The sequence below is a fragment of the Lepidochelys kempii genome, chromosome 2 (genome assembly GCF_965140265.1).
Source record: "Lepidochelys kempii isolate rLepKem1 chromosome 2, rLepKem1.hap2, whole genome shotgun sequence".
NCBI classification, from domain to species: Eukaryota; Metazoa; Chordata; order Testudines; family Cheloniidae; genus Lepidochelys; species Lepidochelys kempii.
In genome coordinates, this window is record NC_133257.1 from 114,860,056 (window position 1) to 115,004,234 (window position 144,179).

The 144,179-nt window shown below is 43.8% G+C and overlaps 3 protein-coding genes across 9 annotated transcripts in view; 1 reads left to right on the forward strand and 2 right to left on the reverse strand.

Annotated features, from left to right (window-relative positions):
• Nucleotides 1-10,003: 10,003 nt before the first annotated feature.
• LOC140907007 (N-acetyllactosaminide beta-1,6-N-acetylglucosaminyl-transferase-like) lies at nt 10,004-40,881 on the reverse strand. Its single transcript, XM_073332074.1, has 3 exons — nt 39,304-40,881; nt 15,621-15,713; nt 10,004-12,114 (listed from the first exon to the last, which is right to left on the reverse strand). The coding sequence occupies exons 1-3, from the start codon at nt 40,226-40,228 to the stop codon at nt 11,924-11,926; spliced, it is 1,209 nt and encodes a 402-aa protein (XP_073188175.1). The 5' UTR covers nt 40,229-40,881; the 3' UTR covers nt 10,004-11,923.
• Nucleotides 40,882-41,659: 778 nt separating this feature from the next.
• LOC140907008 (N-acetyllactosaminide beta-1,6-N-acetylglucosaminyl-transferase-like) lies at nt 41,660-100,580 on the reverse strand. Of its 3 annotated transcripts, none has more exons than XM_073332075.1 (5): nt 100,497-100,580; nt 94,350-94,962; nt 71,857-71,926; nt 69,165-70,321; nt 41,660-41,970 (listed from the first exon to the last, which is right to left on the reverse strand). In XM_073332075.1, exons 4-5 carry the CDS (start codon nt 70,084-70,086, stop codon nt 41,855-41,857), a joined length of 1,038 nt encoding a protein of 345 aa, XP_073188176.1. In that variant the 5' UTR covers nt 70,087-70,321; nt 71,857-71,926; nt 94,350-94,962; nt 100,497-100,580; the 3' UTR covers nt 41,660-41,854. The 3 variants fall into 3 exon arrangements, with proteins under 3 accessions (XP_073188176.1, XP_073188178.1, XP_073188179.1); XM_073332077.1 differs by lacking the exon at nt 41,660-41,970 and adding an exon at nt 58,568-59,549; XM_073332078.1 differs by lacking the exon at nt 41,660-41,970 and adding an exon at nt 62,807-67,877.
• A 25,208-nt stretch (nt 100,581-125,788) lies between these two features.
• The window catches only part of TFAP2A (transcription factor AP-2 alpha), a 22,016-nt gene continuing 3,625 nt past the window's right edge, over nt 125,789-144,179 (forward strand). Inside the window, exons 1-6 of one of the 5 annotated variants that reach the window (XM_073332071.1) lie at nt 125,789-125,909; nt 134,434-134,868; nt 137,898-137,949; nt 140,344-140,575; nt 141,918-142,036; nt 144,166-144,179. The exon at nt 144,166-144,179 is cut by the window's right edge and continues 128 nt beyond it. In XM_073332071.1, the coding sequence (XP_073188172.1) occupies nt 125,877-125,909; nt 134,434-134,868; nt 137,898-137,949; nt 140,344-140,575; nt 141,918-142,036; nt 144,166-144,179 (885 nt within the window). In that variant the 5' untranslated portion in view covers nt 125,789-125,876. Of the gene's footprint in view, nt 125,910-129,550; nt 129,929-131,729; nt 132,364-132,429; nt 133,256-134,433; nt 134,869-137,897; nt 137,950-140,343; nt 140,576-141,917; nt 142,037-144,165 lie in introns of those variants that run through there. The other 4 variants (XM_073332070.1, XM_073332069.1, XM_073332072.1 and 1 more) reach the window with 4 other exon arrangements.

Consider the following 144,179-nt stretch of genomic DNA (forward strand, 5'->3'; position numbering starts at 1 on the left):
TTTGTATCTACTGTCATAAATCTAAGTAAAGAAATAATCTCTGTGATGATGCCAGACACTGATAGAAGCTGTCTGAAGTTTAGATATCCGCTTTGTTTGCGGCTACTGCTACTACCAGTATATGCTTCTCTCCGCTATGGGACTCATTCAACTGTGTTTATCTATCTATAAAGGAACAGCCTGCCCCTAAAATACATAGCTATTTTGTAAAAGAACAGTGCCTCACTTCCTAGATTAATTTTCTTCATAAAAATGATTTGGGATGCAATCTAACTGCTGTACACAATACCCACAGCCCTGCTACAGAGTTAATAACTCTGACATCTAATCCCTTTCATATGCTAATATGACTCATTTATTTCTATTAGGTCATCTGAGGCCCAATTAAAAATGGGTGGTTCTCTGATGCAGACAGTTGCCATGAATTCCCTTGTAACTGGGTGGTCCTTTTAAGAGCCATAGGCCTTGGGGCCAGCTCAGCCCTTGTAGTTTATCAGACCCAGCTGGGGAAAGTTGAGGTCTTCCCCATAGAAGGCTGAGAGGGAGCAGTTGAAGGTGAGGAGGTGTTGTGGGGGCACCGGTTAGTTTTAGCATTGGAGTAGAGTGAAAGCTCTCTAGATCCTAGCAGGCTGTGGAAATTGAGTTTTCAGTGGCTTTGTGAGGCTTTTGTTTGAGTTAATAAAAGTTTTATGGAAGCCCCTGGGGAACAGCAAAGAGGAGGTGATGTGCAGTTGAAGCCAGAAGCAGGGAAGAACTGGAATGGAGCTGTTAGTGTGGACAAGGTGGGGCCTGCCATAAATATAAAGGGAAGAGTAAACACTTTTAAAATTCCTCCTGGCCAGAGGAAAAGCCCTTTCACCTGTAAAGGGTTAAGAAGCTAGGATAACCTCACTGGCACCTGACCAAAATGACCAATGAAGAGACAAGATATTTTCAAAGCTGGAGGGGGGGAGAAACAAAGGTTCTCCCTGTCTGTGTGATGCTTTTGCCAGGAACAGAAAAGGAATGGAGTCTTAGAATTTAGTAAGTAATCTAGCTAGATATGCGTTAAATTCTGTTTTGTTTAAATGTCTGATAAAATAGCTGTGCTGAATAGAATGTATATTCCTGGTTTTGTGTCTTTTTGTAACTTAAGGTTTTGCCTAGAGGGATTCTCTGTTTTGAATCTGATTACCCTGTAAGGTATTTACCATCCTGATTTTACAGAGGTGATTCTTTTACTTTTTTTCTTGAATTAAAATTCTTCTTTTAAGAACCTGATTGCTTTTTCGTTGTTCTTAAGATCCAAGGGTTTGGGTCTGTGTTCACCTATGCAAATTGGTGAGAATTTTTATCAAGCTCCCCCCAGGGAAAGGAGTGTAGGGTTTGGGGAGGATTTTTTTTGGGGGGGGGGAAGATGTTTCCAAGCGGGCTCTTTCCCGGTTATATATTTATTAGACGCTTGGTGGTGGCAGCAATAAAGTCCAAGGGAAAAAGGAAAATAGTTTGTACCTTGGAAGTTTTAACCTAAGCTGGTAAAAATAAGCTTAGGGGGTTTTCATGCAGGTCTCCACATCTGTACCCTAGAGTTCAGAGTTGGGAAGGAACCTTGACAAGGCCATTTTAGATGTTTATCATTTAGTGTTATGGGACCCTGTGGTCTCTAGCTTGGTGGGTTAGCACAAGCAGGCAGAGTCTCAGAAATGATGACGCAGGCACCAGCTCAGTAACCACAGAACATGTATTTATTACTGGATGTGGGGACTGAGGCCACTGCTGACTGCAAAAACACTATATCCCCTTTCCCATCTTGAGGGTTGCTTCCTCAGTCAGGGGTTCTCCCCTTCTAGGGGGAGCCACACCTTTTCAGGTGTCGGTGTGGATATGCCCCACCAACATAGTAACTCAATGACAATACCCATTCTTCAATTTGGGTTTGTGTGAGCAGGCATCCTGGTGATATGCAGCACTGTATGCAAAATTAAACCATGTCACTAAGTGAACCCAAGTAAAACTTGGTTCCCAGCATAAGAAAAGCCCATTTTACTTTTTGGCTGCTGTTAAAATAATAAACCCTCTTCTTTTTGTGTAACTGTTCACTTGCAGCAGCACCAGGCATGATGAGAGCTGCTGCTCAAAAGTCACTCCATGGGAGGAGATGTGGGGCATAGGCACCATCTCCTGTGTACTCGACTGACTTGCAGCAAAGGTGGGGGGGGGGGGGGTGTGTGAACTATAGTGAGTGACAGTGTTGCTCCCTATTCATGGCCCCACAAAGTCCTGACACCATCTCATCAACAACTTTCTGCTACTGGCCACGATGGCCATGCATACATCTCCAGAGGTGGAAGCTGGATGGAGGAGGGTTCTCTACCACAGGGGCCTTTTTCCAGTTCCTCAGCTATGCACGCATCCACTGACTCCTTGGACCCCTTCACAGAGTAGCAGGCATTGTCCAGGGTTCTCTGCTTTGGGTCTCCCTCAGAATCCCTCATTTTGACCCTGTGACTTGTGCCCCTGTCCCGTTTGTTCGTTTTTGTCCCCTAGTAATCAGTTCAGTTCTGGATTCTGTGGTCCCTCCCTCACTGGAGGGAGTGAGCCTTTTGTTGCTCTGGTGGACACCGCTCACCATCCCAGGATTTAAAGAGGCCTGGCTGGCACTTGCTCCCCTGCTTGCGTGTTTCTTCTGTGTGTGTGATAGCCAGTTTTTTCCATGCTGCTGCCCTCTTCCCCCATAGACCAAAGACAGACCCCTGTGGGACCCTGCTTGCTATAGCCTTCTAGTTTTACAGTGAACCAGTGATAACTGCCTTTGAATATGGCCTGTGAACCCACATTACAGTAATTTCACCTGGATGGTAATTCTTCTGTGTTATATAAGAAGGAGACAGAACACTTGCCCTCAATAGGGAAGAGTATGAGGGGAGTGAGATTTTTTTCTTTGTTTTAGACTGTAACAGCACTTCCAAATGCCTCACAACCCTGCATTTCAGTTGCCTCTTGTGACCCCTGCCCCCTAGTGGGTTGCAACCCACCAGCTGAGAAATGCTGTATGCAGCAAGTCTCCAGTGGCCTTGACCCCTGAAAGCCTATCCCCCTCCCCTCATGGCCAGGTGCTGGCCATTCACAGGACAGCAGTCTGGGCTTGGCAGACTCCACTGTCTGCTCAAGCAGAAGGGTGAGACAGGGCAGCTGCAGCAGGGGAGTAGCAAGAGATGTCCCTCACACCCTGCACTTAGTGCAGCCAGAGCACTCTTACCCCAGATTAGAGGGAGCTGCAGACTCTGGTGTCTTGGTGACTCCAGCACAAAGGACAGATACTGCAGTGGGGAGGGTGGAGGAACCCATGCATGTAGCAGATGCTAGCTGCAGATTTTGTACAGGTTCACAAGATAGTCAAAAGCTGACAGATTCCTGGGCACCTGAGCTGAGGGGAGGAGCAGCCTGTGGCCCTGCTCTGTTCCCTGTCTCATTATGATGCCTTCTTTTAAACTGCTGCTCCTCCTCACCCTGGAAGATGCCGATACTAGACCTGGTCTGAGGTTCCTGATCCAGTTCTGTATATCCCCGGGAACAGCTGCTCTTACCCATCTGGCCTGTTTGATTCCCATGTGGGCAAGTGAGAGGCTTAACAACCTACATAAAATGCTCTGAAGCTAATAAATTTGTTAGTCTCTAAGGTGCCACAAGTACTCCTTTTTCTTTTTTCTGAAGCTATTAACTCCCTCAAGTAGTCAGAGCATCCCTTTTATATCCCACCCATAAGATAAAATCCTGGCACCAAAAACCTGAAATGCTTGCATTGCTGATTTAGGAGGAAGATCACCATTCCAAATGATGACGAACAGTCAGTTGTGATGGCCATCAGAGGCCCTGTACTTAATCACAGAGTACTAGTTCCTCCAGCTTAAGCCAAAGCTGAATTTGATCTGGAGTCCTGAAATGCACAAGTGAGCTCAGACTAAGGAAGCATGTGTCCCATGTTGTTTCCCAAGGTCTGTAACTCTTGGGTACTCTCAAAGCAAAATCCCTGTGTTTAAGAAATGTGTTTGCTAAGCCTGTGTTCTTTGCTTTCCCTCCACACCTATATGGAGCTCTAAGGGGCGTATGTAAGCAGTTAAGGGACAAGCGAAATCTCAGTCACTCAAGGTTTTGGTTCTCTGGTAGCTGGAGAGCAGCGAGCACACCCCAGCCCCAAGGAAGGGTGTCGGACGAGGTCTGAGCCGAGGCGTGTGGCCTAAGGCCCCAGACCTAGAAACGGTGACTGGAGTGTACCCAAACCCGCTTCATCTGGAAGCATGTGCAACCCATGGATTGGGCTCACTCAACACACTGATGACTGTACAGTAGGGTACAGGGCCCATAGTAACAAAAGGTGTTTTCGGAGCCGGAGAAACGCTCTGATTGGGGGAGGAATCGGACAATTAGGCACCTGTACTTTCTCTAATTCCACTGCTGCAGACTAGATCCCCGCTGGGAAACACTCCAGTGACCGATGAAGTGAGCTGTAGCTCACGAAAGCTTATGCTCAAATAAATTGGTTAGTCTCTAAAGTGCCACAGTCCTCCTTTTTCTTCTTGCAAATACAGACTAACACGGCTGCTACTCTGAAACCTGACGGAGCTCTGCAACTGAACCCTCGCCCAGCAAACCTCTGAAATGCAAATGAGTATTCATCTCATGGAGTACAGAACTGTGGATTTCAGATCTTCATTTACAGAGTTACTGGGTTACCATGATGGAAAAGACTTAGAGCATTCTGAAGAGCCACAGTTTTATACCACCCATTCTGCCAATGGAGGGGGGGCAGCAGCAGGGGAGAGAGCTTACTACCTGCTGGAACTGATTAAATTTTGAATTTAATACAAAGCAGAGGACTACCAACATTGCAGAAAACCCTTATTTTTTCTGTTTATAGAGTAGTTTGCACTCATAATATGAAGAGACAGAGGAAAAACAGCTGTTCAAACCTCTCATGTGGGGTCAGTGAAGAGGTGTAGGAGCACTGCAGGACTTGAGGCCACTTTCTGTTCAAAGAAGCGGGATAATGCTGCATGCTTCCAGGGACCTTCTCTTTCTGGTTATGAGAGAGCTAACACCGAACACTCTCTAAAATAATTGCATGTGTAAAATTGTTTGAATAACTGAACTGAGGGAGGGTTTGTGGAAGGTATTTGTAAGTAGTCAAAGATGGGCCATATAAATACTATTAAGCAACAAATGGCAAAAAAGGGGAGATGAAAAGTCCTTTTTCTTAGCAAAAGATTGTAGTGTCACTATTGTGAGCTATAGTGGTCTGAGATCATGACCTTGGTAAGGTGGATATTGTCTTGTGGTTTTTGTTTATATACTAGTAATTTGTACGTCACATCTGAAAAATAAGAAATTTATAATTTATGTATTTACCAAAGAATCCTTCTTGGACAGGTGGTCTGTGCTAGTATCCAGTCTGCAAAGAAATAAATATTATCAAAAAAAGATCAGTAATATTAACAAACTAGCTATCGTGGTTACAGGGATATCTGCACCTCTGTCCCCTTTCTGGTCTGAGTGCACTTTTTTTTTTTTTTTTTTTACATCTTATGACTTTACCTATCCCAGGTTGAAATCTTGCAGTTCTGTCACTTCTCCCTGGACTAGTTTTATTTGGTGGGCTGCTGCTTCTGGGCTCTGCCAACTAGCACTGACTGGTGTAGCCCGAGCTATAGATTACTTAAGAATCCCCGATTATCCCTTTGAGGGTTGACTGATTCTTGTCCCAGGATCAGTCCAGGTATTTAAATTATTATATAGTTGGGAACCCCGATGTGCCCAGTTCCAACACTCGCATTATAGGAATCCTCTATATTTACATATACATTTAACACCGTCACAAACAATCCAACTCAGTAAGGTAGAGAGAGATCCATATACTCACACCATCTCTTGTAGAACAACCTGGAATGTTAGCCATCATCTTCCTCAACACCTTCTCCTTCCTCACCAGTGCCCATCATTCTGGCACCTCCCAAGGACTACACCCCTCTCTCCTGCCCTAGGCTGGGATGCAACTTTTATAATATGTTACGCTGACACCACTGTATTTGATGTATATTCAATAGGGGATTTTCCCCTTTTTCCTTTCCTTACCTTCACCAATAGAGACTGGGAATGGTTGATTCATTATAAAAAGTAACCTATTTCCCCTTGTTTATTCCCCCCCCCCCCCAGTTCCTCAGACATTCTTGTGAAACCCAGGATTTGTGCTGGAAATGGCCCACCTTGATTATCATACACTTTGTAAGGAGAAAGAAAAGGAGTACTTGTGGCACCTTAGAGACTAACCAATTTATTTAAAGTCTCTAAGGTGCCACAAGTACTCCTTTTTCTTTTTGTGAATACAGACTAACATGGCTGTTATATTGTAAGGAGAGTGATCACTTTAGGTAAGCTATTACCAACAGGAGAGTGGGGGGTGGGGTGGGGGAGAGAACTTTTTATAGTGATAAACACCCATTTTTTTCATGGTCTGTGTGTATAAAGACATCTTCTGTACTTTCTACGGTATGCATCTGATGAAGTGAGCTGTAGCTCATGAAAGCTTATGCTCAAATAAATTGGTTAGTCTCTAAGGTGCCACAAGTACTCCTTTTCTTTTTGCAATATTGGAGTGTCTGTCTTCTATAGGTTAGTATATCAATGATCTAAACTTATTAACATATATGTCAATTCGTTTCCATGGCCCTTTTGTGGTTAGGTAGTGTTATATATGTCAACTCATTGCTATGACACTTTTGTGGCTGGATCATGTCCTTTGGTCAGAACTTCCCCTTAAACATGCTAATTTTGGCTCCCCAATGCTTGGGAATTTCCGTTGGCTGTTTATCTGTTTAACATTTCTGTTCAAGCCTTATGTTAACTTGCTGAAGCAGATACAGGCCTGTAGGTTCCTTGCATTATTGCTGAATATAATGCAAAGCAGAATATAATGCAAGCAATGAATATAATAAAAGCAAGCTAGCCCAGTGAGCTACACTGGTGGCAAAGGATAACAAAGGCCACTTTCTTAGAGAGGCTTCTAGCTCACATCTGCCCATCATGGTAGTACCCCTGAAACAAAGTTGTTTAAATACTCCTATACAGTTGTATTGTAATATAGCACATAATACTAACTGCCAAAGAGGTCCCCAGCACAACGCTGTCGGCTGGGTCTCTGCCTAGGTTTCAGGGGCTGTCTCCAGCTCTGTTTCTGCTTTGGGGTCTACCTCAGGAGTTGGCATGCTGAAGGTGTCCAAGGCTTAGGGCCCTGGTTGGAGTCTTTGGTCACTTGAGTGGCATCAGTACTGTTCAGAAAAAGCAGGGGTTCAGTGGTGTCTCCCTGGCAAAAATCTGGTACAACTCCTTCTAGTAGATGCAGGCACTGGTACCATTACTAGCGGTCTTGGTTTTGTCCCTGGAACTTCTGTCATTCTCCTAGAGTGCTTTTGCTTTGCTGTAGCACTAGGCCAGATCCCCACATCTCCTTTACCAGGACTGGTAGATGTTTGTTGATCCTGGCATTCTGGTGACAGCTGTCCAGAAGGGCTTGGACATGATCCTCTCCCCAGAGGCCAAGGAAGTCCAGGACCTTGTCCAGGACCATGTGAAAGCATGGGGCATGGCTGCTGTAATGGAAAGGTGACTGGGTGTATGAACTGGAATCACAAAGGGATGTACCTGTCCGCTTCCCGTGAGCATTCAGATATGGAGGTGACACTGGTCAAGTATACCATAGAGGGCACACAGCCAGTTAGACAGGCCAAACCATGTGTGCAGTAATGTAGTGTGGAATAGCCGTGGGAGAACTGCCTGATGCAGAGTAACTCATTTGATATGGGGATGTGACTTCAGGATAGCTCATTCTGAAATTGAGTTGATCGATCCACTTTGGAAGTGGATTATTGTGGAACAAGATGCCACATAATCAAATAATAAAAAAACACACAACTATTTGTGTGTGGACTTTCATGTGTAGACAAGCTCTTAGTCCCCCAAACAGCTATTCCCCTCTCGAGTGTGTGTTCTCTTTTAAACCTGCCAGAAGTCTCTTGATCTCCTGTGTTCATGGACCTTTACCTGTCTTGACGTTGTCTTAACAATTCTCCAGTGTTTGCAGAGGAGTGGCTATCTTGAGCCATTCTTGCCCTTTCCTAACCGCCCCCTATTAAACTACCCTATTGTATTCATAAAGTAAGCATTCCATAACTAGGTCAACATACAGTACCTGTAAAATATTACACTAGAGAGGCTCCAAATCTGTCACAGCCATCTGAAAGCTGGGGAACCTAAACATGTATTAATCCGGCTGTTGCGTCTGCCATACAGATAAAGTGGAACAAACTTTCTCCTAACTAGTCAGCATATCTTTCTGATTATATTCTTCAAGCTCTTAAGTCAGGGGTGGGCAAACTTTTTGGCCTGAGGGTCACATTGGGGTGCAAAACTGTATGGAGGGCAGGGAAGGGTGTGGCCCCAACCCCATCCCCCCCCGGCTCCTTGTCCCCTGGGTCTCCCACACCTATCCAACCCCCCCGACCCATCCACACCCCCGTTCCCAGTCCCAACTGCCCCCCCAACCTCTGCCCCATCCAACTGTCCCCTGACCGCCCCCCCCCCCGGACCTTCTACCCAACCTCCCCCTGCTGCCGCACGCGTGCAACCCCCGCCCCCTTATTATGCCGCTCAAGAGCGGCAGGACGTCGCAACCCCGCTGCCCAGACAGAGCAAGCCACGCTGCCCGCACAGCTGCGTCACTGCAGGGGAGGGGCCGGAGGCTAGCCTCCCCAGCCAGGAGCTCAAGGGCCAGGCAGGAAGATCCCATGGGCCAGATGTGGCCCGCGGGCCATAGTTTGCCCACCTCTGGGCTAACCGCATCAGTTATCCTCGCATAATGGAATGCAAAGCTCCCTCTGACCGTCATCTGCTCCCTGCCATGACCAAGGTGAGACAGAAGATAATTGCAGCACAATTTTTAACCAGTTAAGATGGGCACAACTCTTCCAAGAAGATCATGTAGCTGGCTGCGTGACTCTGTGGTATGTACATGTTCCTTAGCATGAGGAACAGAAGAAGGGTAAAAACTTCAAAAGTGCCTAAGTGACTTTAAACCAAATTTCCATGTTCAGGGAGACTCAGTCTCGTTTAGAGTCAATGAGGCTTGGGCGCCTAGGTCCCGATCTACAAAGATATTGAGGCACTTAGTAGGATTTTCAGAAGTGCATGACTCCCAGTGCAAGTCATGAGAGTTAGGCACCTAACCTGCTTGGGCACTTCTGAAAATACCACCAGATGCTTACCTGCATATTTAGGCACCAAAAGACATTTAAAAAAACTACCCTAAAGTGCCTAAATCTCTTTTAAAATCAGATTTAGGCTCCAGAGTCTAGATGCTTCTAAAAACGGTACCTGAAGATAATGTAGGATGAAAGTCCACTATAGACAGCACCAGGAAAGTAGTTTTTCCCCTTATTTTCTCTAGTCACAAATCTTAAAGCATTGAGAGGCCCAGAGATACCAGGCCTGATTCTTCGTTGCTTAGCATCTTGTATCGTGACTTGCACATGTGTAGTGTGTGTGCAAAATGTTACCAAATCAAAATAGGTGTGTATTTAACCCACTTTGCACAGGTGTAAATGTCTACAGGAGAAAAACAAAGGGGAGTTCAATCCACAGTTTTAACCCCATTCTCAAATAGATTTGCAGACTGATGTAACAGGGTAGCTGACTAACCTGGTATGGCTAGCTGTGATATAAGATATCAATGGAGAATGAAAGGTGGTGATAAATAACTTCCAGAGGTGCTCAAATGCAACTCTAATGCAATTCATATGCAATTCATTGCAGCTCAATGCAATTCATATGCGGTGTTGTTCTCCCCTCCCCGCTTAATTCTGTTGTCTCTCATTTAGCTGCAAGTTGTATTTATATTTAATAATCTTCCTTAAAATGATACAATGGCTACCACCTGGTGCCACAGGCCCAAAACAAATCCACACATAGTCACATGACGAAACCAAAATAATTTATTTCCATGAAAATATAACATTGACTATCATTCAAGGAAGAGACATTAACAGGAGTTGAATTGTGTCAGTACTTAGGCCACCAGTATTAACTCTGAACAGACAGCTGTGCTTTGTGAGTTTCTAAGTGTTAAGAATTCTGCTATCGCATTACTCAAATGGGAAAGTGTGAGAGCTTTCAAGACTGGATCCACTTGGTACTGCTCATTTTTAGAGAATTCAGTGCAAAATATCCTGTTGTTGGTCTCTTAAATTGCTGAACTTGCTGCTTCTGCTCTTGTTGGTTTTTATTATCCCTTATTTGCCTCTGGTTCTCAGTCTGGGACAGTCCATTTCTACCTCCTGGCCTCTTTGCACATTGTGGTACTTCCATTATTCTTATCAGGTTGTCAGGATCCCTTCCCTTCTTTAAATCTTGGCCTACATTTTCAAAAGTGACTTTGAGCTTTGTGTGTGTCCATTTCTGGGTGCCCAACTTGAGATATCACTGCTGGAAAGAGCTGAGCCCCTGTCTTCTGAAAAGTCAGACACCTTTTAAAGAGTCTCAAATTGGGCAGCCAAAAGTGAAGGCCCCCTCCAAATTACTAGTCGCTTTTGGAAAAACTAATTCTTCTGCCCCATCTGTCTGTCTTCCTACTCTCTCTGTAGTTTCCACAGCCGACTGCTAAGGGAAGGAGTTTCCTGACAGCAAAGCTGGCACAGCAAAGTTGAACAGGAATTCAGTTCAAGTTTCTGCCCTGAAAATAGTCTATTTGAATGCCTTTGTGATGGCACAGTCTGAAACTCCTTCTATTAGTACTATGTGCCCAGAATATACAATCTTCCACAACAAAGGAAGAGGTGCCCACAACCATAGTTTTTATTTTGTGGTTTTTTTGCTTTGTTTTCCTTTGACTTTTCCAGAAAAATAGGGGGTTCCTCAGAGTGGGGAACATTAGGGTGAAAACTACACGTACCATCCATCATGTTTGGGAGACTTAAAATACTTTTGAAAGTTCTAGGTGCGGGATTGGGTTTTTTGTTGGTCTGTTTGCTGCGTACCAAGCAATGTCCTGGCTGGTCTATTGAGACTTTCAGTTGTCTTCAGGGAGCTTTGCATCAGGCCTTGCGTGTGTGGCTGGAATGTCAGCCCTGCTTACATATCTAGTGGCTGGCATGGGGGGTGTGAATCTTAATACAGTATAACTAACAAGTATTTTCTCTGCTAAGTATATACAGTCTAGGAAACTAAAACTCAGACTATTAGCATGTTTCACAGTATAAGATGGAATGACTGAGTTATTCTCAAAAGCTCGGAGTTATAAGTATGAAAATGTCTAACTCCCAGTTGTCTTTCCCCAATTCCCAGAATGCTTTGGAAGGGACCAAGCAGATCTGGAAACATTCCTTCTGCTTCCCACTTGCTGCCCATTTAGGGAGTCAAAAATACCAAATGCTATTCCCTGTGCCAAATGCATGTAGGGTATTTTTTGTCAGTGACTCTGGTTTCTGTATGCATGAAGTCAAACTGTGCACCTGGATTTATCTTTAAGATCTTGTTGATGGTGGTTGCTTCCTTCAAAAAAGGATAACTCTTCCTCATTAATATGCTCTGGATTTTATGTTGCTGCATGAAATTTTAGGGATACATGATATTTATTTAAATATATATTATTGCCAGGCTCAAGTCAGCACTGACACTGTCCAGCCACACACGCCAAAAGTGCATGTACAGCAAAGCCAACAGAACCATTTCCTCAGTCTCCTTTTTGGTCTCTCCAGTATTGTATGATCTGCACTCAAACCTTCCACTCAAGACATCACAAACTACCCGTACTGAAGTCCCGAAAGAGAAGTCTTTCTGGGGAGGTTATTCTTCCAGAGCCATTGCAGTTGGAGTTTTATTTCCATTCTGAGTTGTTAATTTAAAAGTACCAACTTGGCTTCACCTGTGTCTCACTCTGGTTCAGCGCTCTCTCTCGAAGACTCAGTTCCAAGCATTCTACAGTGAGTGGGTATGTTTTGAGTTCAAACTTGTTAGCAAACATGCTTGAAGACTTAAGTAGCCACTTTAGGTCACCTGTTCCATATATACAAATGCCTCTGACGTAATGGCCTGCAAAGGGAAAAGATGACAAGAGCAACATCAAGTACATAGGGTGTTCTGTGGAAAAGAGATGAGTAAAATCATCTTTATGATAGATCTAGAATTTGGCCAAAAGTGAATAGGGGAAATACAATGGGGAACAACTATGAGTGGTGCCATGAAGTTAAGAAATAGCTAATATAAGGTGACCATCAAGCAAAACTTCTAAACAATGTGATCTATAAACAGGGGTGAAAGTAAGCCAGTACCAGCCAGTATGGTGTACCGGTAAAAAGTGGCCACCAGGACCGGCCCATACTCAGCTGATGTTAAAGTGCTGCTGCAGCAAAGGACCCTGCTTAGTGCCGCCACGACAGTGCTTTAATGTCGTTGCCCCTTTTGCCCCTCCCCCCCCATGGGCTGCCGACAAGGGGGGCAAAAAGAACAGCTGCCCTGGGGCCACGATTTAAAAGGTCCCGGGGCTCTGGCTACTGCGGTCTGGACCCTTTAAATCACCGCTTGAGCCCTGGGCAGCGCGGGCCAGGCAGCATGGATGGGCTGGCTGGGGGATGCTGACACCCTGCCCTGCCCCTTCTAGGGGCTGGAGCCGGCCCCTGTACCGGTAAGTGCTTAATGTTACTTTCACCCCGTCTATAAGAAGGAAAACATCATCACTTGAGACATTTAAAACTAGCCCAAACAAATCACTACAGATACATGGGAAAGAGCAATTTCACTCAGAAGGGCCAGATGATTCAGTAAGGTTCCCTCCCCACACCCCATCTCTAACTTTCTATGATTCTAGGACTCAGGTTTTCCACTGAGTTACTCCAGTTTTAAACTGGTGTAATTCCATTGATGTAAGTGGAGTTACACTGGCACAAAACTAATGTTCCTTAGCTCAGCTATGTAAGAGCCTGGAAGCTCAGCTCAGAAGCAGCATTTGTTGTAAGAAGGATTTCATTTTAGTCTTTTTTGTTTTTGTTGTGCATGGCACTGATTCATATGGAAGGCAAGTGAATCACTCAGCTACGTAGTAAGTCTATAGACACATCTATGCAGTTGCTGGAAGGGATGATTTGATCAAGCTAGGGTACTAAAAACAGAAGTGTAGCTGTAGCAGTGCAAGGGGCTAGCTGCCCAAATGTGTACGGTATGGTCGCAATGGGACTGTATTCGAGGCAGGTAGCCTGTCCTGCTGCTCATATTGCCATACCTTCACTTCTATTTTCATCATATTAACTTGATCGGTGTTACTGTGGGTACATCTATTCAAGCTAGAAGTTAAACCTTCCATAGTAGATACTCCTTGTGACTCGGCCATGGATAGAATCCTAGGACTCTGCAGTCTCCTTGCTCTACCATAAATCATGATCCCTGTCTCACCTAGTCTGAAGTGCAAATGCAGGATTGCAGCAAATGTATATGTATGTTGGGATTCTACAGTAATAACTAGCATTTTGCACTTCTATAGCACTTTCCAACTTCAGATTGCTTACAAATACTTGAGTTTAGTGAGTCTCATTATGCCTATGAATTAGTTAATGATGATCCCTATTTTACAAGGGAGAAAATCTCCATGCTTTAGGCTAAGTGACTTGCCCGAATTCACACAGGAAGTCTGTGGCAGAGTCAGGGGTTGGGGCCCAGGTCTTATGAATCCTAGTCTAGTGGTTTAACTATCCATCCCTTTTTAGTGCTTGATTGTGCTTAGGCACTGGTGTATGTTGAGGTGGTTTGGAGCCACCCTAGTAACCACTCAGATATAGTCCCTCCTAGAGTTACCAGATGTATGGGGAAATGCAGTCCCTGCTACACCCCATAAGGGCCTCTGCTGGAGGGGGACGACATGGCCTTGCTTCCTCCTCACCCATTTTGAAGTGGCTACTACTGTTAACCAAGAGCTCAGACTCCAGCACAGACTGCAGTGCTGGCCACAACTGCACAACAGCTAAGAAGGGGGAGGCTCCTTGAACATCTCACCTACCCGTGAAACTGTGTATGGATTGGCTACAAATTAGAAATTGGGATTATTTTAACTGGAGGAAAAAAAGATAGGGCTAAATTCCTGAGAAGAATTTTGTAACTGAGCAGCTATCAACAAAGCTGGCTGGGAATTTTCTGATGACACTTGTTTTGTCAAACTGTTAATCTGTCAAAACCCAAAACTTTCCACCATAGGAACATGTCAATTTCCCAATGAAGGTTTCAGAGTAGCAGCTGTGTTAGTCTGTATTTTCAAAAAGAAAAGGAGGACTTGTGGCACCTTAGAGACTAACCAATTTATCTGAGCATAAGCTTTCGTGAGCTACAGCTCACTTCACCGGATGCATGCAGTGGAAAATACAGTGGGGAGACCCATCATAGGGCCTAATCACATCAGCCACACTGTCAGAGCCTCATTCACCTGCACATCTACCAATGTGATATGTGCCAGCAATGCCCCTCTGCCATGTACGCTGGCCAAACCGGACAGTCTCTACGTAAAAATAAATGGACACATCAGACGTCAAGGATTAGAACATTCAAAAACCAGTCGAAGAACACTTCAATCAGTCTGGTCACTCGATTACAGACCTAAAAGTGGCAATATTACAACAAAAAAATCTTCAAAAACAGACTCCAATGAGAGACTGCTGAACTGGAATTAATTTGCAAACTGGACACCATTAAATTAGGCTTGAATAAAGACTGGGAGTGGATGGGTCATTACACAAAGTAAAACTTTCCCCATGTTTATTTCCCACCCACCACTGTTCCTCAGAGGTTCTTGTCAACTGCTGGAAATGGCCCACCTTGATTATCACTACAAAATGTTTTTTGTTTTTCTCTCCTGCTGGTAATAGCTCACCTTCCCTGATCACTCTCGTTACAGTGTGTATGGTAACACCCATTGTTTCGTGTTCTGTGTATATAAATCTCCCCACAGTATTTTCCACGGCATGCATCCGATGAAGTAAGCTGTAGCTCATGAAAGCTTACTCTCAAATAAATTTGTTAGCCTCTAAGGTGCCACAAGTACGCCTGTTCTTTTCATTGGGAAATGTTTCTTGGGTACAGGAGGGAATTTCTGGTGACGGAGGGAGGGAGAGAAACCCCCCCCTTCCCCCAAACTGCAGAACAGCTCAGTGGTTTTGGAACTCCCATGAGCTGTGGGAGACCCAGGTCAAGTCCCTGCTCCATTGAATCTTTATTTATCAGCTCCAATAGGAAAAACCGTGAGACCCATTGGCTATTCTGCAATGTCCTGCTGGTCAGTGCACCCACCTGGGGTGTGGGAGAATGGCAGAGCAGCATCTGTACTGAGGTTTCCCACGTCCCAGGTGAGTGCTATAATCACTGGGGCTATTCTGGGGTGCTGGTCTCTCTTGCTGCTGTTTTGGTTTAACTTCAAAAAGTGTCAGCTTCATGCTGAGGAGGAACAATGAAGCTTCTGACATCTCAAATGTTTGCGGGACAGAAAAACCATTTCCCACCCAGTTCCAGTTCTCAGATTTCAATGCAAGAATAGGAAAAGTAAAGAATATACACATTACCATGACAACCTCCATGAGAGCTTTCATTATCACTCCACTTGATAGCTCTCAGGTTACCTTCCCAGGATGCATTTGGCATGGAACCAGGGACATCTAGAAATTGATAAGATGGGGGGGGGGGGGTTAGTTTAGGGTGTGTGTGTTTTGTTTTTTTTTTTTTGTTTGTTTTTTTGTCACTGCACAGCATCACTCTCCTCTGGGAGCTCTTCGTGACTTGTATATCTTCTCAGCACTGAACAGAATTAGGTTGAGATCCATGGGTACTTCAGCGATTTCACTTCATACTCCTGAAACAAAACTCTTTAAAAACAAACCTACCTTCCCAGATCTCCTGGTTACAAGCCCTTTCAACAAGGCACAATCATGTATTTGTGTACAACCCTCCACCCTTGAATGGTCACTCCAAAAGAAATGGAATCCTTCCAAGGTGTTGTAGGGCAGCTCACTACATGAGTCATGAAGGGGTTAAATAGCTTGTCTGGGCATAATCCCCGGCAAGCCGGCAAAGGGAGGCTTCCAGGTCAGTTTGAGATGGCACTCTGAATGAGTACGCCTGGAACTCAGAGCCTAACAAGAACAGGATGGTGACTCGGGAAACTGCTTGAGAGCCCTGATCACCCAGGTCCTCCCAGCAAGGAGAGGGTTTGGTTCTCTCTCTCTCTTTTTATTTATTATTTATTTAAACCTTTTGCTTTCTAAAAGCTGTGGACTCTGCCTCTTGGGCATTGTGGGAATATCCTGACTTGTTTGTCCTTTTTTCACCTCCCACCCCTGTAAGGGCGGGAGACCCCAAATCAGTGAGCTATGCTCCAAACTCTGGGCCAATTCCACCGTAATGCTGTAATACAGGGAGATCCCCCCCACCCCCTGTCAGCCCTGCCCAAGACAAGAACAGTGCCCATCTTCTCCCCAAGAGGATGCAAGAAAGGTATAACCCACAAGACATAGCAATAACAGATAACAGTGCTTGCATAACACTTTATATCTTCAAAATGTAGTTCAGATGGTACCTAATTAATCCTCACTACCTCCCTGTGAGATGGGGATAAAGCTGTTTATCCCCATTTTGCAGATTGGGTACTGGGGGATAGTGGATCAACTCAGACTGAGTACAAATGGGTGAACTACCATTAAGGCAATTGAAGAGCATTTGCTTATATGGCACCTGAATTTGGCCCAGAGAGGATAAGCGATGTGTTCATGTTACGTGTCCAAGCAAGAGTCTTAATTCTTCTTGACTGTTAACAATGAAGACCCATTATTAAGGCTACGTTTTAGTCATGGGTATTTTTAGTAAAAGTCATGGACAGGTCACAGGCAGTAAACAAATAATTCACAGCCTGTGACCTGTCCGTGACTTTTACTATATACCCTTACCCAAAACTTGGGCTGGGGGGCTGCAGATGCTCTGGGGGGTGGCCCAAGACCCCCACTGGTGCTGGGAGGAAAGGGGGTGGGTGGCAGCACATGGCCCAAGACCTCTGCTGGCACTGGGGTGGTGGCATGGGCCCCTGCTGGGGTGGGGATAGATTGGTGGGGCTCACAAGCTCCCTACCTGTTTCCACATGTCCCTGCAGCTCCTAGGGGAAGAGGCAGCCAAGGGAGCTCCGCATGCTGCTCCCGCCACAAGCACCAGCTCTGCAGCTCCCATTGGCCAGGAACTGCAGCCCAGGCAAACTTTTTGGCCTGAGGGCCATGTCGGGGTTCCAAAACTGTATGGAGGGCCAGGTAAGGAAGGCTGTGCCTCCCCTAACCCTATCAACCCCCAACCCATCCAACCCCCCCACTCCTTGTCCCCTGACCGCCCCCTCCTGGGGTCCCCTGTCCCAATGCCGCCAGCTTCCTGACTGCCCCGACCTCTATCCACACCCCCGCCCACTGACAGGCCCCCCAGGACCCCACTCCCTATCCAATCCCCCCTCTAAAGCCCCTTTCAGAATGTGGCCCTGCAAATATGGGAGGAGGACACGGGAGGAGCAGGGGCAGCCAGAGAGAAGCGGTGGTTTCCCCTTCAAAGCACCACTTCTCTCCAGCCAGCTGCGCAGCCACCCGGTGCTCCTCCTGAGTCCTCTGCCCACGTTCACTGCGCTCCCACCACCCACACCTCCCACCTGCTCCCCTGAGGCTGCAAGTGAGCCTCCCTTCCTGCTCTTCCCTGCCCCCGCAGTGCAGCCCCCTCCTGCGCTGGCAGCATGGCGCGCTGTGGGGTAGGGGGACAGTGTGGAAAAGGCCAGGGGCTCGCCTCCTCGGCCGGGTGCTCAAGGGCCAGGCAGGATGGTCCCATGGGCCGGATGTGGCCAGCAGACCATAGTTTGCCCAACTCTGCCCTAGCCTCTCCACCTAGGAACTGCAGGGACATGCTGGGGAGCCCCCTCCCATACACCCAAACTGCTTCTTCTGGCCCAGCACCAGTCACTACAGAAGTCATGGAAGTCACAGAATCCGTGACCTCTGTGACAGACATGCAGCCTTACCCATTATATTCAGATACATATTAATATAGGCACTGCTCTGCAGTTTACCAAATACTTTATATCCAACACTTCTTCCTGATGTCCTACTCATTTGAAAGAAATGAAAAGAATGAATGAAAAGTGCTGCTGGCACATATGTGATAAAAGTAATAAACACAACAGTGACCACTACAGAGAGTGGATACTAACCACTGCCATGTGAGGGGGTATTTTCCTCTGAACCTGAGACCTAGGTCATGTGACTGAGGCCAGGAAATCATAGTTGAATTTCTTATCTGCATTCCCGTGCATCAGACTTTTACTCCAATTAGATGATCCATTTGATATTGAATAGGTTGTTTCAACAAGATATTAAAAAGCATCCCTTAAAATAGTCCTGTTCTCAGAACGTGACTGAAATAGCAAAGAATCAATGGCATAAACACAAGGTTCATGCATGACCCTGGACAAACTCCAGATTTTGTCTCTTCAAATATATATGAGGCCTGATTTGTTGTCTGGCACCCAAACAGATTTGTCTACTTCCTTTATTCTGCAATAGTCTGTTTACCACCTGATGTACAATCTTCTTCAGCTAGGAAAATAAATTGCACTGTCATGGTGCAATTAATCCTGATCTGTTGACTCAATTACAATTAGCGATCCCAGCTCTGAAGGGTTCAGGGCAAACTACACAGAAAAGGGAGAGAACTGAGTGAGGAGCAAGGAGAGTTCCCTCTCTCTCTCTGTGAAGGCAGGCTTGAGAGAACCACAGATAGCAGGGCAGGTTCCTGTGGGAGGCCCTGAGTTAGGGCTTGTAAGAAGTAGGGAGGTCCCCAAAGAAGCTCCCAGAGTCCCTGGAGAGGGGAAGCAGTGGGGGAACCTGCTAGGAAAAATTGCCTCTAAGAAAGGCCCGGGAGGCAGTGCTGTCGCTGGGAAATGTAGTTGGACTTTGGTTACCTTGAAAGGGAACAGAACTGGAATGAGGTGATGTGGCTGGAGGGCTGGGCCATGGAAGGCGTAGCCAGAGATATGCCATCACAGGGCCAAAGAATTTGTCAATGGGATACAAGAGATAAAAAACCATGCCCTGACAGCAGGGAGCAATAGAAAAGTGAATGGAAACCTTTCGCAGGCACCAAGTGCTGTGCTGAACGCTCTAGGATTCTTTCCTCATCAATTCATGGAGAACTTTTCTGTTCTTTGGGGGAGGAGGCATTGGAGGACCATCAGCACTTGAGCAACTGGGTGCATTCCAGGCATAGTTAAAGTAGAACCTAGCCTCTAGCCCACACCCCCGTCTGGGTCAGGCTTAAAGCACCTCCAAAACTGGGTTGGACGTTTCTGTGTGTGGATGGTAGAGGAGTTAAAGTTGATGCCTGGGTTACCTCTGCTGCATAGACTTATACTTAAGCAGCATCTTTCATCCAAGGATGTCTAAGTGCTCTGCAATTGAGTTTTGTGGCAGGTTTACATACATTCTATAAGTGTGATCTTAAGCATGTCAGTTATACAAAGTGACTCAATGGCAGAACCAGGATTACAAATAGTTGTGCCCCAATTCAATCCCCTGCTCTAACCATTAGACAACACTCTTTACTATTTGCAGAGTACCAACATGTCTGCTGAGAGGCACATGAATAGACAAACTGATCTCACCTCAGAGTGAAGGTGAAAGCAAGGATAAAAAGTAAGGCTGTCAATTAATCACAGTTAACTCAGACGATTAACTAAAAAAAATTAACTGCGGTTAAAAAAATAAATCATGATTAATCGCAGTTTTAATTGCACTGTTAAACAATAGAATACCAATTGAAATTTATTAAATATTTTGGATGCTTTTCTACATTTTCATATACATTGTGTTCTGTGTTGTAATAAAAATACTCTGATTTTAATTACAATATTTTCACTAAAAATGATAAACAAAAGAAATAGTATTTTTCAATTCACCTCATGCAAGTACTGTAGTGCAATCTTTGTCATGAAAGTGCAACTTAAAAATGTAGATTTTTTTTACATAACTATAGTCAAAAATAGAATAATATCAAACTTCAGAGCCTACAAGTCCACTCAGTCCTACTTCTTGTTCAGCCAATCGCTAAGAGAAACAAGTGTGTTTACATTTACAGGAGATAGTGCTGCCCTCTTCTTATTTACAAGTCACCAGAAAGCGAGAACAGGCATTTGCATCGCAATTTTGTAGCAGGCATTGCAAGGTATTTATGTACCAGATGCGCTAAAAATTCATATGCCCCTTCATGCTTCGGCCACCATTCCAGAGGACACGCTTCCATGCTGATGATGCTTGTTTTAAAACAAGCAACACGTTAATTAAATTTTGTGACACAATTCTCCCCCAAGGAGTTCAATGTCCCCTGCTCTGTTTTACCCACATTCTGCCATATATTTCATGTTCTAGCCGTCTCGGGTGATGACCCAACACATGTTCATTTTAAGAACACTTTCACTGTAGATTTCACAAAACGCAAAGAAGGTACCAATGTGAGATTTCTAACCATCTCAAGATTTAAGAATCTAAAGTGCCTTCCAAAATCTGAGAGGGATGAGGGATAGAGCATGCTTTCAGAAGTCTTAAAAGAGCAAAACTCCGATGCGGAAACTACAGAACACAAACCACCAAAAAAGAAAATCAACCTTCTGCGTGTGGGATCTGACTCAGATGATGAAAGTGAACATGCATTGGTTTGCACTGCTTTGGATTGTTATTGAGATGAACTCATCAGCATGGACGCATGTCCACTGGAATGGTAGCTGAAGCATGAAGGGACATATGAATCTTTAGTGTATCTAGCACGTAAATATCTTGAGACACCAGCTACAACAGTGCCATGCAAACAACTGTTCTCAGTTTCAGGTGGCATTGTAAACAAGAAATGGTCCGCATTATCTCCGTAAATGTAAACAAACTTGTTTGTCCGAGCGATTGGCTGAATAAGAAGTAGTACTGAGTGGACTTGCAGGCTCTAGAAATTTACATTGTTTTATTTTTGAATGCAGGGGTTTTTGTACATAATTCTACATTTGTAAATTCAACTTTCATGATAACGAGAAGCACTACAGTATTTGTATTAGGAAAACTGAAAAATACTATTTCTTTGGTTTTTACAGGGTAAATACTTGTAATCAAAAATAAAGTGAGCACTGTACACTTTATTCTGTGTTGTAACTGAAATCAATATATTTGAAAATGTAGAAAACATCCAAAAATATTTAAATAAATGGTTTTCTATTGTTTAACAATGTGATTAATCGCATGATTAATTGCAATTAATTTTTTAATTGCTTGATAGCTCTAATAAAAAGACATGATCAAATGGAGCATTTATGATTTTAAAGCACTTTAGATTGTTATCCTTCTTCCTGCAGATGGGGAAAGTGAGGCACAAGCAAGATAAGTGATTTCTTCCAGGTCACGAAGACAAGTCAGGAATTGAACCAAGGGACCAGATTCTCAGCTAGTCTAAATGATTTACACTAGCTGAGTATCTGGCCCACAGGCTCCATACTCTCCATTTTTGGCTGTAACTACTAAATCATTTTGGCTTTGTTTATGTAGCTAAACTTCTTAGTTGCTTAAATCTCCTTACACAGCAAGCTTGATTTAACAAATGATTTGCAAAGTTTATACTAGAAATGGGTCCAGACTGTAACACTGATTCTGAATCTCCCTAAGCCTGAGGGGAAGTTTGGATTCTATTCCAGCAGTTTGGTTAGCAGTCCTTCCCATGACTGATTAGTTCAGGATAGTCCTTTTAGAGACCAGTGTGGAAACACTAAGCAGAAAAGGCTGTGATTGGTTATGGAGCTAAGCATCCTGACAGCCCAAAGGGTCCAGTGGCCTCAGTGAAGAAAGCCCTATATATTAATTACAACCAAGTCCTGTCTCCTCTCCTCAGATGAATCTAGAGCTACAGCTCTAGAGCCAACCTTCATGACTCAGGCCAATCTCTGGTCTAGATTAGTACACACTATAGGAAGAAAGATACAATAATTCAAGCAAATGCAAACTTAGAGTTGGTCAAAAAATTATTAGCCCCCCTTTTTAAATCAAAACTCTAAAACTTAGCATTCAAACAGCTCTATAGCTATTTGAAAAATGTGGGGGGAGGGGGGATTGTAGAACTTGTGGAACTTTTTTGGAAAAATTCCTTTATTGGTGGGCCAATTAAATCAAGTTTAAACTTTTTGACTGGCTGAGTTGGCTCTGTAAATTGTAAAATAAATATACATGGTGGGACTGTTTCTCATTCTGCATTTTACGCTTCTTTAATTCCCTTGACCTCAGTGCAGTTACTTGGCCTTTACAAGCAAGGCCAGAAGCAGGTCTGATGCTTGAGCACGTATAAAAAGCACCGCAGCGTTAGTTTGGAGCTGAAGGACCCATGCAAAGAAACGAGACAAAAAAACTCAAGAGGGTGACTTCTGCTAACTTATTAATCTCAAGTGATAAAAGTATTCTTAAACGGTTTCAAACATTTGGATATTGAACAATCTTTATATCATAAATTGTATGTGTTGGATGTATGATTCACCAATTGAAAGCTCATGATATGTAGATGTTAAAATTGCCACTGGTTTTATATGGTGGTCAAATCGTCTGGCCAGCTGTTATGACACTAGCCTGCGTACATGGTTCTTTAGCAACGCCACAGATGGAGGCAAGTGGGGGGTCAGTAATTGCAGTTTCCTGTTGCACTTCCTCCCCTCGGAGACAAATGGAAAGGAAATCATATCCTATTACTAAAAGCTGATTGTAACTATACCTGCCAACATTTGTAAGCTGTAACAAGGAGCTTTAAAAGAAATGGCGGAAAGCCTTTAAATTCCATTGGACTAAGTATTTTTAGAGGGATGTGATGGCAGAAAGTTAAATGTTTTTTTTTTTTTTTGTTTTTTGTTTTTTTAATTTTAAGTATAGATGCTTCCTTTTAACTACAGATGGCTGGAAAGCGTTCACTAATGACTCTTAACCCCACATCAAAGAAGTGGAATGGGACAACGGCAAAATCACTGGCACTCTGCTATAAACAGAAATATGGGACTGACATGCAGAATAGCCAGAGCTCACTCAGGATTTATGAAATACACCCCCTTGGGGGCTGGCCTTGCAGCAGATAAAAGAAGATGGAAAAAATGCTGGTTCTGTCTTTGTTTACAAAGATAGAGGAGAGCACAGAAGAAGCCACCTGCTCTGTGAAAGGGCCAGCCATAACTTGAGGAGGGAGAACAGGAACTGCAGTAGGAGTCGAAGTAGGTGCCTGGGGACTGTGTGTGTATGAGGGTGGAGGGAGGGGCATAGCTTTGCACTCCTTTCCCATGGGCTAGCAGAGTTGCCTGCTGTATGGAGATAGCACACACTGCACTAAGGCTGAGCGAGCTCCACCCTCTGGCATGCATTCCCTGAGACCACTTGAGCAAGATTCTGGTGGAGTCAGTCAGGATTCGTGATCCTAAGCAGCCTAGTCTCTCCCTGTCCAATGTTATCAGTGACTCCAAGACAAAATCTGGACCAAAATAAAAATGTAACCAATAGGAACACTTCTTGGACAAAAAATCAATTAGTAATTCCTTAGCTAGCAAGAAATCCTAGTCAGATAGGGTGGGGGAAGAGAGTTCACCAAAACAACTCCACTTGGAAACTATCTACCCTTCAGTTTTTGTTCGTTAGTTTAGGCCAGTGTTTCCCAAACTTGTTCCGCCACTTGTACAGGGAAAGCCCCTGGCGGGCCCAGCAGGTTTATTTACCTGCCACGTCCGCAGGTTCGGCCGACCGCGGCTCCCATTGGCCGCGGTTCGCTGTGCCCGGCCAATGGGGGCTGCGGGAAGCGGTGGCCAGTACATCCCTCGGCCCGTGCCACTTCCCACAGCCCCCATTGGCCGGGCACAGCAAACTGAGGCCAGTGGGAGCCACAGTCGGCCGAACCTGCAGACGTGGCAGGTAAACAAACCGGCCGGGCCCACCAGGGGCTTTCCCTGCACAAGTGGCATCCCAAATTTGGGAAACACTGGTTTAGGCTTCTTGGGCCAAGTATTCTCTAACCCAAGACTTTCCCAAAAGGAATCTACTTAGTCCAGTGATGTTTCCATTTTTTGGACAAGTTACTTTCTTCATAACTGGGGCAATGGTGAACTCCTCGTATTGGGTCAGGTCAGGACTTAGATGGAGAACTCCAGGAAAAAAAATGGTTTCAGAGTAGCAGCCATGTTAGTCTGTATCCATAAAAAGAAAAGGAGTACCTGTGGCACCTTAGAGACTAACCAATTTATTTGAGCATAAGCTTTCGTGAGCTACAGCTCACTTCATCGGATGCATGCAGCTATAGAAAGTGATGGTATTTCACGAGATGGCATTCGTCTGTCAGATCCGTACTGGACGAATGATTCAGCAATGCTAGGGAGCACTGTGAAGTTGCAGGTGCCATATTTTGGAGAACATCTAAAACCAAGATTCTGACCAGGATATGCCAGGCACTTATAAGAAATGGTACAGTGTTAGTTAGCCCTGCCATAATAATATTCTTCACTTCCTGTCCTGAAGTACTGCTGTAGGGCCACCTCAGATATGGCTGCATATAAATTGTAGTGGAAGAAGGGGAGGGCGTGTATGCATGTCTGTCTTTCTATATGTCTGTCTGCCTGTCTTGTCTGGTCTTTACTGGGCACACAGCTCATGGGGGTCCGTGCTAATATCAACCACATTACAAAAGCATTTGGTATCTAAACAGACAGGACTAACTTGGTTCTTCCTAATAAGGTTCATAGCCTCTCATACATAAGCTCTGAAAAGCAATAAACGGGACAGGAAATCTCAGAAGAACTGGTTTTCCATACTATTTCCTGCAATTCTGCATTCTATCTGAGTTAGAAATACAGTGAAAACAGAGAACATACTCTGTTTTCTGTGGCATTTTGATTGAAAATAGGACATGAAGTATGCAGAAGATGCAGATGCAAGAAAGAGAAGTTAACTTAGAGCAGTGGTTCTCAACCAGGGGTACACGTACCCCAGGGTGTACGCAGAGGTCTTCTGGAGGTACATCAACTCATCTAGATATTTTCCTAGTTTTACAACAGGCTATATAAAAAACACGAGCAAAGTCAGTACAAACTAAAATTTCATATAGACAATGACTTGTTTATGCTGCTCTATATATTGAAATATAAGAACAATATTTATATTCCAATTGACTTATAATTATATGGTAAAATGAGACTGTAAACAATTTTTCAACAGTAGCATGCAATGACACTTTTGTATTTTTATGTTTGATTTTGTAATCCAGTAGTTTTTAAGTGAGGTGAAACTTGGGGGTACGCAAGACAAATGAGACTCCTGAAATGGGCACTGTAGTCTGGAAAGGCTAAGAGCCGCTGGCTTAGAGGTTCAAATTCAGGTTGAGGGATGGGAAATTCATGTCTGTTCCTATCTTACCTAAATTGGCTTGCCTGTTCCTACAGATTACTGAGGATTTACTGCTGCACTAACTGGAATTACACACACTCTGATAGCATGGGTGGTAATTTCACAAATATAGGCCCAGATCTTCAGCTGGTGTAAATCAGCATGGATGCACTGACTCCAATGAACTAGGCTGAGATTCTGGCCTAGAGTTAATAGAACTTCCTCCCATTGTTTCTCCCTCCTCTTTTCCCTGCATCAAGCACAAACTACTTGTCTTTTCTTTTAAGGCTCTTTATAGCCTATGGACAAACGTTTTGGCCCCAGGGCCACATCTGAGTATGGAAATTGTATAGCGGGCCATGAATGCTCACAAAATTGGGGGTTGGGGTGTGGGAGGGGGTGAGGGTTCTGGCTGGGGGAGCAGGCTCTGGAGTGGGGACAGAAATGAGGAGTTCAGGATGTGGGAGGGGGTTGGGGTGTGGGGGGAGGTGAGGGTTCTGGGGTTGGGGGTGCAGGAGGGTGCTTCAGGCTGGGATTGAGGGGTGCAGGAGGGTGGGAGGGGGATTAGGTCTGGGGCAGGGGCTTGGGAGGAGGTCAGGGGTGCAGGCTCCAGGTGGAGCTTACCTCAAGCAGTTCCCCAAAACAGCGGCATGTCCCTCCCTCCGGCTCCTACACGGAGATGCGGCCAGGCAGTTCTACGCGCTGTCCCGTCTGCAGATGCCACCCCCTGCATCTCTCATTGGCTGTGGTTCTTGGCCTATGGGAGCTGCGGGGGCGGCGCTTGGGGTGGGGACAGTGTGCAGAGCCCCCTGGCTGCCTCTACGTATAGGAGCCGGAGTGGGGGACATGCTGCTGCTTTCAGGAGCCGTGCGGATCCATGGCACGTGTAGATCAGGGCAAGCCTAGCTCTCCCTGCTCCCCAGCTGGAGCAGGAAAAGCCCCGCTCCCCAGTGGGAGCTCGACAGCCGGATTAAAAAGTCTGAAGGGCTGGATGTGGCCCCCGGGCCTTAGTTTGCCCACCCCTAGCCTAAACCCACTCCATCTATCGTGTCTTAGATGCTATAAAGCCATCAGCCCCTTGTCATAAATATAAAGGGAAGGGTAAACCCCTTTGAAATCCCTCCTGGCCAGGGGAAAGCTCCTCTCACCTGTAAAGGGTTAAGAAGCTAAAGGTAACCTTGTTGGCACCTGACCAAAATGACCAATGAGGAGACAAGATACTTTCAAAAGCTGGGAGGAGGGAGAGAAACAAAGGGTCTGTGTGTCTGTCTATATTCTGTCTTTGCCGGGGATAGACCAGGAATGGAGTCTTAGAACTTTTAGTAAGTAATCTAGCTAGGTACGTGTTAGATTATGATTTCTTTAAATGGCTGAGAAAAGAACTGTGCTGAATAGAATAACTATTTCTGTCTGTGTATCTTCTTTGTAACTTAAGGTTTTGCCTAGAGGGGTTCTCTATGTTTTGAATCTCATTACCCTGTAAGATATCTACCATCCTGATTTTACAGGGGGGATTTCTTTATTTCTATTTACTTCTATTTTTATTAAGTCTTCTTGTAAGAAAACTGAATGCTTTTTTCATTGTTCTCAGATCCAAGGGTTTGGGTCTGTGGTCACCTATGCAAATTGGTGAGGATTTTTATCCAACATTTCCCAGGAAAGGGGGGGTGCAAGTGTTGGGAGGATTGTTCATTGTTCTTAAGATCCAAGGGTCTGGGTCGGTAATCACCTAGGCAAATTGGTGAGGCTTTTTACCAAACCTTGTCCAGGAAGTGGGGTGCAAGGTTTTGGGAAGTATTTTGGGGGGAAAGACGTTTCCAAACGGCTCTTCCCCAGTAACCAGTATTAGTTTGGTGGTGGTAGCGGCCAATCCAAGGACAAAGGGTGGAATAGTTTGTACCTTGGGGAAGTTTTGACCTAAGCTGGTAAAGATAAGCTTAGGAGGCTTTTCATGCAGGTCCCCACATCTGTACCCTAGAGTTCAGAGTGGGGGAGGAACCTTGACACCCCTACTTCCACTTCGCTGACAATACCAGTCTCCCCCACGTCATCCCTTATGCATGAAAGAATCTTGAGTTAATGAAATATGCAAAAACTCTACACTGTGTTCTTTCAGATCCCTCCTTAAAGTCCATTTATGCTGTGTTGTCTACAAAAAGTGTGTCTGCATCTTGGTAGGCTTGATCTTTTTATAACTCATGCATTAAAAGGTTGGTGACAGTGGTGAGTGTACTGTGGGAGAACAGCATGAAAAGTGCAGAGGACAAAGCTCAATTGGAAGCAATAGCTACTGATGAGTAGATGATGGAGGAAGAATTATATTAATAGATAAGATAAAGTGAAGGGAAATTGCAGACTCAGTGGTCACTGCAGAAAATGTGGTGGTTATTCTGTGATGAATCCTTGGCATGGGTGCCACTGCATTGTGCATACACTAAGTAGTACTAGGTGTTGTTGACGACAACAAAAATGTTTGGATGGGGGTGCATACATCCCAGAGAAGAGGAAGGTGTCAGATGTTAGGAAACATGTGTGAATGTTTGGGGCCAACTTTTCTACTGGTGTAAATTGTTGCAACTCCAGTTTTCAGTGGCACTATGCCAATTTACACCAGGAGAATATTTGGCCCTTTATATGGTTCTGCTGAAGAAGTCTCAGATCATTCCCATTCGCAGCATTGCAAGATGCAATGATATTAGTCCCCTCACAATGAGATGGATTTCCCATGACAGTCAAGAGGCTTTCTTCCCCAACTCACACAGCAACAATCCAGACCTAACTACAAAGGAATTTATGACCTGAGCCTGACAGGGGCAAAGAGGTGAAGTCATGAGGATTTTCAGGTCCCAGATTCCTCTCGGGATTAAGCCCTTAATGCCTACTAGTTACTGAAGGATAATGTGCTGTTCTAATCTGATTAAGATACATTTGGGGGGATTATTTTTGAACAATGGAAAGGTGGCCTGGGGCACACTCAGCTTCAGAATGTTTGCTTTGCTAATGGAATGGACAATGCAAAGGTTACTGGAACCAACCAATTGAGGAGTAGATTCCCTCTTGCATACGCTGATATAAATCAGGAGTAATGCCTCTGAAAGCAATGGAGATTCCTCTCATTTACACTGGTGTAACTCAGAAGAGCATGATATGGACTGTAGTGGCCACAAATAATTCTGATTCTTGTGAATGTAGATTTAATCCCAAACCAGAGATTATGGAAGCCCCTGTGGCTGACACCTCTGAGCTGTTCAAAGAGGCTGTGCTGCATATTTTATCATCACCTAAAAACCCTTAGTGATGTTGTTGGATCATATTAAAGAAGTTCTGTATTAAAATCACAAATGAGTTTGATTCCCCAGAGTTTCAATTCCAGGGTATTACTAATTAAGAGGTCTCTTGGTTTTTGGTACTGTTTCTCTCCCTCTATGTGTGAAACTTGCAAGCTGCTAACTGTGTTAGTACATTCTAAGACAGAGTCTGTTCTCAAAGCAATTCACAGAGAGAGAGACTCAAAGCAATACTCTAACAACAGAAACAGCACCCAGAGACTCCCCGCCCTTTTGTTGTATTAACAATTGTGGTTAAAATAGAGATAGAGGATGTATGTGGATGGATGCTTGGTGTGGATAATAACTGAATGATCAGGGAGGTGCCAGCCTAAGAATCCAGTGTCCATCGGCTGAAGAAGGCGTCAAGTGGAAATAACCAGAGGATCCCCCCCCTGGAGGGCAGACTGGAATCCACCCAACAGCCTCAAGGATGGGAGAACCAAAGAACAAGATAACATCTTGGCGCCGTCAGGAATGTGCTATCTGCTGATTGATTCAGCAACAGCATGATGAAGCAATTCCCATAGACTGGCATAGGAAGAAATTCCTATAAAAATAGACTCTAAAAAGTGAGAACTTTGGGGTCTGATTCTGCAAACCAACTTCCAGGAGCATCAGATGAGCATCTGATAAGGCCCTGCTCCCTCCTCATGTCCAGGCCACCTGGCCAGTGGCTTGGCATGAGCAACTCTAAGGCTGGTAACTATGATAACAACCTTGCAGAACCTGTGTGTGTGGGTGTGTATATGTGTGTGTGTTTGTATGAATGAATGTGTGGATAAATATGAGATTGAATGGAATGTTATAGCTATAACTAACTGCTTACTATGATTCTTTCTGTATTCACAATAAATGTGGTATTTTGCCTTTTTCCCTTTAATAAGATCCTGCTGGTTTTTATTTTATTGGTACAACATTTTGGTGGAGAATTGCGAAAGGGGGAATATTGGTAAAAAACCTCAGTTATTGTAAATATTGGTGTGCACACCGCCAGCTCTAGTGAGCTAGGCATTTCTATTAGGTTAACTAGACCTGCTGGCCTCCGAGAAGGTAGCAGGGGACCTGCTGGCCTCCGAGAAGGTAGCAGGGGACCTGCTGGCCTCCGAGAAGGTAGCAGGGGACCTGCTGGCCTCCGAGAAGGTAGCAGGGGACCTGCTGGCCTCCGAGAAGGTAGCAGGGGACCTGCTGGCCTCCGAGAAGGTAGCAGGGGACCTGCTGGCCTCCGAGAAGGTAGCAGGGGACCTGCTGGCCTCCGAGAAGGTAGCAGGGGACCTGCTGGCCTCCGAGAAGGTAGCAGGGGACCTGCTGGCCTCCGAGAAGGTAGCAGGGGACCTGCTGGCCTCCGAGAAGGTAGCAGGGGACCTGCTGGCCTCCGAGAAGGTAGCAGGGGACCTGCTGGCCTCCGAGAAGGTAGCAGGGGACCTGCTGGCCTCCGAGAAGGTAGCAGGGGACCTGCTGGCCTCCGAGAAGGTAGCAGGGGACCTGCTGGCCTCCGAGAAGGTAGCAGGGGACCTGCTGGCCTCCGAGAAGGTAGCAGGGGACCTGCTGGCCTCCGAGAAGGTAGCAGGGGACCTGCTGGCCTCCGAGAAGGTAGCAGGGGACCTGCTGGCCTCCGAGAAGGTAGCAGGGGACCTGCTGGCCTCCGAGAAGGTAGCAGGGGACCTGCTGGCCTCCGAGAAGGTAGCAGGGGACCTGCTGGCCTCCGAGAAGGTAGCAGGGGACCTGCTGGCCTCCGAGAAGGTAGCAGGGGACCTGCTGGCCTCCGAGAAGGTAGCAGGGGACCTGCTGGCCTCCGAGAAGGTAGCAGGGGACCTGCTGGCCTCCGAGAAGGTAGCAGGGGACCTGCTGGCCTCCGAGAAGGTAGCAGGGGAAAAACGCATAGATTAAGCTATGATTTCAGAATCTAGGCTGTGTCACATGCTAAGTAATACCAGCAGTGACAAAGAGATTGAAATATCCATGTTAAGATGTTTAAAAGAAAACAGGGTAAGCCAGTACCAGAGGGAGGAATGGAGTCAGAAGGAACTCCAACCTCACCTTTTGTTAAAGAAATTACACCTTTTAAACAAATCCTTCAAAAATGTGGGCACAGTCCTTGGACTAAACAAGCCCTAGCTGATGTCTGCACTATTTCGGACCTAGAGGATAGATTGGCTCAGTATATCCTCATATACAAACCTTCTAGTGCTGCCAAAAGAGATGCAGCAGCAATTTGGTTGTTGTGGAAGGCATGTAAGGATTCTTCCCTCCACTTGTCTTCATGTAAAGAGGAAAAGGCACAAACGGAAAAGGGAGCAGACAATTGGAAGGTGCTGGCTACAAATATCCAAAGCCAGCTGAAAATAGTGAAAGAGGCACTCCAGGAATACAAAAAGAGTGAAAAAGTTAACTCTGCAGAGGCTGGAGGGAGGCAGGTAAAGGGGGAGAAGGTCCTATGTACGGCACCCCCAGGCATAATTACAAAGAGAAAAGAGTTTAAAAAAAAAATTAACTCTGCAGAGGCTGGAGGGAATTAAGCACCCAAACAACTTTTAACCGAAAATGTTAAAAAGGAAAAGTGTTAGAGCATTCTTGGTTTCTTTGCAGCCATTCTGAAAGAAAAATGGGCCCTTTTCCAAAGGAATGTCTGTAAATTAGCCAGGCAAAAATAAACTATCTGATTAAAATCATTTGACTGGACAATTTAGTCAAATTTGATAAAAGAACATAAGGGTTCTATTGGAACTTAACTGCCTCAAATGTATAAAGGGAATGTAAGATGTAAAAAACAGAGCAGTGTGGAAGGGATGTTAAGGAAAAGAAAATGTGTATGTATCTGTCTGTGTGTGTAAATATGTAAAGTTCTAAGGACCAGTTAGTTTTGTTTTTGTTTTAAATAATGCCACTAAAAATCCATTTGACTCTTTAATTCAAAGTTGCAAAACTGACAGACCTTTTTGCTAGACACAGGTAATTAGTGTTGTTTGGCTTTGGGATTTGGCATTTAACCCTTAAAAGGTAACTCAATGCTTTACAAAATTTAAAATGTTTTTAAGTTGTGGCTGCAGCAGGGCAGTCAAAATCAGGAGAATATATAAAAAAAATTCTGGATTCTTTTTGTTTGTTTTTTGTTTGTTTTTGTAACAAAATAGCAGATGAGAGTTGTAGGAAAAAAAAGAAATTAAAAAAAGACAGTGCCTCTCTGAAGCAACAGCAGGGGTGAGGTGCACAAAACAAAAAGAAGCAATGTTAGAAACACTGAGTCTTAAAATGGCTCTGAGTAATCAGACTGTCACTTTGATAAAGGTACATGAAAACTCTGTAAGCAAAAAAAGAAATAGTGACACCTTATGTAAAAATGGATCTGGATAATGTTATAGAAGTTAAACTATGGAAGGAATCAGAGTAACAGCCGTGTTAGTCTGTATTCGCAAAAAGAAGGGGAGAACTTGTGGCACCTTGGAGACTAGCCAGTTTGTTTGAGCGTGGGCTTTCGTGGGCTACAGCTCACTTCATCAGATGTACCTCTGATGAGGTGGGCTGTGGCTCGCGAGGGCTCATGCTCAGGTGAATTGGTTGGTCTCTGGGGTGCCACGGGTACTCCTTTTCTTTTTATGGAAGGAATGTGCATTTGCCCCAGAACATGTGCAGGGTATATTGTAGAAGGGGCAAAAGAAATGCAAACATACCATGCTACTTCATTAAAATGCTATTAGGGCTCCAAAGGGAGCCACAATAGGTTGGGTTTTCTTTTTCAGATTGCTGTGTGTTTTGGAAGCAGAAGTTAAAAGTAATCAAAACTCTGGTGAAAGTTGATTGTGTCCCTTTTAAGATAGTCTCTGAGCTGCTGATGGCTTTAAATCCAAAAGCAGGAAGTTTCTGTGAAAATGCAAATTACCTAAATGATAAAGGAAGGAAAGAACTAGCAGCACAAAGGAGCTGCAGATAAAGGACATACCTGGTCAGCAAACAAATTGTCTAAATAAAAGGCATGGGATAACAAGATAATTTTAATTTAATGATAATAAGTATCCCTGTAACAACGTATAGTATGTATGATTTTTGGAAAAATCCTTTAAGGTCGTATGGTAATGATGCTTCTCAGTTATTACCTGTAAATAAAACTTAAAGCTTAACACAGCAGGAAAAACATTATAAACTTGGTCTACTGTATAAGAAGGAAAACTCAGGGATTTAATGACTAAACAGTGGGATAATTTCCCCATAACCCTTAAAAGATAAAAGCCATTGAAACCTGGCCTGCCTATAGAACAAAAACAGGAAAATATGGGGGCAATTTCTCTGTTTTGCCTGCAATCAGCAAGGGTATTTGTAAAAGAAATATTTTAAGCAATCTGCCACCCCAAAAGGGGTAGAAACATGTTCTTTTTTTGTCTTTCAGAAAATCAGGAAAAGCTGCCAGCTGAAAAGCAACCCAATACCATGAATCTACTATCACAATAGAAATTGTGTTCTGTGTTCTATGTTTTGTCTTGTGTTTTGTGTTGTTGCTAGCACTGTTGTGTGTTTAAAAAAAAAATACTGAAGACCTGCAGGAACTTAAAAATAAATTAAGCTTTCTGTCCCAGCTACAGGACAGCCTGATACAAAAACAAGTACATGCCAATGTAGACTTGGTCCAAATTGGTCTGGGTAACCTAAAAGGCCAATGGAATCTTTAGTAATGGCTTAATACTACCACATGGCTTATCCATAAGAAAAAAAAATATTAGAAATAGGAAACTACACAGCCATAGCTATGAGATGCACTGAAATGCAGATACTTGCACTAGCTACTTTGGAACACAAAATGTTCTGGGTCATACTGGGAAATATTAAGGGTTTGATGCATTTGTTAAAAAAGAAAGAGATCATTGTTTGACACTTAGCAATATGAATGGATGCAATATGTTTCCAGTATTGTAAACCAGACTTGTTAATGGGAGAAATTGTTGTCAAAATTGCACACCAACAGTCCCTGGAGGCAAAGGTATTGAAGGTTAACCCACTCCCCATATTACACATGGGATCCTTTTGGCTACCCTGGACCTTGAGCCAGTGGGCTGGGGAGGGAGGGAAGCTATTGGACACTAGAGGTTGTACCGAATGGACTCCTCAAAAGTGGGTGTGCCTCACCTTGCCTGTTGCCCCAGAACCTTGTAGTAAAGATACATCACTAGGATCATGTATGTGGCATGAATTGGAATCACAAACTCAAATTGCCTCACAGTACTTTCTCTTGAATAGGCTACATAGAAAGTGACACTGACGATTATAAATCTTAGTGTCAAAAGGGGGATTATGTTGGATCATATTAAAGAAGTTCTGTATTAAAATCACAAATGAGTTTGATTCCCCATAGTTTAAATTCCAGGGTATTACTAATTAAGAGGTCTCTTGGTTTTTGGTACTGTTTCTCTCCCTCTATGTGTGACACTTGCAAGCTGCTAACTGTGTTAGTACATTCTAAGACAGAGTCTGTTCTCAAAGCAATTCACAGAGAGAGAGACTCAAAGCAATACTCTAACAACAGAAACAGCACCCAGAGACTCCCCGCCCTTTTGTTGTATTAACAATTGTGATTAAAATAGAGATAGAGGATGTATGTGGATGGATGCTTGGTGTGGATAATAACTGAATGATCAGGGAGGTGCCAGCCTAAGAATCCAGTGTCCATCGGCTGAAGAAGGCGTCAAGTGGAAATAACCAGAGGATCCCCCCCCTGGAGGGCAGACTGGAATCCACCCAACAGCCTCAAGGATGGGAGAACCAAAGAACAAGATAACATCTTGGCGCCGTCAGGAATGTGCTATCTGCTGATTGATTCAGCAACAGCATGATGAAGCAATTCCCATAGACTGGCATAGGAAGAAATTCCTATAAAAATAGACTCTAAAAAGTGAGAACTTTGGGGTCTGATTCTGCAAACCAACTTCCAGGAGCATCAGATGAGCATCTGACAAGGCCCTGCTCCCTCCTCATGTCCAGGCCACCTGGCCAGTGGCTTGGCATGAGCAACTCTAAGGCTGGTAACTATGATAACAACCTTGCAGAACCTGTGTGTGTGGGTGTGTATATGTGTGTGTGTTTGTATGAATGAATGTGTGGATAAATATGAGATTGAATGGAATGTTATAGCTATAACTAACTGCTTACTATGATTCTTTCTGTATTCACAATAAATGTGGTATTTTGCCTTTTTCCCTTTAATAAGATCCTGCTGGTTTTTATTTTATTGGTACAACAATGTAACAGTGGTAGAGAATTCAGTGAGTGAAGAAACCTATTAAAGCATTCTAAAATGGCATTCCCACAGTGCCCCAGAAGTTGGCAACCAGCTTATCAAATTTCCAACATTTTCCAAGGGTGACATCAACCTCCCCTCCCCCCAAGACCCAGAAAAGAGGCTGAGAGTCACTAATTCTCGCTTTTCAAAATCATCGTCTCCTGTTTCCTGAATAATGACAGGTTTCAGAGTAACAGCCGTGTTAGTCTGTATTCGCAAAAAGAAAAAGGAGTACTTGTGGCACCTTAGAGACTAACCAATTTATTTGAGCATAAGCTTTCGTGAGCTACAGCTCACTTCATCGGATGCATCCGATGAAGTGAGCTGTAGCTCACGAAAGCTTATGCTCAAATAAATTGGTTAGTCTCTAAGGTGCCACAAGTACTCCTTTTTCTTTTTGTTTCCTGAAGATGTTCACAGATAATCGTAATGTATGTTTTCATTTATATACATGCTGAGGATATGAACCTAAATGCAGTGAAATTAATGGGATTCTTTCTATTAGTCCAAGCTTCTATAGCTTAAGCCATGTCAACACTAGAGAGCTTACAGTGGCACAGCTGTATCAAGGCAGCTGCCGGTCTATGCCAATAGGACTGTTGTTGACCTAATCAAATCACCCCCAACAAGAGGTGGTATTTATGTTGGCAGGAGCATGTCCAACATAGCACTGTCCACACTGGCGCTTCTGTCAGTGTAACTTGTGTTGCTCAGCGGGGAGTGTTTTTTCACACCCCTGAGCAACAAAAGTAGTAGTGTAGACATAGCCTTTATTTATGGTACTTTTTGAGTCTCACTTTTAAGAGACCTTCACAGCTAACTTATGCCTGAAATGCATTCATTACTGTCTAAATTTGGTTTATTAATTTTAATCTTGAACTTCTGACATTCATTTTGTTGCATGAAATTAAATACATTTTCCCCAATGAACATTACCCGTGCACAATGACCCCAGGAATCCTTGCGAAACTGCCAAGGAAGGTACTGCCTGGCAATAATTCAGAATTTGTTCTGGCTGCTTTGAATTATTCATCTTCACAAAAATAAAGAGCAAATAGTTCTCTTTCTAAGTTAATCATGAAGTGGAAAAATCTCACTCAACAATGAAGAAAATCAGAAGTCACAGAGTCTGTGCCAGTCCCTCCCTGCCAAGCCTGAATGGATGACACACACGCCTTGCTACAAAGTCCAAACAACAGCCTGTGAAAAAATTACTGGATTAGGTAGTATCCGGATTTCTCCCCAGCACCAACCAATTGCATACTTTATTGCACAAATTCACTATTTAATTATTTCAAATGTAGGAAGTGTCCCTAAGGACAGTTTCTACACCTGTATTTGTATTTAAAATTTACAGTAAAGGATAGTTCAGGTTCAAGGAGGAGTGACCTGCTCTAATAATAATTCATACCTAGCTTTTTTTGTCCATTGATCTCAAAACACTTCACAAAGGAGCTTTGTATCATTTTACATCTGTTTAGGGTTTGATCCTGCGCTACTGAGGTCAATAGGAGGTTTGTCATTGAAATAAATGGAAGCACAAACAGGCTCTCAAGCAATAATGTAAGCAGATTTTTACTTCCTACCCTAAAATATTGTGACGAGTATTCTTTGACCTCTTTGTTTTCCTTTCTCTGTAAGGTGCAGAAGAGCTCTGGGATCCTCACTTTCTTCCCTTTTTATTCCCATGCATGTGCTGGTGGGGAATAGGTGTATTGAAGGGGATTGGATTGGCATGATGCGGGATATTATGAAGAAGAAAGTCTTTGTGGCATGTAAATGTACATAATCCATTGTGTTATTGGAGTTGCTTTTATTTGTGATAGTTTGTTTTTACTGATCTTGAAAGTACCGAGAGCCATGGGCAAGCACTTGAAATATAAATTGAGGGAATGAATAAAGGCCCTGTGGGTAGGTGACCTGCATTTACAGTCAGGTGTGGCTTTCTCCTTATCCCATCAGTGCCCCTCCTCTGTTGACCACAGGGTGCTCTTTGAGAGGTATGAGGTACTACTTTCCCTTAGGCAATGAGTCTCCTGCCTATGCATTGCTCTTAACCCAGAATAGTCCTAAAGGGATGGAGTGGCTCAGAGAAAGAAGCTTGGGAATGGAAGGAATGAATTCAGTTCTGAGCTTGAATCACACCCACATAATAGTGTGTTGTGCTGTGCTGTCGCCTATCAGCCAGGCTGTTCTCTTGGGCTTCTTTTTTCATTGAAATTTGGATGATACACATCTTGCAATGCTAACTAGTTGCATTTGCATTACTCAGGATTGATGATGTTTTTTCACATTCTTGTATGACCCCAGGAGCTCTTGGGCCAGCCATGGCACATGTGTGTGCAAAAATGGAGGCAGATTTGACATGATATGTACATGGCATGAGTCTGCATATCTACATTCAGATGTCTCTTCAGATCGGAGATGCTGCAGCCTGATGTGCTTTGAATTTCAAATCGCTATATATTCTAAGATCAAAACTCCTCATGCTGTAAAAAGAAGCAGGCAACAGATTGATCTATGCTGAACAGTCTTTTGCAGCTGTCTTTACTAGGTCATTTACATGGTGTTAGGTGTCTTTAACATATAAGATCACTTCTTTGCACAGAGGGAGTATTTATATTTTAATGTTTATATTCAATTAAAAAGTAAGCATACAGTGCACTGTAGCTGATTTTCCATTTGACTAGATAAAGGAGAAAAGACAAATGAGCTGGAATAAATCTCATTGCAAGAAGTACTGGACTCATCCTTAAGTCTTAGACCCTCTGACATCAATAGGAGCTTTTTGTCTGAATAAGGCCTGCAAGCTTTGGGGGCAAACACTTAAATGTGTAGAATTACCTCTGGATGGCTGTGTGCTGAGTGAGGCAAATCTAGATCCTCACCTTCACAGTTAGCAGTCAATATCGCGACACTGTCAGCAGACCAGAAGTAATATTCCTGTTCAAGATGGATTTAGGGTGAACAAAACTTCTTGAGTAGCTTCCAGCATGGCAGTGTGCAGGAGTCATGTAGACGTGGGACCAGGATGACATTGTAGAAAGAAAGGGCTGAACCACAGAATTTTCCCCCTGTGTGGATCAGACATCTGCTTCTCTTCCACCCAGCAAAGTGTACTAGATCTGCAGAGGGCTAAAATAGTGGCTTTGCTGCCAGCGCAGGGATTCTTTCTATAATCATCACTAGTGGAGATGTACCTGTGTCCCTGGATTTGGCCCTATATGGGTTTGTGGTTGCAGCATTCCAATTCAGAAACTCTGTAGATTTAATCCACAGGCCAGAAAGGCAATCCCTAAAGAAGAACTGGAGTTAAGTGACACAAGGAATAATGTTGAGATTGAAATGATAGCCATATCCTCAGCTGGTGTCACTCAAAGTCAGTAGAACCACACCAATATACACTAGTTGAAGTTCTAGCCCATTATAACTTTGGTGCTCTAAAAAATGTCCCTGCTACATGTGCTAGCACTGGGGTGCCCAACATTAAGGTCAAGTCTAAATAATCCTCAGTATCACAGTGATGCTTGCTAAATATAAAGACCAATAAACAGACCACAGCACAGACCTGCAACTTTATCATTCCTCCCCCGGGAAGGGAGGTCTGGGGGCTGTTTAACAAGAATCCAGTGTTAGTTAGTGGAAATCACCTTGTGTGATAAATGGGATTTTAAATCTATAGGTCTTTGCTACGGGAATAATGTATGTAAATATGAGTAAAGAAGGCAATGTGACTTAGTCGATAAAGCGCTGAACTCCAGGGGATCTGGGATGTATTCTTAGTTCTGCCACTGACCTGTGGGGTGACTCAGCAATCTCTCGTCACCTCTCTATGCTTCCCTGTCAATAAAATTGAGATAATTATATTTAACTCTTGTAAAGTGTTTTGAAATCTACAAATGAAAAGAGTCCTATAAGAGCTTGGTATCAAAGGACTGAATGAAATCGGATATAACTGGTCAGCCCCCTGTGATTATCCTCCAGCAGTGCCATCCATTTATGACTTCATTTTTCTCACCTTTGCAAGGATAGACAGAAAATCAGTTTCCATAGAACAAGAGCATCCTGAACATTGACCTAATGCAAATATAAAGGTCATATAGCACAGAAATCAGTTCTGTTTCATTTCCTCTCTGTCTTTCCTAGCTCAGCATGGCGCAAGCCAGCTTGTCCTATACACAGGAATGAGTAATGAAGTCATGCAACGTACCTGGTATCCTATTGAGTGTTACCCAGAAGTGTTCATCTGGACTGTAGGTGTCCTTGGACCACTTCAATAAATCAATAGCACGTTGATTATTGAGAATGAACTCTACAAATGGCTTTGTGACAGCAATATAAGCAGAGCCAAAGTAGACGATCAGATTGTGTGGTGGGGGCTGTTTCAACTCATTGGTCTTTTTCATATAAGAGGAGTCAGTCCCTATGTGCTCCTTATGGATATATTTGGTTCTTGAAATCGCATGGGCAGGAGGCAGCACTCCAGGAGTGAGATTTTTCCCCTTATATCCTTTCAGATGCCGAACTATTTCCTTGTTGGTTTTCAAGGGGAAATCTTGTCCACACACGTTGAGCAGGTACTTCCACCGAACTCTTGATTCCAGCAGGTCTTTCATGCAGTTCAAATCCGCCTGAAGTCTGGATATTCCAGCATAAATGACTGGCTCATTTTTTGAGGCAAGAAACGCATTGGGGAAACAGTTCAAAAGTGTCTCCACGTCTTTCTTAAACTGAGCTGCTGCCTTCTCATCCACGTGGACACAGTAAACATTTTGGGGCATATAAATAGCCCTGAAGAGCCTCTCAAAAGTATCAAATTCTTTATGTAGAGTTATGATATAAGCCAAAGGAAAGGCAGCTTCTTCTGCCGAGAGAGGGCTGGTTATATAGTGATTGTCCACTAAGTACTCACTGCAGGCAACACTCCTCAGGGAGGTTTTTAGCAGGTTTCCCCAAACAAAAGCTTTCTTCTGTTCGATAAACGCATCACAGGCTCGCCTTACCAGGGATCTTTCGTGGGACGCTGTTTGCCTGGGATATTTTTTTGACCGGTACAACTCACCCTTGTGCAACACAACGAAAACCATCGCGCTCAGAAGAGGAACGGCCAGAAGGTACCGCATCTGTGGGCGCATCGTCGGTGGGTTTAGAATAGTTCCCTCTGTAGTGACAGCCAGAAGCACAAACCCTCCGCCCCCACAACTCAAGTGATCGAGCCAGGCGGAAAATCTCCCGCTGCCGATGGATCCTCGGAAATCCGAGGAGGATGCGGTTTGTTGTGCACTTCGTTGCTTAGCGCATTGGTTTCTTTCCCGTCTCCGGTCTGAACAGGCGCTAATCCGGGCTCCCCGGCCACCGGCACACACACGCCCGCGTTGTTCCGCTTCCCCCTCTCCTGACTTCTTCTTCTTCTTCTTCAGCTGGAGCCCAGCAAGTGGCTTGGCTCAGCCTCCGGCTCGCTCTCTATTTGCATATGAAAGTATCTCGAGCATGGTCCTAGCAGGACAGGCCTCTCTGATTGGAGCTGCTTCACCTCCGGCTCCTGCTCCCACTGAGCGAGCGATTGGCTCCAATCGCCAGCTCGCCTGCTTTGCCCGGAGCCCTGCTGGGAGCAGTTGGTTTCGCCCAGCACCTCTGCTAGCTAGCTCTTAGCACATGAGCTTGCCAGCCTGGTTCATTGTGTCTGCTCCTGGGGAGCCCCGCCTCAGTGACAGCCTCAGACCCTCACGAAGGGTTGAATGCTGCTCCCACTGAACTGAACAGAACAGGGCTCCTAATTGTAAGGGGGGGGGGCTTACTAACAGTCAGTGGGGGTGTTTTGGTTGCCTAGCTCCCAGTACCAAAAGGGGAACAGTCAATGGGAAAATCAGGACTCTGAGACTGACAGTCCCCAGGAACAATGGGGAGAGGCCAATGCTCTAGGTCAGCCTGATTGACAGGGCGGGCAGGCTAATCAGAAAATCAGGAAGCCAAGGGGCTTCCCTCCTGGGCCTGAGCTGGAATTGCCTGGGTCAGACAGAGCGGGGCCGAGCTAAGGAGAGAGCAAGGGCCCCAGCTGAGCTGGGGCGCAGAGCTGTGCCAGAGCCAGAGGGACCAGAAAAGCACCCTAGGGACAGCAGATCATGTGCTAGGAGTAGAGCTCCAGCCACTGCATCCCTGCAGCACAGCCAGGGCCTGAAAAGGAGGCCTGGGACCTACAAAGAAGAGACTGAACTGCCCCAACGTTCCAGAGACACTGTTCGGGGATTTGCAGAGGATCACTTTCCCACTGGGAGAGAAACTGGGGAATTAGACTCAGGGTATTACCTAATGTAAATTATTTATTTACAAAATCTTGTTTACCCTGAATCAGGATGTTCAAAACTGCTCTCCAGCAATTTCAGTTGGAAAACCTTCTGGTGCAGTTGATGTAACTAGTTCTTTAGAGCATGTCTTGGGCAAGGTCTCCACTGTTTAACCGTCTCTATAAAGAAAAACACAACAAGGAGTCCTTCTGGCACCTTAGAGACTAACAAATTTATCTAAGGTGCCATGAGGACTCCTTGTTGTTTTTTGCTAATAGAGACTAACATGGCTACCACTCTGATACCTCTCTCTAAAGAGTTTCAAATAAAATACTTACCTATCAGCAATTCATGATGTGATTTCATTAGCACTTTTTTTTTAAAGTGATTGGATGAAAAAAGGTTTCCTTCAATGTACAATTAGCTGATGGAACTCATCGCTGCAAGAAACTGCTGAGGCCAAATATTTTGCAGGATTCAAAAAAGTTTAAGCATTTGTCCGGAGTTACAATAGAAAAGGTTATAAACTTCTGTTATAGTTCTCTTTCGCTGTGTAGAGCTTAGGGCATCTTCCGAAACTTGTATCATGCCATCTAGAATGGATCATGCACCAATCAGAAAAGAAAAAGTAACAAAAATAAGCAATATTAGTTGTAAGAACTGATTTATGTTTAGACCTATTTACCTGCAACTGCTCCATTAGCAAAGTTCTACTAAGGATGCAAAATAGATTTCTGGCTCATAGATTTCTTTTCAGGATTTCCCATGGTACAATTCCCACAAATCTATTTTATTCCCATCTCAATCTTTTTGAAGCGTTTTTTCTGCTTGAATGTTTTCTTGAGCAAGCTGGAAGGGGCCACTTTCAACTGAGTCTTGTGGTGTGCCAGCTGTTACACCAGTGAGTGATGCTGTCCATCCTGCTCTCCTGTCACCCTCACCTTCTGCAGTTGTGTTCTGTGGTTCGAGTGGTAGTCAAGTCAAGATTCAGGGCCAAATCCTCAGTTGTGCTGAGCTCACAAATGACACAGCTTGGGGCGGGGGGCGGCCACTTTCTTGCTGCTTTGATGCTGAGGCCACCTAGAGACTATTCTCCTGGCTGAAGTTCTGAAAGGGCATAATGTGGTCCAGCCCCGGCCTCAAAATGCCTCTTTCTCCTGCAACCTCAGCATGCCCCCCTAGCCAGCTCTGTTGGCTTTAGGCCACTTGCCAGATCCTCCTATACGAGGAGAAATCCTGGTTGACTTTTTAGGGCAGCTTTCTAGCCATTTTTTGAGGCTCTGGCCCTCTGTTTCACTAGTACCTCCTCAGATCTTCTTTATGCATAACTTTGGGCCTGGTCCTGCGGCCTAGTGGGATTCCATACATCACTTCATTTGTGTCAGTACTGTATGGGAGAGTGGGTGAAATAATATCTTTTTTTGGACCAACTTCAGTTGGTGAGAGAGGCAAGCTTTTGAGCCACATTTTTTCAGGTCTTCAGTGTCACAGCTAAATGCAAGGTGGAACAGATTGTTTAGCATAAATAGTTAGCATGTATTGTAAGAGACTATTCAATGTAGAGTGGCCCATTAACACCTCTGTAGTCATAGTACAAAAACAGGGGCTTAGTGGGCTACAGGTTGTAGTAAATAAGTCATAAATCCAGTGTCTGTTCACTCTATGGTTTTTAGTGTTGATCAGAGTAATGAATTTAAGATTCCAGGCTCATCTTTTGAAAGTGTTGTGCAGGTTTCTTTTGAGGATGAGGACTGATATAATGATTGCTTTGTGAAAAGTGTTTACCCACATGGGCAGCGAGTTCTATGGGCCTGCAGTGCCTGGGCACCAGGAACATTCCTGGCCCAGAGCCCGGCTCCAACAATGTTTGAGGCTGGATCTCTCCCTCGGCCCTGCTTTCCGCCCCCGGGCAATTTAAAACGTCCTGGGGCCCCCACTCACAGCACAGTGGAGCTGAGCAGCTTCCTACCTGCTCACTCCACGTGGCTGCCACCCCCTCCCTGTGGCCCCTGAGTGGGGTGGGTCTGTATCTACGCACACTCACTGCTCCCGCCCCAAGTGCCCCTGCGGCCAATAGGAAGCTGCAGGGGTAGGGCCTAGGGGTAGCAGCATGCAGAGGCCCCCAGGCCCGCCCTGCCTAGAAGCCCCAGGTAAGCGCTGCACACACACCCCCCTCTCATAGCTTATTAAAATATGTGCATGTTAAACTCAATATGTAATTTGTAAGGATATAGCAGCAATTCAAAATGGAGTCTGAACCACCATTTTGTAAACTCCATCTTGTGACCTCCTTTGTGCTCTGTCATCCTGGCTAGTTATAACTTGATCAAACTGGTTTTTCTCCGCCACTTGGCGATCTCAAGAACAATTTTACCTCAGACTGTTTCCTACCTTTGCTGAGACTGTACCATGTTTTCCCACCACAAACTGCATAAAAGAACTGTGACCACAAACGGATGGCGCAGCCCATCCTAGTGACTGGGTGTGCGTGGGTCAGGCCTTGGCAGCATCAGTGTATCGTCAAAGGATACCACCTTTCCTGCTCCTGGGGACGACATCCTCAGAGGGTTCTCGGTCCACTTCTTCCATCCCGATCGACATCCGGAGACTCTCCGGTGCTCCTCCTCAGCCGGTTCCAATTACCCAAAGAGTGCAGGTCCTGGACTTCACTGCCACCACCGTGAATTAGGGTTCTTTTAGTCAGGGTTTTATATGGTTATTGCCAGGATGATTTTGTATTTTGGGCCTGAGCTTCATGCACCTGTTATAAGCTGCTGTTTCACTGTTTTGTGTTAATTTCTATAACTACTGTTTGTTTTATGCTTATCCCCATCCCTCTATTACTAATTCCCTCCATACAGTTCTGTTGTTTCTAACGTTACTTACAGTCAGTCTTTATTTCTCACACTACACATAGGGAAGAGGGAGGGAGATTATCTGTGTACCAGTCCACCGGTAACAGATACGGCACAAGGCGGGTCTGCTCTTCTGAGTAAAAGGGGCTTGTCTTATATCTTGATACTTATACCACCCTACATATAGAGTTACCTTGGTTCCCCTTTGAAGTAACACCTTCTCCCAGAGCCTGCACCCCCACCCCTTTCCCAAACACCCCCTCCTGCCCCCAAACTCCTTCCCAGAGCCTGCACCCCAACCCCTCCTCCTGCACCCTCACCCCCTCCTGCACCCCTGCCCCAGCCCAGAGCCTGCACCCAAACTCCTTCCCAGAGCCTGCGCCCCTCACCCCCCAGTGACTGCTGCTGAAATATATTTGATGGGGAAATCTTGTTATAAACAAGACTTCCCACTCTTGGCAAACAATTTATTTTAAATGAAAGGATAATGATACAATAAGCATGAATAGAAATATTTCATGGCAGGGTAAATAGCCCTTTCCAACAACATTACATTGATCATGCTCAAGTGTAAATTATGCCAGTATTTCAAAATAAAGCTTAGCTTCTAGCCACTGAAGCTTAAGTGTTGCGTTCAATGGGAGTGCATATAGCTGAGGGCAGAACTAGGTTTAAGAAATGTATGAAGTAAATATTATCTGGTGATTACAGTGTTGAGTTGTGTTTTAAGGAAGATTTTATTTTCTTTTTTTAAAGACTGCAGCTAAAACATGGACTGTGTTCTTTTGCCTATACCTAGGACCTGATTCTCCTCTCGCTGGCCCTGGTTCTCCACTGGTGTAACTTTCTTGACTTCAGTAGAGTTGCACCTGATTTACAGTCATGTGAGAGCAAAGTCAGACTTACAGAATTTAAAAAGAATACGTTGGGACCAAATTTTGCCCTCAGTTAAAATCAGTGGTGTTCATGGGTGTAACTAAAGGCAGAATTTGGCCAAAATAAATTAAATTAAGTGAAAAGTGATATCAGAGCCATATCCTGTATATGGTGCCTCCAGACAGGTGCTGAGTACTCGCTGCTCTTACTGTCTTTATTGGGAGGCAATTATATCAATGCAAAATTCAAGGAGACTAATTGTATGCTAAACTGTGTTATACCATTTGGCCACCAGGAGGCACGGTGTGTAAGATACCTTATTTAAACTAATATAAACCTGGCAGAGCATTAAAGGATCTTATGATGATGAATGCATCTGTTGGTATAAGCAAATTCTGTGGCCAGTCTGTGTTGGGTACAGAAGTATACTGCAGAAAAATCATCAGCAAATCCCTCGTCCTCATAGCAAAATGGAGCTAAAACTTCCTTAATACCTTGAGCAGATGACTGAACAGGAAATACAGCAATAGTCTTCTAATTATGAATATTAATAGGTCTGACCATTCAAGGTAACAATCTAATGCCTTAATCCAGACCAATGCCTTTAAAACAAATATCTTCTAAAGCAAGATTCCATTTTCCTGCTATTTATTCCCTGTTAAACAGATCTGAAGATCTGTTTTAAAAATGACTTCTTAGTCTTGTGATTATTTCCGTTCAGAGGCTCATTTCTGTGCATTCAAAACTGCCATTGAAGTTAATGGATGCTTGCGGTCCACCAGAAATGCAGGATCAGGTTCTATATGCTTTTATAAAGAGAGATTGGGCCATCTAATCACTTTTCCCCCAGAGTTTCATATCTTTTGTCCTGACAAATCCATAATTACCCCCACTGAGTCCTTCCCTGCTGCCAGATGTATCAAAACATTTCTATAGCTCTACCTCTAGAGACAGGCCTGTGTTCATACATCAGTTTGGATGAGCTATTACCAGCAGGAGAGTGAGTTTGTGTGTGTATGGGGGTGGGGGGGATGTGAGAAAACCTGGATTTGTGCTGGAAATGGCCCACCTTAATTATGCACATTGTAGGGAGAATGGTCACTTTGGATGAGCTATTACCAGCAGGATAGTGAGTTTGTGTGTGTGGTTTTTGGGAGGAGGGTGAGAGAACCTGGATTTGTGCTGGAAATGGCCCAACTTTATTATCATGCACATTGTGTAAAGAGTTGTCACTTTGGATGGGCTATCACCAGCAGGAGAGTGAATTTGTGTGGGGGGGGTGGAGGGTGAGAAAACCTGGATTTGTGCTGGAAATGGCCCACCTGATGATCACTTTAGATAAGCTATTACCAGCAGGACAGTGGGGTGGGAGGAGGTATTTTTTCATATTCTCTGTGTATAAATAAAGTCTGCTGCAGTTTCCACAGCATGCATCTGATGAAGTGAGCTGTAGCTCACGAAAGCTCATGCTCAAATAAATTGGTTAGTCTCTAAGGTGCCACAAGTACTCCTTTTCTTTATACCTCCTACAATCACACTACCCTCAGGTGAAGTTCACATGTGTGTTCACCTCTGGTGAAGATATTGGTAGTACACTTGGAAGATGTGGATAGGAAACTCCCAAATCCTGATCTAGCCTCAGGAGCCAGTTCTGGTCCCAGGTTCATGGGTGGGAATTTGGAGAAACTACACTGATTTCATTGGAGTTACTGTAAACGTCACCAGCATTCATTTGTTCCTCTCATATGATCCTTTAAAACAAGCTCATAAGTTATACATAGACCATCTGTTTAAAAAATATATGAGCAATATCAACAAAATAAATACCTTTGGGGGGTGGGGGTGGACTAGCTAATACTAGGGCCAAATTTTCAAAAGTGACTAGCGATGTTATGGGGTGGGGAATAAGCACTCATGCAAACCTTCACTCAAATTTCAAACCAAATCTTTACAGAGGGTCAAAAAAGTCTGGATAACTTTCAAAATAAAATATTTTTCATTTTTATGAGTCTGCACTACTTAATTCCATCTGGGAATGGATATGTTGAAGATTAAATACTGTGAGAAAGGCTCATGAGATTTCCCATGCAACCAAATAGAAACCAAGTGTAAAATAAAACAATAAATATTATGTGTGACGGGGCACAGACTCACCGCCACAACACGTCCTGTGGTTGCTCTGGAAATTAGCTCTGTCCTAGCTGTGGAGCACCCTCTGCAGGTGATGTCCCACCCATTGCCTGCTTCACTGTGCTGTCTGAGACCCCCATTGCTCCCTGGCTTGCAGCATCCTCTTCTGGACACAGCCCTCCAAGACCCTCTAGTGGCAGCCTCCCACAGCACTCCTTCAATTCCCTCTTCTCCCTGTGTACCCTGGGCCACTTCCCCTTGGCCCTTGCACCTTCTTGGCCCCTTTTGGGCAGGGGCTTCTCCCTTGCTTGTCAGGAAGAGATTGCTATTGCCTCTGCTTTGCAGCCTTTATATAGGGCCCAGCCTGGCTGTGATTGGCTGCCTTTCTGCCTTTCTCTGATTGCAAGGGTTCTGCATAGGCTCCCTCCAACCTGCTTTAACCCTTCCTCTGACAAAGTGGGACAACTGCCCCACTACACTATGTGATCCAAAAAAACCCCTCTATTGAAAAAGTTATTGTTGAAAGTGAGCTCCAGTAGTGCCTTCACAACAATTCTACTCCTTTAGGAAACACCCAATGTTATAAAGTCTAGGGAAGGGAAACCTTCATCAGGCCACTTAGCCAGCTTTAAGTCTGCTGGAGTGGCAAATAGCAGACTCTGTGGAACCTGAGTGGCAGAATGTAATAACAGGTCTTTGTGGCCTAACATTTATGAGTAGTGCTGATGGAAAATTCTCTATCAAAACTGTGCTTTGGTGAGTTTGCGACAAAATGAAATTTTTCATGAAAAACGCCTGCCTTCCATGGCAAGTTTCGGTTTTTCACTGAAAAACCAACAGACCCCCCCCCCCCAAACCCCACCTCAAATATTTTTTTGGCCCAAACTAAACTATTTTGATGTGGATATTCTACCACGGTGGCTCAGTTTCCTCATATCTCCACTAGGGACTGGGTTTTCCAGTGAAACTTAATTTCCCTTGTTGTGATCACCTCCCCTCATCCTGAGGGGAAGCACTTTTGCATCATGGGAGATGTAGTGTGACCAGGAAGTCCGTCCTTGAGAGGAAATGGGAACATGAGGCATGCAAATGACCAATCACTTGAGGCACCACATCAGCTCTTCTGAACTGAAATATTAAGGTTTTCAGCCAAAATATGTGTTTTGATATTTTCCCACTGAAAAGTCACAATTTTCCATGAAAAAAGGTCAGACTGTCTGACCAGCTCTAATTGTTGTTGTTTTAAGTTCTTAATGGCTGGATCCTGCATCCACGGAAGTCAATTGCAAAACTTCCATTGATAAGCTGGACCTAGCTGTATTCTCTGTTTTCTCCAGTCAGGGGCAAACCCTTGGCCCAGCCCCTTGTTAGCGCAATTCGGCTGGATGCTGAGAAGCTCTGTGGAGAGGAGGAAGGAAGTGGAGTAACAGTGGAACCATGCTTCAACTTCTGGGCTGCAGTAACTGCTGTGGCACTTGTGCTCTCCTTGGCTAGGCCAGCTCCTCCGCTGGTGTAAATCGGTGCAGTCCCATGGAAGTCAATGGATCTCTACTGATTTACATCAGCTGAGTAGCTGGCCCTTCTCATAGAGGGTGTGTAGCAGGGAAGGTGAGGGTGTCATAAATATAAAGGGAAGGGTAAACACCTTTAAAATCCCTCCTGGCCAGAGGAAAAATCCTTTCACCTGTAAAGGGTTAAGAAGCTAGGATAACCTTGCTGGCACCTGACCAAAATGACCAATGAGGAGACAAGATACTTTCAAAAGCTGGGAGGAGGGAAAAAAACAAAGGGTCTGTGTCTGTCTGTGTGATGCTTTTGCCGGGGACAGAACAGGAATGGAGTCTTAGAACTTAGTAAGTAATCTAGCTACATATGCGTTAGATTATGATTTCTTTAAATGGCTGAGAAATTAAGAATAGAATGTATATGCTGAATAGAATGAATATTCCTGTCTGTGTGTCTTTTTTGTAACTTAGGGTTTTGCCTAGAGGGATTCTCTATGTTTTGAATCTAATTACCTTGTAAGGTATTTACAATCCTGATTTTACAGAGGTGATTCTTTTTTACTTTTTACTTCTATTAAAATCCTTCTTTTCAGAAACTGAATGCTTTTTCATTGTTCTTAAGATCCAAGGGTTTGGGTCTGTGGTCACCTATGCAAATTGGTGAGGATTTTTACCAAACCTTCCCCAGAAAGTGGGGTGCAAGGGTTGGGAGGATTTTGGGGGGGAAAGATGTTTCCAAACAATGCTTTCCTAATAAATAAACCCAAAAAATGTTTGGTGGTGGCAGTGGAAGTCCAAGGGCAAAGGGTAAAATAGTTTGTACCTTGGGGAAGTTTTAACCTAAGCTGGTAAAAGTAAGCTTAGGAGGTTTTCATGCAGGTCCCCACATCTGTACCCTAGAGTTCAATATGGGGAAGGAACCTTGACAGAGGGATACAAATAATCAGACTTATCCACCCTGCACTACCCTATCTCCAAATCCTTGCTGCACACTGATACATAAGAAGCCCGTGTAGACCTGGGCTCCACAGTGGATGGGGGGAGGGGGAAGGATATCTCTGGAATGGGCTCTTGAAATCCGGCTCCCCCTCCCTCTTCAGCTGCAAGCGATTCCTCTGTACCTGCCTAGGATGAGGAAGGCATTCCCCCTTACTTTTTGTGAATGGGGCTGGGTCCCAAAAGGGCAAATTCTGTTCTTGGAAGTGCAGCCACAACTGCCACTGACTTCAATAGCAATGTCACCAGAGTGTTCAAGGACAGAATTTGACTCCGAGACAATAAATATAAAAACTGTACCATGAAATGGAGCTTTTGCTGGTTTGACTGTGAAAATGGAATTGTAAAGGGGCAGGAGAATGTGATACATTGAGGAAAAAGTTCACCATAACATATGGCAATTTGTAACTTATGAAAAGATAAGGACATAGAAACATAAAAGATAAACATGCCTACATGACTGGAATAAACACACAGGCAATAAACAGGTTTAATATATAATATGTGGTTACTGGACTAGGTCAAACTTTGTTCCCTTCCTGGTCTCTGTGACTGCACCCTTCTCAGGCCTTATGGCTTCATCTATCCTGCAGTGGAATTCTGCGATTATCCCACTTTTAGGTCAGGCCCGGTGCTACAGCAGCCAGTGTATCAACCCAGAAGGTGAAACTGTGGTAATTAAATATGCATTGGGGCAGAAAAAGAGTAAGAATGACTCTTTAGCCTGATGGTGAAGGGACTCACCTGGGCAGTGGGAGACCCATGTTCCTGTTCCAATGCATATTTAAGTATTTATATACAATGGAACAGCTTCAACAGGAGAGGTTGAGAGGTCTTCCCCTGAATACCCCACAGCCCAGTAGTTAGTGCATTCTTATGGGAGGGGGAAGATCCACCTTCAGATCCCTGATCCAGATCAGGCAGAGGTAGGGTTGCCAACCCTCCAGGATTGTCCTGGAGTCTCCAGGAATTAAAGATTAATCTTTAATGAAAGATTATGTCATGTGATGAAACCTCCAGGAATACATCCAGCCAAAATTGGCAACCCTAGGCAGAGTGGGGAATTGAGCTGTAATCTCCTGACTTCCACATTTTGGGTAAGTGCTCTAACCACTAAGCTAAAACTTAAGAGGGTGTGCTACCACCACCAGGTCTTCCTTTGGCATTCTTTTGTATGGGGCCCAATCCAGTAGGCAGTTTCTGAAAACACCTACTAGATCAGGCCTCACACATGAGATAGGTAGTGGAAGGCCTAGTCTGAGGATCCCACTGGGGCTTGGTTGTGAGCTGTGACAAATGTGGCTGCGTGCATTTTCACTGATAGATTTTTAGATGCCTAGAGGATTTTACCAGCAGAAATTTAGACACCTACAAACTTACAGAGGAGATGAGCAGAGGCTTTACAGATCTACATATTGGATTTAGCCACTTAAAGTGGGTGGATTCAGCCCATGTACTAGCATTTCTTGGTGTTTTAACACTGTGAATGCTATCATATTTTGGATCCTTCCTGTTTGTAGAGACACTGGGCCAGATCCTCAGCTGTTGTAAACTGTCATCATTGTTTTCACAGTGGGGTTGAGGACCTGAGACATTCAAAGGTAAATCTTGGTAGACATGCTACACAATCATATGTAGAACTCATAAGATGATGGTGGGCACATAGCTTGGCTTGGTGGGGTGGAAAGGAAACGGAGTGGTTCAGCACATTGCTGATGGGATACAGAGCATTAGGAGGAGCGATTGAGTCTTTCTTTAAAAGCACGTGAGGTGGCTGCTAGAGCTGGCTGGAGAAAGCTAATGGGAGGAAAAGTGGAAATAAACTTGAGTGAAAAGTTTTGCAACTCCAGTCTTCCCTTCCTTGCCATGTTTTCATAAACTGTAGTCTGGTCAAATAATGATTATTATCTCAAAAGCTCCACCCTAGCACTTAGGAGTCCTGGGTTCAAGCCCCTGGTGTGCCACTGACTTCCTGTGTGACCTTCACTTATTCTCTCTGTTTTTCAGTTACCCATTTGTTAAATGGGGATAACAGTGCTTCACAACACCCCTGTGAAGTAGGCAAGATAAACACATTAAAGACTGGTTTCAGAGTAACAGCCGTGTTAGTCTGCCTTCCCAAAAAGAAAAGGAGTACTTGTGGCACCTTAGAGACTAACCAATTTATTCGAGCATGAGCTTTCGTGAGCTACAGCTCACTTCATCGGATGCATACCGTGGAAACTGCAGAAGACATTATACACACAGAAACCATGAAACAATACCTCCTCCCACCCCGCTGTCCTGCTGGTAATAGCTTATCTAAAGTGATCATCAAGTTGGGCCATTTCCAGCACAAATCCAGGTTTTCTCACCCTCCGCCCCCCCCACCTTGATTATCATACACATTGTGAAGAGAGTGGTCATTTTGGATGGGCTATTACCACCAGGAGAGTGAGTTTATGTGTGTATGGGGGTGGGGGGGGGTGAGAAAACCTGGATTTGTGCTGGAAATGGCCCACTTTGATTATCATGCACATTGTAGGGAGAGTGGTCACTTTAGATAAGCTATTACCAGCAGGAGAGTGAGTTTGTGTGGGGGGGGGGGCGGAGGGTGAGAAAACCTGGATTTGTGCTGGAAATGGCCCAACTTGATGATCACTTTAGATAAGCTATTACCAGCAGGACAGTGGGGTGGGAGGAGGTATTGTTTCATGGTCTCTGTGTGTATATAATGTCTTCTGCAGTTTCCACGGTATGCATCCGATGAAGTGAGCTGTAGCTCACGAAAGCTCATGCTCGAATAAATTGGTTAGTCTCTAAGGTGCCACAAGTACTCCTTTTCTTTTTATATTAAAGACTAAAAACTGATCAGCTGCTATAGTAATGGGAGTCAGAAAAGTACCCAAGATAGTTGCCATACACTGGTGTCTGGTATTCTCCTAAACTGTACTTAGGAGATACTTGTACTGTTGTGGGTTAAAATAGCATGACTTCCTCCTCTTGCTGGCTTGACTGAGTAAACAATGCTCTCCCACAGTTCTCATTTCTCCTTGGCTGGTATGGTGAGAGCTCTGCATCTGGTTTCAACCTGTGGTAACCAGTGTGAGTGGTGTTGGTGTTTGTGACAAGGCATGCTCCACTCTTAAAGACAAGCTGCACATCCAGCATTGCCTTGTTATTGTTCCTGCCCAGAACCAAGGCATTCTGCAGGTTGTAAGTCCCAGAGGGACAATGGGAATTTGAGGGTACAGAATTGAATCCATCTAATTCTCATATAGTTGTGTTGGCTCTGTTCTGCAAACATGAAAAAACGTATTGTCTCCAAAATAATGAGACATGACTCTAGGTGCGAAATCCTGGCCCCCTGAAATCAATGGTAAAACTCCCCTTGCCTTCACTGGGGTCAGGTTTTCACCTATGGCCTACAATTGGAATACGATGTCTATTTAAGTAAAAAGATGCCATTTTTATAAAGTCACTTCTCAAAGCAAATCCATACCTTAGGCACAGCTGTGACACTTGTTTTTCATTATGTTACCTATTAAACTACAAATTGTTCTAGTAAAATATTTGTTTTGGCATTGCGGTTATGTTCTCTGCTCACTTCCTTCTAGCATTCTTAGTAGTTTGAGGACAAGTGACATAATCTTGAAAGAAAAAAAATCCATTTGCAAATGGAAATAGGTCCTTAGTTTTATCAGGATTAGTATCATATGGGAATTTCCTGTCTGTGAAATCTTTAGCAAAAAGGGCCAAACCTGCAGTCTTTAAATTGGCAAAGCTTCCCCCCAAAATGGGACGATAACTCAAATGGGACTCTTGCATGCATAATGTCAGTTGAAATACACATTTTAAAGCCATCGATGGATGCTGTGTGTGTTCAGCACCTCTGAAATTCAGGCCAGTTCTGTGGGTGCCTAAACTATGGATTTAGGTGTCTCAGTTTGCATAGGCATTAATGGCTGTAGGGGTCAGGCTGTTGAGAACCTGGACCAATGCCTGAGAGCACAGGCACTACGGCACCCTCTGAAAGAGTGCAACCTACTCTCCTCTGTGCCAATCTGGAGTGTGTGGAGGAGGTGGAGAGGCAAGATCATACTCTCACACTTCTCTGTTCTCTCTGGGGAGATTCACATCGCTGTAAGCTTCATTCAGCCTGGTGACATCTTTTTGCTTGCTGAATGCAAGCTCTGGGACTGTCCTGAGCCCCTGTGTGTGGCTTCCCTGAACATACCTCTCATGTTTTATTATGACATATACTCCTCCCTGGACAGAAAATTGCTAAGTACTTATCAGTCCTGATCTTAGCGTGTCAGGATGGCGATGGCAGGCAGGAGCATGGGAGCCAGGGTCAGAAGTAGTATCAGCTGAGAGTCAAGAGGAGGGTCAGAGATAGTCAGGAATCAGGCCAAGGGCCAATACATGTTGCGGTTGTAGGGGTCAACAGGAAGTCAGAGACACATCAGTACCAGGAGTTCAGAAACAGGGCCATCATGGCAGCTGGCTAGGAATCCATATTGTTACTGGACACTTCTTGGTACACCCAAGGGGCTTATGTAGGATCAAGGAGCCAATCAGGAATTGCTAAAACAACTGTTAATCAGGTCATTCAAGGCAGGGCAGCCCATGGTGTACAACCTCTGTAAATTGTGGTCACAGAGCACAGCCATGTTATGGCTGGTGGCAAGCAGGGAACGTTGGTTTTTCTGGTAACCTTGCAGCCCCAGGTTCAAGTCCCCCTGATTCTTACATAATGTGCAACAGGTATACATCCTTTCAGCGTGTGAAACAAATGACTCAGAGGTAGATGACTGATATGAAGTCTCTGGACTAAAGTTCCAGCTGGTGTACATACCTCCTTCAACTTCAGTTTGTATCATCTGAGGATTTGGCTCTCTATGCCTGCACATTCATTTTAGTGTAATAATGTAAGTACATATAGCTATAAAACATTGCCCTCTGCTGGCTATAAAATTGGACCTGCTTAAGTGTTTATAAATTCTGCACAGGGAGGGTCTTATAGCAAGTAGAACAGCCCACTATGTATTCACTTTTTATTTTTTAGTCTCTCACAAACTGCAGTGATAACCTCATCATCTGTCCCTGTTCTACAAACAAATGACAGTTTTTTGCTTTAAATAGAATAAAATAAACTAGTTCAATTAAGAAGCAATTCACTGTATACTCTTGATCTTTTATAAATTTCACTTAATATTACTTGGCACTTAGTTAATGTTCCTTGTACAGTACCTAGAACAGGGGTGGGCAAACTGTGGCCCGTGGGCAGGACCTGGCACGCCAACCGTTTTAATCCAGCTCTCAAGCTCCTGCTTGGGAGTGGGGTCTGGGGCTTGCCCTGTTCCAGCACTCCAGCCAGCTAGCAGGGTCAGGGGCCACGCCATGCAACTCCCGGAAGCAGTAGCATGGCCCCCCTTCTGGCTTCTATGCATAGGGGCAGCCAGGGGCCTCCGCTCTGCATGCTGCCCCCGCCCCAAGCATCGCCCCTGCAGCTCCCATTGGCTGGGAACTGCAGCCAATGGGAGATGCAGGGGCGATGCCTGCGGATGGGGCAACGTGCAGAACCACCAAGCTGTACCTCGTGTAGGAGCTGGAGCAGAGCCATGCTACTGCTTCCGGGAGCTGCTTGAGGTAAGCACCACCCAGAGCCTGCACCGCTGAGCCTCTCCCCATGCCCCAACCCCCTGCCCCAGCCTTGAACCCCTCCTACTCTCCAAACCCCTCGCTCCCAGCCCAGAGCACCATCCTACACCCCAACTCCTGAGCCCCAGCCCAGAGCCTGCACCCCCAGCCAGAGCCCTCACCCCCCTCCACCCTGCATCCCACTCCCCAGCCCAGAGTCCCCTCCCAGACACTGAACAAATTCCCCTGAGGTCATTCCCAAGAGCCCAACTAAAATGTAGGCAATTGGGCAAAATGGAATCTTTGCACTTTGGAATGGGCAGGATTGTGCAGCTATATAAACATGATGACAACTCAGGGCCACATCTGACCCAAGAAGTATCCATATTGCAATGAATTTTCCCCTATGTCAAGTTTTATGGTTGCAGCTCCATTTCAGAAAGGACTTTACCTTTGCTTTTGATTTAATCCACACAGGTGAGAAAGGCAATCCCTCAGCAAGTACTGAAGTTAAGCAAAAGAAGAAATAATGTTGAGTTTAAAATGATAGTCACATCCTCAGCTGGTGTAAATTGGTGTCACTCAAATGACGTCAATGGAACCCCAACAATATGCACTTGTTGAAGTTCTGGCCTATTATAACTTTAGATGCTCTGAAAATGTTCCTGCTACAACAGTGTCCAACATCAAGGTCAAGTGTAAACAAATCTCCGTATCACAATGATGCTTGCTAAATATAAAGACCAACAAACAGAGCACAGCACAGTCCTGAAGCTTTACCATTCCTCCTGTCCTGCAAGAGGTCTGGGGTTGTGTTTTTTAACAAGAATTCATTGTTTGTTAGTGGAAGTCACCTTGCGTGATAAATGGGATTTTAAATCTATAGGACTTTGCTATGGGAATAATGTGTGTAAATATGAGTTAAGAAGGCAATGTGATTCTTGTGGAGAGATCGGGGGCGGGGGGGGAGATCTCTTGGGGGAAGATCTGGGTGGGCGGGGTTAAGGGATACAACCTTTGTGTATGCAAAGAATCAGACCTACCCACCCTGCACCACCCCATCTCCAAATCCTTGCAGGACACTGATGCATAGGGAGCTCCTGTAGAACCGGGATCCACCTTGTGCAGGGGGCTTTTATCTCTGGAGTAGGCTCTTAGAATCCTGCTCCCCCTTCCACTGCAAGAGATTCCGCTGTACGTGCCTATGATGGGAAAGGCATTCCCCTTTACTTTTCTGAATGGGACTGAATCGCAAAAGGGCAAATTTTGCTCTTCGGAATGCAGATACAACTGCCATTGACTTCAAAAGCAGTGGCACCAGAGTGTTGTGGCCAGAATTTGGCGCCAGGATAAGATATATAAAAACTCTACCATAAAAAGGAGCTTTAGTTGGTTTGACTATGAAAGTGGAGTTGTAAAGGGGCAGGAGAGGTGACAAACTGAATGAAGAAGAGAAGGCAAAGCTAATCACATGGAAACAGGTAATAAAAGAAATATGTCTACTGGATTGAAATGAACTCAAAGGCAATAAACAGATTTAGAAAGTAATATCTGGTTACAGGGCTAGCTGCATCTCTGACCCCTTTCCTGGCTTCTCTGACTATACCCTTCTCAGATGTCAGACATCTTGCCTTCACCTCTCCCGGAGTGAAATTCTGCAGTTCTCCGGCTCTTAAACCGGTCCCTGGGGTACAGTACCCTGTGTATTGACCATGTTTACCCAGCAGGTCCGACTGTAGTCAGTACATGTGGTTCTTCCCTTTAGGGGACTGTGACCAGCAGCGAACAGAATGACCCAAAATAGCCTTCTTAAAACAAAATGTTGTTGAATGTTTGTAATAGGAACAAAACACAGCACAAGAGATTTAAACCACCACCACCAACAACAAAAGATTTACATGCATATCTTTCTTATACATCCTCCTCAAGAGTAGCCTGCTTTGTTTACATTCCCCCAGCCTTCTTCAAAGCAGGCTCTGAGGACCCTGTGTCAAAAATTTGTCTCTCTACCTGAGGAAGTTTGTGTCTCTGTAAACCTTCCCAAGTCTTTTGATTCTGTCTCCCCCCCGCCCCCACCTCCCATCCCCCACCATGCACATGTGCACACATACCTTCACAAGGGACCCAGTGGGGAAAAGCTGTCTGGCAGGCCCAGCAAGGGGCTGAGTCATGGCTCCAAAATGCATTGTCTCTTAAATGTTTGCAGCAAAGTATAGATCTGTATCTGTGTCCCCTTTCCTGGGCTCCTTTTCTGACAATCCTGCTATTGAATTAACTCAATATGTGCATACAGTAAACATCAGAATAACTTGGTCAAGATACAATATTCATAAATTATTGCAGGCAGCTCCAAATCTGGCATGATAGGGAACTTCATTAAAATGGCAGTATTTGGCAATTGTCATGCAGTTTCCCTGTTGTGATTTCAAAAAAACAAAAAGCATGTCTGTGTAAAACGAGGAAGAAAAGGGTGTAACACATGCACACAATACAAAAAGTGTGGCCTCAATCCAGCAAAGTACTTAAATATGTGAAAAGAACAGGAGTACCTGTGGCACCTTAGAGATTAACAAAGTTATTAGAGCATAAGCTTTCATGGGCTTATTCTCTAATAACTTCGTTAGTCTCTAAGGTGCCACAAGTACTCCTGTTCTGTTTGCGGATACAGACTAACACGGCTGCTACTCTGAAACCTGAAATATGTGAGTAATGTTGAGCATGTCAGTAAAGTAAATGGGATATTCATGTACTTAAATCTTTTGACAGGTTTCAGAGTAGCAGCCGTGTTAGTCTGTATCCGCAAAAAGAACAGGAGTACTTGTGGCACCTTAGAGACTAACAAAGTTACTAGAGAATAAGCTTTTGTGAGTTACAGCTCACTTCCTTCCCCACTCTGAACTCTAGGGTACAGATGTGGGGACCTGCATGAAAGACCCCCTAAGCTTATTCTTACCATCTTAGGTTAAAAACTTCCTCAAGGTACAAACTTTGCCTTGTCCTTGAACCCTATGCTGCCACCACCAAGCGTGTTAAACAAAGAACCAGGGAAAGAGCCCACTTGGAGACGTCTTCCCCCCCAAAATATCCCCCCAAGCCCTACACCCCCTTTCCGATGAAGTGAGCTGTAGCTCACGAAAGCTTATGCTCAAATAAATTGGTTAGTCTCTAAGGTGCCACAAGTCCTCCTTTTCTTTTTGCGAATACAGACTAACACGCCTGTTACTCTGAAACCTGTAACTGGCTAGTACACCTCAGAATTGCTCATATTCCTCTGTGACCCATGGCTGAGGGTATGTCTACAGTGGAGCTGGATGTGTACCAGAAGTGAAAGCAGAAGTGTAGCCATGGCATTGTGGGCAGCAGTATGGGCTAACTGCTTGAGTAGGTACCAAAGGTTTCAGATGGGATAGTGTGCAAGTGGCTAGCTCATCCCACCGCTAACACAATTGTGGCTACGCTTTATCCCAGATGTATCTACCCACGCTGGGAATTATACCTGCAGCTCTAGTATAGACATATTCTGAGGGAGACATGACTTCAGAGCCAATGGCAGTATGGCTATCATTCAGATGTGATGCTGTCACTTGGAGGGAAGGAAACTGTAGTGGAGTGCTGATAGAACTTTTGCCTATTGGGTGAGGGAATCCATTGCTTTGGACCACCGCATAAGCTTTCACATGTTCTCTCTTGGGTGAGACATCCACATTTATGCTGTTTTTCTGATTTTTGTTTCACCATTCAGTCCTACAGTCAGACTATTGCCATCAAAATCAGATAGACATACACACTCTCATATTTCTTGGTAGTCTAACACTATGGTGGCAAACTGTGAATGCTACCATATTTTGGATCCTTCCTGTTCCTAGAGGCACTGGGTCAAATCTTCAGCTGTTGAAGTGATGCCAATTTACATTGGTTTCACAATAGGCTAAGGACCTGAGAAAATGTGGGGTGAGTCTAATATTTCACACTCACGTAGACATGATATGAAATCATATGTAGAATTCGTAAGATGATGGTGGGCACACAGCTTGACTTGATGGGGCGGAAAGGAAACAGGGTAGTTCAGCATATTGCTGATGGGATACAGAGCCTTTCACTTCTAGATCAGGACAGAAGCATTAGGAGGAGAGATTGATTCTTTCTTTAAAAACACATGAAGAAGTTGATAGATCTGGCTGGAAAAAGCTGATAAAAATGGAAACAAATTTTAGTGAATCTTTTTTTTTACAACATCCATTTCCCCTTTTTTTGCCACATTTCCTGACTGGCTGCAGTGGGCATCATTTCAAAAATCAGCTTTTGGTAATAGTAATGAGGACTGATGGTCTAGTGGTTAGGGAAGTAGCTTAGGAGACTGTGATGGTGCTAAGCAGAAAACTGCTTAGCCAACCCTCTGTTACTCCAGCTCCAATTAAGGGAGGTGAATTGGAGCTGGGTAGATCACCTGGCCCTGATTGGGGAAGCTGGAACAGCTGCAGCCTCATCAGGCTGGGGCTGGATAAGAGCCCAGGGGAAGGAAGCCAGGGAGAGGAGCTGGAAAGAGGGAAGCTGCATTAGAGGAAAGTGAGTAAGTCCCTCTTGCCTGCTGGTAGACTGTAAGAAGGGGAAATGTGTACAGTGGAAAGGGGTGGGAGCACAGCCTGTAAATAAAAGCACTAGGTGAGCACAGCACCAAGGTCTCTGTGACTTTCTCAGCCCAGTGGGGGCAGGAGCTAGGAGGTCCCTGCAGAGACCCCATTACAGAGACCTAGATTCAAGTCCTTGCTCTACCAGACATCCTGTGTGAGTTTGGGTGAGTTGCTTAATCTCCCTCTATGCTTCCATTTCCCATTTGTAATATTTGGATAATAGTACTTCCCTACTTCACTGTGGAGTTGGGAAGATTAAAGACAATAAATACTCTAAACTGTACTTAAACAGCCTCTGTGCTATGTGGCCAGCGGTTCAAATAGCAGGTTCCCCTCCTCCTGCTGGCTTGGCTGAGAAAGCTGTGCTCTCCCACAGTTCCCACCTCTCCTTGGGTAGTGTCATGTGGGCTCCTCAGCCTGTTTCAAGGTATTGCAGCCACTGTGTATGGGATTGGTGTTTGTAACAAGGCATGCTGGCCCTCTTAAGGACAAGCTGCACATACATGACTGTCCTATTATTGTTTCAGCTGAGAGCTAGGGGGGTTATAGTTCCCAATAGGGTTGCTGCTTGGCCAGTTTTTAACTAGCCTGGTCAATTTTGTCATGCCTTTCTGGTGGAAATGTGCCTTTTTCCCCCCCTATGACACCAATGCTTTCTCTGTAAACTCTAGTGTACCCATGCAGTGGTAGCTGTGCAGCATGTAACTTGCAGAGCATGGCCAGCTTGGTGCCTGGGTCCTGTCCTGTGTGCCAGGAGTCAGACATGGCATCCCTATTGCCAGAGGGACCATGGGAATTAGGGGGTACAGCAAGGTATACTGGGAAAGGAGGCAGAGATACACATTTATTCTTTTTTTCCTCTTGTGAGGATGAGGTCTGTGATGAGCGGTGGTGGTGGTGTCTCCTGGGGGAAATGACTGCAGGAACTGGAATTATGAACTGTCTCCCTGGTGAGGAACATGGAAGGAGCCTGTGTGGTGACTGGCTATTGGACAGTGGGGCAAAAAAGGAATGTATGGACAGGACTACATGGGATTGTTGATTAGGGTAGGGAATCTTAAAGGAGGAGCAAGTGAGGGAGGGGCCTTGGGCAAGATGATGTGGATGGGAATTCATCTAGCTGCTCATGTGAGAATATAAGAATGGCCAAACTGGGTCAGATGAATGGTCCATCTAGCCCAATATCCTGTCTTCCAACACTGGCCTTTCTGCCTTTCTTGGGGAGCTCAAGGCCAGAGCTTCTGGCTGAGATTGGGGGGAATTCCTCTGTGTTTTCTGCAGCAAGGGGCCTTAAGAGATGGGGAGAAGATTACTTAGGAGGTTTGATTCTTTTGAATTTCTACAGGAATCTGGCAGGGGCAGAGATTTGGTTAAATTAACATACCTGTGAGGGAAATTGAGGCAGTTTTCGCATGCAGACAAGGCAAGCCACTGCAGTGATGTCTTATAAATAAATACTATCAACAACCCCACTAAGATGCATAGTAACAGGCCAAGTGGTGCCACTTTAATGCTCTCTACATGTCAGTTAGGGTAGTTGGTGGAATGTGGCATTTACAAGTAATCTGTAAAATATTGAATTACTGTGCTATGTCTGCAAAAGGTTAAATATGTGTCCATATGTCTCTTAAAATAGATGCATACAAAAAAGTGTTGTGCCCGTTTCCTAGGGATGGGGCTAGGTAACACTTAGACCCTGACTAATTTGGAGTATGCTCAGGAACACCTGGAAGGACTGTGGATAGCCACCTGGTTCATGACATGCATGGTCTAGCTGCCCGAGTATGTACTCGGGGTCCCAGGTGAGCTTGTCATGGCTTCACTGCTATTGTTACTCAGACTACCTAGATCAAAGCTAACTCAGGTATGTCTACATGTGCTGCACTGACTCATCAAATTGCAGTGTAGATGTATCCTTGATTTGGAGGGGCTAGAAGAAGTTTAGTTCTGCCTGTGTGTGCTGGAGTTGTTACTTGCAGTGTCCCAATAAATCCCTTGGTTTCTATAAGCAAGAATTACAACTGGTGGCAGTGGCTTCAAGATGGCAAAAGCACTTTTGCCTGAGAAGAAATTTCATGCAGATGAAACTGGAATCTGAGTACTGAGCATACTTTGAGCTGTTGGTCTCTGCAAATGAGTGGATGACTTGGAAAGCAGCATAACACCTAGCAATGTTCTTAAATGGTGATGCTGAATCTTATTACCAGTAGCTTCCCAGTGGGGATCATGGGTATTGCAGACAGTTATGCAAACACTTATATGACCACTATGAGGGGAACTGGCCCTTTTGAAATCCCAGAAGGAATGGCAAGCCAGGAGGTGTCAGGAAGGAGAACCCCTACAGAGTTACTTGTGTGCATTAAGAAGATAGTTTGAGTGAAGCAGAATGTGCTGTGCCAAATCTGGAACTGGCAATGCAAAGAGGGGTCTATTCCCAGCCATGAGAGAGTTTGTGTGAAAAGTCAGTTTATAAACAGTGGAACAAGGGACTTTCGTAACCTTCTGGTGAAGGAGGAAAACATACTAGATAAACTTATGGAACATATAGGCAGAATTTAAAAAGTGAAAGTAGAAATTGAGGTTTCCCTAAAGGTACCTGCTGTTAATTCCCAGGCCCAGGGTGACTTCTTTAGACCAGATGCAGCACTGCAAAGAAGTATTACTAGGGAAGTTGCTAAAAAATTGGAGAGGCCCATGTGCAAGCTATTTGCAGGTGTCCCATGGGTCAGATGAGAGAGGTTGTCTCCACCATCTGCAAATGTCATCTGGCCTGGGATCCACTCGGGAAACAAAGGCCACTGGGGATGAAATTGCCCAAGTAGAGGGAAGCCACACCAGGGAAACTAGAAGTTGTTGATGCAGCAGGGTCACCATCAGCAACTATTGGAATGGCCCATGTGAAGAGTTACTCAGATACCTGGTACTGTGTGTCTGGAGTAGACATCAGTGACTGAAAAACCACAATGCCATTTGATTCAGGATCTCAAATAAGGGAAGGAGGGGGCACAACCCTTGGAAGGGGAGGGCTTAGAGCTGCCTCTACCATGCTGAAAAAGTGACAAATGAAATGCTCCCTGTGGTGGCTCAGGATAAAGTTGTGAAGTCAGGTCATCATGCAATAATATCCCTAAAGGTAAAGGCTGCTGCATTGAATCTATAAATATCTATTCAGGATTGCTGTTCAGCAGGACTCTGTTTCAAGCTGGACCAGAGCAGGAGTTCTGGATAAGAGCAATTGCCTTACTGACCACAAGGTGCAATTAGTGGAAAAATAAGATTGCGTGGACACTGTCCAGTGTAACTGGTGCCTTGAAGCCTCTCACTGCAGCAGAAGTCAACAGCAGTGAAGCAGCCGAGTCAGTAGGAGAGCTAGGGGTTGACTTGACAGAAGCATCCATCGAAGGCAACAAAGGGAAGCAACTAAACAGCTACTCTTACAGAATGCTGGTATGTTCTCCATGAATGTGTCTAGCTGTCTGGGTTTACATAACACTGCCCTCTACTGGATATGAAATCATCAGACTGAATACATCCAATGAAGTGAGCTGTAGCTCATGAAAGCTTAATGTTCAAATAAATTTGTTAGTCTCTAAAGTGCTACAAGTCCTCCTTTTCTTTTTGTGAATACAGACTAACACGGCTGCTACTCTGAAACCAGACCTATTCAAGTAATTTGTGAGTTCCACACAGTGAGTATCGTACAACAAGTAGCATGTACCACTCTGAAATTGGCCACTTCTGCCTTTTTGTGTTTAGTCTTATAAACAGCAATGATGACATTCTGATCTATCCCTATACAAACAAATTACAGATTTTTCTCTTTTAAGAGTTGTCTGGCAGGTAAAAAAGAATAAACTAAACTACTTCAACTTGTAGAACTTTCATTGTATCACCAGCAGGAGAGTGAATTTGTGTGGGGGGGTGGAGGGTGAGAAAACCTGGATTTGTGCTGGAAATGGCCCACCTGATCACTTTAGATAAGCTATTACCAGCAGGACAGTGGGGTGGGAGTAGGTATTGTTTCATATTCTCTGTGTATATATAAAGCCTGCTGCAGTTTCCACGATATGCATCTGAGGAAGTGAGCTGTAGCTCACGAAAGCTTATGCTCTAATAAATTGGTTAGTCTCTAAGGTGCCACAAGTCCTCCTTTTCTTTTTGCGAATACAGACTAACACGGCTGTTACTCTGAAACCAATCTTTTTCAAAGTGTCACTTAATGTTACTTAGCACTTAGTGTTAGTTAAAATGTTTAAGGAACTGAACAAACTTCACGTCAACCATGTGAGTCAGGTAGGCACTGTTGGGCAGACTTTTAAAATTCGGGTGCCTAAAGTTAGGTGTCCCAATTTAAAAATTCAGGGCTTGATGTTGCACTATTTTCTTCCTCATGCAGTCATTTGAACTATGACAACTGGATGTGAAATGCTGTTATGCAGACGTAAATGACCCCACAAGGAACAAAGCAGTGGAAAAGCTGACCTTTTGGCCATTAAATTGTATTTTATATATGAGGAAATGAAGAAAGTGAACTTCACTATCTCTAGGGCTGGCTGAAAATAAACATTCTGTTCCATGAAATATTTCCAGGTTTAACTATTTTTGTTCTGGGGAGGGAGACAGACACACACACACACCCCTCTACCAACAGCCAGTAGTTAGAGCACTGCCTTGATGTGGGAAACTCAGGTTCATGTCCCTGCTCTTTACAAGCTGAGTCTCCAGGTGAGTGCCCTGACCACCAGCCTATGGTCTCTCCAGTTGTGACCATAAATTCAACTGTGGAAAATTTTCAGTTTTGATAAATGAACGTTTTCTGACAGTCAAAAAATTTCAGACGAGCTCTAATTACTGCTTATGAAAGGAACTCCATTGAACTGATAGGGGATACTGCTTATTTACACTGATGTAAGTGAGACTAGAATTTGGCCCTACGCATCTTATTCATGAGTGTTCCTTAGTGTAGCAGAGAATGAGGGAAACAAAGCAGTAATGTACCCCCAGAGGTCTTGAAGAGGGACTTATGAGATCCATGTTTCAGCAACTAGGACACAGTCCTCTCTATAGGAATTTGCCCAGCTGTGATATTTTGACCTACATCTATTTGAAGTTATTGAGCATTTCCTTTTGCACAGCTTTCCTCTCTCCCCAAGCATTACCTGTTGCAAACATGCATGGGTGACTATCATGAGTTCCATCCAGTTGACCTAATCTACATGTTCTGCTGAGGAATACAGCTGCATATACTGACTGATATAGCTGAGGAAAGTCGTCCCACTAGGCCAGAGCAGGTAAAAAGTTCCCCTGGTCTCATTCCCAAGAGCCAACTGCAATGTGAGTAGTATGGCAAAGAGGAATCTTTGCTCCTTGGAATGGGCAGGATTGTGCAGCTAAAAAGGCTGACTAGAGTTCATGGCCAGATCTGGGCCAAGCTGTTTCCTTAATGCAGTAACTCATTTCACTACAAGATGACCTTTTCTCCCATTCTTCAATGCTTACACACAATTCATTGTTACAGGTCACTCACATTAAAATATAATGGTGTCTTTGTGCTGAATTGTTTTAGCCTTTAAAAAACATACATCCCATGGATACTTTTAAGACCTGATTCTCCATTGCCTTGTAATTGTGTGCAGTCACTTCCACCTGTGCAAAGTGAGTTTAAACTGCAATTCTGATTAGATAGCAATACATTTTGAATGCACTTTTCGCAACTGTAATGACTACTCAAGGTGAACCTAGTGTCATTGACTACACCATCAAAAACTCTGTTCGATTTGTCTTGTTAAGAGGTAATCTTCTGCATTTTAGTATCAGCTGAACACCAGGGTATTCAGGAAATGTCTTCCCCTATGCACAGCATTATACAATTGGTGCATTGGGAAGGGGGGGTTACTTATAACTATATGCAAAAAGTGACACCTAAGATAGCAGGAAAAATATTTTAATTATTTTTCCCCTCCCTCATGTAACTTCCTTTGTACGCACTTAACAGCGCTTTGTGGACAGTCAATAGTCAGCTTCACTGTGCAGGGATGTATTGAGATCAGCATTTGTGCAGGCACTTAGGGTCGTCGTCCTCTCATATACAGACATCAGAGCTCAATGTCTGGGTCCTGTAACCAGAGGATGGCCTCTCTATCAAAGGAGGGGAGGTGTTGTAAACCACCTCCAGATGTTGGGTTGGGCACACTTCCAGCACAAGTTACTATTTGTGACGCTGCCCCAGAGTCACACCATGGGGAGAAACCAGGCCAAGCCAGTGCATAGTTGCAGCCACTCTGGATGAGCCAGGAAGTATCCTGTTGATCACTGAACCAGGGTCAGGCTTAAGTAGACAACTTTTGAGTGCCTTCACTCAACTTAGTAATATCTTCATGTAGTTTTGCATGTGTGTAATAAAAGATATCCTGGAGCAATTCATACAGTGCCAAATTAATTCCTGTGCAGAAGCCCAGCACAAGGTTTGGGTACCATTGCAGTCCCTCCTAAGCTTCAAAACAGGGCTTAAAGAGAGTCTGAAGAGGTGAATAGGTCTTGTACTGGCTCTCTGCACAGAAGCAATATCACCCACAATTTTCCTTGCCATCAGTGTGGTTGAATTGTTGTATAGTGTAAGTCTGAGACAAAAAGTGGCTTCACCGGTCACACTACTTTATGCTTGTTGAAAATCAAACTTGTGCAGCAGGGTGGGGTGGCGGGGGATGGAAGTCAAAAGAGAAACCCCACGTACTGCAATAGGCTTAGTTAGCTGAATCTGACCCTCGTGAGCAACAGGGGTCAAAATCATAGAGGTGAAGGGGGAGAGAGAGAGTAAGTACCAGAGAGGGGTAGTAAGGAATCACAACAAGCTGATGGATTGACATCTACTATTCATTTTACTATTGCCCCAGAAACTGATCTAGCATTTATGCCGTTACTGGGGGAGATAGTACCTGAAGCAGAGTGGAAACAGCCAGACTAATCACACAAGATCCTGATGCAGGAAAGTGATAACTTGAGAAAGAGTGCTGGGGTTACAAGTAGGGGGCAGTTGCTGCAACTAAAGCTAATGCCTGTGGTGACTTTGGCACATTTGTAAGTCAAAATAAATATTGGTCAACGACACGCTGCTATTCCCCCAACCCCCTCCATTAAGACTTTACATTGCAGGTATTTGTGTCACATCATTCTGATTAACAGCAGAACAGCCATCCAGCCAAAGAGAAAAGATTTGGAGGATGAGATAAGAGTTTTCCAAATACCAGGCCCTGAGGGTGGAAGGAGGAATGAACTAAAGTAATAAGGCCCATCTACATTACAAGCTTAACCATGACAGTATGCTGTTGTCTGGCTTGGTCAGAGGCATTATTTTTAGTATATATTATGTTTATTACAGTAGTTGGCCAGGGCCAAACCAAGAATGGGTGCCCATTGTGCTAGGCTCTCTCCAAACACACAGTAACAGAGTCCCTGCCCTTCCGTGTTCTACCATGGTTTTGGATTTGTAGTGTGGACAGGACATTATTACAGAACCTTGTTAGAGAAACATGTAAGATCATTACCTAGACTGTAGTGTTAGGCTATAGATATGCAGGCCTGTCTGTAAAGGCCTATACTCTAAGAATGTAGGTGTATTCTTATCACTTAGCTAGTTATAGAGGTATAAAAGAAAGAATTAAAATCACTGTCTGCCGGCGTAAGGGCCTTCTCTTACCGTGACAGTCAGAGGCCCTGTTCTTAGCTTAAGGCCTTTGGCTAAGCAGCGGAGGCAGCCATAAGCTGGGAAGCGAACGGTCACATCCTTACATTCCAAACTAGTCACATTGAAATAAGGTGCTATTGGGCTGTTAGGAATACAACCCTGTCCTGATAAGGCGTATCGCCTCCAGAGAAAGGGAAGTGCCTAGAAGATGTAAAAGGAAACTTTAGTTTGATAGCATCCTGTTCGGTAAGAACTCACATCAATAGACACAGCTGGGAAACTCTTATGTCTTTATAGATGTAGTTGTGAAATCCTCCCTTCTGTATTGTTTTGTCATTATAGTTCCCTCTTTGCTATTGTTTATCTGCATGGTCTCTGTCTGGTTCTGTAATTGTTTCTGTCTGCTGTATAATTAATTTTTGCTGGGTGTAAACTAATTAAGGCGGTGGGATATAATTGGTTAACCAATCATGTTACAATATGTTAGGATTGGTTAAGGTATAGCTAAGCAGAATTCAAGTTTTACTATATAGTCTGCAGTCAATCAGGAAGTAAGGTGGGGATGGGAACAGGGGATGGGCGTGGGGAAATTGGAATCATGTTTTGCTAATGGGGGGGAATGGGAACAGGGATACAGGTAAGGCTTTGTGGCTTCAGAGTTGGGAAGGGGGACACTAAGGAAGGAAACTGGAATCATGCTTGTTGGAAGTTCATCCCAATAAACATTGAATTGTTTGCACCTTTGGACTTCGGGTATTGTTGCTCTCTGTTCATGCGAGAAGGACCAGGGAAGTAAGCGGGTGAAGGAATAAGCCCCTAACATGTAACATGATTCCTTTAATACAGTTCTGTAACCATGTTGTCCCATCTACACTACAAACAAAAAGAGTGATAGAAAACAGTTTCCCCTCACAGTAACAGGCATCAGTGATTGACAAGAATGGGGAAAAAAAAAAACCCACAAAAAAAAGACCATTACTTAATTTGCTTATTGCCAGAAAACTGCCTTCCCCCCACAAAAGAGTGAGGAGCATTTTGCAAACCTGTGTTTAGGTAATCTGATGTTAGAATCAAATTTAGGCCCCTAATTTGCTATCAGATATGCACAGCAGTACACTTAATGCCTGCATAGAGGCCCTACTGAAGCCAATGAGGTCTGCCTACACTGATCCAATTGCAGGATGGGGGCAATGATTATGATTAATAAGTGACTAGGATATGTACTTAATGAAATATGTTTTATATTGGCTTCATCTCTAACATGTGAGCCATCCCAATTAACATTGCTTCCTTCTTTTTATACATAACACACACCTTTATATAAATCATCTATTTACGACTGCCTAGAAGTAAAGTTCTCGCCCCCCATTTATAATTAAATAATAGAAAATAAAACGATCCACTTTGTTTGCCGTACAGTAGACCTGTTAGGCAGAAGGATTACATAGGTTAATAGAGAGTACATAGTGGGAGAAAAGTCATACATACCTGGTATCGAATTGAGTGTCACCCAGAAATGTTCATCTGGACTATAGGTGTCCTTGGACCATGCAAGTAAATCAATGGCACGCTGGTCTCTGAGAACAAACTCGGTAAAGTCCCTTGTGACCGCAATATAAGCAGAGCCAAAGTAGATGATCAGATTGTGTGGAGGTGGTGCTTTTCGTACAAAGGTCCGCAGCATGAAAGAAGTGAAACTATATATTTGTTCCCTGTGGATATATTTGGTCCTTCTGAGAATATGGGCAGGAGGCAGACGTCCAGGAGTGATGTTTTTCCCTTTAAATTTTTTCAGATACTGAACTATTTCCTTGTTGGTTTTCAAGGGGAAATCTTGTCCACATGTGTTGAGCAGGTACTTCCACCGAACTCCTGATTCCAGCAGGTCTTTCATGCAGTTCAAATCTGCCTGAAGTCTGGATATTCCAGCATATACCACTAGCTCCATTTTAGAGGCAAGAAAAGCATTGGGAAAACAGTTCAATAACTTCTCCACATCTTGCTTAAACTGAGCAGTTGCTTTCCTATCCACATGGATACAGTAAACGTTTTGGGGCATATAAATAGCCCTGAAAAGTCTTTCAAAAGTATCAAGTTCCTTATGAAGGGTTATGATATAAGCCAAAGGAAAGGCAGCTTCTTCTGCCGAGAGAGGGCTGGTTATATAGTGATTTTGAATTAAGTATTTGGTGCAACTGGTTCTCCCAAATGACATTTTTAATGTGTTTTCTTGTACAAAAAATGCCTTCTCTTTAATAAGTGCATTACAGGCTTCTGCTAAGATAGAACTCCCTGAGAGGTTCAACTTCTGAAGGTTTTTTTGCTCAGGTGAACTAATAGTATAAAGAACTAATGAAACTGAAATACTAAGAACAAGCACAACAAGAAAGCAAAATATCCGTGAATTCATTGTTACTTTTAAAAAGTTTTCCCCGCTTAAAATATTGTAAAAAGAACAGAGTACAAAACATAAATCATCCACCAACTCGCTCTATCGGCTGCCTCCGTACAGAGCTGAAGAGGATGTTGTTCATTCTGATGCTTGCTATGTGACTATTTCCTTTACTGTCCTTAACATCTGTAACCATCATCTTGATGAAAAGGGTCTCAATGGGCTTGTAGATTGAAAACTCTTGTACTGCATTCTAAGATTTAAACAGATATAATTCCAGTTAGTGGTTTGGTAAAGAGAATACAGGTTTAAACATTTTGGAATGCCCATGTCTGATCACCATTTACCCACTGACTTTTTTTTTTTTAGAAACTTCTCTATCATTTCCGTATCATAACCATCATCCACACAGACTACAAGTGTCAATAATTAATTTGCACTCCTGTTAGCAGAATCAGCAGAGGCTGCCAGCAACTGAATAGAGACTGGGAGTGGCTGGGTCATTACACAAATTGAATCTATTTCCCCATGTTTAGTATCCTCACACCTTCTTGTCAACTGTCTGAAATGGGCCATCTTGATTATCACTACAAAAGTTTTTTTTCCTCCTGCTGATAATACCTCATCTTAACTAATTAGCCTCTCTCAGTTTGTATGGCAACTTCCAACTTATCTGTATGTCTATATCTATATCTATCTTACAATATGTTCCATTCTATGCATCTGATTAAGTGAGCTGTAGCTCATGAAAGCTTATGCTCTAATAAATTTGTTAGTCTCTAAGGTGCCACAAGTACTCCTGTTCTTTTTGTGGATACAGACTAACACAGCTGCTACTCTGAAATCTGATCCCTAGAAGTGGCTGTTCAAGGTTAGAAATATTTGTGGAACAATTGGGGGAGAGTTTATCTATTCTGTGCTCAAATAAAGGACTTAGTTATAGCAAATAAAGGCTGTCTCTACAGCTGCTGGTCTGGCACTTTTCATGAGCATTTAATCCGCTCCATTAAAGCAGTTATTAACATTGCTGCTACCTCTGCAATGGGGAGAGCAAGCATGCTTCTTTTGGCTCCTCAGTGGAGTTTGCTTTTTGAGAACCACCCTGGGCCTTGTGGTCTCTTGGTTTTCCGATTGTACTTTAGAGCTGCCCAGAAAACAGAATTCCCTCCTATGGAAATTGTTGAATTTTTAAAAAATAATTGTCCTGAAATGGGACAAAAAGGAGAAGATTTGAAATTTTTCACAAGAGGAAAATTTTTAAAATAATTAGTTTTGGGGGAACCAAAACAGAATTTGTAGTTTACTTCCTAGCTTCTCGGGGAGTCAGGTTGACAAGGTAGGCAGGGAGCCAGGGGACCTGGGCAGCCCATCAGGCCAGCTTCCAGAGAGCTGCAGGTCCCAGGAGCCTTGCAACTCATCAGACCGGCTGCCAGGGAGCTGTGTTTTCATGAACATTTCAATTTCATGGATCCAATATTGTCTAATGAAAAATTTTGACTGTACTTTGCTTTAATCTTCACTGGTAGCATGAAGAAATGTTCTACTGTAATCCAAGTCCAATGTGGTATGTTACACCTGGATGTGACATTATATGCGACAAGTAGTGAAGGAACAAAAACTCTTCAACACAGTGTCCACTAAAGTCTTATTCTTAGCTGTCTCTCTGCTGTTCCCCAGGTTCTCATCAGTCACCCTTAACAACTCCATCTGTTCCTCCACCTTGTCTCTCTTGCAACTCCAAGCCAGTAATAACCAGACCACCCAAAAAGAAGAAAACCACAAGCCTACCTGGATGAGAGAGCATACAGACACGCACCCTGGCACAATGCAGCAGGGATCCACCAACACTCCAAACAAACTGGAGGAAAGATAAAACAGCACATCAGTGAAAATGCCAGCTCAGGCCACGTGATCCAATAATAGTTACAAATAATCCAGATGTCAGGTCTTCTCAAGGCTAGAAAACACCATTTAAACAAATATCAGAGACCAGACAAAACATTTCCTGCTCTGCTGCCATCTCGATACACCTTTGTGCTTCAGGAAAGTAATTTCCTAACGAGAGGTGGTAGTTTTTGTTATTTGTGAATTCCTAATAGACCCAGAGATTTAAACAAAAAAGAGAGCAACTAAGTGACCCCTTTAGTTGCTAGCCAAGCACATTTTGTAAAGCAAGCATTCCTGTTACAGAGGCACACACTCGCTCTCTCTCTGAATAGCCACAGCATTTACAATAGTGATGTGTGCTTATCTTAGTACAGATCTGTACAAACAACCCACCATCAGACATTGCAGTGCAAACAGAACTGTGTCATCTAACTCATCCTCCAGTAGTACTCCGGCTTTAGGGAAAGTAGGCTATTGCAACCTTTTTTTCATTTAAAGTTAATTTAGTGATGTTATATTACACCATTGAGGGTTCGTCTCTGATGCCTACAGTCTCAAGTTCAACAGAGTTAACTCTGCTTGTTTTAGATCTAGAGTCATAGGAACACATGAAACCGTGAGCAAGTAACACAACCATAAGAACAAGGTCCACTATCTTTTATCAGTTTTATTAAAGTTACTAACAAAGTTACAAATATCACAGCATATACAGCTCCTAAATATATCCATGAACCAGTTAGAACTACAGACGTACTCACATCCTCCTAGATAGGGTTAGAGTCTGCTGGCTCTCTCATAGATTGACCATCAGTAAAGGGATGGTTCCTGCTGGAGTTCTCCCATAGGAAGCTCAATTTTCCTGCTCTGGGCACCCCTTTTTATAATGTGATTCTGCCTATACCTACATTCTGCTCATGCACATGAAAGTGTCAGTGCTCTTTTTCCTTATTGGTCTGATGTCCCCTAGAAACATAAGGGATCCTGATTTCGATCAATCACGTAGGTTCTCTTTATTCTCATCAGCACTGATGCACAACTTGCATCCTGTGCTTAAGACAATGTTGGAGACAGATGTGCCTCTAGAGCATTTTTATTATTTAAAACATTAAAATGAATCTTCTGGCTAATTTTTCACAATATTACCACTTGGTACCTCTTTTCCGATAATCTTAGGACATCAGGTTATTCTTCAGGCACTTTCTTATGCCAGAATTTCTTGTTTTCAAAGCCTAAAATAGCTAAGCTGAAATTTTGCAGGCCTCATCCTACAGGTCTTGCATTTCAGCCTTTCTTACTTAGATAGCTAATACATGATTCCCTCTAAATACTGATCAATCTTAGACTTCTATAATCCTACAACTTAACTCTATTCAACATGCAATGATTAAATATTACATTATATTAATTAATCATAACATCACACAATAAATGGATAATAAACTAAAATCACTGGCTACACTGTAATTAAAAACCAGTTATCATAGAGCAGTATTTCTCAACTGTGGCCACCAGGGGCTTTTCTTGCTGCCACAGGCTCCTGGGCAGTGATTAGGGGCAGGGAGGGAAGCAGCAGCCCTTTCCCCAGGGCTACCAGCAGGGGTTGGGCCCTGCCCCTCTCTGGAGCCAGAAATGCTAGAGGAGCAGGCAGCCCGTGTGAGTTCCCCACCTTCCTAGGGCCGGTGGAGCTTGGACTTCTGGCTTTAGCCCTGGGGTGGCGGATGGCAGGCTACAGCCATGGGGTGGTGGGCTCTTCAGTCCTGCATCTTAAATCTCCATCTGACGCAGAACCGCGTTCAGAAGCACAGGCTCCTGGACCCAGCTGGCGGGGGCGGGGATAGTTTTTGGGTCTGAGCTGGGGGAGCTTGTTAACATAATTCCAAACACAGAAGAGAAATCCTCACCCCATGTCAGGCTGGTTCTGGCTAGTTTAATAGGTTGATTAGCTTGTGCTGTCACTAATTATTGCTACACCCTTTCAGCCTAAAATAGCAGAAGAGCCTCCTTGAAAAACTAAATACTCCTTCTGGCTCTCCCCTCTTAATCCCAAAGCTGTGTTCAAAATAATGACTGGAGATTGATCACTGGCTGGATTTCTTCTGCAGCAAAGGCAGACTTTGAAATGCAGAAACTAGAAGTGCTCCCCGCTGAAATGCTAGTTAAACAGCCGCTGCCCAGCAACTAGTGCAACCCAAATCATGACATTAATGCTCATATAAGCCATTGGCTGCTTTGGCTCATATGCCTCTTCCCCTGTATTCCAATCTCACTTCACGAGTTGCTTGCCTGGATAGGGTGGCAGAAACATTATTACAAAGAAAACAAACTCAAGTCCCTTTATATTTTAAAGTAATTAACCACTGGAACAATATAGCCAGGGTTCTGGTGGATTCTCCCTCGCTGCCCATTGTTAAATCAAGACAGGATGTTTTTCTAAAAGCTCTGCAGTAGCAATGAGTTGGGGACACATCTCTAGGCTGGTTTAGAGGAGGGCAGATGAGATTATATCTCTATGATCCCTTCTGACCTTGGAATTTATTAATTATTCTGGTTTCTCCACTTTCGGGGGGGGGGGGGTCAGACACATGGAGTGAGTCTGATCTTCCTGGGAGAAAGCAAGAATTACACTGATGCCCAATGTGCAGGCAGAGCTGGGGCTGTGGACTAAAAGCGAGCACGTGAATTCACATCGCAGCTTGCTCTGTCTTCCCCGGCACCTGTGGAATGCAACAGGCACTGAGCTCCAGGTCCCCTTTCAACACAAAGGGGAGAAGTGTGGGTTGGGGGGGACCGCAGCTGTTGATCAGAGCGATCACATGTCAATCAAGTTTCCCATCTATAGCGAAGGGGTGATCGCAGTGGTGCAGGGGGATACCGGAAAGGGATTTCTGTGAGTCCAATGGATGTAAAATCAGCTGTACACTAACACTGATGGCTCCCACCCCCGAAGGGCCCCCACCAGTCTGTGCTAGTATCCAAAGGAGAGAGCAGGGGGTGAAGAGGAGCGGGCCAAGCCGGGGACCCTTTGGTGCCTGGGCCAGCGCCATGGTAAACCCAGTACTGGCTCTGGTCCCCAGCTGCAGAGCTTAAGCCTGGACCCACTGACCCTCACTGCCTCCCCCAACCCCCCATCCATCTCCCTGGCCCCCAATGCCTTGCTACCCACCTCCCCATCCAGGGCCTAGCTTGCCGGGCTTTGTAAATTTTCTGTGAAAAGGGATATTTGTATGTTTGTTAATATCACTTTTCACTGCCTCCCAGCTAGCTAGCAAGACTGCTGCTGTGAAAAATGATATTAACAAACATACATATATCACTTTTCATAGCAGCAGACTTACTAGCTAGCAAGTCTTTAAAAAAGCAAAAGAAACAACAACAACAAACAACATGCAAAGCACCTTATTTTTGTTTCTATTCTGTTTAGGCCCAGTAAAGAATAGAGACAACTGTACGTTATTTGTATTATTGAGTTTTCAAAAAACCCAAACCCTTACATAAATAAATGACAATGATTTGGATGTGTATATGTGCATATTTATTTGTTTTTCCTAAAGTTGAGTATTTTAGGAAAAATTGTAGAGCAGCCACCAGCAAGAGTTGGTGGCCACACTCCGAGGTCACCAAAAAAATTGTTGTGAGAACCCCTGAAGGACCCGTTAGTGCTGATGCAAGGGCCAGCTGGCTTCCATTTTAAAAACTTATCATATTTGACTGGAGTTTATAAATTACTGTTGTACTAGAATCATGAAAAAAGAGCCTTGTTTTATTGTTTTGTTTGTTTAATTATTATTTGCCTTATGGTCGCAACCAACGTAACTGATCTGAATTAAAGACTTCATTTTACAAATATAAATGCATGTGTTTAACTTTGTGAACATGAGTCCAATGAGAGTATTTACATGCGCAAAGCTAAGCATGTGTTTGTGGGATCAGGGTTCACGAGACTCATTCAAAGGGGAATACCAGGTTTAATCATCTATTAAAGATGAACATTGTAAACTACATGTATTGATGAGCTCAAAATTAAATTCTAGGTCATTGGGGGAAAATATATCTAAACTCAGTTGCCTATGTAACCTGGGAAAGGAGTGGCCATTGTCCACGATAAATGTTACTATATCTCCAAGCTGTAATAAAAGAAAAAAAAATCTTGCTTACTTACCTAGGGTTAGCTTATGGCTTTGGCACAAACCCTGTATAGAAGGTGCTGGAAAGCAACCACACGTGGAATAAATTATGTCTCCTGGAAGTATTAACTTCAGAAATGTAGGGCTAGAGAGGACCTTGGGAAGTCATCGAGTCCAGACCCCTGCGCTGAGACAGGAACAAGTATACCTACGCCGTCCCTGTCAGGGGTTTCTCCAGCCTGTTCTTAAAAACTGCCAATAATAGGGATTCCACAGCCTGCCTTGAAAACCTAATCTACAATTTAACTACCTGCATGATATAAAGTTTTTCTTAATACCTAACCTAAATCTCCCTTGCTGCAGATTAAGCCAATCACATCTTGTTCTCCCTTCAACGGACGTGGAGAACAATTGATCACCATCCTATTTATAACAGCCCTTAACATATTTAAAGACTGTTATCAGGTCCCACCTCGGTCTTCTTTTCATGCCCAGTTCTTTTAACCTTTCCTCATAGGTCAGGTTTTCTAAACCTTGTATCACTTGTGTTGCTCTCCTTGGGATTCTCTCCAGTTTGTCCACCTCTTTCCTAAAGTGTGGTGCCCAGAATTGGACACAGTACTCAAGATGAGGCCTCACCAATGCTGAGTAGAGCAAGATAATTACCTCCCATGCCTTACTTACGACACTCCTGTTAATATATCCAGAATGATATTAGCCCTTTTTGCTACTGAATCACAGTGTTGACTCATATTCAATATGAGATCCAGTATAACCCCGCAGATCTTCTTCAGCAATAATACTGCCTAGCCAGTTATTCCCCATTTTGTAGTTGGGCATTTGATTTTTCTTTCGTAAGTGGAGTACTGTGCATTTGTCTTTTTGAATTTCATCTTGTTGAGTTCAGACCAATTCTCCAGTTTACCAAGGTGATTTTTAATTCTGATCCTGCCCTCCAATGTGCTTGCATCACCTCCCAGCTTGGTGTCATCCACAAATTTTATAAGCGTACTCTTCACTCTATTATCCAGGTCATTAATAAAAATATTGAATAGTACTGGACCCAGGGCTGGCCCCCGCAGGATCCCACTAGATACGCCCTCTCAGTTGGACAGCGAACAATTGATAACTGTCATTCAACCAGTTTTGCACCCATCTTATAGTAATTTGATCTAGACCACATTTCTCTACTTTGATTATGAGCAAAGCCGGGTTTACAATGGCTCCAGTGGCTCCATGGAGCTGGGTCCATGCTCACAAGGGGCCCCAGCCTGCTCCGCTTGCACTGCGCCCCAAGACCCCGTTGTGTTGGGGCACTAGGGAGTGGGGGTTTAATGTGGGAGGTGCTGGGCAGTTGTGGGGCTGTGGGCAGGGGTGGTGTTTGTGCACGGTGTCTTGCATTTGTGGGTGGGTCTGGGGGGGCGCCGGGCATAGGGAGTTGGGGGGTGTTGGGTGGGGTGGCTGTGTGGTGTGGCATTGTCCTGCCCCTGAGGGGAAGAGGCATGCTGGCCACACAGGGCAGGGCAGGCCACTATGCGTCTGGCAACTGCCGGTTTGTAAATAGTGCCCTTGCATTGGGTGGAGCGGAGCCGGCCCTGCCACGCCATGCCCCATTGCCTCTGGGTGTCCCCTCGCTCTGGGGACTGACCTCCCCGCACCATGCTCCATTGCCTCCATGGGGGCCCACAAATGTGTTTGGCACCGGGCCCACAAAAGGTTAATCCGGCCCTGATTATGAGAATGCTATAGCATATCCAGTGCTTCCTCCTATCCACTATGCTTGTCAAAGAAGGAAATTAAGTTGTTTTGGCATGATTTGTTCTTGAGAAACCCATGCTGGCTATTCCTTATAATGCTATTATCCTCTAGGTATGTGCAAATTGATTTTTTAAATAATTTGTTCCAATGTCTTTCCAGGTATCGAAATTAGGTTGACTGGTCTATAATTCCCCAAGGCCTTTTTGTTCCCCCTTTTAAAGATAGTTACTATGTTTGCCCTTCTCCAGTCCTCTGGGACCTCACCCATCCTCTATAAGTTCTTGAAGATAATTGCTGATGGTTCCAAGATTGCTTCAGCTAGTTCCTTAAGTACCCTAGGTTGATTTTCCTCAGGGCCTGCTGATCTGAATATATCTAATTTATCTAAATATTATTTAACCTGTTATTTCCCTATATTGGCTTGCATTTCTTCTCCGCTTTTGCTAATATTAATTGTGTTGAATATCTGGTCACCGTTAACCTTTTCAGTGAAGACTGAAGCAAAATAGACATTAAACACCTTAGCCTTGTTAATGTCATCACTTATTAGCTCTCCTTCCCTGCTAAGTAGAGGACCTACACTTTCCTTTGTCTTTCTCTTTTTTCGTGCTCCATCCATTGAGCCAAAGCCGTAAAGAAAGCGAGTATGATACTAGGCCATGATTCAGGACAGTACTTAAGAACATGCCTAACTTTAAGCTTGTGGGTCATCCCAATGATTTCAGTGAAACTTTTTGCGTTTAAAGTGAGGCATAGGCTTAAGCACCTTGCTAAATCTCAGTCTCTGCTTGCATCACATTTATATGGCATAAGTCCAAAGATGATATTTATCTGTATTTCAGATCATGGCATGTGCTTGCCAGATAGAGAGGAAGATAAGCTCCCTATCCCAAAGTGTGCAATTTCAGAAGAACAGCCAGTTAAAGAAGGAGGGGAAGGGATGCATCATACAAGCAAAATGATTAGGGTGATGACGGGCACATGTTTCCTTAGTTATGTATGTGGGGGGTTAGTTTTTCAGGCAAAGATGCTAAATTTGTGTCTCCCCAGCATCCCTCCATAATTCAACCCCCCTTGAGGTCCTCCCACTCAAATCCAAGCATCATTTCTGGTGTCCACATGCTCCTCACACCAACATTTCAGCCTCTCTCTCCACACAAAGAAGTAGTTTACTCATAAGACAATAAATTAAACAGATAATATGCTGCCCACTGTCTGAAGCACTGAGTAGACCACACTTCATCTAACCTCTTCTCCTTATCACATACTGACCTAAAAGTTGATTAAATCTCTTTGAGACTTTCTTAGGTCCATCCCATGTTAGACACACCTTCTTCCAGCTCCTTGTATACAGTGCATAACAAAGCAGCTTCCCTACTGGTCTCAGTAACAACCTGTTGCTCGTTATATATGTGTTTGATTTGGGTTTGTGAACAATATAAAACCAAAATATTCAGTATGTTCTTGATGAATTAACAGGTATTTATGACAGGTTTCAGAGTAACAGCCGTGTTAGTCTGTATTCGCAAAAAGAAAAGGAGTACTTGTGGCACCTTAGAGACTAACCAATTTATTTGAGCATGAGCTTTCGTGAGCTACAGCTCACTTCATCGGATGCATACCGTGGAAACTGCAGCAGACTTTATATATACACAGAGAATATGAAACAATACCTCCTCCCACCCCACTGTCCTGCTGGTAATAGCTTATCTAAAGTGATCATCAGGTGGGCCATTTCCAGCACAAATCCAGGTTTTCTCACCCTCCACCCCCCCCACACAAATTCACTCTCCTGCTGGTGATAGCCCATCCAAAGTGACAACTCTTTACACAATGTGCATGATAATCAAGTTGGGCTATTTCCTGCACAAATCCAGGTTTTCTCACATCCCCCCACCCCCATACGCACACAAACTCACTCTCCTGCTGGTAATAGCTCATCCAAACTGACCACTCTCCAAGTTTAAATCCAAGTTAAACCAGAACATCTGGGGGGGGGGTAGGAAAAAACAAGAGGAAACAGACTACTTTGCATAATGACTTAGCCACTCCCAGTCTCTATTTAAGCCTAAATTAATAGTATCCAATTTGCAAATGAATTCCAATTCAGCAGTTTCTCGCTGGAGTCTGGATTTGAAGTTTTTTTGTTTTGTCTGTAATTGCGTGACCAGAGAGATTGAAGTGTTCTCCGACTGGTTTATGAATGTTATAATTCTTGACATCTGATTTGTGTCCATTTATTCTTTTACGTAGAGACTGTCCAGTTTGACCAATGTACATGGCAGAGGGGCATTGCTGGCACATGATGGCATATATCACATTGGTGGATGTGCAGGTGAACGAGCCTCTGATAGTGTGGCTGATGTTATTAGGCCCTGTGATGGTGTCCCCTGAATAGATATGTGGGCACAATTGGCAACGGGCTTTGTTGCAAGGATAAGTTCCTGGGTTAGTGGTTCTGTTGTGTGGTATGTGGTTGTTGGTGAGTATTTGCTTCAGGTTGCGGGGCTGTCTGTAGGCAAGGACTGGCCTGTCTTCCAAGATTTGTGAGAGTGTTGGGTCATCCTTTAGGATAGGTTGTAGATCCTTAATAATGCGTTGGAGGGGTTTTAGTTGGGGGCTGAAGGTGACGGCTAGTGGCGTTCTGTTATTTTCTTTGTTAGGCCTTTCCTGTAGTAGGTAACTTCTGGGAACTCTTCTGGCTCTATCAATCTGTTTCTTTACTTCCGCAGGTGGGTATTGTAGTTGTAAGAAAGCTTGACAGAGATCTTGTAGGTGTTTGTCTCTGTCTGAGGGGTTGGAGCAAATGCGGTTGTATCGCAGAGCTTGGCTGTAGACGTGTGGTGTGGTGGATCGTGTGGTGTGGTCTGGGTGAAAGCTGGAGGCATGTAGGTAGGAATAGCGGTTAGTAGGTTTCCGGTATAGGGTGGTGTTTATGTGACCATTCTTTATTAGCACTGTAGTGTCCAGGAAGTGGATCTCTTGTGTGGACTGGACCAGGCTGAGGTTGATGGTGGGATGGAAATTGTTGAAATCATGGTGGAATTCCTCAAGGGCTTCTTTTCCATGGGTCCAGATGATGAAGATGTCATCAATATAGCGCAAGTAGAGTAGGGGCGTTAGGGGACGAGAGCTGAGGAAGCGTTGTTCTAAGTCAGCCATAAAAATGTTGGCGTACTGTGGGGCCATGCGGGTACCCATAGCAGTGCCGCTGATCTGAAGGTATACATTGTGCCCAAATGTGAAATAGTTATGGGTAAGGACAAAGTCACAAAGTTCAGCCACCAGGTTAGCCGTGACATTATCGGGGATAGTGTTCTTGACGGCTTGTAGTCCATCTTTGTGTGGAATGTTGGTGTAGAGGGCTTCTACATCCATAGTGGCCAAGATGGTGTTATCAGGAAGATCACCGATGGATTGTAGTTTCCTCAGGAAGTCAGTGGTGTCTCAAAGGTAGCTGGGAGTGCTGGTAGCGTAGGGCCTGAGGAGGGAGTCTACATAGCCAGACAATCCTGCTGTCAGGGTGCCAAAAGGAGGTGCTGTTGTCATCATGAATAGGTCGGAATATGAACAAGAGGCTGCTCGGCAGCTCTCCAACACGAGTTTCTACAAGCCATTACCCTATGATCCCACGGAGAGTTACCAAAAGCAACTACAGCATTTGCTCAAGAAACTTCCTGAAAAAGCACAAGATCAAATCCGCACAGACACACCCCTGGAACCCCGACCTGGGATATTCTATCTACTACCCAAGATCCATAAACCTGGAAACCCTGGGCGCCCCATCATCTCAGGCATTGGCACCCTGACAGCAGGATTGTCTGGCTATGTAGACTCCCTCCTCAGGCCCTACGCTACCAGCACTCCCAGCTACCTTCGAGACACCACTGACTTCCTGAGGAAACTTCAATCCATCGGTGATCTTCCTGATAACACCATCTTGGCCACTATGGATGTAGAAGCCCTCTACACCAACATTCCACACAAAGATGGACTACAAGCCATCAAGAACACTATCCCCGATAATGTCACGGCTAACCTGGTGGCTGAACTTTGTGACTTTGTCCTTACCCATAACTATTTCACATTTGGGGACAATGTATACCTTCAGATCAGCGGCACTGCTATGGGTACCCGCATGGCCCCACAGTATGCCAACATTTTTATGGCTGATTTAGAACAACGCTTCCTCAGCTCTCGTCCCCTAAAGCCCCTACTCTACTTGCGCTATATTGATGACATCTTCATCATCTGGACCCATGGAAAAGAAGCCCTTGAGGAATTCCACCATGATTTCAACAATTTCCATCCCACACCAACCTCAGCCTGGTCCAGTCCACACAAGAGATCCACTTTCTGGACACTACAGTGCTAATAAACAATGGTCACATAAACACCACCCTATACCGGAAACCTACTGACCGCTATTCCTACCTGCATGCCTCCAGCTTTCACCCTGACCACACCACACGATCCATCGTCTACAGCCAAGCTCTGCGATACAACCGCATTTGCTCCAACCCCTCAGACAGAGACAAACACCTACAAGATCTCTGTCAAGCTTTCTTACAACTACAATACCCACCTGCGGAAGTAAAGAAACAGATTGATAGAGCCAGAAGAGTTCCCAGAAGTTACCTACTACAGGAAAGGCCTAACAAAGAAAATAACAGAACGCCACTAGCCGTCACCTTCAGCCCCCAACTAAAACCCCTCCAACGCATTATTAAGGATCTACAACCTATCCTAAAGGATGACCCAACACTCTCACAAATCTTGGGAGACAGGCCAGTCCTTGCCTACAGACAGCCCCGCAACCTGAAGCAAATACTCACCAACAACCACATACCACACAACAGAACCACTAACCCAGGAACTTATCCTTGCAACAAAGCCCGTTGCCAATTGTGCCCACATATCTATTCAGGGGACACCATCACAGGGCCTAATAACATCAGCCACACTATCAGAGGCTCGTTCACCTGCACATCCACCAATGTGATATATGCCATCATGTGCCAGCAATGCCCCTCTGCCATGTACATTGGTCAAACTGGACAGTCTCTACGTAAAAGAATAAATGGACACAAATCAGATGTCAAGAATTATAACATTCATAAACCAGTCGGAGAACACTTCAATCTCTCTGGTCACGCAATCACAGACATGAAGGTCGCTATCTTAAAACAAAAAAACTTCAAATCCAGACTCCAGCGAGAAACTGCTGAATTGGAATTCATTTGCAAATTGGATACTATTAATTTAGGCTTAAATAGAGACTGGGAGTGGCTAAGTCATTATGCAAGGTAGCCTGTTTCCTCCTGTTTTTTCCTACCCCCCCCCCCCAGATGTTCTGGTTTAACTTGGATTTAAACTTGGAGAGTGGTCAGTTTGGATGAGCTATTACCAGCAGGAGAGTGAGTTTGTGTGTGTATGGGGGTGGGGGGGATGTGAGAAAACCTGGATTTGTGCAGGAAATAGCCCACCTGATGATCACTTTAGATAAGCTATTACCAGCAGGACAGTGGGGTGGGAGGAGGTATTGTTTCATATTCTCTGTGTATATATAAAGTCTGCTGCAGTTTCCACGGTATGCATCCGATGAAGTGAGCTGTAGCTCACGAAAGCTCATGCTCAAATAAATTGGTTAGTCTCTAAGGTGCCACAAGTACTCCTTTTCTCTTTTCAGGTATTTATGGCTACTCTTAACCCCATCCATAGTATGCACTGTATAGTTCTGGACATAATGTACTGTGGCTCATTTATGCATAGAAAGAAAGTCGATGGTTAATATATGAGACCAAAAGTCACAACTAACTTGGAAACCAAAAGAGATTTAGAATCCTACCTGGCTGCAGCACATGTCTGAGACAGAGAACAGAGCACAGACAGGGATGGGACTAGGAATGAGAACTGAGTGACTGACCTGAGCAGATCACTGAATTAATAGAATTATTTCCTCCTTCTTTTCTCACTCCTCCATCCAGTTTCATTCCTTTGGCTTCCCACTTAATCTCTGCATCAGTTGCTTCTTGTATTAGTGAAAAAGGGTAAGGCCTTTTTTGTTCTCCATCAGGAGAAGTTCTGGCTAGGTAAATAAAAGCAGAAGCGAAACTCCTGCTCCTTTTGAAACCACAGTACACACTCAGCTGCCTAAAACAGGTCATGCCATTTCAGGTTTTGGACACACCTCAAAGAGAGAAACACAAGTGAGCATATCCAAAAGGCATTTTGGGTGTGCATCTGCAAATGTATTCTTGGTAGGGAAGTCATCAGCTTCAAATACTTATATAAAATAGTTATAATATATAAGTAAAGCACTTGATGCCAATGGTTGTAATTGAAGAAAGGGAACAATTAACTTTCCTCAGCATGGAGGTACTATATAAACTTAGAAATATAGCTCAAAATGTTCTTACCTCAATGCCTAAATGTAGGCTTCTTGCAATAAATTGATGTATTCTGTAAGACTTGTGGTAACATGCTCTGGAACTTCAATAAGAACACACATACAAGATTAAAACTGAACTCTGAAACTACACCTGCTTATGCTTTCTGGGCCTGATTCTGATTTCATGTATGCTTGTTTAGTACCCTTGCCTTCCGTGGAATTACTGCCTGTGCAAGTGAGACACCCTCTTTAGGGATCTGATTCTACACCCTGTAAGATCAATGGCAAAATCTTAATTTCTGTGGGAGCAGGAGCAGACCTTAAATATGCTTCCATTCATACAGACACCTGTGTGGGAGGTCAGAGTGTTCTGAGTGCAATTCCAGAGGCCTGGCCTGGGAAATTGAGAGGTTTAATTTGGGAATTTGGCCTTGAGCCTGGAGGTTGTCTCAACTCAGGTAGGAGTTTGTCATTCAGGTCACACAAACAATATCCAGAAACCTGGTGGTGAAAGGAGATTGTGCAAGAAGGACTTGGATTGCTTTATAAGCCTCGGGGAAAGGAGGGCTGGAATATTGGATTGCCCAACTCCTCCTTGTTTCTGTGCAATAAAGGAGAGGTGGTTTCTGGAGGCCCCCTATCGCCCCTGAAGATATACTGGGGGAATACTTTATGATGATCCATCTGCCTATGCTGTGGTGTAGAGCTCTGTTTTAGACAAGATTCAATAAGCAAATTCCTTTTTTGTACTTTTTCATAGGCTTTTCCTCTTCATGGCAAGCGTTTTCCTTCTGTACTTGGAACATGTGGCTAGATCTTTGGTCCTGCTTCTAGTTGCTTTGCACTGTTCAGACAACACAAAGGCAGCTGAAAAGCTGCGCTAATGTGGTACTGTGATAGTCTGTACCATTCTGTTCACCCCTTGTTGAGGATAGTAGTGTAAGGGCCCTACTGTCAATCAAATGTTAATCCCGCCCCTTGATCCCTTAAGCAGCGCCCACTTATCACTGGAAGTCCTGCCCCATGGGGATATTACTTCCAGTGTCAAGGCAGACACATGACTGGAAGCAAGGTGTGTCATGTGACCGTGCGTCCTCCCACCACCCTCTACCATTCAGGATGGATTTCACCCCTGTAGGACCACCTCAAGAGGAGATTTGACCAATTGGGGAGTTCCAGAGTGGGGTGACCCATCCGGAAGTGGGTCATGTGACCCCTCTAACAACTCCTCCCTCTACTCTCAAACAATTCTGATGGGTTTCGGCTGCAGAGGACTGCCCTGAGAGCAGATTTGACCAAAATAGGGCAGGTTCTGGGATGGGATGAACCGCCCAGAAGAGGGTCGTGTGACCCCTCTAAGAACTTCTCCCACCACCCTCTGCCAATCAGAGTGCAGCACCATCACCCCAGAAGTCCCAGTGTCGGGCAGAAGAGGCCATCCCTAACCAAGAACGTATGTTTTAGAAATTGTGGAAAGGCTGAGAGGAAACATGGACTCCTTCACCGCCCCGTGAGAACTTTGGACTTTGTTTTAGCCCCAAGCACCTTTGGACTTGTGTGGAGAAAGCGCTACATCAGCGACACTTCCGACGAGGGCGCTTTGACTCAACCATTGATGGATACGTCGGAACCTGACCCCGAAACCCAAACCCTCATGAGGCACCCTGATGAGTGTGACAACCTCTCATCATCCACCCCCCTGGAGGTGGAAGGTGATCATGGCTTGGGGGAGTCACCGGCGGACAAGGTGAACATCACTTAGGTAAATGAATGATTAAGAAGTGACGTTTGAGGATGGGGTGTATTAGGGTTAGGAACTGACCCGGGATTGAGTAAATCTAAAAACAAGCAGTGGGGTGCTTACACTGTTCCTTTTCTGAAAATCTTTCAACAGCTTGACAATGCCTTTCTAGAGGCCTTTGAGAACTTATACATTGCTAGCCCTGTGAGAGTAAATATATCATGCATCAGCTGTTTTTGCTCATGTCTGAGACACAGATCTCAAGAGGAAAATCCGGAAAAGGACAAAATGGAAGAATGAACCAGCTCAGACTCCCTCATGGTAGGGGTCATGGCATCCATTTTCACAGGCAGCTGTAAAAGATCGTGTTAAACCAGGCTATTAATAAAACTTATTTAAAGTGTCAATATGAATGCGTCCCCCTCCATACTCGTGTTAGTAAAAGACGGTACCAGTAACAGTCATGTCTACACAGATGGCTCTGTTAAAGAAAACATATTACACCCCCGGGGAAGTTGGGAGCTTCAGTGGGGTGACCTCTGACAGTGCATAGTGCTCTACAATGTTAGCACTGCGTATGAACCCAAGTCCTGCAGTGATACTTGAGTTCACAACTTTCTAGCCCAGAAGTGAGGTTGTTGTGTGTCCAAAGAATGAATACTTAACCAGGTGATGGTCCATTTGATTTTGTTGACACCTGACTAAGGCATCAGCTAACCTTTTGTCGCTGGGGAACCGGTTTGTGACTGATCCCCAGACTTGGAACATGTCTTAGTCATATCATACAATAGAATCTTATAATTGTATGTGCAATGTTGCCACACACACATTTTACCAGGACAATAATGGTCAGCAAATAATGAGTTTTCAAATGACACCGCACAAGGCATACTTTGTATAAAATTCATCATAGACCTGTAAAAGGCATGAATATAGGGGTACAGACTGCAACAGGAGGTCAGTATCATTATTTCTATTTTACAAATGGGGAAATTGAGGCACAGAGAGGGAAAGAGACTTGCCTGAGGTCACTCTGTAGGCCAGTGGCAGAGTCAGGAATAGAACCCACATATCCTGATCCAGTACTCTATCCATTAGGCCACACTGAGTCTCATAAAGAGCTAGCTGTTCCACATGAAGAAATGTGACCTTTCACCTAGCACTGCTTGGGTTTATTTATATTTTTACACAATATTCTATGGCAGGTTGCACTGTTACAAGTAGTCTTCCAAGTTCTTTTTCTTAGCATGCAAGCAAATATTTCACCTGGGGAAGCTGTGCTGATTTTGTCCTGGGCAGAGGGAGGACCAGGAGAATTTGCTGTCTGAAATAAATTCTTGAGGCAGAATTCCTCCCTTGTAACTAGGCATTGGCTGAAATTCCTGAAAGAGGGGATTACCTTGCATGCTATATGACCACTTCTGTTCCAGGACTAGTGTTTATGTAAATAAAACAAGTTATACTTAGAATATACCCAGATTCTACTACACTGATTTCTCTCCACTATGAAGCTGACCTGCAAGGTCTCGGGCATTTGCTATCACTCAGAAGAGGGGCAAAAATATCCTTTTCCTAAAAGTGTATGTCTAATACCAGTTAACATGGCAGGTGAAGGGTTAAATCCCTATGGGAAAGCTGCTTTCCTAATCCTTGATGGCGGGGGATGGGTCAGGGGGATGCTTGATGGTGGGGGGATGCTAATTGGACAAGCTGGGAGTTCCAGGGATTTGTAAATGGAGCAGGTGATACTGTATGGGAAGGATAACTGAAAGCTAATTTCCTTCAATCAATAATTGCCCACCAGGTGTTTTGAGCTCCATAAAGGAAGAGACTGGGCTCAGAGCTCCTGGAGAGATTTTCTTTGTCTAGAGAGGGTTGCTTGATGTCGATGGCTCTAAAATGTGAGGGGATTATTTCCTAAACATATTATTTCTTGTATATTTTCACTTTGCCTTACAGGGCCCTGTTTAATAGATCAGGCCCAATGTCTTGGTTAAGTGGTTGTGATGCATCCTTGGGTGGGAACCACCTGTTCTGGCAGTGATGTGCTTTATAATGTTATAACCAGGAGGTCCTGCAATAATCATCTTCCAGAGTGTGTGATAATGCCAGTATCCTAGGGGCTCATGTGCCCACTGAAAGGTGGTGAGAGATTGGAAAATCTATTAGTCTGGTTTCCCATCTAAACAATAATACTTTCTCACGCCCATGGCCAAGGAGGGATGCTGCACCAGTTGGCTAACAAATAAATTATCTGCCCATTAAAAAGGTTCTGCTTTGTTCCTGAAGGGTACACTGAGCATTATGAGGTAGTTTCCAGTGTATGTTATTTAGGATGAAGGATGATGACTTTTTCAGGAAAGTCTAATATGACCCTCCCCACCAGAAATACTTTGAAAACACCAGATATTTGGTGCAAAGAGTTTAATTCCAAAGGCTAAAGAATTACTCTTCAAAAGTCTTTTTATGACCCTTCAGATTAGTTCTCTCTAGCAGAGATGCTTTTTTGGTATCCAGAGAGAAGCTGATCCCCAGGCAATTCACCATAAGCATCCCTTCAATCTGGAGTGGAAATTTTAACAAGAGGTACCTCAGAGCCCTCTCCAGCACATTACAATTCATGGTGAATGTGCTGGCTGGACTCTTGTTTGTGAACCCAGATCTGCAGTCCTCCTCTTGAGGGGGCTGAGATATTTCATCAGACGCTGAATCTCACACAGGATACACTAGAGAAGCTGACCCCCTCCCCCCACAAAGGAATGGTTACCCTAAATCTTAGGTATAGTTCATCATCTTTACAATGAGGACAATAGCACCCCCTACCTCTTAGGGGTGTTAGGGTAAATACATTAAAGATTGTGAGGTACTTAGATACTACAGTAATGGAAGCCACATAAGTAATTAGGATAGCTATAGATAGGTAATCTGTGAGGTTTTTTTCCCCAGGGATAGCCTCACTTTGCATTTTTCTACAGCCAATTTTTCCCAGTATGCTAGTAACTGGAGGATGATGGCACTTTCTGTTTTCCTTTTGTAATTTGTAACATTTTTTGGATACACCCCCTTGGGCCACTGACAGAGCAGACAATAGTGGCAAAGAATAAGTCTCATGAATTACAGAAGCATAAGTTGTACTCCTGTAATGTGTGTGCCCATCAGAAGCATGAAGCAGGCTGAGAATAAAGAAGCCTGGTCTTTAGCGTCTGAAACTCAAGGAGGTATCAGGTCAAAGCAATTTTTAACAAAATGAATTCACACATCACAGTGGTTCTCTGAACTCCTAAAGTAACAAAGGATCCCTTCTGGCCTTGGAATCTATGACAAGGCTGCCAGCCAGTTATGATGCTTTATGTCTAATTTTAAATGGCACATACAGAAAAAGAAGTAAAATGGCACCATCTACAGGTTTGAATTAAGGCCTGAAAGGCAATGCAAGGTTTAGCTTTTGTCATAAATATAAAGGGAAGGATAATCACCTTTAAAATCCCTCCTGGCCAGAGGAAAAATCCTTTCACCTGTAAAGGGTTAAGAAGCTAAATGTAACCTCGCTGGCACCTGACCAAAATGACCAATGAGGAGACAAGATACTTTCAAAAGCTGGGAGGAGGGAAAAAAACAAAGGGTCTGTGTCTGTCTGTGTGATGCTTTTGCCGGGGACAGAACAGGAATGGAGTCTTAGAATTTAGTAAGTAATCTAGCTAGGTATGTGTTAGATTATGATTTCTTTAAATGGCTGAGAAAATAGCTGTGCTGAATAGAATGACTATTCCTGTCTGTGTGTCTTTTTTGTAACTTAAGGTTTTGCCTAGAGGGATTCTCTATGTTTTGAATCTAATTACCCTGTAAGGTATTTACCATCCTGATTTTACAGAGGTGATTCTTTTTTTTCTTCTATTAAAAGTCTTCTTGTAAGGAAACTGAATGCTTTTTCATTGTTCTTAAGATCCAAGGGTTTGGGTCTGTGGTCACCTATGCAAATTGGTGAGGATTTTTACCAAACCTTCCCCAGGAAGTGGGGTGCAAGGGTTGGGAGGATTTTGGGGGGAAAGATGTTTCCAAACAACGTTTTCTCAGGAACCCAGATAAAGTTTGGTGGTGGCAGTGGAAGTCCAAGGGCAAAGGGTAAAATAGTTTGTACCTTGGGGAAGTTTAACCTAAGCTGGTAAAAGTAAGCTTAGGAGGTTTTCATGCAGGTCCCCACATCTGTACCCTAGAGTTCAGAGTGGGGAAGGAACCTTGACAGCTTTATAGTTATTTTGTAAAATAGGAACCAAGGAATGAAATAGAGCTGCTAAATGATTCAGTTAGTCTATTGCAAACTGACACAAAAATTCACTTGGCATTATTGTGCTCCTTATTCTTCTATCTCCCCAGAAAATATTATTATTTATCATGTGTATTACAGTATCAAGTAATTCCTATGGAAGTAGAAATGACCACATCTGAGGTGGAAGTCAAACTCAAATAGCTTAATGGAAATAAACCAACAGGTGAGGGGGCCTGGATAATCTCCATCCAAGAATATTAAAGAAACTGGCACATGACATTGCAAGCTCAATAGCAAGGTTTTTCAATGAATCTGTCAATTCAGGGGTTGCTCCTGAGTTGCTAATACAGTCCTTATTCTTTTAAAAAAGGGGGAAAAAATGATCCAGGAATCTACAGGCCTGTTAGTTTGACCTTAAGTGTAAGCAAAATCTTAAATAAAATGTTGAAAGAGAAAGTAATTAAGGACATAGAGGCAAAAAGTAAATGGGATAAAATACAACATAGTTTTACAAAAGGTAGATCATACCAGACCAACCTGATCTCTTTTTTTGAGAAGATTCCTTTGTGTAAAAAAATAAATTAATGTAGGAGATTTAATCTATCTGGATTTCAATGAGGCATTTGATACAGTTCCACATGGGAAATTATTAGTTAAATTGGAGAAGATGGGGATTAATATGAGAACTGAATGGTGGATAAGGAACTGGTTAAAGAGGAGACTACCACGGGTCATGGTGAAAGGTGAATGTCCACCTGGAGGGAGGTTACTAGTGGAGTTACTCAGGGATCAGTCTTGGGACCAGTCTTATTTAACATTTTTATTAATGACCTTGGCACAAAAAATGGGAGTGTGCTAATAAAATTTGTGGATGACACAAAATTGGGAGGAATTGCCAATACAGAGGAGGACCGGAATATCATACAAAAAGATCTGGAGGACCTTGAAAACTTCAGTAATAGAAATGGGATTAAATTTAATAGTCCAAAGTGCAAGGTCATGCATTTAGAAACTAACAACAGGAATTTTTGCTATAAACTGGGAATATACCAGTTGGAAGTGACAGGAGAAAGACCTTGGTGTATTAGTTGATCACAGAATGACTATGAGATGCCAACGTGATGTAGCCATGAAAAAAGCTAATGTGATCATAGGGTGCAAGGTATTTTCAGTAGGGATAGGGAAGTGTTAGTATCATTATACCAGGTACTGGTGGGACCTCCTCTAGAAGACTGTTCTGGTCTCCCAGGTTCAAGAAAGATTAATTCAAACTGGAAAAGGTGCAGAGAAGGGCTACTAGGATGATCAGAGGAATGGAAAACCTATGTAATGAGAGGAGACTCAAAGAGTTTGGCTTGTTTAGCCTAACCAAATGAAGGCTGAGGGGAGATATGATTGCTCTCTATAAATACATCAGAGGGATAAATACCAGGGAGGGAGAGGAGTTATTTAAGTTAAGTGCCAATGTTGACACAAGAACAAATGTATATAAACTGTCCATCAACAAGTTTAGGCTTGAAATAGACAAAGGTTTTTAACCATCAGAGGAGTGAAGTTCTGGAGCAGCCTCCCAAGGAGAGCAATGGGTGCAAAAAACCTAACTGGCTTCAAGACTGAGCTTGATAAATTTATGGACGGGATGGTGTGATGAAACTGCTGCAGTGGCATATAACTGACATGGGACTGCTAGTAGCAAATATCTCCAATGGCCGGCGATGGGACACTAGGTAGGGAGAGCTCTGAGTTACTCCAGAGAGTTCTTTTTCAGGTGTCTGGCTAGTGGGCCTTGCCCACATGCTCAGGGTCTAACTGATCACCATATTTGTGGCCAGGAAGGAATTTTCCCCTGGGTCAGATTAGCAGAGACCTGGGGTGGGAGAGGGAGGTGGTTTTCCTTCTTCTGCAAAAGGGACAGGTCACCTGCAAGTTTAAACTAGTGTAAATGGTGGATTCTCTGTAACTTGAAGACTTTAAATCATGATTTGAGGACTTCAGGAACTCAGTCAGAGGTTAGAGGTCTATTACAGGAGTGGGTGGGTGAGATTCTGTGGCCTGCCATGTGCAGGAGGTCCTACTAGATGATCATGATGGTCCTTTCTGGCCTTAAAGTCTATGGCACTCCTGCTGGGCTTGGCATCCTATAGTGCAGGCAATGTACAAAATCATCATCATAAGATATCCTATATTGTATAATGATCTTATTCCTGTATCCTATATACCGCTTCATTTAGTCATGTCAGTACCGTATAGCAGCGGTTCTCAAACTATGGGGTGGGCCTCCTAAGGGAGGCCCGGGAATATGTCAAGGGATGCGTGAGCTGTGTGCTTTCTTTTCTTTTTTCTTTTTTTTTAAAGAGCTCTGGCTGGCAGCCCTGGTGGCTGGGGCTGATTCAGAAGGGCTGTGCACACCCGGGTGGTGGGGATAAAGGGGACAGCTGGAGCCCAGCCACCCCAGACTGACAGCTCTGGCTCTCCTTCTTCCCCGCCCCCCCCCCCCCCACCAATGCCTTAGCAGGCAGCCCGGACTCAGGTTCTCCTTCCCCTCCCCCCACGCCTATCCCTCACCAGGCGGCAGCCCAGGCTCAGGTAGCAGAGCAGACAAAACCAAAAAATAGTAAATACTGTGCTGCTCTGGGCTTCTGACCCTCAGGAGCACTGGGGCTCAGGGCTTCAGCCCCACAGGGGGCACCAGGCCTTGGGACTTCAGCCCGGAGGAGAGTGCCAGTGTTGGCCTCCCTCCCTGCCCCGCTGAACCCCAAGCCCCGGAGCCCCCTGTGAGGCTGAAACCAGGAGTGGAGCTGCAGGACTGTTGCCCCGACCCCAGTGCTCCCTCCAGATCTAAAGTGTTGAGCCCCGGTGCTGCCCCGCGCAGAAGCCCCGAGCCCCCCGTTCGGAATCAGAACCCCCGGCTCCCCACACCCACATCCGGAATCCCGCACACCCCCTGTGGCTGCAGGCTCAACCCCTTATGTGGCTGAAGTCAGTAACCTCTTCTTCAGAACTATGGAACATTTCAGGATTACAGACAACCTCTATTCCCGAGGCGTCCGTAACTCTGAGGGTCTACTCTGTGAACTTTTTAACTTTTCACCCCCTTTTAACTTTTAGGCACCCCTAGAACGCCAGCGCCCCATGGCACATGCCTACTATGCCTCACTAGAAATCCAGCCCTGCCTGTGACAGCATATGTTTGCAGTGATACAAAAACAGCATCTCCAAAACATAACGTGATTTATTCTGCCTCAAAGGCACATAGTACTTAAAGAAGTAGATTTAAAATAACAAATAGACCTGCATGCATACTCCTTTACTGAAGCTTGCCCTCTCTATCCATTGTTTAGATGGGTCCGGCTTATTTCCCATCTGAGTTGGGAGAAACAACCTACACTGCTTGCAGCCTGGCCCCTCTGTCTTTGTGTTTAAGACAGTCGTCAGATTGTCAACCTTTTCACTACACATCCTTGGCAGCCTCTCTCTCAGGTCTCCCCCAAAGCTCCTCCCTTATTTAGGGTCTTTTAGGGGTTCCATCTCCTTTTGGTCCAAGGCTTAGTTTGGATGAAGCTAGCTAAGTTAATTTTTTCACCAGTTGTGGGCCCAGCCAATGTTATCGTCACACTTTTGAGGTTGTGTATGGGAGGTTCATTTCTCTGTGTCATTGTTTTACCCTTCCTGCTATGTTCTATAACAAGATTTTTACAGCCCCCTTTGATTAAGCTCTGTGCGTTCAAACAGGCAGCATATGAATTTGAACAGGGAAACCGAATCACACATAATATTCATAAAAGATACTACAGACATTGTCCCAGTTTGTCACACCACATATCAAGGCCTTGTCCCAGATCTGGAAAACTTGGTCTCTTTTCTGCGGGGTAAATTCTGCAGTACAGTCAGAGCTGGGCCACCCAAGCTGGCTGCTAGCAACCACCCAGTCTGTTCATCTCCCAGACATTCATTCGGGCAATGATGGAACTAAGCCAAATAAGATTCCCAGGGAGTTTTCTCTTCAGAGATATTGGGCTTTAATATTATTAAGCTGGGATGATTGAACCTTCCCCCCTGGGACTCTGTGGGTTACAAACAGGGTAGAAAATTATTGTAAATGCCCAGTCTTACCCAAGTCCTCCAGCTGGCCAAATTCCTCATCCACACAGCTGCCTTTCACTGTGGTCTATGATGTTTGATTTCCTTCTCAATGTAACTTTAAGTCCTTGCTGCAGCTCATCTCTGTTAGTGAATTCCAGCTTGGCCACAGCTTGCCTCGTCTCCCCTATTTCCTGGAAAACCTTCAAGTCCATGACAGGCAGATTGATGGTCACCTCGTTCATCCTTCTTGACATCCCATTATCTGTGCTACTCAGATGTTGGAGAGTATGATTAAGAAACCTTTTTATAGCTGGGTTTCCCAATCTGCCAAGTCACTTTGGAGCTAATGCCCCTGCAAAGGTTTTATCTCTGTCTGCAAGTCATCTCTGTCCTTCCTGGGAAGCTGCCAGAAGTTGCTTTAATTGGTTTTGCGAAGTCTCCATTTCATGTTTTAGGTCTTGTTTTAATTCCTTTTTTCTATCCTTGAGTTTTGTGAGAAGTTCAATTATTTGACCTGTCTTGTCAACAGTAATACCAGCTCACAATTTCTCTCTTTGGAAACTGGATCCCACTTCCTCACACCCGCGTTGCACTTTGGCACAAGTGGTCAGCGACTGTTCTGGATCTTGTTGACTTGTTTCCACTAAGGAGAGAAATGGATTATGAGAGTCAGGTATTTATTTGGTTCCATCGTGTTTATTTACAAAGAACCAGTACACAATGTGCTGTTTCCCTGAACACAGTAGGAACAAACAACAGGGGGGGCAGTTTCCTTGCTCAGAAAAATCCAGCGCTACTTTTCCAGCCACTCCTGTGCCCCCGAGGAGTTCTGTCTCTGCTCCCTCTCAGAGCCAGACTACTAGCTGCTTCTCTCATTCTCTGCTGTCTTTCTGGCTCCTTTCACGACTGCAAAGGCAACTGCAACCAAATCAATGCCTCAGTCTCTGCATTTGCAATCATTCCCCAGGGAAAACTCTCCTATTCTTCTCAAGTTAGTTCTTGCTAAGCCCTTCCCTTGTGGTCTATGCCTTGGACAGCTGCTTTTATTGTTTCACCTATCACGAAACAAAGGAGGATTTAATTGCTCCTTCATTTAGTTTAAATGAAAGGTGGCTAACGTGCTGTTCTGGGCCAAGGTGTTCGAAGCACTGCAGGCCGGCAGAGGTACTCTGGAAAACAAGACCCACACGCAGCTAAGCCGTGAGTTATTGGCTTTATTGAAAGTTAGTGACATACCCGCAACGGGGACTCCAAGCGTTGCTGTCACGAAGGCGGAGAACCCAGCACGCCGGAGCTTTGCCTGGGGCAGAGTCCGACGAAGGGTAAACAGCGAGCCCTAATAAGCAGTACACAAAAGCAGCTCATGAATATATAGTAAGGTATTTCCCAACAGGGGCTTTCTGCTACTCGGCACAGGGCCCTGCAAGGCACATAGAACCGGCCGAAACCGGTTAGAGTTGGTTCTTTATGTCCTGCAGTGACCGGGCCCCCAACTAAAACCCCTCCAACACATCAAGGATCTACAACCTATCCTGAAGGATGACCCAACCCTCTCACAAATCCTGGGAGACAGGCCAGTCCTTGCCTACAGACAGCCCCCCAACCTGAAGCGAATACTCACCAGCAACCACACACCATACAACAGAACCACTAACCCAGGAACCTATCCTTGCAACAAAGCCCGTTGCCAACTGTGCCCACATATCTATTCAGGGGACACCATCACAGGGCCCAATAACATCAGCCACACTATCAAAGGCTCATTCACCTGCACATCTACCAATGTGATATATGCCATCATGTGCCAGCAATGCCCCTCTGCCATGTACATTGGTCAAACTGGACAGTCTCTACGTAAAAGAATAAATGGACACAAATCAGATGTCAAGAATTATAACATTCAAAAACCAGTTGGAAAACACTTCAATCTCTCTGGTCACTCGATTTCTGATCTCAAAGTGACTATCCTTCAACAAAAAAACTTCGAAAACAGACTCCAACGAGAGACTGCTGAATTGGAATTAATTTGCAAATTGGATGCAATTAACTTAGACTTGAATAGAAACTGGGAATGGTTGAGTTATTATAAAAAGTAACCTATTTCCCCTTGTTTATTCCTTCCCCCCCCCCCGGTTCCTCAGACATTCTTGTTAAACCCTGGATTTGTGCTGGAAATGGCCCACCTTGATTATCATACACATTGTAAGGAGAGTGATCATTTTAGATAAGCTATTAGCAGCGGGAGAGTAGGGTGGGGGGAGAGAAAACCTTTTGTAGTGATAAACACCCATTTTTTCATGGTTTGTGTGTATAAAAACATCTTCTGTATTTTCCACTGTATGCATCCGATGAAGTGAGCTGTAGCTCGTGAAAGCTTATGCTCAAATAAATTGGTTAGTCTCTAAGGTGCCACAAGTACTCCTTTTCTCCTTACAGTGTATATGATAACACCCATTTTTTCATGTTCTATGTGTATATAAATCTCCTCACTGTATTTTCCACTGAATGCATCCGATGAAGTGAGCTGTAGCTCACGAAAGCTCATGCTCAAATAAATTGGTTAGTCTCTAAGGTGCCACAAGTACTCCTTTTCTTTTTGCGAATACAGACTAACACGGCTGCTACTCTGAAACCTGTCAAACTTTAATTGTAACTTTAATGAAACTTGTAAAATAGACTAGACCTAATACTTGTAAATGTATGTGAGGTCACGACCCTTGGTCTTTATGTGTTCCTAGAGACTCTAAATTTGAAGCAAGTAGCAGAGGTGATTTTCACTCTGTTACGTTTGAAACTATAGCCACTCTAGAGCCGAACCCACGATGGTGTAATACCACATTACAAAATTCACTTTAAATAAAATAAAAGGCTAAGGGGAAGTATCCTCTTATTCATACTGCAAGTATTGAAAATAATTAAGATGTCTTATTGATGAGTAATATTTAATATCACAGAGTGGTACCAAATAAATAAATAGCAGTTGTGTGTAAGGGACCCAGCACTCGTGTATGGGGAGAAACCCTATCAGGCATGGTAGAGTGAATCTGATGGTTCACCGTCATTGAGCTGAGTTGCTGCTCTGATGACTGGGAGATCGCTGAGTGATGTTCGGTCACTGAGTTGATGGTATTCATTGTGAATTCTCACTTAACAGAGTGGGCCCCATGAAGGCTTCCATCTTCCACTTCTGCTCCAGCAATACAAACAGACCAGGAGTTCTCATATCACAAAAGCCCCTCCGTGCTCCCTTGAGACAACAAGACACCAGCACTGGCTTGACTGCATGCAAAACCTTGATTTTACACATTCAAGTTGTCAAGCCTGGACACTAATGCGACGTCTTGGGGCCACTAATCCCACAGAGTACCGGCCACCAAAAATCCGGCCAAACTCAATAGTCTCCAAACTGGTGGAGAACACAAAAGGACCACTTGAAAAACACACAAGAAGAGAAGTGTGTCAACAACTCTACCAAACACTTGCATCAATCCTCAAGGAGAACCTTCCACTGTCAGTATTGAGGAAGTAAAAGAAGGACTTGCCTCAATAAAAAAAGGGAAGGCTGCAGGCCCTGATGGTATTCTGGTATGCACCTCCACCAACTCGGCCCCAAAGGACTCCAATGGCTAGCAACGTTGCACTCGGCTACCTTAAGGACAGTACGGATCCCTAAAATATGGCGTGAGGCAATGATAATTGCCATTCCAAAGCCCGGAAAGCCCCCTGATGAAGTGGGAAACTATAGGCCAATTTCTCTACTATGTACGACCTATAAACTTCTTGAACGTATCATCTTCAAAAGAATATGCCCTTTTTCTGAGCCAATTATCCCTGTTGAACAGGCAGGCTTCTGGCCTAAATGTAGTTGTTGTGACCAAGTTCTGGCACTCACAACTCACATTGAGGCTGGCTATCATAAAAAAAAAAAAAAAAAGACTGACCCCGTATCATAAACAATGGGCTACCACAAGGCTCTGTATTTGCGCCAACCCTCTTGAATATTTACATAAGTGATGTGTCTCCAGCTAAATCACGAAAATGTGGCTATGCAGATGATCTTGTCATGACAATCCAAGCAAACCTCCATGACATTGAGAAAGCATTAACTGAGGACCTCCAAAATATAGAACAATATTTACAGAAATGGAGGCTCAAACCAAACCCTGGAAAAACAGTTGTGAGTGCATTTCATCTTGATAATAGGAGTGCCAAAAACACACTGAAAGTAGCTTTCTGTGGTAAAAATGTGCAACACAATTACTCTCCAACATATCTTGGAGTGAAACTCAACTGCATCCTCACCTTCCATGACCATCTTGAGAAGATAGCTGCAAAGGTAAAAACGAGAGCCAACATAATCCCCAGAAGCTAAAAGGTATAACCTGGGGTGCATCAGTCTCAGTGCTGCGAACATCTGCAATAGCACTTGTATATTCAGTAGCTGAATATTGTGCACCATTATGGAGCAGATGCAGCCACACATGACTTGTGGATAGCCAGCAGAATACAGTGATGTGGTGCATCACGGGAACCCTTAAGTCGATGCCAACACCCTGGCTACCTGTCCTGTCTAACATCTCTCCCCTGCCAATACACCAAACTGCTGCAACATTCCGCGAAGCTCAGCAAATGCAGGAAAACAGATGTCTTCCTATTCACCAAGACCTTGACAACACTCACGCTGCCCCCTACCCCCACAACATCTTAAATCCCACACGCTTTTCTGGGAACATTCATTTAGCCTCATACAATCAGGCTATGATCAGAAGGAGGCTTGGAAAGCAGATTGGGCTAAACAAGACTTAAATAATAAGCATCTTGTGCCAGATCCCACACAGAAAGTTCCTGGGTTTGACCTCCTACAGTCATCTTGGTCAACTATGAACCGAATTTGAACCAACCATGGTAGATGTGGATATCTAATGCACAAATAGAAAATGAAGGACTCCCCAGTGTGCGAGTGTGATTCCCATAGAAGATATCACTACCTACTGCCCAATTTATAAATATGAAGGAGGCATCAATGCAATAAATTCTGCTACTCCTGATGTAGCTATTTGGCTCAATCACCTTCAGGTGAAATTGTAGTAGCTGCTCTATACCAGCCATACGAAAGAAGACCATCATTAATAAATTCCTCAAGCTTTATTAATAAGCTCCCCAAACTTTGGACTCGTCTGAACTGCACCACAGATAGAGCATTGAGAAAAACTTTGTGGGGTTACCTTGGTCACTGCCCCTCCTCTTGGTGTACTCCAGCTGTTAACAGCTGAGGGGGAAGGAAGCACCACAAGTACTTCTCAGCAGAGGTAATACCTTATAGAATATTTATTTAAATTAGGAAGCAATTAAGGGAGGGACACCTTCCTAATAGGGAATTCTTAAGAGAGTCATTGAACAAGGTCAGGTGCCAAGTCAGGCATTCACCCTAATGGACCCACAGACACCCCTCGAGACCTTTTTGCAGGACTACATTGAAACCTGTGATGGAGGGTCAGCAAAAATGGTGAGTAATCAGACCCTCATAGATCACCCAGATCCATGGAACTTAAGATGTTCCATTTTTTATAAAGAAAAATTAAAGAGAGAACCTCAGGAGGTGAAGGGACTAGCAATGAATTCTGCATATATTGTTGGTAACACTTTTTAGAGAGAAAATTGAGAAGGAAAATTGAGCAGTTGGATCAGGCACAACAGCCTTATCCCAGGAAAAAGGGATTAGTGAAGTTAAGAGAGCATCTTATTCAGACACTGGAAATGAATTCAGTTCTTATTTATCAGAGAAATGGTCTTGCAAAAGAACTGACTTGCTGCAAGCAGCAATTACAAAGAGCTGATAATGTGGCGAGCTCAAGCAATAATGGATTGGAAACATTTATTTGGGCAAGAAATGAACATAGCAGAATTAGTTCAGAGAATTTAGGTGTTAGAACAAACCTGTAATATTCTAGAAAACATGTATCATCAGGTAATAAATACAGAAGATGATATTTGGTAGGAAATCCAAGCTGTTCCAAATATAGACAGTAAGAAAGATGTATGTGCAGAGATCCAGTTTTCACTTGTATATGTTGCTCCTATAATACCAGATAAGCCCACTTCCCATATCCTAGTAGCCATGGTGGTACCTGGGAAAGAAAAGCCAGTGTTAGGACATAGACCCTCACCCCCACTTACCTGGTTGAGAGCTAAGAGCAGACAGGAAGACAGAACGAACACACTGGAAAGTTAAGAAAAGAGGAAGTGTCAAACACAGACACTTCAGGAGGAGTGAAAGGGGGATTTGAAGAGGCTGTCAGTAGTGAAGAAAGGGAAAGTCTGTTACAAAAATTTTGCCATAAAAGGAAAAGTCAGGACATGCTTCAGTCTCATTCACAATTGTGCTGTTTATTATAAGAAACCCCAGGAACTATAGAACTTGCTGTAGGTGCATGCAAGAAGTCAATCTTAAGTATTGAGGCATCCCATGAAAGACAAAAGTCTCTGCAATTTGTGACCCCAACAAATTAGTCTAATACCTTTAAACCAATTGAGCCAGAAGCAATAATGAAAAGAACAAGTAACATACTTCATTCTGATTGCCATATGCCCACTTTACACCAAAAGGTTTGGTCAAAAACAAAATCCCCCCCAGAAAAACCTGCCAATGTCAGATCTTCACAAGGTGCAGGCACCTACCCCAACCAAGAAAAAGTATAAAAGGTTAGAACAAAACTCCACATCTAAATCATCCATTGTAGAAACTGCCCAAACATGGAAGGAACCAGTTCCATTGAAAAAAGAGGAAAAGAAAATCCCTCAATGTAACTTAAAGGAGGAAAGAGAATCAGCTTCTAAATTGGAACCTTCAGGATTAAGTAGTCATGTCTCCCCAATAGCAGTGCTAACAAATGTAGAAACACTAAATGCCATTGCAAAGATGGTAGGGCCAATGAAAGAAGGAGAATCAGTTACTGCACATTTAGAAACAGTAGTAAAATGATTTCAGTTAAATAAAGAGGACTCGGTTAGGATTTTACCGTGAACTGTCGACAGGGCTTTATGGAGTACATTGCCACCAGAATTTTGAGAAGGGGAAAGATCATGTAAGGACACTGTACATCTATTAGAATGAAATATGCACCTAGCACAGTCAGGGGTCATCCTGGCAGCTAATATGAGACAATGGGAGGGAGAATCCCCAGATGAGTTTCATAACAGATTATGTGCATCTTAGAAATCTAATGAAATGCCTGGAAAAGAAAGAGACCCCCAATATATTAATTTACTAGTTAACAATTCTTTACCAGCAGTCCGAAGGAAGGTTATGATTAAAGCTAAGATTTTGTCATGGTGATTTTTAGTAAAAGTCATGGACAAGCAATAAACAAAAATTCACGGAAGCCCGGGACCTGGCCGTCACTTTTACTAAAAATAATTGTGACAAAATGGGGAGTGGGGAGTCCAGCACCCACACTGCTGCCACTCACAGCGGCTGGGAGCTGCAGTGTCCCCCCACTGCCCGCGACAGCTGGGAGCTGTGCAGAGGCTCGCAGCTCTGGGGCTGGTGACTGGGAGCTCCAGGGCCGGCAGCAAAGAGCCGCAGCACACCCATGCTGTTCGCCACTGCTGAAAGCTGCGGAGATCCCTGCCGCAGCTCAGAGCTCCGGGGCTGGGAGCTGTGGGGGACTGCTGCCACCTATGAGAGCTTTGGGACCCCAGCTGGCTGACAGCTCCAGCCATAGCCACAGAGCTGAATCAGAAAATGTCATGGAGGTCTGTGGAAGTCACAGATTCCATGACCTCCATGACATAATTGTGGCCTTAGTTATGATGCAGGTACACCCCAGAAGTACCCTTCCAGAAGTTCTGGACTTTTTGCCTAACGCTTATAGTTACAAGAAACCCAACAGAAAAGGTCCAAGAAAACTCATCATCCCATAACAACTGTTCAAGGAGGTGCAGGTAAACCAATAGTTAAAGTAAAAGGCCTGCAGAGTACAGCACAAGGCCAACAAGCTAACTCAAGAGGGTTGGGTAATAATAGAAATTGATCAGATCCAAGGGGAGTCATACAATAACGTCCCCAAATCCAAAATCCACAATACAGTAAAAGCTTTGTTATCCGGCATGTTGGTGGAATAGGGGGGTGCCAGCTAATCAAAAATTCCGGTTAACTAAGAGTTATACTTACCAATGGAACACCAATTTTCAAAGAGTTAAAATACAGTAAAATGAATAAAGTATAAAATAGTATACAGGTACTCACCAGTCCAGTAGCAGTACTGCACTGCAGAGTGGTTGGTTTCTTGGAGCACGTAGGTGTATACTGGTAAAATTTTCTCTACAGTAGGTTATTTTATGACACTACATATCACTATGGGCAGCGCATGGCATACAGCCAAGATCACTAAAAATACACTTAACACTAAAACTATACCGAACATATCTTAATCTTTCTTTGATGATTCAGAAGACACTTCAGGTTCTTGCAGTGCCTCAGGGTCATCATTATCAACATCAATTATCATTGTAGATGTAGAAGGTGAAGGGGATTGGGCTGAATTTGTAATAACCCCATGACACACCCTGGAAGCTGCTTTTTTTTAATAAATTCCTGATATCAGCTTGCTTACTTGTCTTCTGCCTTGAGTGTAGAAAGTGCAATTGCATAACCTCCTGGGCAGTATACTAGTCCCTGTTAATAGATTGAAGATTTGTATTGGGAGATATCAGAAATGACAGTTGTGACGCATGGATAGAAAGGGTTAAACATCCTGCAAAATAAATAACCCTCAAAAGACACATGAGGAGATAATGTTTGTGTTTTTGTGTATTTACATATGTATGAGTAGGGAGGACAATGTAATCAACAGTCCCTGTCTATGCTGTATTCTGATAATACAGAGGTCAAAAGAACATCCTATCATTTAAATGAATTGTAAACATAGGATATCTGAGTATTCATCTCTCTTTGAAATGTACTGTGAATGGTAGAGGAACAAGCAAATGGCCTTATGTTAATTTGTATAGCTAAGTACTGGTGATGGACCTCCTTCAAAGTCATCCTAATTACCTTTCATCCCCCAAGGAAATCCCAACTTGTCAAAAGGACATGAAATTGTACAAACGATCCTGGGGTCCTGATTCTGTTATCTTGGATCAGCTTAGACTTCATCAGGGGAAGTTTGAGTCACAAGACTGAGGTCCCAGTTATGCTGGTACACCCTGAATATGAGATTTGGAATTGGACTATGAACTGAATTCTAAAGGAACTCTTTGCAGCTACAAAGCTCACCATCTCTGCTATGACTCTGAGACTCAATGAATTGAACTCATGTCTGTATGTATATTGATCTTTTAACCATACTCTCTCTTTTGTTTGTTAAGAAATTTTAGTTTAGTTAATAAGAATTGGATGTAGTGTGTATTTGGGTAAGATCTGAAACATTCATTAACCTGGGAGGTAATGTGTCTGATCCTTTGGGATTGGTAGAACCTGTTCTTTTATGTGATTAAATTTTCATCATATTTGACATGGGTACCTGGATGGAGGCCTGAGGCTGGATTACTTTAAGGGAACTGAGTAGCAGCCGTGTTAGTCTGTATTCGCAAAAAGAAAAGAGTACTTGTGGCACCTTAGAGAATAAGCTCAAATAAATTTGTTAGTCTCTAAGGTGCCACAAGTACTCCTTTTCTTTTTAAGGGAACTGTGTTGTTTGGACTTCTGAGTAACCAGTAAGGTAATAAAGAAGCTGTTCTATTCTGGCTTGGTGAATCTAAGTATTGGAATATCCACCAGCTTTAAGGGGAGTGTCTGCACCATTCTTTGCAGTTCACGCTAACTGAGTGACCACAGCAGACTCCCCACTAGGACCCCGGTCACACCAGAGCCTTCCGGTTGATAAAGTGCCAGATAACACAGCTTTTATTGTATAACTATCAGAGAAACATGAATGAAAGAGCACGGTCGCGCTCTTCATCGTCTTCACCAACTACAGTCAGGAGACAATTCGTATCTGACCCTAATTGTTGTTGTCCCCATCAAAGAAAGCCAACCTATCAACCCCCTAGTTCTACAATGGACACGATTATCAAAGAACTTTGCCAGATAGGGGCAACACTAGACTCTCACAAGTGTGAAATGCAAAAAAATGCAGCAGCAAATGTATGATATTGAATTGCTAACCCACCCCACCTCAACCCATTGCAGTAGCTACTGGAACGTTAACCCAGATTTCAACTCCACTTATAGAGTATGAAAGCCAGAAAGGAGGTTGGGGGGAATGAGGACCCATAATGACAGATAGCATGAAGCTAACAGGCCCTGTGCAGTTTTTTCCCTCCAAAGGAAAACATTGCAAAGGGAAGAGCACATGTGCAGCCATTAGTGACTAAACATATGCTCTTGCTAAACACAAGCATGAGTGTGAAGGATGGCAGTGACTATTGTAATCGTAGGATGAAATTTTCCTCCACAGTTTTTTTTTTTTTTTTTAGATATTACCTTGTCTGAAGGAGGTCGAACACCAGCCCAACAGAAGGCAAATGCAATCTGAAAATGTCCATGCCCACTGACATAACTTCTTTATGATCTTTTCTAGGGTTGGCGGGATATCGTCAAGACTTCATCCCTAACTTTGCTTCCAATGCAGGTCCTCTGTATAACTTCTGAAAAAAGGGATTGCTTGGGTCTGGACAGACCAGCATGTGAATGCATTTGTAAAATGGAAGCAAGCAGCAATGCAAGCATCTGTCCAGATCCCAGAAAACCATATCACTTAGAGGTCTCTCTGAATGCAACTGCACTTGCAACAGAAGAGGCCTAAAGAGAGGCATGGAAAATTCGGCCAGTAGCCAATGTCTCCAGAAGAATGAGCCCAGTGGAACTTAAATATTCCACTTGTGAAAAATATTTATTAGCCACCAGCTGGACTACTAAGCATTTTGCATTTTTAACTGATTTAAACCCAATAGTCTCCATTCCACACACACCCCTCATCCCTTTCTAATCAAACCAAGGATGGATAAGTGTCTAATGTTCATCTAGCACACTGGACTTTGTTGTTGCAGGGCAAACATATAACAGCAGCCCCGGTATGGAGCCTATCTCCATTGCCGGATGCCCTGTTGTATTTTGGCAACCCTCAGGTGTGCCTCGATGTTGAGTAAGGAAAAACCTTAACCCAGTTTTTCACATTAATACCTCCCAAAATAAAAATCACCAAAGAATATTGCTTTTTATAGATGAGTCCAACTACTGTGATTAGAAGAAAACAATACCTTCTTGCTATTGATCCGTTCTCTAAATGGGTGAAAACATTCCCTCTTAAGGCAAATGCAGCTTTAGCCACAACAAAAATCTTGGTGAAACAAGTCTTCTCTCATTGGAAACTTCCCACTTGGGTAGAGGAACACAGTTTACTGGACAAGTGTTCCAAAGGTGTCTACAGTTGTTGGGAGTGCAACAAAATTGCACATTCTATATAGATCTTAATAACCAGGGATGGTAGAATGAACAAATTGCACCTTCAAACTAATGCTGCGGAAACTGGCAAATGCCAATTGGATTCCACCCATTTTAATGACACTCAGGGCAACTCCACACCTTTTGAGGTGATGACTGGGCAAACCATGTGAATGCCAGAGCATCCTTTGTGGCATACCAATGGCACACAGCTAGAGGAAGTCAAACTGGAAAGCTATCTGCAAGCATTACAAAAACATTTGAATCAGATTCCTTTGCAGGTAGCTGTTAAATTGGGAAAATCTAAATGGAAGGCAAAAAGCTTATTCTGATAAAGGCCAAAAAAAGAATGCTTGGGAAAATCGGAGATCAGGTTATGCTCCTATCATATGCTGTACCAGAACACAATTTATCTAACCAATGAACCGGGCCACACTATATTATGAATAGACTCAGGTTCCTCTGTATACAGAATCAGAATAACACACACACACATACAAAAGAACAGGTAGATAAATTCTGTCATGCTATCACTTTAAAGTTGTACTGGAAAAGAAATATTTCTCCATAGGCAGCGGAACTAGTGATGTTGACTACAAAAGAGGAAGTAGAGGACCAGAGAGAGCCAGCCCAATAGAGGGGGAAAAGAAAAAAAAGTGCATGTCTTAACAGCATTTATGCTGTATTATTGCCTTAATACTGCACTTCAAAGCAAACAACAGACTGTTCCAGTACAACAAGAAACAAGAATAGTCAAAGCAAATCAGAATGTTATGTTGGGACTAGACTCAGACTTGCCTATTGCTCAGGATGCAATTATAACAGTGATCTGGGCACAAGAATGAATAAAACAAGATCAAGGATTAAAAGGGATAAAATTATTTTTAAATGAAATTTTCTCCAAATTGAATGGTCAACCAGCATAAGCACAATTTATAACTAAGATCTGGGATAAAACACTGTTTACTGCATGGACTAACAGTACAACTTGGACAATACATAAGGGAAAGAGTCATATTTCAGGTCTGTATAGATTGGGACAGGGTTAGCATTGAAGGATAAGTGAAAAATTTTCCACTGGAGGTCCAGAAACTTAAAGGAAGGTATGTGCATTATTTTCCAAAGAAATTTAGTCAGTCAAATACTTCTTCCAATGACCCATAACAAATTTTATCAAAAGGTTAAAAGTAATAGGTAAGAAACTTGTTCTTAAATATGACATAAAAGAAAATGAACAAATGCCTTTTGTGGATTGAAAAGAATCTCTCCCTTTCCTACCTGAAAGGGGGTTCCAAAGAGGATGGCTCTAGACTGTTCTCAGTGGTAGCAGATGACAGAACAAGGAGTAATGGTCTCAAGTTGCAGTGGGGGAGATTTAGGTTGGATATTAGGAAAAACTTTTTCACTAGGAGGGTGGTGAAACACTGTAATGCATTACCTAGGGAGGTGGTGGAATCTCCTTCCTTAGAAGTTTTTACGGTCAGTCTTGACAAAGCGCTGGCTGGGATGATTTAATTGGGGATCGGTCCTGCTTTGAGCAGGGGGTTGGACTAGATGACCTCCTGAGGTCCCTTCCAACCCTGATATTCTATGATTCTATGATATTCTATGATTCTTAATTAAGGAATCTGCGGTGGGGGGTGGGGGTGAGGGGGAAGGAATGTAAAACATATATTACAAGTGAAGGTAAATCTTTACCAGGAAGTGATGGAATCCCATATGATTATGGAAAAACAAAAACAAATGTCAAAGCTCAGTAAAAAATGGAGCGTTGACCATGCAGAACCTAAATAATGAAAATTAAGGAGAATATGAAGTTTGTATCCAAATTAAGTCTTCAGGTATTGTAAAAGTTAACATATTTTCAAGTAAAAGTCAGGCAACAATAGTTGGAAAGGCCTATGATTCCCAACATTTAGTGAAATATCCAGTTCTACAAGAAGGCCCTGTTAATGGTCTCACTGCTACATCTACACCAGTGGTATGAATAAATCAATCAATCAAGTACAATGTATGCATATCCCTGTTGTGTTAAATCAGTGTAACTGGTAAATGAGTACATTTAGTTATTGTAAAGATGCTAAGGTTGAATCTTTCTTTTCAGTACTCCTCATAAATAAGGTTATTGCTTATCAACAACGAGTACAGGATATTACGTTGAGGTATCAAGATACAAACCAGCATTTATGTTTCCAGAAAAAAACAAGGAATTAATCCTTTTGGAGTTTTGAATAGTATCTATCACAGGTTTATTTAGTACAAGAATGTCAATTTGGAATAAGGTTGATGTTGAAAGAATCAAAAGGGGAAAAGTGACAAGCAAAAGGCAATTTCTAACAGGTCCCAGAAGGTCAGGAAGACAGAGAACAAAATTCCAGGTTACCGACTGCAGTAACAAAATAATGAATTCTGCAGTAAAAATACTGAATTTTGTGGTATCTTAGAAAAATGCCTAATTCCATGGCCACACAGTCACAAAGCCATGGGGCCCTGAGCACAGTGACTGGGGCAGCTCACATCTCTGAGTCATCATTTCAAGCTCTTTACAGACTCAAACAAGCATCCGCTCTGTTCACATTTTCAAGGTTATCTTCGAAACCATATGGGCTTGAAGCATAACTTTAATAAAGTGAAAGCTGAGATTTTGGAGCACGGTTCTGCAGCAAAGGGTGAATTCTCCAAATTCTGCAGGTATGGAACTGTACAATCCATGGGACACTGTATGTATCACACAGAGAAGTGTGCAGGGAGCCAATTAATTAGGAGCTCATTAGGGCAGGGATATAAAAAGGAGGCTGTGGAAACCTGGAGGTGAGGCTTGTGTGGAAGAGGAACAACTTACATTGGTCAGCCCAGCCACATGCACAAGAAGAAACTGGGGAAATGAAGAGCTATTTAGCTTTAAAAAAGGACAGTTTAACTTTTCCCAGCCTGAAACAAGCCATCCTTTGTTTGCCATTTTGCTCTTTTCTCTGCACCAGCCTCAAGACCGCCCTTTCCTGTCTCCCTGCGCACTGAGCCAGGGTGCAGAAAATGCTCTGTGCAGAGTGTGTGTATGGGATTACAGTGTTTCTTTATTTTTTCCACTTGTCTTTCTCCTCTTAGCTGTTACTTGCAGCTGTGACCCAGCTGACACTCAGAGAGTCCCATTTTCATGTGTATACTGAGCAATGTTTAAAATTAAGTTATCTATAGACTATTTGAAAATGTTTCAAAATATACATCAAACTTTTGATTCTGTCAGACTGTGCTCCTATGGGCGCTGGCCTGAACCAGAGGTTAAGGGCATGGATAGGAGGGGAGGAGACTGTGGGGAGAAGGAGGAGGGGAAGGGGCAGGAGTTCAAGAGAGGACATGGAGAGTGGGCCAATGATTGGGTTCTCTTCCCTGATTTGATGAGCATACATTTTAAAACCAGTTTTCCGGTGCAAATGTGCACAATTACAAATTTTAAATTCACTTTTCAATAACTCTGTGCAATTGTTGCTTCATTTCATGGTTTCAATGACTATACTGGCCAGTGAAATTTTTCAGCAGAAACTCCATGGAAAGCAAATGCCAGACAGGTGCATTTGAATGGATATTTGCAGAAACTTGTTTGAAGTGTTCACCCAATTCTACAGTGCAACAGTAAACCACAGGTGTTGCTTCAAAAGTGATGTGAGTTTGTACCTGCAGGAAGAAAATATTCCCTAGTAGAAACAAATTTTAGAATATGCCCACAGAAATACTTTTCGCACTTAATTACCTCTTGTAAATGTGGAATGCGTAGTATTAAGTAAACATGCTTCCATTTGATTGCATTATGCCTTCAGTAATGCAATGCAAATTATCCTGATAAATAGAAAGCTGTTGAAAAACTGAGTCATTGGATACAAATTCTATAAAATACCACCCGCTATATAAAAGAAATGGGTATTCGTAAACTGAGAATGTCTGAAGCTCTTGTAATTCAAAATATTTACCAACAGATGGCAGTGTTGGTTAATTTATCACAATATTTTCTTCTGTAATAGCAACAAAAAGGTTTTTGAGATCAAGAAAAACATAATTCAAAAGTAATTTATACTGACTGCATTTCTAAAGGAATTCAACATCGGTGAACTAATCATAAGTGTGGAAATTGTTGTAATTTTTCTAACTGTACAGGCATTCCACTGAGATTTTTACAGTATATCAATGTTTGTTTAAACTTTGTTGACACTGAAAATACAGGACATCTGAATTCTGTAAATAACATATGCAGTAATATCTCAGAGTTCCCCTCTGTTTTAGGGAACGAAATATTGAGACACAAATTTTGTTCTGGGACACTTGGCATAAAAGTGGTTAAATAGAGAAGTGTCAAAGATGCAGTAAAGCATTTGACACTTTTTTGTGAAATTGACGGGTTTTATACTTAAATTGTACTTGTGACTTTGTAAGCATGGCATTGTGGGGTTCCAGGACGTCTCTCCAAGCCCATTTGAAAGTACATAGTAAAACCTTGACATGATGTGCTTACGCTGGTGCATCAAAGAGAAGTACTGAAATGAGTCATTTGTGAAGCATGGGTTATTATCTGTTAGCGCATCTGGACTCCCACAGAGATCAAACTGCCATTTACAATTTGTTAATACGTTGTGACTCAATTTGTTTTGCAACAGCTCCATTTCAATAATCTGTAAGTAGTCATCCATTAAAGAGAGATAATATTTCCCATTAAATTCAGGCAGGTCTGCACCAGTTTTGGGCCAAGAATAGACCAGGAATCTCCAGTGGCTCTGGTGATTCTTTTACATTGTGTTTCCTATATTTATTACAATTTCACACTTGGAAACACTGATGCCCAGCTGGAATAGCATCTCAAGCCATGTTCTCACACTGATGCCCAGCTGGATGGCATCTCAAGCCATGTTCTCACACTTCTCAATGCCCAGGCAGGCACTGTGGAAACCATTCTCCTGCAGGAGGCATGAGCTCAGGCTTGCTTCTGCACGTACGGGTGGAGTGGAACATGGAACCCTGAGGATGATGAGAAGAACAAGGCTCTGTGCACCACCTATGTTGGACTAAAGACCGGCATTGTGGGGACTTTGACCCTTGTGTACTTACGCACAAAGCTAGTTGTCGTAATAGTCTGATACTCCATGCCAGTGACTTTGACTTCTTACATAATACATTCTTTTAGCTCTAAGATTTAGATTAGAATGTATTGTATTCATATTGGGCCTGGTCAAACACTCAATCATGATATTAATAATGCTGCCCTTAATTGGTACCCACACATTATACAATTTCCTTTCAATCAGCAGCGCAGCCTCCCTATACCATAATTCAGGATGTGAGACCATTCAAATCTGAAGCAAATTTATCTTAAAATATAGGTGGCCTATTTCTGCCAGCAAACTTTAATGATTGCTTTAGATTATTCCCCTGAATCAGCAGTACGTTGTGTAAAAATGGTGGTACCAGCTGCATGTTTACACATCCACTTGGAGCTTAAGTGTGCTTACGAATTTTGTTGTGCGCTGTAGAAAATAGAACAGATCCATTATTTAGATAACATGTTAAGTCACACGTGATGAGTACAAACCTGTTTTTACCTGAAACTTTTCAATATCAGAAACCAATCTATCTTGATTATGTGGCTGGGTTTTGAACCTAGCTGTGCCTGTTAAACACCATTTATTAAACGAATATTTTCCTTCTTTTGGGGAGAACAAATTTCTTCTCTGAGAAAAGACTGCAAAAGGAAGGCACAAATAAAAGGTAAGGTAGTATACTTCACCGCTCAAGGTTAATGTGGTCATCACTTAGTGTATGTTGCCTGAATGAAATGTCTGGGATCATCCTGGCCAGAAATTGGGTTCCAAGTCTCTGGGTAGACTTTTCTTTCAGGGACGGTTTATATGTGTGTGAGGGACCGGGGGGAGGGGGACGGATACAAAGGGTAACCACTAAGGAGCTCAACTTATTTAATGTATCTACGTGAAGGTTAAGAGGTGACTTATTCATGATCTATAAGTAAATAGATATCCAAGGGGAAGTGATATTATAGATAAAAAATATAGCACAGTCCAATGGCTGGAAGTTAAAGTTAGACAAATTCAAATGGAAAAATGTGCAGTTTTTTAATAGTGAGAGCCCATTGCAGCAACTTTATCAAGGGATGTGCTCAATTTCCCCATCCCTTGAAGTCTTTAAATCAGGACTAAGTGTCTTTCTAAAAGATGTGCTCTAGCTCAACCAGAAGTGTCTGAGCTTGATGGAAGAAGTCTTGAGGGAAGTCCTATGGCCTGTGTTATGCAGGAGGTCAGACTAGATGATCACGGTGGTCACCTCTATTAAAACATTTTGTCTAGATTTCTTGTAAATCCTCTGTGGGCCTGCTGTGCTGGGAATCTTTCTATTGACTTCTGTTGGCTTTGGAACTGGTCCTCTGTCTGTTTTTATACTCTTTCATATACTTCTCCCCCAAAGTGTGTGTTTTTTCCAGGATGCTTGTACAATTTGGGAGCACGGGGCAGCCCAAAGTTGAGGTCTAAATTTCTTTAAGCAGCTGAGAAACGTGTATATTTGTGTGTAACATTTTATGAGATGTAACAGGACTATTGTGTCCTGACCATATAACATATATGGTTCAGAATCCTTATCACCCAGATTCCCTCCTTCTATCCAATGTTTCGATGTGCATGTGAGCACACACATATACATATAAACAAAGATGTATATAAGTAGAGATATACAAAAAAGCTGAAGACCTGCTATATGATGGGGCTTAATCAACTAATGATGTGGCCGTTCAGGTTATTTGGCAGATCAAGTTACATGTCTACAATCTCCAGACTATTAGAGGGCTTGCATATTTTTGTATTTTTCCATCTTTTCACTTGGCACGGAAGAATTTTGGTTCTTGGCTCACAGCAGTTACACGAAAGCTACTTTTCTGTCTGTTCCTCCCAAAGGAAAGCAATGAAGAAAAGGAGTCAACCGAAAATGTCAATGGCTGAACACCATTCACTGCTGTTTATGAATCGGCTAAGGGAAGCTCATGATCAGTGTGATGTAAATTAACTGCCTCTCTGGAGAGAGAAATCTGCATCACCTTACGGTCAGCACTTGTTAACTGATCTCAGAAACTAAAGGCACTTTTGACATCTTATGGAACATTCTGGCCAGCATTAAGCTCAGCTAGAAAAAAGATTTTCAGGGGTTAATCAGATTGAGAAGAAGCTTATTATGAGGCTTCCACTTTGCTGAAGGGTAGGGTATGTCTTTGTTTTCAAGGGTTAGTGACCAAATTACCCAGGATGAGAGAAGGATGATTTAACTGGGAATTGGTCCTGCTTTGAGCAGGGGGTTGGACTAGATGACCTTCTGGGGTCCCTTCCAACCCTGATATTCTATGATTCTAAGCTGCTGTGTGAGAATGAACGAAGTGATGCAGTGATCATTATAGTGGTGGAAAATCAAATCAGCACACCAACCATCAAAGGCATGTATTTTTTTTTTTTAAAAAAAAGAAGTCTGTGGTTTGTTTTCAAGAGCTGCAACTGTTTAATGGAGGAGAATGTGTGAATATTACCACAGGTGACACAAAATGGCCAGCTTCAGGTTGTGGAGGGGAAGCTGACTGTGGAGACAAGCAGTAGCCTATCATAGTTTGTGTACTGTATTACCCTAATGACACCGATCACACTGTGTGTGTTTTCAACACAGCCAAAACAGGGCTGCATAGATGCAACATGTTTTTAAATAAATATATAGGGTAGAGCACAGCATTGGAGCTTGGACTTCGGAGACCCAAGTCTGCAGCTCCCGTTGACTTCAGATGTCGTATTCTGTAACTCAAGGAAGAACTGGGTTCTGTGTTGTTTTTTTTCCTCTGAAGTTTTTCAGCTAACTCACTGTGATCTGAAGCAACTCACTTCACTTCTCTGCACCTCACTTCTCTATAATATGGGTATGAATAATGACGTCTACCTCACTGATAGTACTTGTAGACCCCAGTTAGGGTATTCCCACAATATTGGCAGACATTCCTCTAGTCCCCTCCTCCTGCTCTGTTTTGGAACATATTGGACCTGATACTACAGACCTGATGCAGACAACAGTCCATTGAAGTACAGGATTGCTAGTCCCAAAATTCATGGCAGACTCCACCCAAAATGAGATTTAAACAAAATAAATTGGGTTCTTTTTATTTGCCTTCTGGTTTTTGACCTTTTAGGACACATGTTTTCAGTTTCAAGTTGTCTCCACAATGGTGAAGACTAGAATTTTTTTTAAATCCAAAGCTGAGATTCTCATGTTATCACATGACTCCAAGAGCAAGGGATCTAAGAAGGAGAGCAAATATCACAAGACTTGAGATAAAATCACAAGAGTTGACAACACTACTGCCATTAGTCTAGTTAAGGCCAAATAAATGAAGCTAGTGGAAAACTGCATTGAGCTAACTTTGATATAACCATGGGGAATCGGTGCATCCGATGAAGTGAGCTGTTGCTCACGAAAGCTTATGCTCAAATAAATTGGTTAGTTCTAAGGTGCCACAAGTCCTCCTTTTCTTTTTGTCTCAGTAATATTTTCCAGATCTTCCTTAGAGTTACAGTGAGTATTTTCAGCAGGTAACGACAATGTTCCTGTTGCCAGGTTGGGGGTAAGTGGGAAAGACCTTGACAAAACTTTCCCTCAGAATTAACCAAACGCAGACACAGGGGGGCGCCAAAGGATCAGGAAAAGGAATTAGGAGTTTACTTTTAGACACAGCTCCTTTCTCTGAGGTTTTCTAACACCCTGAATTCAGCCATATAAAATGCACTGTAAACTGAAGTGAGTAATGTTAACTAAGCTGATCATTAGTCTTGGTGCCATTTTTTGTTTCCAAATGGGCTGGGGCTAAGCAATCATTTAAACCTACCTTGTAAATGGAAAATGTGGCTGCCTGGTATTTATAACTCTGTTCCAGAATCAGGGGCCCTGGAACAATTTGTATAGTGCGGCTGCTGAGAACCATTGAACCAAACTGTAAATCCTGTACATGATGGAAACCACTTCAAGCCAGGGGGTGCAGCAGCACCCCTAGTTCCAGCACCTATGACCAGAATTAGTGCCCAGGTGAAGAAAAATGGATGATTATTGTTATATCCATTCCCTGTTTAATAGTAAGAATGATGCATCATTTTGTCTTTTTGATGCAAACATGAGTTTGCCTTTTCCTTTCTTAGAACTTGTGTGTTGCCCCTCCCATTGTTTTCCAGTAATGTCTGTTTTCTCTGCACATCCCATGTATCTATACACTTGTACCAGCACCCTCAGTACTGGACTTAAAACAAACAGAACAACACCAAAATACTCTTTGCTATTAGTAACTGTTAAGAGTTGAGGCTGTAACAATTGCCAGCTAACCTTTGCAGCTGAAGAGCTGACTTTGGAAAGGAGCCAAGGGTTGGTTACCGTATTGTAATTCCTTGGAAGTCCTTGACCCTTTTTTTCCACAGGTGGTGAGTGACTGTCACCCCCTGAAGCTAATGGGATTGAGTGTCCTGGTGCTGCTTTACACAGAGCCATAGTCAGTCGGTGTGCACTCTGTTAAAGTAGTCTGCAGGGCAGGGAGGGGTAGCTCAGTGGTTTGAGCAGTGGCCTGCTAAACCCAGGGTTGTGAGTTCAATCCTTGAGGAGGCCATTTGGGATCTGGGGCAAAAATTAGGGATTGGTCCTGCTTTGAGCAGGGGGTTGGACTAGATGACCTCCTGAGGGCCCTTCCAACCCTGATATTCTATAAGACCTAGTTTATGCTTAATTGATACAAGAGCCTGAAAATGCTGAGGGTCAGTGTTATGCAGGCTTATCCCCATCATAGCGACCGCTGTCCCCCTTCTTCCTGCTATAGAGGGAAGAAGCTGGTAGAAGAACTACTACATCATCTTTGCAACCTTCGCAGATCACCCTTACAGTGTGCTGATCCTCCCTGAGTGTTAGGACAAGATTATGCCTGGAGAGCAGCACAAAGGGGCCACACTGCCCCCGAAGGATCTAGCCCAATACAGGGCCTGTTCTTGTCTCAGAGAGATTTCACATTGGCGTAGTTCAATCAGGCTCTGGTTGACTTAAACATGCTAGTGCAAAATGACATGTAAACAAAAGTTAGTCAAACAAACGAGTCTCACAAGATCGACCACCAGCCGGAAAAGTATCCTGTTCGATGTTGCATCCTGTTCCATGTTCTTATTTTTCTCAAAGCAAATGCAGCGTTCCCATCCCATACTCTACACACATACACACACACCAGTAACAAGTCACTTAGCTGTATAGGATTGCTTTTCGTACCATTAAATGCCATAGGATGCATGTGTGTGTTAGGATATTGGTTAAACATAACGTTAAAGGCTAAATGAATTGCAGCTGCATGCAAGCTGTTCTAGATTAAGCCTGGTAAATTTCTTGTTAAAAACATCTCTTACATTTTTGTGTGGATTAATATTGTCCTGGACAACAGAGCCTCCAACAGTCATTTTCCAGTAATACGGCTTTTTCTAATTATTTTACACTTATAAAAATAGATGCCTTGCAGACAACATTTCTAACGTTAGCATAGATATATAAACATATATTTTATTTAAGCTTTGCTCTGGGAAATATCAGGTGATGTTTTTTAAATATGTATCTGAGTCATGACAGTGTTTTATTAAATGCATTAAAGATGAAACTCCTTTAACTCACGCTGTTCTGACCGGGTAGTTACAGTACCAACTTAAATGCAGACTTAGGTGCCTAAATGAAAGGGATCTGTTTTTCAGAGGTTCTGAGCACCTGCAGCTCCCTTTGACTTCTTGCAGTGGAATGCATGATCAGATCAGGTTGGAGGAAGGGAGTGTGGTCTAGTGGTTAACTCAGGGAAGGAGAATGCCTGGTTTACATGTCTTGCTCTGCCATCAGCCAGCTGAATGACCTGAGGCAGATCCCTTAGCTCCTATTTACCCCAGTTTACCCATATGTAAATTAGATATACTAATAATAACCCACCTCTTTTGGAGCTGAGAGAAAGGCTGGTCTTGCTCCCACTGAAGTCACTGGGAATTTTGGAATCCACCTGAGCAGAATCAGAGTAGTGAAATCAATGGGAGTTTTGCCTAAAGAAGAGGGATGAGATCAGTCTCTTGTAGCATGATTTACTGACATATTTTAAGAGCAAGTATATTATATCTAGATTTGATATGTCACATTTAGGATTCTTACCCTCCTATCTGCTCCCTTGTCTTTGAATTAGATCTTCCAACTTTACTGGGGGGGGGGAGTTGATCCTGTTTGAATGGCAGGCCCAATAGAACCACTGGATTCTACTCCATCATGTGCATTATCAGCAAAAATGTCACTTTATTCCAACTGCAAACTCTTCATTTTGAGGATGAAGACTGAGGCAGATAAAACACATTTTGATTTTCGGGTCCTAGGCTGAGTCGGCAGTTATTTCTGAAATTATTTCCTGAGGTAAGCAAATATAACAGGTAATGAGAAAAACACTCTTGGGGCCTGCTTTTAGGGAGTTGTAGCTGATGGAATGTGAAGTAACTAGCAATTTTTGATATAATGCAACTTCTATCCTGGGTATTTAGTACCTTTTGAATCATGTGATTACACATGCAAGTGTAGAGAATCAAAAGCATACATGCTGCATTTGCACCAAGATATGTGCACAGCTGGTTTTAACCCTCGGTATTTTGGCCAGTTCAATTGTTCACACACACACACACAAACCACTGTACTGCCTAACTGCTTAGAAATGATTGTTTTAAACTAAAGTGATGTTTCAGCTGTGTGCACAAAAGTGCACCAGAAACCACATTGCTGTATAACATGGTATAGGACAGAACGATCAAAATTGCATTTGGTTTGATTTGAAGACAAATCAGTCCAGTCAATGTATCTATGGGCTCCCTGGATATAGGAGCTAAGGGACAGAGAGCAGACACCTTATGCAAGGTTTGGGAGTTTAATACACCCTTTTTATCCCATGCAATGCAAAGGTAAGTCAGTGAAAACCGCAAGCAAGTTGGACACAGAGAGAGATAAGGGGTGCAGAATGTCAGGTAAGGGGTCTCTGCAATTGGACAGATATTTTCCCCTTCCTCATCTGTTGGAGTCTACTTGTTCCCCTGGGTCTATCCTGCCCGTTGCTGCACAGGCAGCACGTGGCGGCAGGATCTGCACCCGCTGCCTTTGAAGTTGCAGGTTGCAGCGCTGACATGGGTTGCACCGAAGGTAATGCGACGATGCCTAAGGAACGTGTAACAGCATCAGCCACTTCTTCCTAGTCTATCTCACTCCTGTGCTTTGGGCTAACGCAGCCGGCAGTGACACACGTGTTCGGTAATTGGCCTGAGCCATTCATCAAGGGCCTTTATTTTATTGCTTGCTTCTTTCAGTGCCAAGCCTAGCACTTTCCTGGCACTACAGTCTAGCCCAGTACAGCAATTCTGGACCCACCCTGTTCCCTGGAAGAAATGCATTTTGGCGGTAACATCAGCAGGATCGGGCCCTTATTTTGCTACTTGATAGCAGCCAGTTCAGGGTGTTATGTTGCAGCAATCGATTGGGCTGAAAGGACAGGAGATCGCTTATACTCCACCAGGTTGTCGTTTCTTTGGCAGGCATTTTGAGTTGACCCTGAACTTGTCTTTCACAAAAGGACTGTACCTGTTGCATTGCACGAGGTGTTTTTCTCCCCGGGAGCACTTTGGGGACGAGCAGTCACGTGTGTAAACAGAATGATTTGGGGAAAGTTTTTAGAGTTCTCACACTTCTTATCATACCCCAAAGCTGCTAATGCAGGAAACTAACCAAACTCTCACGAAAAGAAAAAGTATTCGGCAGCTGCACCCAGAAACCCAGGTCTTATCCAAATAAAACTCTCTAGAATGATAATAATAAATAGTCAACGAGCCTGAAAGTCTCTGGAACCAACCTCGCAAACTCGAGTTAACAGAGGGGATCAAACATCTGGCTGGCAACAAACGTTCAGGGAAACTTTTCTCTTCTTTTCCTCTCCTCTCCTTTCCTTTCTTTCATTCTCTCTTTTGCACTGAGACCCTTGCTCAGGGGAGACCCTGCACGCTGGCAATCTATTGAGGGGAACTCTGAGGGTGTTTTTTCTTACGCTAAAAGAAAAGGAGGACTTGTGGCATCTTAGAGACTAACCAATTTATTTGAGCATGAGCTTTCCTGAGCTACAGCTCACTTCATCGGATGCATCCAAAAGTTTCAGAGTAGCAGCCGTGTTAGGCTGTAGTCTGGATGCATCCGATGAAGTGAGCTGTAGCTCAGGAAAGCTCATGCTCAAATAAATTGGTTAGTCTCTAAGGTGCCACAAGTCCTCCTTTTCTTTTTGCGATTACAGTCTAACACGGCTGTTACTCTGAAACTTTTCTTACGCTGTAATTCTTGGTTATATGTGTCTCATTTACAGTCATAACCCCCCTCTACAGGCACTTGAGGTTCAGCTAGGAAATCTTTCTTACAAGCCCCAAGATCTTTCTTTGTGCAGATCATGGAGCAGCATTAAATTGTCTGTAAATGTAGGCAGTGTGAAAAACAATCCGCGAGTTTAGCAGACGCAATATGTTCAAAGGCTTTATCAGCTATTATCTGTACACTCAGATCTAGAGCCCTTAAGTTTGAATTCTAACAGTTAATTTAATTCCGTGGGAAACACAGCTACCAAGCGGATTGTCTTGTTTTGTGTCCAAAACCCACGCTTTCTTCCTATTTAATGCAGATCCCGACACTGTTCGAGTAGAAAACAGTGCTCCGAAAAAGTCCGCTCAACCAGTGTTGAAGGGTCCCAGGAAAAGAATAGGTCATTTCCAGCCCTGCCAATACAATCAAATAAAGCTCAAAAGCTCGAGTGCACAAAACATTATAGGCTAGAATAATATCCCTTCCTTTTGTCTTGCTTTTGAGGGTGGCTCTTTGACGTCTTTAAACGTGTCTATTGTCTTTGGGAAAGGGAATCTCTCCTCTTGTCGATTACAGTCAGGAGTACACGTGCTATGTTCTGCTTGTGTGTACTTTAAATCAGCCACTTAGGGATAAGAAACGCTGAGATCATCTCCCCAGGGGCCTCTGTTAAAGTTAAAGAATAATTAAACAATGAGCAGAGTGGGGCTCGCTTTGCCACGGAGTTTAGCGCGGGTGAGAGGAGTTCAAATTCTGCACCCAGCGGTACCTGCCATGCTCCGAGCGCCGCTGCAGTGACGGGGCGCGGGGCAGTCCGTCTGGCGTGTAACCTGGAGCCAAAGAACTCGTCAAACTTTTTCAAGACACATGAATTATTCACTCAGCACAGGCAAAGAAAGATTTCACCCTCTCCTCGCCCAGCGTAGAAAGTTCCTGAACTGCTATTAATCTATTATGTACAGTTGAAAATGTGCCCGTGGCTATTGAAATATAAATTTACTAGCCGCCAGTGATATTCTTCTACAAACGCAGAGAAGTCTTCTCGGGGAAGTTACTAAAAATACCAGCACAGAGAAAGAAACGGGGGAGGGGCGGGAAACCGGATGGACTTGTTTACACAGAAGCCCAGCAAAATATTAGGTGTTTTCCCCCGTGAAAATGATCATTTTGTTTTTTATTTCACAAGAAGCTGTGCAACCCGTCAGATCTAGCTTGCTCCTGAAGCAGAGGTGAACTCCTAACAACTAGATCTAAACTCTTCTAAGGCAAGCTGCTCTGCACCTATTCAAGTCAAGTGACGCCCCCCCTTGATTCCCAAGGCACAGGATCAAATAATCGCAAATAGTCGCACACAGAAGAGACGATGCCATTGTCCCCTAGAACTCAAGGCAGAAATAGCTGCCGATCACTTCCATGCAGAGAAGTTTCTTTCAAATCCAAGAAGTGGGGGGTCATTTTCGATGCATCTCCGGCATATATAAAATGCCCTTTATACAGCTAGTCTGTTGTTATGATTGTCACACCAGGTCCGAGATATGTTTTGACGCACAGAGATAATGCTGGCCAGCCTGTCATCAGCATGTTCTACGAAACAAATGAAGCAGTGCTCCTTTCTGTTACTCATCTAGAAGTGGATTACCTGCAAAACCACCGCACCAACTCTCTCTGTTCTAGGGGGACCTTTTTGCTTTTTTTTGGGGGGGGGGGACTTTTCTCAAAGACTGCTTTTTCGTTGAACTCAAGGGGAGGAAACTCCTGTGGAGTGCCCCAGCAAAAGTCAACTTATGCGAGTGAAATAATAAAGGTGTCCCTTTTAACTGGGGTAAGCGCCTCACCTCTTGTTCTTCACATACGTCAAACAACTGGCATCTTCCAAAACTGCGCCTTTTACACCGACAGCCGTAATTAAATGCTGCTTATTAGGAATAAAAGTAGGGCTAGATGATTTTTGTTGGTTTTTTCCCCCCTTGTCCATTTGCAGTGTTTTCCTCCAGGGCAGATTAGACTATGACAGAGTGAGATAAGTGGTGATTTTGTCTCCTTTGATGACAGAATTGCTTTGTAAACAGAAGGAAAACCCAGTGCTGAGAGTAGCCATGCACCATTAGCGCCCTGCGCTACAATGGAGAGGACAGCATTTGTTGGCGGGGCGGGGGACTGCGGAAAAACCCAAATCCTGGGAATTCAGAGGACCATAAATCATTCTATCTACCTTCCCTCTATTTGCAGGCAAATGCATTCCACATCCTTTCTCCCTGGCTTGTTCTATTTCTCCCTCACCTGCTGTGAACACAGGTACACCCAGAAACACGTTGTAAGGTGCTAAATGTGGATACCGCTGAATCGTCCCCAGATTCCGCGGTACCCACACTGGGCACCTTACCATTCGTCCAGTCGCGCCTACGACATTTGTATCCGTGTATTGGACCCTGATGATTATTTGTGTCCTTGATATGGTAACCAAAAAAAAAAAATAAAAATCCGGGTCTTCTAGCCCTGACAGGCCATCGGTGTTCACCCCTCCTCGGTCAACCTATTGCTTTGCCTGTGTATGTGTTCCGCCGGGCTCAAGGCATCTCCCCCCGCAAGTGCTTCAATGGGCGGTTGAGAGGAGCGATGTGTCTAGCACCGGGGTGCATAGGAGAGCAAGGGGCCTTGGGTGCTTTGGAGGAGAGAAGAGACTATTCAAGGCAGAGGAGCATTAGGGACCCGGATGTGTAAAGCAGGGGGCTACTTGTGAAAAGTAGGAAAGAAGTCTCGATGCTGGGCACCACCTGGGTGCCTATGTAAAGCCGGGTGCGTTTATTGAGAGGGGTGGCCGCGGCTGGCACGAGTTCGAATCTGGGCTGTATCGTGCATACCTGCAGATCGGGCGTATTCGATGAGAATAAGGCTTGGGGGGGGGGGCGCATTTGTGGCGAGCACTGGGGCGATGTATAACGTACTGTAATGGCGTGGTTGAGTTTAACTGGGGTGCTTTCTACCAGAAGTGAAAGATCCCAACGGGACAAAGTCTCTTACCTTTGCTGGGAACTTTTTGTTAAACGCCAGCGAGACACAGCTGGGAGGAGCGGGTAAAAGCGGGACAAAACTCTCTGCAAACAGGTCTCGGCAACTGGAGGAACAAATCTCCTTTAACTGGAGAGGCATAAAACAATAACTTGAAGGGGTGGCTTTGAAGGAGAGTGCAGTCTGGAACCCAGTGTGCCCTTGGGAAAGATGAGTACTGCTCAGATGACCCACTGCTGCCACTCATTTCTACCACTGGTTTCTCCCTTTCCATTTTATTTTTAAACAGTTTTGCGTTGGCAGAATCCTGCCTTTAGCTGGGGGTTGTAATTAATTTCTGCTGCCCTGCTAATTGCTGTAATTTGAACCTTACTGTATAACCTTTGCGAGCGCTTGAAGATCTAGTGTGAATCGCACATTTCATGGCTCATTGATCATCACTCACAGACCCTCCTCCGCCCGGCAGCAACAGGTCTCTGAAGTTAAGGTGAGGTCTGGAGCAGGCGTTTGGATTAGTTCTGGAATAGGTTTAAAACTGGGACGAGGGCTAGAGTCAAAGGCGGCGTTCGGGCTGGAGCAGGAGTTGGGGTTACAGCTGGATCTGGGGATGAAATTAGCTCTGGATCTGATCATAGCTATGGAGCCAGATTAGCCTTACAAAAGGGAGCTTTTGAATTAGGAGTGCTTTATGGAAGGATGGCGGGGGGGCTGGGTTTGAAGATGGAGCTAGCCTAGGGCAGAACTAGAAGGCGATGATAGGGCAAAACTGGGTCTGAAATTAGGGCAGGATCTAGGATTAAGGCCGTGCCACCCTTTGTCTGTTTTCTCACTTTCTTCATCAGGGACTGTATATTACTACGGGTTATACCGCGATAAGCACAACAGTGCCATAGATCTTGGCTGAGGCCCATAGACTTTAATGTAATACAAATCAATAATTATATAATAGGCCGCTGTTTATTTACAGATAGTTGGGCCGGAGTGGCTCCTTCCCAAATTTCGCGGGCAGGACAGGAGCACCCTGCGGGCCCTGGGCAGTGCTGGAATCTCTGTGTTATCTGAAACCTCCTTTAGGCCTAAATCAAACCGGACAATTCCCAAAGGGGGTAACTCTAGAAGAGATTCCGGTCCCCTAGGAGAGACTGGTTTCTCGACGCAGTTTAGCAGAGAGCTTTTGAAATGAAGGAGGAGAGGCCCAGAACCAGCACCTTACTGCATGCAAGAAAACTATCCAGTCTCTGTCAAGTCGCCTCTGTTCTGGAAAAGAAATGCAACCCAACAGCAACCTCTTTAGAATCTGCAAGAATTGCTCGACGGCCATATCTCCCTAGTATTCCTTTCCTATACAGACAGTTACACTGGAAAGTAGCTCTTATCCTACGTGAAGGCAGTTGCTGAAATGGCGTATTTTTCTCATCTTCTTTCTGTGGCAGGCGCTCCCCATAGTCTCAAATCCAAGTATTATTACAATCCTGAGCTAGACACATATGTAATAATATCCTGGGTAACAATTCTAGTAGTTACACCACCTCACAGCATGCTACAAGTGCTATAGAGCAAATGGGGGCAGGCCACCCCTGAGAAATAGTGCACTTGTAAAAAGACAAGGAGGACTTGTGGCCCCGTAGAGACTAACACATTTATTTGAGCATAAGCTTTCGTGAGCTACAGCTCACTCACGAAAGCTTATGCTCAAATAAATGTGTTAGTCTCTACGGGGCCACAAGTCCTCCTTGTCTTTTTGCGGATACAGGCTAACACAGCTGCTACTCTGAAACCTGCACTTGAAAGTTGTTTTTTTTTCAGAACAGTCAGTCCTCCCCCCGCCCCCACTGTTGATATTAACTGTTTGAATCATAGAATCATAGACTATCAGGGTTGGAAGGGACCTTAGGAGGTCATCTAGTCCAACAGCCTGCTCAAAGCAGGACCGATCCCCAATTAAATCATGCTGAATATATTCAGAGCATCCCATCTCTTTACAGGCCTCCAACTGTCACACCCTTGCGAAAAGAAGCCACTTTTTCTCCTGTTTGAAATGCTAATGGGTTTTAATAATTATACAAATATAAACAGATTCTATTTTCTGGCTGTGGTGTATACAACATTCCACAAAGCTTTTGTAAAACAGAAGCGTCTCAATCAAAGGCACGCTGGACAAAGTAGCCCAAGAAATGTGTCACTGAAATCTTGCCCTTGAACCAATTTTTGTAAAAAAAACCACAACCAAAAACACTAGTTCAGCTACTTTAAAAATGCATGAGCATCGAAATTAATGGAAAGATTCTAAACAGTTTCAAAGTTAATTAAAAAAAATAACAGCAGGCCTAATTTTTTAAAGTCACTCACCTTTATAGAATTTAAAGACTACACACAATTTTTAAGATATAGGGCCAAATGCTGGTGCCTTTACTCAATGAAGTAGCTCCATTGACTTCAATGGCAATACTCCTGTGAGTCAGGCTAGAGGGTCTTGATCCTGGATCAATTTCAAGTATGAATGTGTCAGAGAGAGAGAGAAGGAGAAAGAGAGAGAGAGAGAATATTCATTTGTAAATTTCCCATCATTGTTAACTGTTTTCCGCAATATAGCATTTAGATGACCTTTAGCACAGATTTGAATGTCGTCTTGGAAGACGATCTCGATCGATTTGCTCTTTGTTTATCCACAGTAACCCCTTTAGCAGTTAAGACCTATATTCTGTCCTCTTCAGCAAACCAATGCCTCAAAAGGCTTGTTATTTTTTACACAGATTTGTATATATGCTCGTATTTGCAACAGCACGCTAAAGAAACCTCGAGACTTCTTCTAAAGCCTCTAGCCTAATTATTAGGAAAAGTAAAGCAACCCCACCACCATTACTGTATACCTGCTATAACAAAAATAATCTGCGGTATGAATGTCAACTGGTCAAACAAGCTGAGCTCTTCCTTTAAAAATCTTACCGCGGGGAAAAGGGAGGAGGAGGAGGCAAAGTTACATATATATATATATATATATACGACGTAGTTAGCATTAAGGAGACCGAGATGTGTCCCTGATCCGGACACTAGTCAAGAGGTGAACCAAAAAGGCAAATCCATTTCAGTGACAATTGATGCTGGGTTTGAACAGCGTCCAGTCCCCCCTTGTCAGCTCCCTATCAAGTAGACGACCACACGTTAAGACGAGCAAAGATTTCTCTCTGGGGGTCCCGTTACCGTCTCCATCTCTCAATCTTTGGCTTCAAATCAGTCCCGAGGGAATCCGGTGCATCCCCCCCTTCAGTCAAAGGCAACCCCGACGCTCCGCCAGCGAACAGCAGAAGGAGCTCCCACCAAGGTCCCTGCTCCCTGGGGGATTGCTGACCCGTGGACATCGGGAAGGCTCTCGAGAGAGAGAGAGAGAGAGAAAAGCGGGGAGCGGGTGATAAGATTGCCCTGGCTGCTGTAAATCCATCATTTACCCGGAGAGGCTGGGAGCTTTTGAAAAGAGCTGACGGAGTGAATTCCTAGGCCAGTGCGCAGGCGCCGGCAGGCAGCACCCAGCTCTTTATGACCAGGTGAGAGAGTCGTGTTGCAGGTAAAAGGAAGATTTGCCTAAAGAGATCACGGGGAAGCAGCGGACGGATCACTCAGTCCATGACCAGCAGGGACTTTGTGTTCGGGAGCCCGCGGCCAGAATGTCAATTCTTGCAAAAATGGGAGACTGGCAGGTAATGCAATCTCCCTTTTCTTGTGTGCCGGGGTGGGGATGGTTATGGAACTAGAGAGCTAGCCCAGAAAGGTGAGACTATCAGCCCTTGGGGGAGCTTAGGATCCCTGCCACAGAGGAGAAAAACACCCCAGGTCCAGTTATTTGTGGATCGGTGATGAATGTTCTTTCACCGGGAGGCCCAATTCAACAGGTGGGAAATCTCCGCGATCCAGTGACTTTTCCAAGGAAATTCCCAGGTACATGGGAATGATGCATGAGAAGTAACTGGCGTTTAAAAGCCCTTGGCTCTAGTGATTTCATGATCTCAGCTCCCTAAGGTGACTGAATTTGCCCCCAGGTTTGCCGAATGGACATGTGTACCTGTAAGTTATCCAGTTTCTGCAAGTAACTCTTTCCGTAGACGTTGATGTTTCCAGGCATACTTAAAGTATGATCATACTTAGCTCTTAAGAGCGTTTCATTTGTGGGATCTCTATATATAACTTAGCCAAAGTGGTGGCTGCTCTGCAGACTTTATGGAACAGGTTTGGAGGATGCGGGAATGGTCACTTGTAAGAGTTTTTAAAAATCACAGGATAGGTGCTGTCGCTACAGTCTGATCGGACGGGCAGCAGCGTGTCGCTAGGATGCAGCCCATATTATCTGGATAACGAGTTTAATTTCTTTTCAATCTATGTGTCTTCATCGAACGACTCTTCTCTTTTAGTCAGGGCCCTTGGATGACTAGATGAAATCGTTCAGTTAGATTATTTTGTTTTTAAAATGGGTAAGACAGAGGGAAACTCACACAGGTGGCATCACGGCAGACTTCTACAGCCTCTTGCAAATCATGATTGCCTTCTAATAGCATAGCCACAATCCGGCTGTGAAATATAATATTTAAACATGGCGCTCTTATATCACAGAAAACTGCTCTTTTTGGGTAACCGTATTATAATATAGGAGACAATATGGTTATTTCCTTTTCTTACCTTTTTTTAAACAATATATTTAAGTCGCACTCACTGATTGATTGATTGATTGATTTATTATAGCAGTAGCAGGTTGTTTTGAAGGAAATAGAGTTTACTTTGTACACGGTAGGTTATTGCATTTTTACCTTCCGGGTCTAGTACAAGTGATCAAAAAAGAAGGATTTTTTGAATTAAGCAAACTCTAATACAATAGTATTTTTGGTTTATCTTGCTTTAAATCTCTTACTGTTTTTTCTTTACGTTCAGGCCTAACTTTGTGGCCACCTAAATAAACGTAATTTAAGATTTGCTTAAGCAATGTGTTACTGTGCATAAATCCACTTCCACCATTCAGCAAAATGTATAAAAGAATTAGCAAGTGAGGGCAAGGCAATAGTTCTTAAGCTAGAGACGGGGGGGAGAAATACCCCCACTGTTATTCAAGCAATGTAGTGGTGACCATTTTTGTAACTATACACTTAATTCAGATCAGTGATCAGAAATTAGTGTAATGGAATATTGAATAGTGAATTAGTGTAATGGAATATTAAAACAGCGTTTTAAGAGACCACTCACGTGCTTACATAAAGGTAGAGCTGGTAGATCTGCTGTTATTGCAGTGGGCTGGAGTCTCTTGAAATGCTCCGGGTTCTAGCACACCTGACATTATGATTTCGAAACCTGCCCTTATTGCAAATCCAGAGGCAATAAGAAACCTCGGCCCTGTTTCATCTGATACCGAACGCTGAAAACTCGTAGTTGTAAATGTGGCCTTGCAGGCTGGGAACTGCTCTGCCCCTCGGTCGGTGAATATATCAGGCTGCCTGCATTGTCCGGTTTCTCCAGATCACCTAACAGAGCACAACAGGCCTCGACTGTTGCAACCCCACCAAAAATGGTAATGCAGCTCGCCTATTGATCTGCCTTTAGAGTGATCTTCCACGCCCGTTATCATCTGGGAGCGAAGCTGTGCTCTGATGGTTGGATCCTCAGCGTACACATTCACATTCAATTAGCTGAGCTGTCATGGTAATGACGTTTACACAGACCTGGCCCGACTGACTCCAGAGCATGGCTCTGGCACAAGGTGGGTCCTTTCAGGAGCCCCCTCTTTTTGCATAAACTAGAGAGACTCATCTGCCAGCTCCATGTGAAGCTTAACAGGAGTAAAACAACAGTTTACTCTCATGGCACTTGAAGACAAAGGGGGAGTTCAAAAGAACATCGAGGGGGGAAAGAATTGGAGAGAAACGAGATACGCCCAGGACATTTCGGGGGGTAGAAACAAACCAACCCAAATGTCCGCAGCCTTCATTGCTCACGCAAAAGGTGTAGGTATGTAGGTCTGACATTGCTCTGGGTTGGCCCTGCAGCGGGCCCTTCATCTCCCAGAGATGACCGTGGGGTTTCGCCTGGAGATTCAGGGGGGCATATTTATCCTCCAGCTGGGTAAATCCTTCCTTGAAGATGAGAGCTTGCTGTGTGGAAGGCTGCACAGACCTGTAGAGTCAGCCAGCTGTAGTGCTACAGCTAAAGAAATGAGCGTGTCTAGTTAGAAATCGGGCCTTACATTGCCCTGCCTTCACCCACACCCCCCCACAAAAAAACCCCGTGCCCTTCGCCAGCCTCAGATAACCCCCAACTGGTTCAAAAACATAATTCTCCAGCGAAATGTGGGAAATGGCTCCCAAGCCTCAGCCTCTTCAAGAGCGCATAGCTGTGTGCCTGGCGGAGGGGCCGAGACCCTGAAAGTGCCCCCACCGGCTGTCCAGACACAGTCAGCGGTCGGGTTGAAAGTGTCACGGGGACGTTTAGAAGTCGATGTGGTTAAAAAGGCTTTCGGGGTTTTCAAAGGCAATGCAAGGTACTGCCCAAGAACCCGCTTGGAATGAACGCTGGGGGTAAGTGAGGTCGCGGCGTTTCGGAGTTGCGGAACAGATCAAAGAAGCACATGGGTGGAAGGTGCCTGTCTAAACCTGGGGAGGCATGGGCAGCCCGGTGAGCCACCAGAGAGTGACTCAGCATTCGTAACATTACCGAATAATAAAGAACTCGTCACTGGTTTCATTCATGATGGGAATCTTGTCCCCATCACGGGGGAGGGAATTGGTCAGAGTTAGTTCTCTCTGGTCATTTTGCTGGATACTGTTAAGCTAAAAAACTCTCCACCTAAGAAACAACAAAGTTTGATTCGTCCTTATGCCAAGTAGCTTGCAAAAGAGTTTCTGGCTGCAAATGTGTTTGCATCATACTTTGGATAATGTTTTGGATCTTCGGTTTTATTTTTTTTTTTTAAAGAACTGTAGTTATGCAATAGAAAGCATCACCCCAGCAGAACAAAACAGTTTACAAAAGAAAAAGCCTTACGAAGAAAAAAAAAGACGGAGGAAAACAAAAGCCACCGTGTTAGTGGAATAACCTCGTTCGACAAAGATGCTAATTTATTTTCTCCTCGCTTTGACTTTGGTTTATTTAAACCAGTAAAGTCTTTATGTGCAGGTGGGATGGGGGTTGCTCAGGCTAATCAATTACCCCCCATCCCCATCTCCAGTATGAAAATCGAGTAGTGGGTGCTTCTTTGATTTCTCTCTGTACTTTTCTCCACGCCGGAAGCCAAGAGGCAAAAGCAGCAGCAGCGGTAACAACTGGGGCGGGGGAGGGGCGCGGGGAGAGAGAGCGCAATGTTCACTTGCCCAAATCTAGGCTCTCATATTCTCCCCCTCCAAGAGAACTCAGTTGTTTGGATAAAGCCTTTTGCTTGGGGGTCCTTTATACCTGTGTCCACTGTTGCAGGTTGTTGTGCTGGAGAGCAATTGGACTATTGTTGCTATGCTAATGAGGCGATTAGGCTGTTGGTAAAGAGCTGGAAAAGGGAAAAGTTTCTACCATTAGAGGGAGATCTCAGAGCGCTCACAGGAGCTCTGCAAACACTCCACCAGCCGCACTCTGCATACCAGAGAGGCTCCACTTTAGTGAAAGACAGGGAGAAACAAATCCGCTCTCGCGCCAATCCATGAAAATGCTTTGGAAACTGACGGATAATATCAAATATGAGGAATGTGAGGTAAGCGCTTCCCTGGGCTGGGGGCAGCCGACGGGCCCAGCAGCTGTGAATGGGACCGTGCAGCATCCATCGATCCGTGAATTTCGTTTAGGAAACTTCTGCTTCTTCGCCAGTCTTCTTTGCAGCCTTACAGTTGGAAACAATGGCATTGGGCTAGGGAGCCTTTAACCAGGAACTTTGGGGCTGTTGGAAAATCGCTTTTGTCAGAAGTATATGAGAAAAAAGCAGACTGGAGAATATAATAGCATCTGTAGCTAGATCATGTATGTAGTACCTAGAATGATTCCATCCCTCAATATGGAGGGATGAATGGATGAATGGAAAGGCAAAGAGAAAAAGAGGAAATAATTATTTTCACACGAGAGATGCCAGAGGGATCCCAAACATTTGCGAAAGACTGATGCTTAAAATGATATTTTGGGTGTAAGGGCTAGTTAGGAAAACTGAGTTGTACAATGATCAAGAGTCAGTGGATGAACTAAAATCAAACCTTTTTGAACGTACACCCAGTCTAATTAATTGTCTAGCTTTTGAGTCTATTATTTTAACAACTTTTAACATAAAATCCGCCTGATTATTTTTTTTTTTTTACTTTGAGCGACTCAATATGCACGTCTGTGGAGAGAGAAAGAGGTGTAGTGATAGATACAAAAATATTCCGAACAAATCGACAGAATGAAACCGACAAATGCTATTTTTAAACGTTTCGCCAAAGTTGCTGTATGCAGTGCATCTAAGCAGAGTCATAAAGAGCGCTGCTGCTTTTAAAACATATTTTGGTTGTACTCTATGCGAGAATGTACACATCGAAACCCTAATCTGGTCTTTCAAGGTACATATCTTGGGTCTTTCATTTCCCTCAGAATCCGCTGACTTCTTTTTGTAATGCTGTAAATAGAAAGGAACCGGCGAATCACTAGACCCGAAGATTACTGAAATAAATATGTTTCAGTGTGGGGCTGATAATTGGGGGGTGATTCTGTCTACAGATGACAAATTGAATAGACTGGGTGCGGTGCTAGCTTGTCTTCGCTGGGAATCCAAAACTAGCTTTATATGAATGATGCATCAGGGTTTCCCCTCCCCGCCCCCCAAAAATATTTCTCCACTGGTTTAGGAGGAAAACAATTCCTCTTCACCCTGGATCGGTGTGTAACTGTGCGCGTGTGGGTGTGGATTTGGTTGTAAGTATCTTTTGTTGCCTTGTGCTATTGTGACTTTGCACGGAGGTGCTAAATCCAGGTGCGGATCCACGAGCCCTGGTATGTTAGTTTCGGTGTTTTCTTCCAGAGGAAATAGCGGTGCAGTCTGGTGTCTTTCTCTGGCTTGGAAACAGGAGTTTTAGGTGTCCTTGCAGGGCAGTAATTAAGATTTTCGTACTGGCTCTGGGCAGACTGGTATTCGACCCAGGGAGAGTGAATAGGATCTTTTCAAAATAACAACAACAGTAACAATACATGGGTGACACACGTTCTCCTGAGACGTTACAGCCGCACTGTGTGTGACAAGAGGCGAGAGCATCCGCTCACCGGGTGGCAGAGAAACGGGTAGCTACTTTCCCTGTGGCAGCGTGCCGCGGAGACCTGGCGATGCACGTTTCGGCGCAGGATTAAAGCTTTATTTGGTTAGGTGCGTGCACGGGTTTGTAGGAACATGCAAGGAGGCAAGGCGCCGGTTGTTATGATAACCCCGCAGTCCGCCAGCAGCAGCGGCAGCCGCTCGGGAAAGTGGAGCAGGCATGTCATCTTTTAGGGAGTTGCTGTTTGGGAGTTGCACAGCCAGTCCGACGGGTTGTGCCGGGGCCGGGAGCCCCAGCTTGCCAGGGCCGGGAGTCGCCTCCCTTTCCGTCCCCCCGACCGCAACACCGCCTGTCCCCGATCCTCCCAACGGGAGGGGAAGCGCATCGGATGCACTTTGGGGCTCCCCGGCTCCCCTCGCCCGGCTCCAGCCGGCACCAGAGCGGGGCTAGGAGGAGAAGGGGGCGAGACAAAGTTTCCCAGCTCGCTTCCGGGACTCCTGGGCAGGACGCGACTGGGGCTGAGCCCCGGCGCCTCTCTCCTGCCTGATTCCTCGCGGGGATCAAGCGGGGGCTGAACGGCGAAGAGGGGATCACAGGTAGACGGGGAGGCGGCGGCGGCGCTGCAGCCCGGGGCCCCGGTCAAGCCCCTCTCCGCGGCTCTCGCTCGGGCTCTCGCGGCGGGCTGGGTTGGGGCCGTCGAACCACCATGGAGGTGCGGCTCGGCGAGGCGCAGCAGGCGGCGGCGGCGGCGGGAGAGCAGCTTGGCCCCGCGGATCAGCCCCAGCTGAAAGGCGGTGGCGGCGGAGTCTGCAGCAAAGGGCCCGAGAGCGGCTCGGGCACCAAGAGAGGAGCAGGCGCCCAGCAGCTGCTGTCCCTGGCATTTGAGGCAGCAGGGTACTCGCAGCAGCCGCCCGAGGTGTGCCCCGCTCTTTACTGCGGACTTGGGGGGCCCCTCTCCTAACCTCTGTCTCTTCCTCCCTCTCTTTCCCATTCCCCCTCTCCCTTTCTCTCCTCCCTTCCCCACTCTCCTCTTTCCTCCCCCCCCGTCTCACTCCGTTTCCCACCCTCTCCCTCTCCCTGCATCTCTTTCTCTTTCACTTTTGCGTGCCCTGCAACCTTTTAAAATGTTGCCCCTTTCCTGTGATTCGTCAGACGCAGCAGCATGTCCCCTCTCTCTCCCTCTCTCTCCCTTTTTGTCTCTCTCTCTCTCTCTCCCTCTCTCTCCTCCATCCCTGATTAGATACACTGATTCTTCATTCAATGGACGTCATTTAGAACAGACTCTGCCTTGAGTTGCTTCCTCGCTTCACGCTCGATTTCCAGCCATTCTTCCCTTATTAAGTATTCGTGTAATATTAATAGTCATGAATATCTGCTATTAGGAGTCTCAAGGAAGGCAGCAGAGCTCTGTTATTAGGAGCTCAAGTGGAGCAGCAGCTAAGTCAAAGAAGGAGAAAAGAGAGAGAGAGGGAGGAGGAAAAAAGGATTAAGAAACAAACACACACAAAAAACTTTGAATTCTAAAATCAAGACAGGATAGAGATCGCCTTTTCAACATCAAATGAAGGGCATCAGGAATTTGTTCAAGTTCTGATGGATTATAGCAGAGCTTCCTCGATGCACGAGAAGCCTTGGCGTTGTGGTCTTGTAGTCATAGTGTAGAGCTGGGCTTCTACCACTTCTCCTTTTTTTTGTGTGTGCGAGAGTGTGTGTGGGGGTGCACATTGGGGCACTTTTCTCTGATTTTTCTACCCTGACTTGCTATCCCAGGCTCTTCGCAGATGTTAGTACACAGTTTTTCAGCTATGGTGAGTTGTTTCAGCATTATATCTTAGGGTTTTTTTGCCTTATTGTTGTTGTCGATGATGATGTTGGTACTTTGGATTTTACACCCAGGTTTCCTACGAGGACATTTCTGCCCCCACCCCCCTCCAAGTCAATCTTTTACCTTTTTTTCCTGGCTGCCTCAAGTGAACTACAAAAGGCTTGTTTATACCATATCCGCCTTTATTTTTTCACTTTCCCACTGGTAATTGGGCTATAGTCAGTATTTCTTCTCTTCTCCTTTTTCGAGATAATAACCTCATGTGCTATACAATCTATATCATGTAATGATAGCTCTCTTATCTCTCCTCTCCTCTTTGGGGGCTCTTCATTTATCTTAGGCATACCTATGGGCTTTTATTTGGTAACCCTTCCCCCCAGTTCCAATTATAAAAGGACAAAATGCGCATTCATTTTATTTTTGTTTATATTTATCCAGCTGTGTGTCTTAAGATGTTCTACCTTTTCATTATTTATGCAGTATTTTATCTCCTTCGGTTTGCTTTCCACCTCAATTAAATATTTTTCATTTAAATTGTATCCTGTAGCATAAATCTCTAGAAAGCAGCGCGTATCTATTGAATGGGGGTGAAAAGGCATATCGTAATATCGTGTTTAAACATTTGTGAAACTTGTAATTTAAACGATTGCTTTATCTCAAGCATTTTAGACACACTTCCATGTTTAATCGTAATAAAATGGCAGTGCTCTTTGAGTATCTCTTTTTCTTAGATACATTAAAGATAATCTAAACAATAATATTGTTTTAGTTCTGTTTAAAGCCAGCAGAATACATTTTGGTACTGGTGAGGTTGATTTTTTCTTTTTTAAGAACAACGTCCATTTAAAAACAAATCTTTTAAAAGAAATGTTTCATACTCCAGTGTAAGAATACGAATTCTGGGCAGTATCTATTGTAAATACATACTGCATTTCCACTGGGATGGGTTGTTTTTTAAAAAAAATCTTTTTAGTTTTGTTGCCACAATGTAAAGAGAAAAGTCACAGACAGGAAAATCTCCAGGTCTGCTTTTCTCTGCTGGGCAGCAAATGAATTGCAAATCTTGCTTGATCGTTGGATGGGTGAAATTTACAAACCAATTTTACTGTAAACAGTTTGATTTTATCTTTTCTTTTCTTCTCTTCTCTTCTTCCCCCTCAGGATCGTCACGATGGCACCAGCAATGGGACAGCCCGGTTACCCCAGTTGGGGTCTGTAGGTCAATCTCCCTACACCAGCGCCCCTCCACTCTCCCACACCCCCAATGCTGACTTTCAGCCCCCATACTTCCCTCCTCCTTACCAGCCCATTTACCCCCAGTCTCAAGATCCTTATTCCCACGTTAATGACCCCTATAGCCTGAATCCCCTCCATGCCCAACCTCAACCCCAGCATCCAGGATGGCCAGGACAGAGACAAAGCCAGGAGGCTGGGCTCTTACACACACACCGGGGGTTACCCCACCAGCTATCCGGCCTGGACCCTCGTAGGGATTACCGGCGGCATGAGGATCTACTGCATGGACCCCATGGGCTCAGCTCAGGACTAGGAGACATTCCTATTCATTCGATACCTCATGCTATAGAAGATGTACCGGTAAGGAGGATGCATACGGTCTATGTTATTCACCCACAACTACAATTTCATGACCGAGTGTGTGCCTTTTCTCAGCAGAAATTATAGTTGCCCAAGGCAGTGTGTAAGGAGTGGTAAGGCTTTTGTCACACGAAAGAATTCAACCTAAACAGCAGCAAAACCAAAAATGCCAAGGCTCCCACCTAGAACAATAGGTTCCTGCAGCTATACCCACACCTCCTCTGCCTTAACAGTGTCCACTAAAATAGAAATAAATCAAATTAGTGTCATCATTAGCAATATCTTTCATTTTCAAAGACAATAAGCTGTTACCATAGGAAGAATATTTAATCCCGCCATTGGGCCTTGCATTTGGGATTGCTCACTGCCTTGGGGAAAAAACATTAGTCTGAAATGCAAGAGCTCATTAAATGCCCTCCCAGCCAAAGATAAAAAAAAAAAAAAAAAAAAAAAAGTGGAAGAAAGTGGCCTAAGAAGAAAAATCAGTTCTTAGTGATTACGGAATTGGCATATGGTACAATGACGTCTCAAGTTGTAAGAGGATACATCCAGTTTCTCTACTCTAAAGGAATTATGTGACAAATCAGAGAGGAGGTATATTAAAATGCTGCCTTATTCTTTTAGCTGGAGTGCTAAGGGATGACCTCATAAATCATTAGCAATAGGTTATCAAATTCTATCCAGACCTCCTACACCCTATATTAAATTAAATGTTTGGAGACTATTGGATAATACATTATTTTTGGTCTAATTCTGTTATCAATAAATACAGTTTAAAATGATTTCTAATTAAGCATGACATTAGCACATTGGCTATTTCCAGTGCAAGATGGCTATTGTTCATTTGCAAGTACTCTAGTAGTGCCATGTGATCTAAAGAATTTGTTTCTGATCAAAGTTCATATTTCTAGTTTTCTCCCTGCAAAAAAGATTTAGAACTTGCCAATAAATTTATTAAAGTTCATGGAGTTCCCGCTAAGAGGCTAAAGCCGCTTCAGTTATACGGGAAGGAAGAGGGGAATTGTGGTATCTGGATGTGATTTTTGCTAAAATGCCATCCCAAATTACAGGATCAAATATTACAACAATATATCCGTTGACAGTTTAATGAGTACAGTTTCGTGTTGCAAGATGGACTTACCTATTTTTTGGTCATTTTGAAACCTTTTGTAAATTATACCTGGGGAAATAATGAATTTATTACAGCTCTCTTCTGGCTAAATTAACCACAGAAAATTGCTGCTTATGTTTAGCAGTTTTGCAATAAACGCATACATTTCCCCAAGAGGAGGCTTTAGTAAGCAAATTAGATCCGTTGAAAACAGATCGATTCTTTTAACTTGAAATAAAACGTCATGAAGGCAATATTTAGAAGAAACTAATTTGTTGACTGCCAGGTCATAGTTACTGTAGAAACATGACCTAAAATATTTCTCTGAATCCTCCCTTCCTGCTATTGTACTTTGTTAAAGTGGACGGTCTTGGAGACCCCTTTTTACAGATATTTTAAGTGCATATCATTTTATTAGTCTTTCAAGCACCTATGAATTCTTATCACTGCTATACTTCGTGAAAGCCATCTGGTGTAAAACGTTAAACTAGTCCAGTCATTTTTTTCCTGTAAAACTGAAACAGCAGGATGTATGAGCAAATAAAATAAAATAAATAAGAGAATGTATCTTCTGAGAGTATTATTCAGTTAGGCAAAACAAAACGTTCTTTTAAAGGAATTTGGGTCAGGAAAAAGGTCATTCTGAATTCTCCCGTTGCTGCAACAGTTAACCTTTAATAAAAATCACTGCTAAATATTTAAGAAAATCCAGTAGATGGTGCAAATTATTTAATCATAAATATCTCTGTGGGATTTTAAATTTAATAGTCCTCGCTGTATGGGATATGTGTAGAAATAACACAAATAAAAGTATTATGCCACACTACATTTACTTTATGGGTTTAGGGTGCATGCATAAAGGGATCATATTTCCCCATATAGTTAAAACACAAGAACTGCAGCAGTAGTCATTTCTGAACATTTCTCAATTTAATTATACTTAAATCCAGAAGCACTTTAGGCAAGTTACAAATGAGAGCATTGAGTATAATAAAACCTGTAATAAAGCAACTTAGTACCATCCACCCGGAATCATTGAGATCAGGCACAATTAACAGGAGCATAAATCCAAGACAGAATGGAAAATGTTAGAATCAGTATTATTGTTGGACAAAGACTAGAGAAGGAAGTAATAGTTTTTTAAATGGTAATGCCTGTGTTTTGTAACGATTGCGAAATCTTCTATCTCAGCAGCACTGGTGTTAATTTGTAAACACAGCCAGACATTATATTGCCTGTCAGTTTTTGAATTAGAAAACATGATTTCATTTTACTTTCTAATCACGTTTTGACTCCGGCACATAAAATCCATCTGCAAAAGAAATAACAAAACCTGCTAGTGGACAATAGTAAAGCAATCGGCTCTTCATTCTGTTTTCATAGCACTTTCCCGATCTTCATTTCAAGCAGTGATTCTCCCCCGCCTCCCCGCCTGTTTTCCACAGTGAAAGTGTGCTAATACTTTGCCTCCTTCTCGCATCCCCTCCCTTAAAATGTTTCCAAATGATTTCCAGTGCTCCCTCCCAGTTATTTCTCCGCTAGCTTCCATTGTGTTTTTCTCTGCCCTCGCGGCAGTAGGCACAGGAGCAACACTTCGCATACTTGATTGCTGTTATAATAGGAATTCTTTTTAAAGAGTTGAGGTACAAAACTAAACGGTGACTTGGATTTCAGGGTCACAATTGCACTTTGCGGCAACTCCAGGTGTTTTTATTTCGAAGGAGAGGAAAGAGGGGGAGGAATCCTAAAGCTTTCTTTAATTTGGAAATGCCAAAATCCCAATAAACGGAAATCAGATGTTTACATATAAATTGTAGGGAAGAGAAAAAATAATTGATAACACACACAGCCTTCCTGACATTCGTTTCCCTTTGTTATGATTATACATTTACCTCCCTATGTATTTCTTTTGTTGCAGCATGTAGAAGACCCGGGTATTAACATCCCAGATCAAACTGTAATTAAGAAAGGTAAGCCATTTCCTTTAGCATTCCAAGCATGTCCTCACAAGCTGGGTACTACTGAAGAGAGAACTTGCTAAGCTTCCCCCCACCCCCCTTTTTTTTCTTTCAAATATAATTTATTAAAGGGTTGTGAACGGAAAATAAAATAGATCATCGGCGTTGAAAGCAGCCTTCATTTAGGAGTACGGTTTGCAGTTTTTACAAGAAAATGTTGCAATGTTAGCTCAGCTTCAGTGTTTTAGTTCATTATAATGCAAATGTTGCAATGTTAGCTCAGCTTCAGTGTTTTAGTTCATTATAATGCATTTCACTTTTGTAATTAGACCAATTAATCCAACTGTGCGGCATTATTTATCCATGTTGAGAATTTGGGGTTTATGGAATGGTAAGAAATGTTTTCCATATATATATATATATATATTTTTTACATGATGATGAGTAAAAATGGTAGATGGCTTTGTAGAAAAGGTGTTAGGTTCTTTAGTCTGATCATTGTGAAGGTTGTTTAGACGTGGGTCTTGAGGAGTGGTTGTGAAAATGGTTCCTAACTGTGTAAAAGATATTTTGTGCTTTCATTAAAATCTGGTTTCCCATCTTCCTTCAAATGACCCGAAGGATTATGAAAATATTGTTCAAGGTAGTTTTTGGTTCTTGATGAAAAGTGATTGGTTTGCATTTGGATTCTGTTTAGTGAGCTGTTGTTGGAGTAAAACTCATTGAGTTGACTGCTTAGCTATTATTCGCTCTGAGCAATAGCATGCTTATATTTTGTTGGCAAGGTAATAATATTTGGGTATTCTATGCACCACCAGAGGATGATGCTATATAAAGCGGTTCTCCTTTCTTATTCTAATCAGTATACAGTAAGCTAGTTTAAAGTTTCATTTTTCTATCTGTGAAGCCTTTGTCACGTCAAATTAGATGTGCAAGGGATAAATCTTAAGAGATGCTCTTTCCAAGTCGACATGATAATTGGCTCTTTTATTAGTAATCTCAAGAGTTCGTTTAACTCCTATTGTCTCTATTAGCCTCCCCAGAGCTATTAATGTCACAAGTGATCTATCCAAAACCTAGAGCCCCCCCATAGGTTTGGACAATCCCCACTAAAGTAAAGATGTAGGGGGGAAAGTAGCACACATGAGGAGAGAGAAAGAGAGTAAACATTTATAAAGTACCCCTGTGGAACTTGAATGCAACCTAAATTCCATGCAAAATAATCTGGACATGTTTCAGTTGTGCTTAGTAATGCTGGCTACTGCAAGGGCTCAGTAGCTTTTTGGTGGCTCTGAATTTATTCCAACAATGGCCTGAACCTGACTGCCTGGGGTTGGGGAATATAGGATGATTTTTATTTTTGGTAGCTATGTAGTTAAACACACAAGGTTTCTGGGCAGATGTATGCATTCACAGGGAAGATGCTGTAATTTGCTCTTCAGTGTTTCTTTTACTGGCGAACACTGCACAGGCGTTTCAGAATATATTCATTTTTCCTCTGACACACTGAAAACATGGTAGCACAAGTTAAGGCACACAGTCCTCACTCTCTTTTGCAGTTATCCGTATCGAAATACATACATCAGTTTAGCATTTTGTACTATATTAATATGCAGAGGGCTGCTTTTTGAAACCGCCTGTGAATTGCCCTCTTCCCAGTTTTAAAATATTCGGCTTGACGTGACACCACTTTTAGAGGGGCCTGCCTATTAAAAACTAAAAACAGACACTTGCTTGTGCGGCTGGCTCATACCAACTTGCTTCTAAGGCCTAGCTTATTTCAGGAGAAAGCAAATGTACCCCTTGATTATTAGACTGGGTCTAGATTTTGTAAGTGGTATTTTTACCCGGGGGGGGGGGTGGCTTCCAGATACCAAACATACAACTGACTAGTCCTTAAATCTGCGTGTGAATCCATGTATTCGCATTTAAGGGCAAACGGAGACCTTGGCAATTGGGTTTGGCTAAAGTGGGTCGCCTCCCAGCCCACGGGGGGGGGGGGGGGAGGCAGCTTCACAGCGGCTTTAGTAACCCGGACGGGGGGCTCTTCTCCGTAACCAGAGCCCGGCAGGGGAGCCCCAGCGGCAGCGCGCAGACGCTGCACTGACAGCAGCTACTCGCTGGGTCTTTTCTCCCCTCGGGCTCGCTCGAGTCCGAAACGGCGCCGGTCCCCCCGCCCGCCTTCCCCTCACCCCCTCTTCTTCCCCAGCCCTCCCTCCCTCCCTCCCCCTGCCGCCCCCTCCCCACCCCGGCGCTGCCTCGTCCCCGTCCTGCGCCCCCCCTCCCGCGCTCCTCTGCCCGCTGCGCCCCGCGCCCCGCTCGCACGTGGCGCGGAGGCCGGCTGGGGGCTGCCGCGGCGCTGCGGGGCCCTAACGCCGCTCTCCCCCCCCGCCTTGTCCGCTGCAGGCCCCGTGTCCCTCTCCAAGTCTAACAGCAACGCCGTCTCCGCCATCCCCATCAACAAGGACGCGCTCTTCGGCGGGGTGGTGAACCCCAACGAGGTCTTCTGCTCCGTGCCGGGCCGCCTCTCCCTGCTCAGCTCCACCTCCAAGTACAAGGTCACGGTGGCGGAAGTGCAGAGACGCCTCTCCCCGCCCGAGTGCCTCAACGCCTCCCTGCTGGGCGGGGTGCTCCGGAGGTGAGGGGAGGAGGGAGCCGACGGGGCGGGGCCAGGAGGGGAGGGGAGAGAGGAGACAAATCCCCCCGCCCCAGCGTGGCCGGGCCGGGCCGGCCTCTGCGCGCTGTCCGCAGTCAGCCCCCGGAGCTCGCGCCAGGGCCCTGGCGACATCCCGGCAGGGCTGCAGCCGCGGTTCCTCCCCCCCCCCCCCCCCCCCGACACTTGCCGGCAGTCCCATGCAGCATGCCCCAGCCCGCCACTGCAATCCGTGCAACGCCGCCCCGCCGCCTCCACGCCCTCGCCCCTTCGCACCCACCCGGCCACGCGGGCAACAGCTGCGGCCCCGCGAGGCGAGGCCAGGCCAGGCCAGGCCGCCGCTCCTCAGCATCGTCACATGAGGTCACTGCAACCATAGCAACCCAGGCCAGTCTAGAAGTGCACTAATGCAGCGCCACGAAATGATGTCGCCGCCACCAAACCATTTCTGTAGAAGGCTGCTGCTTGCTGTGGCAGGATGCTGCAAAGGGGAATAGTTTGCTTTAAAGGGACGCTTGGATCCTTGGCCGGTAATCGTTTTTGTGTGTGTTGTAATACACAAAGGATGCGGGAGATACCTTCCTCTCCCCCAGTCTCCCCCCTCCCCCCATGAGAAATTTGGTATAGTGATTCTTCAAAAAGTTTGGGTTCTATATTCAAAGGATGCAACCACTCATTGGTGATTTCCTTTCTGTCTTTCTTAGTTACCTAGGGGTTATAATCTAATCCACACAATTAAAGATCACTTGAGTAGGGAATAAAATCCAGAATTAATTAATAGGAAGCTTCATTTAAACAATTTATCTTAACCTGTCTCTGTTGAAAATAGTAGCTAGGTATTTATAACTTAATCTATTTGCTGAATACAGTGAAGTTCTATAATGGTAACATAAGTTTTTGACCTTTTAGATTAGTCTGCTAAATAATGCATTAGATATTGCAAATAAATCTACTTTAGCAAAGTTCCCATTAGGGGTAGTAATGTGTCAAGAGCTCTAAAATGATTATGGCTTTGGCCAAACCGATCTTGTAATACCCCTGTGCTAGTATATGAATTGATTTGGTAGGTTAGAAAACATTTTAACTATAAAACCACTCAAAATTAAAAAATAATGACAAAAAATATATCCTTTTCAGTTAATTTTGTATTCAGCTTTGCTTTAATTGCCTGTTCTTCATTCTTAGCTTTTCCCGGCATAAAACTTTCCTAAATGTCCCTTCATAATCAACATTATTTTCTAATACATTTTGGGAGGTTTTAAAAGGAACTGAAATATGACCTGGTCCAGATTAGTCATATTCTAAGTGGTTTTTATGTGTGAAACAGGGCGAAGTCTAAAAATGGAGGGAGATCTTTGAGAGAAAAACTGGACAAAATAGGATTAAACCTGCCAGCCGGGAGACGTAAAGCTGCTAATGTCACCCTGCTCACATCACTAGTGGAGGGTAAGTGACTCAAATATTGGAAAGGGTTCATTTTTTGCCTAATAGGATAAATCCCCAATTTTTTCAGACCTGTGTTCCTTGTTTAAAGGAGGTTATTTTGTCTAATCTTCATGCTTGGGAAAAATGTTAATTCTGTAACTGTGTCTTTTATGTTAACCTGAAATGTTTTTAAATATCTCTTGCATATTTAGCATTGCCATATATATTCACACACACACACACACACACACTCAGGATGCTATCTGCATTCTTATTCAAGTGAATTATCCGGCTGTAGTGAATTGACTTCAGTGAGAGAAAGTATGGGCCTATAGAAATTTCCTCTCTGAATAAGGACTTCAGGATCAGGCCCTTAAGTATTACTTATGTGAGTGAAAGCTACAGGATTCAGCCAAAGGTTCAATCCCCTCATTCCATCCTCCGTCTACCACTGAGGACTAAGCAATTTTAAATTTAAAGAACTGCAGCTACTCAAAGTTAAGTCTCTTCTCCACCATAAACAACATAACAGTAAATCATTTAAGTTATTCTGACATCTGAGAAATGCGAGACCATTGCTTCCTGAATTAATTTGGGAATCCTTGACCTAAGTCACGATTTAAGTGTCCTGAAAGCCTCAAAGTTGTACTCTTTCCCCTACCCACATTTCTTTTTTCTTTTGGTTCTCATTTTCAGAACATATGCTCGTTTTATTACACCGTGCTTCCCTGTTTTACTCTTAGATGAAAAGGTGCAACTTCTTTAAGCCTTCAGACTTCATGTGCTTTAATATTTCTAATGTGGAAAGCTGAAAGAGGTGCAATCACTTGGTTAAAATGGTTACTTTGTCACAGACGCTTACAAAAAAATTAATCCGGGTCAGTCTAAAATATCTTTCCTCCTCTCCAGTTTTGTTTTTGACATTCCTTTACACTGATTTTGATTGAGTCTGTAGAGTGCTTTTAAGGATGCTTAAGTTAGCTTAAATTTGGTTGTTCTGGAGGGATTTTATAGCTTTATTCTTTTTTGCTTTGTATCATAAGAGATGAAGTAAAAACATATAAAATTGCCAGACTTGATTTTTAATACAATAGTATCACTTTGGTTATTAAGTCCATTATATTTTACTGCTGAGTAAGTCTTTCTGATCTAAAATGGCTTTACAATTGCACCAGCACTCTAGTGTAAGAAAAATAAAAAACAAGAGAACTTGCAAAAAGTCTAGATTTGATGGATGCTAATATTATTTGTGATGTTAATGAAGATGGAGAGTATTTTACAGTCATCTATTGTTCTATTTGGTCTTCACATACGAGGGCTTTAAGGAATTATTAAAAAAAAATAAGAACTATGGGTTGATTTTTCAGATAAACTGGTAATGGTGGCTAATTTTTTTGGATGATAGTATAAAAATTGTTTGGGCTTTGAGTCCCGTGGTGATGAGGCAGTTTCTAGAGTACTGTTATTGTTTATGATCCACTCCATTTTATGGAAACAAGCTCACTGGACTGAGGCTTTGAAGCTCTAATTGGCGCATGCGTTCTTCCGGAGCTGGAGCTAATGGCAGGAAGCCCTGCAGTAAAAAACAACTGGTTCAGGAAATTAAAACCAAAGATTTTCAAATCAACAAAACAGACAGACTCAGTGGAATGACCCTAAAATTCTCATGGTTAATCGTTTGGGGGGAACAGATAATTATATGCGATCAAGTTAAATTTTAAACACTTAGCTGTTTAATGCATTGTATTTAGAAGAGCTCTAGGAGTAATTATGATCAGTACTAATCATTTATATATTGTAAAAGAACATATATATATATATATAATGTCAAGGCAAGTATATATTTCCAAAGAAAATAGTTAAAAATGAACTATATACTGTGTGTATCTGTTTACTTAGCGAGAGATTTAAACTTACAAATACATACACATGATTTCACTTCTAACTCTTTTCTTGGACATATATATTTGCTTTGACCTAGATTACAGCAAAGAAAATTAATAAAATGAGGATATCTGTAATTTGCACACTAGGCAGTACACTTTAAGAGAGAGTCTAAGTGCAATACTGTATAGCTTTTGCTAATCTACTTTGCCCTATGTGCTGTGTATATTGATTCGATGTGCATTTCTCCTCACCCCCCTTTCCAGGAGAAGCAGTACAT

Excerpts from the sequence above, each read along its gene's own strand:
- LOC140907007 (XM_073332074.1), bottom strand. The coding sequence starts at position 40,228 with ATGCGCCCACAGATGCGGTACCTTCTGGCCGTTCCTCTTCTGAGCGCG. Across the intron at positions 15,714-39,303 it reads AACACTCAATAGGATACCAG|ATGTCCCTGGTTCCATGCCA; the intron begins GTACGTTGCATG and ends ATCAATTTCTAG. Across the intron at positions 12,115-15,620 it reads CTCTCATGGAGGTTGTCATG|GCCATTACGTCAGAGGCATT; the intron begins GTAATGTGTATA and ends TTCCCTTTGCAG.
- LOC140907008 (XM_073332075.1), bottom strand. The coding sequence starts at position 70,086 with ATGAATTCACGGATATTTTGCTTTCTTGTTGTGCTTGTTCTTAGTATT. Across the intron at positions 41,971-69,164 it reads GACACTCAATTCGATACCAG|ATGGCATGATACAAGTTTCG; the intron begins GTATGTATGACT and ends GATCCATTCTAG.